The sequence below is a fragment of the Haemaphysalis longicornis genome, unplaced genomic scaffold (genome assembly GCF_048455015.1).
Source record: "Haemaphysalis longicornis isolate Haplotype H1 unplaced genomic scaffold, Haemaphysalis longicornis Haplotype H1 scaffold_7, whole genome shotgun sequence".
In the NCBI taxonomy this organism is placed as follows: Eukaryota; Metazoa; Arthropoda; class Arachnida; order Ixodida; family Ixodidae; genus Haemaphysalis; species Haemaphysalis longicornis.
Genome location: NW_027526422.1, coordinates 112,421,676 through 112,565,854, shown reverse-complemented (window position 1 = coordinate 112,565,854; position 144,179 = coordinate 112,421,676). Strand labels below are relative to the sequence as shown.

The 144,179-nt window shown below is 47.4% G+C and overlaps 1 long non-coding RNA gene across 1 annotated transcript; it reads left to right on the top strand.

Moving 5' to 3' along the window:
• Positions 1 to 32,419: 32,419 nt before the first annotated feature.
• LOC144144866 (uncharacterized) lies at positions 32,420 to 136,134 on the top strand. The gene is made up of 5 exons (XR_013317360.1): positions 32,420 to 32,886; positions 93,404 to 93,466; positions 99,646 to 99,740; positions 114,695 to 114,751; positions 135,889 to 136,134. It is a non-coding gene; the product is annotated as an uncharacterized LOC144144866 (long non-coding RNA).
• Positions 136,135 to 144,179: the final 8,045 nt, after the last annotated feature.

Here is a 144,179-nt window from a genome sequence, read left to right as displayed (position 1 = left end):
TTCCTTTAAAATCGTCCACGCTTCTCTGGTGTTCGGTTTTGACTTTGTTCCTCGACTCTTCCCGCATAACGCAAATCATTGTGGTAGTGGTCTTCACGTGGTCTGCGCATTATAACCAAACGTAACTGTGTCGCGCGTTTTCAGCGCCTATAATGCACATCGCGGGGAATAACCGCAGCAAGAAAAAGGCAAAATCTGGCATTCAACTGAAAGTTTGACTGCTGTGTCCATCAGAGCCATGCGGGCGATACCACAGACAGCCTAAACGTAGTCTCCTCTAGAAGCTAATGCCTACTAAAGACGAAGGCGATCGTAGTCTCTGTTAAGGAACGTAACAACACCGTGCATAGAAAAAAGGGGATGGCCTTAAAGATTCGCGTCGGCTGAGCGTTGCACTGTCTGCTTGACAGGTCCAAACAATTGGATTGATTGATTGATTGATTGATTGATTGATTGATTGATTGATTGATTGATTGATTGATTGATTGAGTGAGTGAGTGAGTGAGTGAGTGAGTGAGTGAGTGAGTGAGTGAGTGAGTGAGTGAGTGAGTGAGTGAGTGAGTGAGTGAGTGAGTGAGTGAGTGAGTGAGTGAGTGAGTGAGTGAGTGAGTGTGAGTTTTAACGCGCCAATTCTACAGAGGCGATGAGGCGCACACTAGTTGAGGGCATGGAAATAAATTTGTCGATATGTCGAACAGACGGGTGTTTTCGCTTTTCGCCTCCATCAGAAAAGCGCACACGGCGGCCGTGAATCGAACCAGCAATCTTGGGATCAGCAGCACAATGCCAAAGCCACCAGGTCAACACACTGAAGAACAACTTTAGCCTGCGGACTCTCGTGGTTACGTTTATTTGGCTTCCTTTTCGTACCAAATCTAAAAAGCAGTACATCGTGATAATAATGTCGGCACCCACGCATCCTCAGTGTCGTATAAGTTTGTGTGAGTCCGTTAAACAAGTGTGTTTAGGCGAGGGAAAAGTAAATTGCGTGCGACATATCCACATTCCACAAACCCACGAGCTATCGCCGCTGCTCGGGCTCGTATAAACATGTGTTCTTGACTTTCGAGCCGCTTCTGGTCAGCTGGAACACCCACCACCCCAGAAAAAAAGAAGAGACAAGCGTTGGGAGGTAGCCGCATTCTCACCCGAGGTGTTATGGTATGTGGAGTACTTATCAAGACGGAGAGTTGTCGGGAGTTTTGTGCGAGAAATGTGATATACAGTAGCGCTTTCGTATTAGGTTCCGGTTTGCAGTCTACGCAAAGCGGGAGCCGTGAGCGTTTGGGGGTACAGGGTCGTCTGCATTTGGGGCGAACACTGCGCAGCGTGACAATGCACCGCGGACATGCAGCGTACAAGCCGCCGTCACGCATCGAAGATAAGCGGCGCAGGCGCGAAAGGTTTTGGAGCCGGGGATTCATGCCGTCCGCTAAAGCTCGGGAGCGTGCCGTGACAGCTTTGCTGTGAAGCACGCACAACTCTCGATATGCGTGCTGCGTCTCAGGGCGCCGCAACCAAGTAGCCGGAAAGCGCATATCGCTCACTGCGGCGCGTTGTGTAGTTTCTGCTTACAACTGAGCGCTTCTTGTTTTCAGCGCCGCGATCCCAGTTAAATGGATGTATTTTTGCAAACATTTCACGACTGGCTTGGTTGAATTGCATGAGGCAGGCTGTGGAAGAGGGCTTCGCGTAAGTTCTGCCTCCAGGATTTATTTATTTTGCACCCGCATTACGCAGCAAATGGGTGTCCATGCATTCCGCCTGCACTTTCTGCAACAGTGGCTAGGTTTCAATCCAGCGTATTTAGTCTTTACGTGTGTCGGCTTTTTTCATATATATCAATATCGCCTATCGTCGAAACGGTTCAAGCAGTCGCCCAGCAAGCGCGTATCACGCCCCCAGTGCAAACCTCCTACCCTCCGTCAGAGTTCTGGATTGTTCCTACTTCTAGTCCTCTGCATTGTAATGCGTATAGCATTGGTAGCGCTGCCTACCTGGCGATTTATCGGGAGACAGTGGCCCTACCCTTTGTTGCCACCTGCTACAGATCCTATTTTCTGGTCCTACTCGTATTTCCTCGCACGGGTTCGCGAGTAACGAAGGTTTGATCGACAGTTCAATGCCCCACAATTTTGGAACAGCTTCTCTGTTCTTGAGGTTTCCAACTGGTGCGTTCTTCCATTCACCTTCCTCAAATCCATGGCCTTGCTAGACTGGGCCCGTGAACACTCCTATATAAAAAAAAGCGAGCCGGACCCCATATCCGGGCGTATGTCCACAATGCGGTCGTACAAAGCACAAGCAGGGAAAGAGCTTTGCTCCGTGGCCCCTTTTACTTAGAGGGTGCTTTCAGGTATTGAGAATGGCCCTCCACATTGGTTCAGTAGTTAGGGTGTGTAGCTATACTGAGCCGGGACACCCATTTTTGTTCCCGGTAGGAGGGGCCGCGTTTAATATGAGCGAATTGTGAGAACGCATGTTTGTAGCGTGATATCAGTGCACGTGAAAGAGCTTCGGGTGGTTATCGGGAGCCCTCCCCTACAGCGTCTTTATTACCAGCATCGTTTTGGTTCGTTAACCCCTATATTCCGAACCTAGGCAGTGTTAAAATATTTGCAACAATACTTGCGTTTCGCCCGGGTCGTGGCGCTGAAATGAGAAAGCGCTCAGCTTTCGTAACCAGAAACTATCGAAGGTGCCACCATGACCAAAGTCTGCTTTCCCGCAATGCAGACGCGGTACGTAAGCTAACAACAAGCATGCCAAAAGCTACGCGTGCTTCACAGCAAAGCAAGCACAGCGAGCTCCGGCGCTAGCACACAACATAACACAACCCCCCCCCCCCCTCCCCCCATCCGCCGCCCCCTCCAAGCTTTCGTGCGCCTGCCCCGGCTAGCTTTTGTGTGCGGCCCCGGCTGGTGCCCTGGCGCTCTGCGGAGCACAGCCATAGGGTGCCTTGATTCCCGCTTCGTCGTACAGGGTGGAGACCCGTATGCGCGGGCGCCGCCATTTTCGGTCACTCTCACACCGCCGAATCAAATCATTGTATCAAAACCCCGCCGCAATTATCGCCGCAACGTGGTTCACTGCCGAATTTTCAATCACCTTATCTTCTTTGCATTTCTGCGTCTTGTGAGAAACAAAAAAAAAAAAAAACAACGCGTTGAGCACTTTGCCCCAATAGCGGCGGCACGGGACCGTTCAAAAGGGTGCCACCACCCTGTACGGCGGCGCTGGCATCGAGGCACCCTACACGGCCACTGTGCGGCGTGTTCGTACCAAGATTGGACGACCCTGCACGTGCATATTTTTTTAGATAAATAGTATTTATTTGTACGCATACCTACGTTACAAAGCGTTGTCATCTCCAGCTGATGACCCACTTCTATGATGGGTGCTTATCATAATCAGTCATTCGATGCCCACGTGTGATGAAGTGAGATACAGGGGAAGAACTGTCAAATGGCCAAATTGTTACGGATCCTTTAGGTTGCAACAGCGCTAAGTCACTTGTGCTCCAAAAATGTAGATGGCGGGCGAGAGCTGCCCTACATCTACCAATTGTTACGCCAAACAACATACAGATGGCAAAAAATGAGAACTTCACACAAAGGTCCGATTTTTCGCGCATATGGGGAGGTATAAAAAATAACAGAAAACGTTACACTTGCGCACAGCTTATCAAATGGCACTGACCACGAAGTTCACCTATCTTACAACTGGGCAAGTCCCTATCTAACAACCTGACTAAGGCTTGGCTGACGCAGCGACTGTTCTTTGCAATGTGTAAAGCTTCACCTATCTCACCAGTAAGCTAATTCGTGTGTTTGAAGGATACCTTGGTGCCACCACGTTTTTACGCGGAATGATATTAGGTGGTAGCGCGCGTACGATGTTCCTCTGTTACCTCGCTTACTTTGTTTCAGCGGTTAGAACCCAATAACATACAGCGGTAATCATTCGGTTCCTTGAAGAGAGATTTTTGAATCATTTAGAATGTACTCGAATATTACAAAACACTTTCGCTAAAATTGAAATACTGCCTGCGATCGCTCTCCTTTTGGAGGGAATCGATGCGCGATGAATATATTGATTATATAAGTCAATAAACTAGAGCTCGTATCAAGTTTGTTCAGAGATGGTGGTCTGTTTTGTCTTGTTTCTCTCCTTTCCAGTTATCTTGTTAGCTTTTGCAATGGAGAATGTCGACAGTGAAAAAGAAATCCTATCTGAAGAGGGAGGTAGGTGTGAAGTTTTCTTGAGTATGCGAAAACATATAAACGTACGAGGCAAAAGCCACACGACTGCCTACTTTTTTCCGTTAAGCTTCTGCGACAGCAGTCATGTGGAAGGGTAATGGTTCTAACACGGGAACCAGGCGGATAATCAAACACGAGTGCACCCCAGAGAAGACGGGAAAACTACCAGAGTTGTGGCGCTAAGGCTCTGGGTGCATCTGCTTTCGCGTAACATGGAAAAAACACACTCACGAAGGCAGCAGGGAAGCACGCGCTAAGACCCTGGCAAGAAAATACGGAAATAGGTGCGGTGTGATCTGCGTTGATGTGGCAGGACCGTCGCCTCTAGGGTTCTTCACTCCCGCGGTAATTCACAGGGACCAGCAAGTCGATGCGCTCTCCTACCGGGCTCCTAACTCCACGCAAACCGAGGCGATTGCCATAGCGCTCGCCACCTCGGACCCGAAGTGAAGGACAATAATCACGGACTCTCGCCGAGCCTGGGACAGCTATTTAGCGGGCACGGTACCACCCTTGGCCTACAGTATTTTAAAACGAGTGGTGCGGTTCGTAGACCCACACCTAAAGAAATGGTGTGGTCTCCGGGGCATCAGGGTCTAAGAGGTATCGAGGCTGCGCACGCGGCTGCCCGAGCGCTTACCCACCGGGCGCCTCACCCATGCTCTCCCGGCTCGGAGATTAGCAAACCGCTTCTGCGGTTTAGAGAAATTGTAAAAGGTTACTGCGATAACCGGCGGCTTTACGCCGCCCCTGCAAAGGGTCTAAGCAAGGTAGATGAGCGAATACTGCGGCGCCTGCAGACGAAAGCATTTATGTGCTCTGCAGTAGCAAAGCATTTGGACCCTAAACCAGATGGGTGGTGTCTGCACTGTGGGGTGGTGTCCAACACCTTCCACATGATGTGGACATGCCAGAGCAACCGTGCGTTATCCCCCAACCCTTGCCCTACAAGAGAGGCATGGGAGGCAGCCGTGCTCAATTGCACTGGGCTGGAGTCTCAAAGGGCTCTAGTTCGACGGGTGAGAGCGCCTGCCTTGACCAGTGGGGTCCCGGAATAGGGACTGCACCTGTGCGGAGAGCCGCAGGCCCTAACTCTCTTTTCTTCTTAACAAAAATAAAGTTTCACTCCTCCTCCTCGGATGTTATTACTTCACACCATGCTTGCTTGCCACGGTGTCTATTTCTGGCCTTTTTTGACGGATAGTTAACGGTGACGTTGTTATGGCGCAATAAAGGGTATACAATCATGAGTCACCGACGATCTTCCCAACGATGCCGAGGGAGGTCGCAGAAGAAAAGAAGAACGAGAGATCGACGCGGGCGTGGCACGAAGATGCCGGCGAAATAAGGGAAAGGCAGCCCGAGTTATGACGTGTCTCTATTGCTCGAACGTTAATTCAAAGCGTTCGATTCCTACACGGGGTATTAGGCAGGTGTTTGGTGATTTCTTGACTTCTCTCCTTTTGTGACCCGTTTGTTTCAAACTGTAGTGAGGATGCGCCGAATGGCGAATAACTCTCCTGGCTGGTGGTCTTCCTCCTGGTCGACCAGTCTTTCACCGCAGGAACTGCCTTTGCAGGCTTTCCTCCGAAACGGGGTTACCGATATCCCTGTGGCTCTTGTGCCCATGAATTGGCGTGTAATACGGCACGACAATCCCGAAAAAATGCAAGGCGGCCTTCTTGCTGCTAAGGAGGGCTACTAGAAAATCTCCAGCGTGCGTCCATCCGGGAAAGGCGGCGTTGTGATCTGATCGCCTGACCAAGAGTTTGTGGAGGACCTGCAGCAGTGTTTAACCTTTGGCTCTTTTTCTGCCGGCCCATCTTGCCTGCTTGAAGGGCATTATTCGCAGAGTTGACCTTGAATTGTCAGGGTCAGATATGCTTGAGGAGTGTGTTTCGGCTGGTGTGGTTGCTGTACATCGCGGTTGACGAGTAAAATTTATGTCCACTATCCGACCGAGTCAGTCATCGTCACTTTCGCTGGTATGTCTGTCCCTGAGGAGTTAAAGGTGTTACCCCTAATCTTGAAGGTTGAGCCGGTTTCCGCTCGTGCACTACAGTGCCGAAAATGTTGGCGATTCGGCCATAGTGTCTGGGGCTGTAATTCGTCCGCTCTTTGTTGTCTGGAGGCGATTACCCCCCTGCTCCATTCCAGACAGATGAGGAAACTTTCCGCCTATGTGTAAACTCATACTGTGCATACTAGAACTGTTAGGTTGGAGCACGAGAGGTAAAGATCCTAGAGGGAACTGAAAAGTGCCGCTTCACGCGGAGTGAATGGATGGCTTTAGTTAGAGATCGTCAGGCTATGCCTTAGTTGTGGCCGTGGCTCTGCTACTGTGGGCGCATCTCTTGTTGAACTCTGAACTTTATTGTCATCATGTACAGAATACAGAATGCCGGGGCCGGCAGAAAAAGCCATCTCAAGGACAGCTTGAAGGATTTTCGGGCCCCCGTTTTAGCACCAGCGTCTAACCGTGTTCCACAGTACATCAAACATATTAGGCCGCGTAGAAATGCTGATGTGATCACGTCGCTAATCCAAAAAAGTCCCACAAAAATTATGGATGGCTACTTGCATGTCATGGCGGATCTCCTAACAGCTCATGCAGCACACATCGCTGTTTGGGGCCGTGTTGTGTGGCATGGGGGTCGCTGTGCAAACTAATTTAGCACGTGGTTCCAATACTAAAGCTGTTGGGTCAATCACCGAACAACTTTCGGTTGAGGTTGATCCCGCTCAATCTTCAAGCTGTGTCATCCAACCTTCACCATTAAGTTCTCCTTCCGCGGACTCTTCGTCTCAGTCCGAATGCGGAGGTGTTTCTCTTCCCTCAAAAGTAGTATCCAGCATGTCCTCCTCTTGTCCACCCTCGAATGTTCGCCGTGCATCCAAAGCTGTAGCTGGCTGCCTGTCTCTCACCCGACATCAAACATTCGCCCTGGTAACGAGACTAAGGTCAACTCTGAAAACCACACAGACGATGTGAAGTTTCATTCGGTTGCGTGCGAAAGAATTGGATCGCCGATTTTTGGTTACGTAATTCGTGCCCCTAAACAAAATACAAAAAAGGTTAAGCGAGTAAAATAGCGGGCGATATTTTGGAGTCCGCTGTGGCGGCCATACCTTCCCCATAACCTTTCTTCGGGTTAATCAATGGAATTGTCGATCAGCGCCAACAGACCTTCACTATATTGTCTCTAAGTCTTGACAAGACGTTAATTAGCTGGACGAAACTTGGCTGGCTCCTGGTTCGCCATTTAGATTCCACAATTACGGAACGTTCCGTTTAGACAGGCCAACTAAAGGAGGAGAATTCATCAGTTTATTATCCTCCAAATTTTGTTATAAAGCACGTCTTTCATGCACTAATGGACGTGGTATCTGAACTTCTGCACTGACGTTCAACCTTCCAGGTTGCGCTGCATTTTCGCTAGTAAACGCGTGCTTTCCGGGTGGAGTAACTTCCACCTCTTCACTCGATGCTCGCTTGTTGGCGTGTGAAAAGTGACTAGTTAGTTTGGGGGATTTCAATTCGCACCACGTATAATAGGCCTTTCGCACAGATTCATGTTGCAGACGTTTTTGCTGCTGGAGGCGAGACAACCATTTGTATAGTTTTAGGTCTGAATCTGCGAGATTTTTTCGCTTGTAGACCGGTTGTGTTATTGATTTAACACTCTCCACCCTGGGAAATATATCTTCGTGGTTTGCTTCAGACCGACCTACACGTAGTGATCGCATCCCAATTGTATGAGTTTTCGTGCCATTCTAAGCCACCGCGAACACATATGAATTGAAACTTTATTTCTCTCTTGCTGCGGTACAGTAGAGAGAGGACGCATGGGAAAAAGCTGCAAACAACGCAGCTGAAGGCCCCATACGTCCAAACCGACAGCTTGTTTCATATACATTTCGCTTCTTACATTGGCCAAAGCACAATTGTAACGTCTACGTAATATGTCGGTCGCTGAGAAGGATAAAATAACATCACAAAATTCACTTGCACGAGAACAAACAAAATAAATAAGTACAGGCAGAAAAAGCATAGCACATAGCGTAAAAGGCACAGCATAAAACCAAGAAAATCCCAAAACACAGCACAAGAGGTTTGGTGTTCGTAGATCTTGCTGCTTGACAAACAGTTAATTGCAGTCTCATCAAGATGATTCACAGTGATTCGAACAGGTAAAGAACCGTATACAATTTTTTCTTTGCCGTTTTTTAAGGCAGATATTATTAGTCTCAATACAATTTACATACAATGGCAAAATATAGCACAAGGACTGTAGGCGATAGTTAGTATGGAGAAAAGGCAGAAACCACGGAAGGGGCTGCCGTACGTTGTAAGAAGTTGCATGGCGTGTCAGTAGAGGCATGGAAATAAATGATTCATTGTTTCTTGATATTGCATTCTCATAGATAACTAGCAATGTAAAGGCGTATAAGATATTAACTTAATTTATATGATATTGTGTGAAGTAGCGTTCGGTGTGCGCATATCGCGGTATATTTACAATTAGAGTAATGGTTCGTGTTTATGCTGTCAGTGACTTTTGAATATTTTTCTTTGTTTTTGTTCCCCACACGGTATGACAATATGTTATGGCTGGAAGCAAAAAAGCATTGTATATAACTAGATTCACTCCCGTTAGAAGAGAGTACCTGTGTTTACATATTACACCGTTTATTTTATTCATTTTATTGCGTATTTGGTTGATTTGTAGATCCCAGCTGAGTGTTTCTGAAACGACTACGCCTAAGAACTTTATGTTTGAAACAATATCTATCACAATATTTTCCTGCACCAGTTTAATAGTATCACGTACAATTTTGTTTTTCTATCGATATATTACAGCTTTTGCCTTGTTGGTATTTATTTTTAAGTAGTTTCTTTGCACCATTGTCGAAGGTATTCGAGAATTGGATTGCCATATACTGACAATGTTGATTCTGTACTCTCCGAAACTAGCCTGATGATATCATCCGCGTATTCTATCATGTTACCTGGCAATTAACTATAAAATATATCATTAATATATAAAATGAACAGTAAAGGGCCTAAAATACTGCCGTGTGGTCCACCAGACACGATTGGTTGCATGTCTGAGAAGATGTTATTGTGAGCTACTACTTGACGGCGGTATTCCACGTATGAACGTATAAGACTAGCGAACGAGCCTCTGATGCCGTAATGAAGAACTTTGCCCAAATGAATTGTCGGATTAATAAATCAAGTGCCTTTGAAAAATCTACATGTATCCCGAGAGCAGATGCTTTGCCTCGAATGCTTTAGTTATTCCTTCATTTTGTTTAGCAGGGCAGTCTGTGTTGATCTGCATTTCCTAAAACCAAACTGACGCTCCCAAAGCAGGGAGTGTTTATATCAAAAATTGTTCATTTGGGTGTAAATTATCTTTTCTAAGCCTTTTGGTAATACTGGAAATTATCGAAACTGGTGTATAATTGGAAAAATCAGAAATGCTTCCACCTTTATGTATGGAAAAACATTTCGCAATCTGCGTTTGTCTTGGAAAAATCCCAGTACCTAGTGAAAGGTTATGAATGAAAGCCACAACAGAGGCTAGTAGGTCGATCACATATTTGAATCGCTGAATTTGAAAACCATCGATATTCTGAGCCTTGCTGAGTCTGAGAGTTCTGTATATTTGTTGAACTCCTATTTCAGTGGTTGGAGACATGAACAAAGATTCCTTCACGCCTGGGGCCCTATAAGCATAACCGCATGGAGAATTTGACGAGCAGCATAAGGATCGCGCTACGTTTCAAAAGAAGTTGTTGAATTGGTCTGAAAGTGCTTTTCCGCTTAAAACAGTGCCATCCTGGTCAATTGTTTTTGGTGACACTCTTGATCGGAGGCTTTGAACGGAGTTTAATTGAGCCCAGGAGTCGTGTTAGTCCTTGTTGGAGGTGGAAGAAAATAACTCTAATAAAGTAATGAGATTTTGCTTTTTTAGTTCTTTATTTAACTGAATACGATAGTTTTTGAAGGTACGTAATTATTATTGTCCCGCGACTTCATAAACTCTGAATATAACTTTGGTTTTGTTTTGATTTTTTCTAGAAAATCCGCAGTTGCCCATGTTTTTAAGCTCTCCCTTTTCAATGGAACAGGAAAGGAAAACAGTTTTGTCGATTTAAGTTTGTCGATGAGGGCTTTATACCCGCTACCCGCATCGGCGTGGGATAGTACTCCCTCCCAGTTCGTTGCTCGAATCTTATTCCTAAAGCCTTCAAGTGTGTTAGCGTGCGCGAGGTAAATCGCATTCCACATTTAAATGATCTTCGTTGACAAAGGCAAATATTGGCAGATGATCACTTATATCGCGCACAAGCGTGCCGGCATGTATGTACATTTTGCTTTTCCGTGTTCGTTATCATAAGGTCGACAACTGTTGACGTCGATAGTGTGACGCATGCCAGCACTTCAATGATATTATCAAACCCATATGCATCTAATAAACTGGTTCACTCAAGCTTTGCGGGGGAAGAAAAACTAACATCAATATTCATGTCACACAAAGATATAAACTTTGTTGATTCAAAGACACGTGATCAAGAAAAGCTTCTAGCATAGAAAAAAAGGGAATCTAGCTTGCCGTCCGGTGGACGGTACAGCACAGTAAATACGTTTCTGCCACATTCAACTGTCAGTATTTCAAAGTCCGGCGTAATAGTCGAGAATTTGCTAGTTTCTGCTGGAAAATCTGCAAGGATACGCCTCACCCCCCCCCTTCCGACGGTCAGATTTGTTAAGTGTAAAATGTGTGTAGCCGTTTAAAACAAAACAAGCAGAGTCATCGTCATACCAGGTCACCGTGAACATAATGACTTGTCAGGGTAACCTAAATGAGTCGAAAAGTAATTGCAGCTCGTCTGTCTTATTATAATTGAGCGACAATTTAAATAAAAGAGCCTGAGTGTGCTTTTGCTCGCAGAATCACAAAGACTTGCGGGTGTACATAGTTTTTCACAGCTACCCATTTTTGTTTTGTTTTTGCCTCCTGTTCAGTTTTTGCCATATTGCGTTCTAGGTCATTTTCACTAGATCCGATGCACTGCCGATTTTCACGGCGTTACTTTTCCGAGACGTGCGTGCATACATGTTACCCTTGCGGACCCACACGAATTTCCAGCCGGCTTCTCGCTTTTTTGCGATAGCTTGTCTGAGCCAACGCTCGCGATCTGGGCACAGATGCTCAGTAATGAAGATGGGTGCAGGATGATCTAGCCCAAGTTCTGCGCATGTCAGCTTCCTTTTCTTTGTGGCCTCAAGAACAGCATTACGTTTACGTCGGTGAATGAACTGAACAATAATGTTTTTACTCGCTTGGTCATTTGGGACCGGCACACGATGGCCTACTTCGACGTCGCAGGGTGAAATGGTCTCTTCAGTGCAGTTGCCTAGTTCGGTTAGGATATCAAACAGGTTTTCTTTGTAGCGCACTGGTATTCCCTTAATTTCAACGTTCGCATTTCTTGAGTTTTTTTCACAGACAACAAGCCGTAACTCAATGGCCTTTAGTTGAGTTTCTAGTTTATCGCAGCGCCCCTTTAGGGTGATATTTTCTGCACTCAACTGCCTATTTTGCTCCAGTACTGATTTTAGGTCGACCCTCATTTCATCATACTTCTCACCAATGAATTTCAGGCTGGATTTTATTTCTCGCAGGTCTGTTCGAAAGTACCGGTCTAGCCATTCTCAAAAGACCTTCATATTCGCGTTAATTTCACTTTTGAGTTCGTCAAGGGCAGTCGTCAGTGCCTTGCTTACTTTGGTCATGGTGGCACGAAAAAAAGATGCGGAAGGAAGCCTAGACGTAACGGCGTCAGTGGCGTGGCAAACGACAACACATTTATGTCAATGACAAGCATGCATGAGACGGACCTGCGGCAAAGAAATACTTGTGAGCTTGTGCAACCCGTCAAAGCCGCACTCGCCACTGCTGCCGAGTGAAGAATGCTTGTCGATGCCTCAGCTTATGTAGCCGCTTCGTTGATGACGTCAGGCAAGCCCAGCTGACCACGGGATGGCCGCTATCGTCCACGGAATCGGCGCCCGATGCTCCACCTGTAGAGCACCCACCGGTGATCAGGCTGTCAAGCAGCGGGCAGTCCTGCCTCGATAAAAACTTTCGGTTGGCAGGCCTGTGGCAAAGAATCGCTTCTGAGCTTGTGCATCTCGTCAAAGCCGCACACGCCACTGCTTCCTAGTACGGTAGCAGTGGCGTGTGCGCCTTTAGTATGGGTTACAGCACGGCATATCAGTTTTCATCACGTTATAAAGGCAGCAGTTCGGTCTATTCATCATCAAATAAAGGCAGCAGTTCGGTCTATTCCGTAGGGAGGCGAGGAACTCAGGGTAGCTCAAGTGTCATCAAGCCTTTCTGAGTCTGTTAATTAAAAATACAAGTTATTGTTTGTTCGCAAAAAGATCGCGGCTCCAGTCCATGGTGCAATGCCGAATGTGCTCGTGATTTAGTCAGAGAAAAGCGGCAAGGAAAAATGTTCTTATAAACCAATGCCAATTCTTATTGGATCATTTACAATTTTGCGGCAGCCATATTCAAGCGGATTGTATATAAAGCTAACGAAACTTAAAACACTGAAAAGTTTGCGTCTCAATCAAAGCCCAAAAGTAGACTCATGTTGCATATATTCGTTGATTCAAGAAAGGTCATACAAGATCAGCAGTCAGCTGTTCAGTCCGCAAGTAAATCTATGAAAACGTTGGAACTAATTTCGCGGGCACTGGAATCTCGTTTTCTTCTGGCTTTGCCTTTGCTTTGGTGAGCCAATTTTCAAACGAGCGCCTCACTCGCGTGACAAGGTCAGAATTAGCTGATATTGTTTGACAGCTGACTGACTGCTCCAGGGTCAGATGACATTACCGTGTCAATGATAAAATTTGTTTTTGAGGAGTGTCATGATAATTTGCTAAACATAGCAAACATAACGTTAAAAAATAGCTGGGTACCTTCGGAATGGAAACTTGCTATGATAGTACCCTGGTTAAAAAACGAAAGTTTGGGTTTCGTCCAAGAAAATAGTGTGCGATTTTGTTGACTACTAGCCTTGTAAAGCTGGTTGAGAGAATAATGCATGTTCGGCTTATATGGTTTCTGAACAGTACTCATATACCAAGCCCCACCCAGATCGGCTTCAGACCTGGGAATTGTATTTGGAAAGACCAAGTCGACATCGAGAGCCATATTCAGCTAGCTCGTCGACTAAAACATGCCAGTGCACTTGTAACCCTAGATATAGCAGAGGCTTACAGCAGCGTGGAGTACAGCACGGTGATGTCACGCCCTGCATGTAGTGACATTCCAGGGTACATCCGCTCTTGGATTGATTAGTTTTTAAAGAGAAGAAAATTTTTTTGTTCCAAGGCTGCTTTATCGACATCCTTGTATCCACAACTTTGTGGAGTTCCTTACGGATGAGTTCTTTCTCCTGTTATTTTTTTACTGATTCCCCAGTTCTATCCCAATGCCGAACGGCATATCTACTTATGTGCATGCCCATATTATTGCTTATTTCTTGTCGGACAGGGACACGCACGAGTTGTATCATCGACGGCAGAAGTGTGCTTTTCCTGGATAATTAGCTCAGCACATTACACCTCTCTCTAAATGTCAGGAAATGTGCTGTTTTAGTATTCCCTTGCAATAACCCGATATCATTATGTGTGACATACCGGTTCCAATCTATCCCTATTGTCACGGAAGGTAAATACCTGGGTATAATTTGTGACGACCACTTCACATGGCGTCCTCATAATTCCCACAGTGCTGTAAAAGGTGAAAAATCTGTGGGACTGCTGCGTAAGCGATGTAATTATAAATACAGACTGCTTAGATCCGCCCTGCTAGTGTTTTATTGTTGCTATGTTCGCCCTGTATCGGAATTTGGTGGTATGTTATTTTCTGGCGACGTGATGTACAAACTCAACCTCCTAGCAGTGATTGAGAGATTTGTTTTGCGTTGATGTTTAGGATTGCCAAAGTATGAAGCTAACTTTGCATTGTACCTTGAGGCCCGACAGCCTTCACTTCTTCATCGATTTAAATTGTTAGCTGTATTAACATTTCCAAAACTGTTTGAATCTCCAGCGTACGAGTTTCACTCATTTTCCTCGTGAGGCCTGACCTTTTCCGAGGATATACGTGGGCCCGATTTGAGCGTCCTCAATTGGATTGCGCACAGGAATGGCTGCATCCTTTTCCTACTCCTCCCCTATGCTGATATCTTGTCGGAGGTCAAAATAAGCCCGGATAAATTTTTCCTCAACAGGCAAAATTATTGCCGGACCGATTACTCAACAGTTTGGCTGAAGGTCATTTGTCTACTCTACATTCCCATGTCGTCATTGCCACAGATACCACGCAAAGTGATAAGAAGTCTGGGGTAGGGATATATTCTCAGTCCCTAGATTTTTCCTTCCCAAACAAAATTATAAAGACTCTTCCATACTCCAGTAATTCCATTCAATGGTTCCTTACCAGCTTCGTGAGATTAGGTTATTCTGAGTCAATGCCAAGAACGGATGATCTTCAATGAACTGACAGACCAATTAGCCCATGTGTTCCTTGGTGGTACTGTCGTTGTGAATTGTCCAATTGACAGTTTTCTGTCGGGGGCGAGGTTCAGGATCCTTCAAATTTTACAAATTATTCGGCAGGTTGCCCATCGTTTATGCTCCGACTACATGCACCTATCGCACTTGTGGAAGCAAAAATTCTGCGAATCTCGTAAATGCTAGGTAGCAATCACAAAATTTTTGATGCAGAATTCCACTTTTAAGTTTTTATCTACAAAATCTGGTCAAGCTTTACCTGCTCAATGTCCTTTCTTCGTTGTTCCAGAAACAATAGAACAGTTTCTTTTAAATTGCCGCAGTTTCTCCTCGAAGCGACGCACGCACATTGAATACCCGTTATTCACGTTAATCTAGCGTTATCCTCCACCGTTGGTCTTTTCCTGGGTGCTTCGGTGCTAGAAGTTTACCACGGACATGTCGTTCTCACCTTCCACTGCTTTGTCGCGGCGACAGACCGGCGGCCCTGCTACACAGCTATGTCTTCATTTCGGATTTTTTCCTGGCTATTTTGTTATATTCCAAGGTTTCTTTATTCTTGTCTCAATCTTGTTCTCTTACTTTATTCTTTCCTCTCTTAAATAAACTGGGTCACACACTAATCATTACTGGCAGCTTGTTAGCCGATCGCGGCGCGGGTATGCGCTACGATTAAGGGTCCAACCAACCAAGCAACACCGGGTTCCGCTACAGAGAAGTCAGGAGTGACGCGACCCAACGCACAACCGCGCTACCCGAGCCTGGGCGAGAGTGGTCCAACGAAGAATCAGCTACAGTCTCTCGACGCAGCGCCAACCTACGCCTTGGAGCTATAGCGGCGACGGGAGCGCGTCTTCGGTCAGCGGCATCACACCGTTGTGCTCCGCTACGACCGTCCACACAAAGGCAATTTTCCCGAACCAATTACGCCAGTCGCCCTACTAGCAACGAGAGAACACGGGCACCCGCTCCTCACGACCACGTTCGACTGCGCCAACGTCTGTGTCGACACTTTGGGATGGACATTTCATTGACTTAAACTGTGAGACTCCGTATTGAATGTAGGAGATGCCGCATAAGTTTGCATAGGGGCGTGATATTACGTTTTTGTTAAGCCTTTCTTTTAATTTGCGTGATTTTGTGTGCTGTGCTTTGTGTAAGATAAATGTCTTCCGTCAAGCCTGCCTTGCTTTCTCGTATGCGTCTTCTTTGGCGATTGAGACACGGGAAAAAATAATTGGCCGCCTGCAAAGTGTTTGGCTCATTAACTGCCTGATTTTGGCACGCTAACTGCCAGGATTGGCCCAGAAACGTGCCACATCAGCCTAGAAAATTGTATTGGGAAAGTCGCAAACGTTAGTTCAAATGCTTGGATTGGACAAAGAGCAGGAATGTCAATTAATTAGGGAAGGAAAGGTTTGCGGCAAATAAAAGATCACTAAAGAATTGATAGAACAGGCAGAATCAAAGCTGTCTCCAGCGAAGTAACGTCGAAACTGTAGAGAGCGTTCAAGCCACCGGGCATGAGATGGAATGCACGGGCACTGCAGATAGCGATGAGGAAGAGAGTAAACTAGAAGAAAGAGTTAAATGCCCTCCGCAACAGAACGGGGAGGTTAAATGCGCGTACTTAGCCGAAGATGGGGAACGTGGTCCGTGTGGCTCGGCGGAAACCCAGTCAATGGGAGTCGATTTTGAGAATGCGCCAGTAATGGAAAGTTTCCTGCCCGTAGATACTTAGGACGGTTCCTATCAAGAAACAGAGGCCCTTGACAGGCGATTGATCACATCTGTCATGGGGTGCGCCCAGCGTGGAAAACACAAGAAGAAATCGCGGGAAAAGAGAAGCAGCAAGTCGCGAGTGGCGAGGAGTGAAGTGAATGAAGACGCGAACATCCCATGGGCCTCGAGACTAGGGAGGAGAAGAAATATATTAATATTTAGGAATGAGGGAAGAGTGAAACCAGGAGTCAGGCATGACCATTCTATCTGGTGTTTCTTCCCTTCTTATTTACCACATCCAAAAATTGAGGCAATCACTCGTAGTCATATTTTTTTCCGGAGAGAGAGAGAGAGACAGAGAGAGAGAAAGAACTCTTTACGTCCAGGTTAAGCACAACTCCGATATTCTTTCATCAATGCAAGTCTTGGTGTCGTGGTATTTTAACTACGCTGTGCAGCTTTCTTTTTCTCACAATTTTGGTTGCTGTGTGCGTTTGTTATTGCTAGGTCGAGTTATCCCCTGGTATGTAGTGAGCGTGGTTCTCTTCAGGAGGCTCACTTCTCGGTGTGGTCTTCAACTGTAGGATTCAACATCCTGGTCATGGCACCAATATGTTGAAAACACAGGAGCGGGCGAGGTTACGCGAGGGCCACTTTATGACGTCCTCTGCGGCAAGAGTCGTTTGAAAAACAATTAAAAACATCCCCCTCGCGAGGGGCACGATCAAATGCAGAGCATTTCCGCGGTGGGCGAGCCTGCAAGTCTTATGGATTACGTATTGGTTGTTGTTGTTGTAATTGTTGTCTTCCAGCGTGAAACGTGAAACGTGCCGTGAACCCCCTGCCGCGGCTATTACGCAACGTGGAGAGGCTACGATGCAACGTGGCGCGGCTATGACGCAACACAATCCAACACAATCCACTTTAATCCAACCCAATCCAAATCCAATCCAAGCCAAGCCAAGCCAATCCAATCCAATCCAATCCAATCGAATCCAATCCACTGCCCTTCGCGAGAGAGTGTTATAGCGCCGAAATCACGCCACCACATGAACGCGAACCGAACCCGGCGAGAGAGGGTGTTGCGAGCGGAGAGAAGGCGAGGAGGACGCGGGGGAGAGGGCGCACCTGTGGCCGACGGTTGAATGAGTGAAGGATATAAGGCGCGTGCGTAACCTTCCATTCTGTGTCGGCTCCGTGGAGCAGTCGGTAAAGTGCCGTGTACCTTTCGTTCCGCCCGCAGAGTCGTGGGATCGAAACCTGGCGCCGGAAGGTATTATTTCTTTATATAGTGTAGGGTGCGGACTACGTAGTGATGCGGACTACGGACGCCAACACGGGTGACATCGTGAGTTACTAAAATGCTCGGCATTTAAAAGGGAAGAGAGGCACGGTATTGGAGAAAGAGCGATAGGCGATCAGGAGCGACCGGTGAATCGTCTAACCCGACGTAGCCTGGCCGACCAGGGGCATTTGACCGGAGTGCGGGCACGGCGATCCTTCGACGAGTCTGGGCTGCAGCGGCAGTCGACCTCACTACGACAGCGCTACCCCAAGCAGTGCTCCTGCTTCCTGCCTGACCAGCTTCTTCAGGCGAATCTGCGGTAGCGTCGTCATGGGGCCGTGACTGTTCTGTCATGCTGGGGCAGCGCCGCATCAACGATACCAACCGCCAGCGGGTGTCGCATTCGACGGGAACTTCTTCTTGCCGCCACCGCCAAGACTGCGATATGTTTTCTTGTACAATTCCCCGTTGCCTTGGACTATAGAGTTCTTTCTTGCTCCCGGAGTGTGTTCGCGTGCTACGCCTGACATCTCCTTCTTCATCCTGTTTTTACTCCTTCCTTTTCTATTGTTTGCATAAAGACTTCTCTTTTCGCCGTATGATCACCTTACTAGTCACTTGTGAAATGCTGCAACTATACGCCTCGAGCTTCGCGATAGCTGCGCCGCCTGCCGCCGCTTCTCCGCGGCATTCACGTGATGTGCGCTGCGTGGGTGATAGGGGTTCGTGCAGTGTTTTGGTTCTGTTTCGCTTCTTCTTGCCTTTCCGCGCCCTAAAAAAAACTTGTTATCGTGACGTCTATAAGCAAAGAGTACGTTTAGGTCTCTTAAAAAGCAGCTGCGTCTTCGTAGAGCACGCGATCGCCTGCAAGAGTTACCCGGGGACGCGGTTCTGAGCGCATCGTCGCCGCTCTTCCAGGCATCGGCGACGGTAGCAGCATATCACCACTGCCACCTCCAAATACGTAAGGCACAAATGAACTCACTGTCGCCTCGTTTAGACCTAATACTGGCACAGTGAGAGGTTGGCTTCATTTTGCAGCGTGGACAAGGAATGCGGCTTGGTTTCGAATATATACGTTGCAGAAAAATATGTTTCGGAGATGTGATTACTGATTAGCCAATCCCGGACGATAACTTATGCCTTTTGTAGGAATATCAACCATGCGAAAATCATAAGTATATTCTAAGCCTTACGTCGTTAAATATGTGCCCAAACGCGGCTTATAGCAAGAACCAAGGCAAACTAATATGAAACCAGGGAAAAAATACATGCTGTGCAAGTGCGGAAGAAAGATAATAGCTCTAACCGAAATGAAAAATAAACATACAGTGCAGCTTCTGACATGCTAAAGACGCTCGTCGAAAAGCAACTAGGGCTCACCAGACCATCTATACGCGAAATGCACTGCTATTCCTCGAGACATAGGGGAAGGGGGGGGGGCGATGTGGACGCTGTGTACAAATGCGGAGCGGAATCAAGCAATGAACGTTTTAGTAATCGCACACACAAATCTTGCGTTCACTACCGTTTTGTTTTTCGACTTCAAACAAACCGGGGTTTGGAATGAACATCTTAGGAACCGGGGGTTACGGAGACACTGCTAGTAAATTCAGGGCAGTGTAACTACATTCAGGTCCATGCATACGTCGGTTCCGCGACGCTGGCCTGTGTCACACACCTGGCGCTTATACAGACCGAATATACCACACTAAGATCGCGTCAGAAACATTTACACTCTAGTAAACACATCCCATTTGCGAACAGAGTGACTGCTCCCCATAAACGTAGATTTCCAACCCCCGCAAACGCTAAATCTCAGTCGTGAACATGCCGCAAAAGCAGCAGCGACAGTGGGCGGCGGGGCGGAGGCTCCCGCGCCTGCTTTCGAAACGGGCCACTAGGGGGCTTTTAGGGGCGCCCCTTCACGCCGTGCTCGAGGCGTATAGCCCTGAGCCTGCCATAACAACGCAACATCTCAGGTGTCTTCGGAAACAAGCGCCAGTTATAGTTGGATCCTGCTGGAATGCCGAGGTTCCTGTGAAAAGGACAAACAGATGGACGATTTGAAAATGGCTCGGTGCTAGACCTATCGTTGATGACAGGTTTAAAAGGATGGATTGATGAAACCCTAAAATGATACAGTATATCTATGTACAGTCATGGACAATTGAAACACGAACCGCGGAGTGAACAGCTGAAGTTACCGGTGCAGTCACCCGGCGGCGGCCCCCGCGGTGGCCGTGGAAAACGCATGGACATGCGCTGTTGAGATGTCGGGTGCGAGGATGCGTGACCGACTAAGATATGTCGCCCTCTCCTCGCTCGCATGGCATGCTTGCGTTGTCGCCATGCTGAAAGAGCGCTGCAGGCACTGAAAGCACTACCGCCGCTGCAGCTGAAGGTGCGGGTCGCGTTGAGAGCACTGCGGCGCGTAATTACTTCCAGCTGCGGCCAGTGTTTGCGTGGGAAACTCGAGCGCGCTTTCGGAAGGTTTACTGTAGCGTTAATCATGCTTTCTTGAAGAAAGCCCGTGCACAAAAATGGAGACAAAAATAAATGCATGCCGCGTAACTTCTGATGGCACTGCATTGTTTTGCGTTCGTGGTGATCGGGAATTGACCAATGGGCTGGCTTCCAAGAATGGCCTTTGTTTAACAAAGTCATGGCTGAGTCATTTCGCGGATTCGGTGCTTGTAGCAAACAATAGATAGACCACCAGAATTCGTCTCCAAAGATATACATTACCTTTAGAATTGTGTGAGCGGGGAAAATTAATGGCATAATTCTAATACTAACAAAAATTAAGACGATAGGCTGTTTTTCTTGAAGGACACCTCTGCGGAGCGCGCAGCACTGAGCATGGTTTGCCTGTGACCCAGGTGTCCAGCGTTATTTGCTCAAGTTACTGCACGCCACATGCAAAGCTATGTCGGCAATGTGACGCCGGCACACACGGGGAACAAGCGCTCGTGTGAGCCGAGCACACTGTGGCCGCAGATACTATCTCGCGCCGCATCGCTAACAATTGTCAGCGCTTTTGCGGCATGGCGACAAGGCAAGCATGCCAGTGAACAGAAGGAAACACATCGCAGAGGGACAAGCACCCTCGCTCCTGACATCTCAACTGCACATGTCCGAGCGTTTCCCACGGCCGCTGCCAGGTAACCGCACCGGTATCTTCAGCCGTGCGCTCGGCGGTTTGTATTTGAATTGTACATCACTGTGCATTCGTTGATTTTTCAGGCACCATTTGTTACTCTCAACGTGCAGATTCTGTGCCGAGCTAGTGCGGACCGCATCAGATCTAGGCGAAGGCCCATGAGGAGCACTGCATCAAGCATTTTTAGTGTTGTGTTTGATGACACTGCCGTAGTCTAACCGAGACCTGACTAAGGCGGTAAAGACACGGAGGAGTTTTTTTCGGTGCAACTGGCCCTTCCAAATGTTCAATGTTTTCAGGTATTTATGCTTAAGCTGTTTGATGTGGGGAATAAATGTGAGTTTTTCATGCAGTATGTGCTCCTTTTTAAGAGAAATAGATGCATGATGAAAGGTATCCTCAGGGTTCGCCTTAACCCCGCGCTTGCGGGAGAACACGACACAATTCAACACAATCTTCAGCTTAGCTTTTTCCTTTAAGTTAACAACCCGCGTATATTTTTTTTCTTTTTTTGCCCGTGTACTGTTCGGCGTTTTTCTACTATTGCGTGAAACCCTTCGTTGTTGCCAATCTAAAATATTTGTATGTGTTCGCGTTGCTTATTTGCGCCCGCTTGTTCTCGCCCTAGCAATAATGGGCTCACAGGCGATCTTCCGGCATGCAGCAGGCGTCAATTCCATCCGTGTCATTCAGCCCTGTTTATAAAACGCCCGCGAAACAATGCATCGCCGCCTACAAACAACAAATTTGGGCGGCTCAAAACATATATCCGCACACGTCTTAGCGAACGGTGTATAGTATTCAGTATCATCTTGCAGAAAGTATTCGGTGGGCCGCCTATACGGCTCGATTATGCGAGTGTAGAAACAGTCTTCCATTATGGTCTGCTTGTTCCCGTGTGTCATAAAAACATAATTGCGCCTGACCCTGTGGCCATGAGCGATGGTGCGGTCATTTCTTGGACGCTAGAGGGACTTTTATTGAAAAATTTAGAATGTGACCTCCAACGCCCAGTTCGGTATTCTGATCATCTTTTCTCAAACTCGTGGTTGAACTTCATAGCCATGCCTGTCACCACTTGATCTGCCACTTGGGCAGCACACTCCGAATCTGCTTCCGCTCACTTCCCACGGTTAGAAGCCATCTGTTAGCCGCAGTGCTACTTTGATCTCTGAAGCCTGCCCGTATTACCGGGCGGCAGCGGCCTTCCCTTTTCATGCGTGTTCTGCATCACTTGTTTTGCTGCAGTGCAGTTTCCCTTTACCTTTTCCTCTGGAGCGATCGATGGCTCACGCAATGTGCCTCACGCTCCTAGCTTGTATGTGCATTGGGGAACCACATGACGTTTAGACGATTTTCTTTCTTGGGCTACTTAAATGCAGACATTTTGGTCTATCTGTGTGTCTGTCTGTCTGTCTGTCTGTCTGTGACTCGATTTAGCCACCCGGCCAAACTGAAACGGACATTGCGCAAAAGTCTTATATACCAACAGCCAAACCTAAACATAGATGACCTGCGTTAATGTTCATACTTGTCAACATTGTTAAAGAACAAGACATTGGGCAAATATAAGGCAGAAAATCAATGTATGAGAGATATTTGCAGTGTTCCTTTATTAATAAATTCACAGATGCTTGGTTTTTGCGATAGCAAATAAAATACTACATCAACTGCAGAAAACCGTTGCCTGCTGTTGCCACCGCTACCTGGCAGCATTTAAAAATGAAACAGCAACAGCAACGAAAGGTTCCACAAGATAGGTTCCACGTACCGCTTGCAACGCTCGTGAAGCAGGGCAACGGCGTTCTGAAACGTTGTAGTAGGCTGCCTCGATTTACGCTCGTCTTCGCCCTACGGCAGCTCTGGCATTGATGCATCCAACTTGGAGCAGTTGAACGCCGTATATTTAGATTTATTTGAGCAAACCTCTAGCGTGTTATCTTGCGAGGAACGAGGCGGGAGAATAACAGCTTGAGAGGTGAGCGGGAAAGAGAGCGGAGGCGTTTACTTGCCGGGGGCGCCAGCCGACTATCGTCTTTCGTCGATATTTGCAACGAAAGGAGCAGATAGGCGGCCAATGTTTACACCTTAATCATACCAATATACTTACAGAATTGGGGCTTCGCCTTAAAATTTTAAGACATGTGACTCGGGGATATAAAAATAGTGGCGCTAGAGAACGTGCAACTGGTTAAAATTATAGGTGTACGTTTATGCCGTAGTGACCTGCGACAAAATTTTTATTTTATTTAGCTGTGCCAGAAACACCTTTTTCCTTAACGACTTATGAAAAGAATCACTGCTCAAACATTCAAAACGCATCTTGAACGGTGTGATTCCGAACAAACATTGTCTTGTAGGTGCCATCAATGGTGAGGCAACAGTGATAACTTCATTGTGCATATTTACTGATTCCGCCAAGTTACCTCTACCAAATCAAACACAAATGCGTAGTGATGTGATTTTCATTTTCTAAGATGATTCAGATGACGAGGATTGGGATTATGAGAACACCTCCCCATGCAATGAGACAAGAGTTTTTTATCAGTACAATAACTCCCTGGTGAGTACAAAGTTCTAGGTGCACACTGATAGTGAAGAATGTGTTTATAAACAAAGATGTAAGAGATATAGACTTTATAATGAGTAGATTCAAGCAATGATCCTTTTTAGTAGTAGTCTCTGATTCTACCAAATGCACTGACGACTATAACAAAGATGAGAATTTTGACAGTCACATTTACGTTTGCGGCAATTCCTGCTACCGTAGGGAACATGAGCTATGGACACCGTATTTTCTTGACAGTACACTGCGTTACCGGCATAGAAAGATGAGGTAGGCAGGTTAGGGTGGCGGTTGGTTATAAATGTCCATGTTTGATAAAGTTATGAGTGCATGGCACACGAAAGATGCCAAAAAGTTTGTTCAGTTGTGTACAGCCAAGAAGGCCGTCAAAAAGGACATATTACGACCAATAAATTGACTGTGATATTTCAACTAAATACCAAAATGTTCTGCTTTGCCATTATACCTGGCCGTTAGAAACCATTTTGTGTTTCGGCCGAGGTTAACATTTGTGAAATAAAAAAGCTCGGTCATCCCAGGGGCAGTCACCCACGAGATCATCAGCGCCTGTGTGCCCGGTCGTTTGCTTCATTTTGTGTGTTTTTGCTGTTTTACACTCCGGAAGTACCTTTACGGTGACGGGAACTGACTCGAAGGAAGAAATTGAAACGGCCATCACGGCTGTTATTTTGGCGGACGATGTAATTACAGCGATTCTTAGGTATCGAACTAATATGAGTTCATAAGTGGTGCCGAACGGCTGGGTAATGTAGACACAATGTTGCGTACCTTTACAGACTATAAAAATACATAGAAAAAGCTTAAACAGTCCGATCAAGACCGAAACATGCCGAGACTGTAGCAAAAATCAACTATGCGTAATGCATCCGGGTCAACATATTACCCTAACGTTGCTGAACTTCAAAAGCGGACGCTTGCCATTTAAGTAAGAGAAACGCATAAACAGACAGTTGTCCATGCCTGTCACCGTGTTGAATTTTCTAGCCAGCAACACGAAAATGAATAAATATTGAAACTTTTTTTATTCTTTCGAGCGCTGGACAAGGTTTAGTTTGGGCCGTTGAAGTCTCTTAAGAAGTTGAAGCATGGTAATTCCTTTTAAGCAAGGGGCACAGTTTTCAGAAAGCCTTATATAGGAGCTAAAACAGTGTAAGCGGTATGTGCATCAACACACCATGAAAACATCGTTTGGCTCAGCTAAGCCTATCTTGCAAGTATTTATCTTGCAAGTATTTATACGGAGAAAGCTTGATCTTTACTGGTATACTTTTCTGGGCACCTTGAGAGACTAAGAAAACTGATTCAACCTAAATGAGTCGAGAGGCGTGCGTTTTTTCGTAGACGTTAATGTAAGTGCAGTTGCCAGTCGTGTCGTATTTGTGTGAGGCTAGTTCAGCTAAATACGACTGTGGGGCACTGGCACCAGTTATGTGCGCAAACGTGTGCTTAGGAATGTCACTCACACCGTACTTAATGAGTGCACCGTACTTAATGCTTCAGCAGTAACATTTAGAGACAAAAATATTACTTATTGGTGATATATAACAGAATAAAAGCATCCCTCCGCCTCTTCTACCCTTATAAATTCTAAATTTTGGTATCCTTCTTAAGAGCGTCCGCCACCAAGTCTGTTGTCACCGACCTAAATGTAGATAGGATGGACAGCCGATTGGCTAACCTTTTGGAGGCGAAAAGAGCCCTCATCGATAGATGGAATGGCCAGCGTCTGAACCGCAAACTCCGAAAAAAGATTGCTGAACTAAATCGCACAATACAGCTACACTGACAGATGCTCTCCAAGCAGCAATGGGACGAGGTGTGTAACTCGGTTGACAGGCAGATGACATCACGTGGAAAATGGAACCTCCTCAAGCAGTTGCTAAGTGAAAACAAGGCGCGCTACTGATAAGATACTACACGCAGCCCGCCAGGCCAATTCCGATTCGGAAATACTAGAGTCGCTAGCGATCAGATATCTACCTATAGACACTTAGGATGATGCGGACTACCGGCCTTACAGAGTTCCTTCAATGGCCGCTCCGGACGAGCCTTTTAGCGTCCCCGAGGTAAGGGGCCCCTCGCGGCCCTCAACGGACGTTCTGCTCCGGGTACGCACGGAATTTCAAACAGACTTCTTCGCAACTTGGATGACGAGTCGATCACATTTCGTATGGCGGCGATAAATCGCAACTCTTAACGGGGTGAGGTTCCGAAGTAATGGAAGCTGGCGTCGGTCGTCCTGAACCCGAAGCCGGGGCGCACTACTTATCTCAGACCGATCCCGCTCACATCGTGCATAGGCAAAGTGGCGCAACATGCTTATTAACAACCGTATCTCCAAGCACATCGAAGACCGCGGTCACTTTCCGGATAACATGATCGGCTTTCGGCCATCCCTTTCGACTCAGGGCGCCATGAAGATGATCAAGTATCAGATCAAGTATCACGTATCAAGTATCACGTTTCGTCTCGTGCACCATTAGGCTTCGCGGCCTAATCACATTCACACCGTTGGATTGTGGCCACTTTTAAGGACACTAGTCTTCACTGGGGCACATAAACCTACAAGCACAGGCATTCTTTGAGTATGGAATTCTTATTTGGTTGGTTTTAACAATAGCATAAGAACAATACGGTAAAACCAGCAATGAAGAGACGCGAGCTCTCCTAAAAATGGCAGGCCCGCTGAGCCAAATATAAAAAAAAACCTCAATTGAATTTACAATTATACATTGTATTGATCGCTTGAGTAGCAAGGCGGAAGGACGGAGCGTGAAAGTTGGGAAAAGGAGAAAGCAAAGACAGTAAAATGAAGGAGTCGGTGTAGGGTCTCGTCTGTAGACAGTTGCAGCGGAGCAAGTACAACCGAGGCTGCTTTATCACTTATGGTTATATAAGAAATATAATTTAAAATATTTAGTTTGCCTAATACAAATGTACTGTTAAAATTTCTAATCTCTATGTCTAGCGCCTCAGTCCCGGCGTCGACAACAAACCTTAGCCATTTTCGCTGAATAAGGGATTAGGGCCAAGCATCCAGTGGGACCCTTGACAATTTTTCTCGGAAAAAATCATAAAATTCGTCCTCTGAACTTTTTTGTTTGGGGGGGGGCAGTTGAAAGACAAAACAAATTAGAGATACGAGAGATTTTCCAAATTATTTAACAACCCTGAAAACCCCGCAATTATCCCCAAACCCTTAGTTGCCTAGATATACGTACCATATAAATTGGCTAACAATATCATCAAAAGTCAGCTAACGAGTCCTTGCTGAAACGCGAAAAAATATTTCCACAATTTTTACTCCCTCAGGGGTGCAAGTTTTAAAAGGTCAGGCTTATTGATCTCCAACAGCCTGATAGGAACATAATACCAAAATATTACACGTCTAGAACAAGCAGTTTGGGTGGCTGTTGACATCATGCGTTAGGCTGTTCCACTCGGTCTTAGGTGGAATTGCGAAATTCCCCTCACTTCCGGGGCGATATCTTACGTTAGGTTGTTAAATTTCTTTTAGGCACTTTCAGGAAAACACGTTGTGAGAAAAAAAGACATTTTCATGTTCAACGAGCACAACGGAGAATTCGGAATGCTTAAAAATACCAAATTTAATTTCGGGTTTAAAATCGCGCCCCTTTTGTTGGGTAGGCCGAGACAATGAATCTGCATTCAGCGATTTGTCTGTGGTACATACATGAAATCCTGTAGATGTATCATCGCCCAACATGCTTATCCATCATTTGCGAAAATGCACTTCGGAGGCCCGGCTTGCCGTCATTGCTCTTCGGGAGTCACCGTATCTGCCACTGTGGTCAGGGCTAAGTAACGCGTTACTTCCCCAAAATAGGTGGTTCGCAAAGATAAACGCTTGCTATGGTTGGGATTGTGCGTGGAGCCTCACGTTATGAAACCGATATGAAACCCATAGGGCCGTACAGTATACGTTCATTGTATGCAAAGGGAGGGGGGTGATTTCTACGCTGCGTGTTGCTATTGTGGCGGCTGTTGCTGGGTTACAAATAAGTATACCATGATATAAAATATTAAAAAAAACTCACAAACTACATCATTGATTACCACAAATGTAAAAAGCTTACTCCAGTGTCCTTTTATAGGCATCTTCCCGTGCTGCAGCGCTCTCTCGTGACTTCTTGCGGCAACAACGCCAGGCTTGTAGTGAAACTAGTGAAGACAGGGCGCAGCAGCCCCTTTTGGCAAATCACTGCAACGTACTTGACATGTTTCACGTTCACTGGCGCTGCTTTAATTTTTTCCTATCAGTAGAGTTGCAAAAAAATAGCCTAAGACAGCCCCTACGCTAAGTAACGAGTAAACAAAAAAATTCTCGTCTCTTGATCCAGCCGCGTATCTTTGCTATCCGTGAAATGGGCATGTCTCTTTGTAGGTATAAATAACCATTTCAACCAACTCAAAGGTCACACGCTCAAGTTGAGATCAACATTTGGACTCGGATAACATAACATCACGAAAAAAAACGCCTCATAATGATGAATTTATTCTAGTATTTGTTGCAAACGATAATATTTTTGTGCTTTAACTTCGTATAGGCCAGAACAATATTGGCGCGAACCATGCATATGATTTGTTTATTTATGTTTCTGCTTTTACGGCCCCTCTGCGCCGGGCTGTGTCAACCTTCTCCCGACTGAAGCGCATGTTCCATTCTTTCGTTCTGATGCTACCCGGATTACCTTATTTTATAGAGAGAATGTTTCGGCTAACGCGGCTAGCTTAGAATAGTTCTCTTTTATCTACAGTGTTCTCGATGTAATTCGACGGTTGAAAAACACCCGCGCCGAAAGAAAAATGCCCGCAGAGCAGACATCGCGGCATTCGATTCGCAGAAACTCACCTTTGCACGTAACTTTGTTAACTGCTGGTTCACACCGTGACGCCATGATGCCCTGACGCCATCACTGCATGACCCTGGTACCGAATAACGAACACCGTGCTGCTTTAAAGATCGCCAATCATCATGTCTCCCATCCACTCCGCGCAAGCATGGTGATCACTGCTAACTGTGAAGAGGCTGCGGCTGACATCAACGATATCGTAAAGAGTGACCAGAGGCTGCTTCTCGACCGTGGTGTCTCTGTCGCAAGCGGCATTGCGCGCTTTAAGCAACGCCAATCCTACGTTTTGGTCACGAATTTCACCAAGGAGAACCAGAATTCAAACAAGGGTGTTGCAATTGCGTTCCTCGAATAAACGCATGAAACAAGTGAAGTGATCACTGTTGCCGACTTTGAACGCGCACCCAGAGAAACCTTCAAGCTTCTGCATCACTTCGATATGAATCAGGCGATGCCGCAATAATAACGGAACAAATTATTGTCTTTACTGTGTCAGCGAGTGTTTTTCGTCGAACTCAAAATTACTTAGACACCTCTAGCAAAGCACCGAATAACACCCGAAGAGGGAGCCCTAGCTACCAAGAAGTCACCGTACCGCGTGTCTTCACACGAGCAGGAAGCCATTCGAACACAATTGGAAGACATGCTCAGCGACGACATTAAACAGCCATCGAAAAGCACCTAGGCTGTGCCGGTCGAAACGCGTTAAAAAAAAGGACCGTACATAAAAGTTCTGCGTTGACTAGCCGCTGCTGAAGAAAATCACCAAATATACGTGTTCCCCTGCCACTAATCGACGACGCCCTCCACCACATTTGCCACTTGAAGTACTAGTGATCGAAGGGTCTAAAGACACGCTACTGGAAAACAGAAGTCTATGAGAGAGACCGAGAGAAGACTGCATTCATAACCCCGGACGGCCTTTACGAGTTCAAGATGACGCCGTTCTGGCTGTGCTCGGCACCAGCAATGTTTCAAAGAGTCATGTAAACCATGCTAGTCGGCCTGAAGTGGCACACCTGTCTCTTATACCTTTGCGCCGTTATGGCATTTGCAAGAACTTCCGACGAACACCTTGCAAGGTTGGAGTTTGTAATCGAGACTATTGGCTCGTCGGAGCTAGCGCTGAAGCCTGAAAGGTGCCGTTTGGCGTACGAAGAAACTTTTTTGGGCGCAGTCGTCAACACGGCAGGGGTACTGGCAGACCCGGGAAGAATTCAGTCATACCTAGTTTCCCAAGCCCGAAAGAGAAGAATGGCGTGCGTCTATTTCTCGGACTCGGTGAGTATTACCGGTGCTTCGTCGCAAACGTCGCACGCATTGTGGATCCACTTACGCACATGACGAAAATTACCACATCTTTCATCTGCAAAACGCCCAAGAAGGAGCACTCTGCCGGCTGTAGCAACCCTTGCAAAGCCCACCCGTGTTCGCTCACTCCGATGAAAATGCCGAAACAGAAATGCGTGCGCACACCAGTGTTGTAGGCTTGAGTGCCATCCTCCCCCGAAAGCAAATGCTCGCAAAAACGCAATGTTCTGTGCAAGTCGCGGTCTGTCAAAGGAATAAAAAAACTACTCAGCCTGTCAGAAAAAGCGCCTCCATAATATAACGGACGATTTCAAAATTCCGCCCTTAGGTGTACCGTAGACGGTTCAAGGTTGTGACAGACCACCATGCACTCTGTTGGATCGCCAATTTTAAGGACCCTTGTGGCTCTGTTGGGTGGTGGAGGGTGCGGCAACAAAAGTTAGACGTTACAATCGTTTATAAATCCCGCAGGAAACACACCGACGCCAACTGCCTGTCTCACGCCTCCGACGACCCACCACCACAAGACTCCGATAAATACAACGCATTCTTCTGAGTCGTGACGGAGAGCGACCTCGCCCCGCAGCAGCGTTCCGACCACTAGTTAGGCGTCAATATGAAAGACCTCGAAGGACGCAACGTCGCCGTGCCGAGGGCATTCAAACGGAACTTACCAGCATTTAGCCAGAAAAACACACTCCTGGTGAAGTAGAATTTAAGACAGGAAACGAGAACGAAATATCTTCTTGTTATCCCCGCAGACCTTCGTGACGAAATTTCGGAAGCGTGCCACGACGACCTGTCTTCCGAACATTTCGGCACATTTCGCATTGGAAAAGTCAAGGCGAGGTACTTCTGGCCCCGCGTTCCATTCGAGTCACCCACTACATCCGGAGCTGCCGTGACTACCAGTGATGAAACACGCCGCTGACGATACCCACGCGACTTCTGCAGACGATTGGCGTCCCGTTGAGGCCATTCCAAAAGATTGCAATGGACCTTCTGGTTACAAATAGGGGAACAGCGCAACACAGACCAAACACAACAAGAAGAAAGTGACAACCACGAGCGCTGTGGTTGTCACTATCTTGTTGTTGTGTTTGGTCTGTGTTGCGCTGTTCCCCTATTTGTATTCATGCACCAAGTCGCCCAAGCCTTAACCCTTGCGACATGCTGACCCCGTTCTCTGCATCACGATTCGAGAACAAGTGGATTGCCTTAGCGACCGACTACATGACGCGTGACGCTGACACCGCCACCCTTCCTAGCGGGACTGCACAAGAAGTCATGAAATTTTTAATAAACCAAGTTGTGCGGCGACATCGAGCCCCTGAAGTCCTAATCAATCACGTACCACGGAACGACGTTTACGGCGGAGCTTATGCAAAGAACCTTACGCTAGAGCAACACGGATCACCCAAGAACGACGGCGTACCACCCCGAAAAGAACGGTTTACCGAAACGTTAGAACAAGACGATCGCGGAGATGCCCTCTATATATGTGGACATTGTACATAAGACTTCGGACGAAGTCCTTCTGTATCTCCTGGGCGTACAACACGGCTATCCAGAAAACTACCCAGATGGCAGCGCTCATGCTTGTGTACGGAAGACACCTGACTACGATGCTTGACGCCATGCTTACCCATGTAGAGGACGACGACCTCAACGCCGACGTCTAAGGATACCATCAGCTTGCGGAGGAATGCCCGCAGCTCGCTCCAGTTCCCACAACCGGCCAGGAGCTGGTCGATGCCGTACGCCACAAGCTCCGGCGCAGAGACGCCGAGTACAGCCAAAGAGATTGCAGAGAAGTTTGGGCTTCCATCCGATGACGTGGAATCATTGCGACGCTTCTGGGATGGTATTTCGGACCGTACCGCTTTGCACGACGTGTTAGACAAATTACCTACGAAGTGATCCTCGGCGGCGATTCCAGAACATCACGACGCCGCAGGGGGTGCCCAGTCTTCCACCTGGTTGGTCTGAAACTTTACCCCGCAAGGTGACGAAATATCCTTTTGTTTGTTCGGACTGCCGTTTTGTTTGTTCGGACTACGATGCACTCTTTGAGGGGTTAATGCCGTGAACTTTGCATTGGATTTCTTTACTTATGTTTTTGGTTTCCCGTCCGGCGGCACCGGGCTGTGTTATCTGTGTGCCGAGTGAAGCGCATGTTCCATTCTTTCTTTCGTATGCCGAGAGGATCGTCTCATTTGATAGGGAGAATGTTTCGCCCTTACACCACTAGTCTAGAATAGTCTTCTTTTGTCTACAGTGTTCTCGATGTAATTCGTCGGTTCTAGAAACACCCGCGCCAAAAGATAAATGCCCGAGGAGCAGACGCCGCATCCTTGGATTCGCCGACTCTCGGCTGCGGACGTCACTTTGTTGACTGCTGATTCATCACCTGTGTATTTTTTGAGTTGTTAGGGTACCAGAATTTTGCCCCAAACAACTTATTTTCTTTCAAGACAACTGCATTGTATTTGGCTTTGTGACAATTAATGGCAGTCAACGTGGCATTCTAAGAAGTCATTTTGCACGCAGTCCCAACCTTTGCAAAAGACGGCGCAGAGAACATGCGTTTATTTAAAGGCGTTTAATCTGTCTCAAGAGTCACAACCGTAACATAGCTGCTAGATGTTGACTATTTCTAGCAAAACAGTAACATCTTCAAATTTAATTGCTTTCGACTTCCAAAATTACCGCTCAACTTGAACTAGGACCTTTATTTCTCATGTCTGGCGCGCGAATACAATTTTATATTTTGTGAAGCTATTTCTGCTAAAGCTATCAACAAAACTTTTGACGATGTTTCCCTAACAACATGCGTCAGTCTGCTTTTTTTAGAATAAATATTTCAGCGGGCTAGCACTTCTGACAATCTTAAGCTTGTGTACGGATAAACGTTATTTCTCGGGCCATTGCACCTTGTTATTCGTGTCGCAGGAATCGGTATGGCTGCACAAATTTAAGCAGGAGGCTCGTGCTGCAATTCTGGTTTACCAAGAAGTCTGCTCCGAGGCAATGTCGTCAAGAATACTGCTGCCAGTGCTTGCCGCCTACTTCGGCTTTAGTGAGTTACCAAGTCGTCTCTTTTGAATTAAGGTGATTCAATAGCAATTATTTAAAAAAAATATGTTTTATTGAGCTAAATTTGCGTTCTTGTGTATTAAACTGTTATTTTTGTCAACATGAGGAACTTCGCATTTGTAAAGGTTATGCGTAAACAGGTTAGCACAGCTTTATTTTATTTATCTATTTATTTATTTATACAATACTGCAGGCCTTGGGCGGCCCAAGCAGGAGTGGTTTGTTTATACGCCAATGATGAAAACCAGTTTTAAGCAAGATAAAGAATGACGAAGAAAAAAGAAATATAAATTGCAAGCACGAAGAAATGAGCAATGAACAATCGAAGGAAACACCAGAGAACAAGAGAGGGCTAATCAGTGCATATTTCAGACATATGGCACATAAGACGGTAGGGACCAAGGCAGGAAAAAAAACGCGAAGCAAGGCAGCAATGATCATGCACAGTAGCGTAGCTCAGATGTTTCACAACTAGATATGCAAAACCACTCACAGGATAATGACACCGTTACATTTTATTCTACGAGCTGGTTAAACAACTGAGGAACATTATTTGATAAGAAGGCTTCGGCTGGCAAGGCATTCCAATCACTTATGGTGCGTGGGAAAAAAGAATTTTTGAATTTGTTTGTGCGTGCAAAAATCGAGTTAAATTTACGAGGGTGAATATATCTATTTATATATATTTATAGATATATATACATATCTTTATATATCTATCACGGCTAAAATGCTCGTTCAGACTGCCGAGTATTTCACAATAAAAAACCCTCAACTCTATTTTTGTGTTTCTAGGTATGCCCAAGGAATTATCCCACGCGCAACATGGTGCAATTCTCTCAGTGTTCTTGTGGAACAAAATTTTGGAGCAGATAAGTGTAGGCAATAAGTATATTGAATATGGATGACGAAGTGTTAAGGATAAGGGTAGCCGTATGGTATAAAAAATTCCGCAGAAATTCTGAGAATTACCTGCTACTGCGTAGCATTTTTATCCCACTTCTCTTGAGTTTGAGTTTTCTCAAGCCAAATTTTTTCATTATTTTCTAAATCCTGTCCAACCAAATAACTACAGTTACGTTATTAGAACGATGGCACTTTTAACTTTCGCAAAATCCTAATTATTCGGGAAATGCAGGGCGTTACATGGTTGTTAAATAAAATGATTGCGCTAAAAAGGGACACGGACGGAGTGAGGACAGACACACTCGCCGCAAACTTCCAACTCCTTTTTATTGCCAGTGAGTCAACTTTATACACTTTTCAAAGGATGATCGCGCATGCGCAGGCAAAAAGAGAGATTAAACGTTCGGTGATGTAGCGGCCAAGAAAACCAATTCTTTTTCGGTTATAGCCAGCGAGGGCTTGCTAACACACTTATCAGCGAGTCTTGCCATCGCCTCAGCCTCAGCGATTTCTCGCAAAAGTTGCGTGTGACCACGAGATAAAATTGCACACTTCTCAAAGATAGGCTTACAGCCGCATCTCAAAAAATGTGCCGCCAAGAAACCATCAGTGCCAGATTTTATATTATTGCAGTACTCGCGTAACCCATCATTCAGTGATAAGTGTGTTAGCAAGCCCTCGCTGGCTCTTACCGAAAAAGAATTGGTTTTCTTGGCCGCCCCATCACCGAACGTTGATTCACTCTTTTTTGCGTGCGCATGCGCGATCGTCCTGTGCAAAGTGTATAAAGTTGACACAGTGGCAATAAAAAGTAGTTGGAAGTTTGCACCATGTGTGTCTGTCCTCACTCCATCCGTGTCCATTTTTAGTGCAATCATTTTATTCAACAATGGAATACCAACGTGCCAAGGACGCTACACTTATTGAGTTACACGGTTCGCATTTTTCCGTAATTATTATAAATTTTTCCTATTTTTTTAAATTCACAAAATTTCGTTCGACCAATTATGTCCATTTACGGTAATATAACGAGTACCGGTGGAACTTTCCCGAAATTAGCATTATTGTGGAAAAGCATGCGGTATACCTTTTACATTCTCCGTATTTTTAACTCTTTTTCTTATTTTTTGTTTTTCAAAAATATCCATCAATATTATTACGACTACATTTAGAACTTTCGCGAAAAATGCATTATTTTTGAACTGCAGGGCGCGAGACGGTTCGCCGTTTTCCGTAATTCTATTATATTTTTCTAATTTTTGAGTTTTTCATAATTTCGTTCGACCAATTATATCCATTTATGCTGTTATAACGACTACGGGTGGAACTTTCGCAAACTCAGTATTACTGTAGAAATGGCATGCGGTATACGTTTTGGTATTCTCCGTATTCATTGTTTTTTATTTTTTATTTTTCCCGAATTTCATGCGAATATTTATCTCTATTTTCGCCATTATAGAGGTTATAGGTGGAACTTTTGCGATATCTGCAATTTTGTGGAAATGCAGGGCGTTACACTGTTTTTGCTGTGGGGTACTAGGCGAACAATGCTACGCATTAATTTCCCATTGCCTTGCATTCAAGGTTCATAACAAATCTCTTGGTGTAAAAAGTTTTGTTTTCAGTTTAACGAGATTATTATTTGATTCAACAGTGTTTACATTACTGGACACCTGTTCACCCCTAGTGATGTAGTGAGTGCGAAAGCGTGGCTGTCATATTTGCGAAGTGCCCATCCAAATCTGTGATATCATCGAGACTTACATTGTCTTTTTTTGTTTTTTTTCTCGGTTACAACTAATTGGCCCATAACCTCATAGGCTTTGCAAAGCAAAAGGTTTCCTCAAGGGGGCTCCTGCAATATCATTATATGCTAAAATTACTTTTGCTGGTTTATATGCGTTTCTCCAACACGCGTCCTTAAGTCAAAGGTTTGAACTCGTTTACTAGGTTCACCTTTGCTCAATCAGATCCGCCTATCTTGGTTGGCTGGAGTTGGCTGCTTCTTTAGAGGACGTCATCACGCCAACAAAAAACACGATTGAAGCAATAGGTCATAAAAAATATCGCGCCGACCATAAAAAATATCTGGCCGACTTGACTGGCCAAAGGAATGGGTCTCCGAAATATAAACCGACAGGATCTCTAACATAGTGTGGTGGGGTAACCTGGCATCATATATTATGCGCGTAGAAAATACGCTTGAAAGACATTTTACTTCTTCACGTAGGTCTACGGTTCTCAATGTAAAAAACTTGAAATGCTTTTCCGTTAATTTCTCTGTTAGATGTCGACGAAAAAAATAAATTAGACGTACAAAACACATTAGGCGAGTCCCAAGGGGCAGAAGTGAATTAAAAAAAATTCAATTTTGCTGAACCGGATGCGTTCGGCGAGCCTTTATTCAAAAACGTTTTAACATTGTAGCGCCATTTTGTGTACGGTATTATTCGGAGCATTTCGGGCACGCGTTCTCCCACATTCGTTCCCATGAAAGCGTACTGATTTCATTCGAAATTCAGAAGTCAAGGTGAAACTTCAGTCGTTAACGTCGTGATCATGATTACGTCACACACATGCAGGGAAGAATAACATTAGTCAGCTAAACAAAACATGTCGTATACGAGGGAGAAGAATACTACAAACACTCATGGCACAAGCCATGTTTTACAAGGTTGTGATGTGTTCGTAATCGAGTCGCAATTTTTGAAATTGTCCACAATGGTTGATCAGTGGTTAAAACGTTGCGCTGCTCACTACAATGACGTGGGTTCCATTCCTGCCGCGGTTACAGCCTTTCAGATGAAGACTACATGCGAAAATGCTTTTGTCTCTAGATGACTCCGCATATAAAAAATTCTCAGTGTTGTATTGGGTGAGTTGGTGATCCATCTTAACAATACAGCGCAACATAAACCAAGACAAGCTGAAGACACAGGATTAGCGCTCGTCCTGTGTGCTTCAGCTTAAGTCTTTGTGGCTGCATTGTTGAAGAAAATTCCCAGCTGCCAACATTTATCTCGAGCCCTCTATTGCGGCACACCTCAAAGCCCAGGTGTAGCGTCGCTGCGATAAACCCCAGAAAGAGAAACCTTTCAAACCTGCGATTTCTTTGTCCCAATAATGACCGTGTCAAGAACACAACGCTCTGCAGGAAAGCGAGCTTTACATACTGGGAGGTCACATGATTATAGGGATAATGACGATTACGCTACGAAGAAATCTTTCCGTGATCAGAAGCAAACCTGGGTACCTCGGGATATGAAGCCGGCGTTTATCTGATTGCTTTCTTGTGAGGGATTTGTTTGCTGTCTTCTCAATTTAGCCGTTGACTCGCAGACAGTTTGCACTTTGATCGTTCACGCTTTGACTTTGATTGCAGCGACTTGGAATTTGGCGCTTCGCCATTTCATTCTTGGATGCTAGAAAGCTTCGAGTTTCAACCGGTGTCGAGAGGCAGGTTGGTTAGACTGTGAACGGTGTATTGAGCTTGAAGAGGAGGAGTAGAAGGGTGTGGCTAGCCTCCTAAGTCCAGAACGCCACTTGCCCGTACTGCCTCCAAGGGGAGCCGCTCCTGGGCAACTCGGCGCTGCGGTGCGGAGATGGTCAGCCCCGACTCCACGGCTCAAGAGAATAGAAGTGGGGTGTGGGTCCTGGGGGCAGGAGAAGAGTAGGTGGTAAGCATTGAGAGGGATGTGACAATTTAGCCAGTCGAGTGGGAAGAGAGAAAAGGTATTGTGGGACGAGATGATGTTATTGTAGTAGCTTTCGCTCTGTAGTCGCCGGAGGATGTAGGTTTCTTGGGCGGAGAGGGAACGATGAGGGCGCGGGTATCGCCGTCGGGTGTTGTAATGGAAGAAGATGGCGTTGTAAGTGGGCTCGAGGGGGGTCAGGGCTGGGGGGTTGCAGGGCGGGGGAGTTGCTTGGTCGAGGCGCGGCGAAGCTAGCGCCCCGGTAATGAGTGCGCGGGCTGCGGCGTTGGCCGCTCATTCCCTGCCAGGCAGGAGTGGCCGGATTTCCAGATGATATAAAGGTCAATGTCTTCTCGGGGGCGTTGGCGGAGGTGAATGGCGCCGGCGGGGAGAGGCACGCTTGGTACAGGCGGCAGGCTTGCTATGAGCCGGTGATGATGGTCAGGTTTGGTGGCGGTGGGTCACAGCGGCGAGGGCGATGGCGAGGGACTCGACGGTGAGCTAGTAGATTTGGTGCTGCAGGCTGCGATGTGGAAGTGGTTCTCGGTGGTGAGGACTACGATGGTGGTTCGGTGGCGGGCAGAGGACTGGGTGGTGTTGGTACAGCGGGTGTTGGGATCCGTGCGCTAGCGTTTGCTGAGGAGTAGGACGTCGGTGTTTCGGCTGCCTCAGTTGTAGAAGGGGTGATTGTGCGTGCGGAACCGAGCGACGTGTCTGCGTTGACGAATGGAGAGGGGAATACGTTGGACCGCTTGTGGGGTGGCTGGCACCGCGCGTCTAGTATCCGCCGACTGGCCGGCGTGTGGGAGAGTCGGTGCAGGAGGAGGTGTGTTGGCCATCCAAGATTTGGTGAGGGTGTTGTGGAGGCCATTTTGGGTGAGGCGTGTGTTGGAGGTGTGGTAGGGAAGCCCAAGGCTGCTCCGTAGGTCTTGTGGATCAGATCATCTAGCTTGTTAGCTTCCTGTTTCGTGTTGTTGACGAAAAGGCAGCTGCACGTGAGGCGGTTGATGAGGAGGGCTTGGACGCGTTTGTAGGTGTGCGGTTCTTTGAGGCCGCAGGTGGAAATTATGATGCGCTCAATGTCGTGTGTGAGTTGGGTAATCCTCTTGTGGGAGAAGTGTCGAAGCGGAGCCATCGAAGTGGAAACGGATGCCGAGTACCCAAAGGATGGTGACTTGGGTACGGGGGATACCGTGGGTAGGGGGATGCCGTGGATCACTTGTGGGTCTGGGGTGGGTTGTTGGGGGGCGGCCGCAAGTGCGGCCTCGGAAAACGAGGAGGCCTGACATGTTTGGTTCGACCTTTGGAATTCTGGGATTGATCTATGTGACGGCGTTGTCGATGGCTTCCTGGATGTCATCTCCTATCTTACCGCTGGAGCCGCTGGTGGTCCATGTATTGGGGTCGCCGGCCTAAAGCGACTGGTGGGTACCGGAAATGGAATACAGGATGTTAGGAACTGGATGAGCGGAATTTTGAAGAGTAAGAGTGAGATTACAGAGCCTTGCGGTGTGCCTTTATTAGTGGTGTGGAAAGTAGCGGATTGGAGAAAGCTGAACCAGAAGGTGTCTGCTTGGTTACTCGGAACAATGAGAGGAATTTGTACATGGGGTGGCACCAACTGGTGTGGGTGAGGTTGTTGAGAATGGCTTGGTGCGTAACCTTGTCGAAGGCCCCTTTTGCAGCTAGGGGAACGAGTGCTTTAGGGGTGCCGTGGGTGATGTGTTCCACGAGCTGTAATTTGATTTGGATAAGCACGTCTTGAGTGCAGAGGGGTTGGCGGAAACCGAACATGGTTATGGGGTATTGGTTACGGTACTCGATGTAGGTGGCGAGGTACTGGTGAACAAGGTGTGCATTGATCTTGCCGATGCAGGAAGTGAGGGGGATGGGTCGGAGGGTGGTGTCGGAAATGGGTTAGTCTGGCTTAATGGTAAAGTTGATGTACGAGTGAGTCCTTTGGGAGGGGCGCGTGAGGCTTCAGTGTTGCTTTATTAGAAGAGAAACGAAAGTCGACTCAGCCGATAACTGCCTCTCGGGTTGAGGGCACTTCAATCAAGACTGAGTCTAGGAGGGGGATAGACAGAAAAGAGGGTGGACAGAAAAAATAAATAGAAAGGGAGAATAAGAGAACGGTTCACAAGCCGCGCAGCATGGACAGTACTGGCGGCATCATAGCCGGTCCGAGAGTCCCGTGTGCTTCAAAAAGTCCTGCAGGGCTCCGAACGCTTTTTCGCGATTTGATTTATGACAATCCGGGAACAAAAGGTTTGATGAGGTGCATGAAGAGAGTCCTAGTTTCGCATACGACGCTCTCAGCGCTGATCGAGCTTTCGAATGTTGTGGACACTCGCACAGTGCATGCGCGCGTGTCTCTATTGCAGGACAGTATGGGCAGATGGGAGAACTTTCGATGCCAAGCCTGTGACTACCTTCCGCGCACCGGTGACAGCCGATTCGCAGACGAAGGAGAGCACGGTCCGCTCGGGTCAGTCCCCTCGAAAGAAGCGCGTGCGGTGGCTTGCCGGATAAACCTCGGGAATCAGGATGCATGGCTTGGAGGTCCCTTCGGATAAGGTACCGCACGACGTCAAGGGCCTGATTACTTCACTCATCGAAGTGGCTGGATGATGCGCTTCTTTTGCCAGGCGATCAGCCTCGTCATTTCCTTTGATGCGAACGCGAGCAGGTAGCCTTTGCAGATGTATGCTAAGACCTCTGATGCTGAGGCTGTGCAGTTTGCTGGCAAGGCTTCGTACAGCGAGACAGCTGAGGTGGGCCCGGTCGAGCCTAAGGAGAGCAGTATTTGAATCTGAGAGGATGGCTGCTTTCCGGTTGGTGAGGTTCTGCTCGCACTCCCTAATGATGTCCGCAGCCAAGTGAAGGCCCGCGATTTCTGCCGTTTTTGAGCTGCTGGCCACTGGCACGCGGCAGGCTTCCCAGTGGTCGTTGATGCAGGTAAGGAGGACCTGAAGGGTATCTCCCGGGAGGTTCCGGACAGTTGGACATGCAATTTGGTCTGCGGACGGGATGGTGTTTCGGGAGAGGTAGGCAAGAATAGGGAGATCTTCGAACATGTAGAGGTCCAGGTCGGAATTCGGGGCTAGCGGTGTACTGAAGGTGCTGGGTGTTGCCTGCGAGATTGCGACGCGGACAGCTTGCGGTGCCTGTGTTTTGTTTACGCGGCAAGTATAGATGCCGTAGCTGCTGCTATAAGAGCGCCGGTCTTGCAGCCGCTTCCGCGAAATTGAGCAATCGCTCGAATCACTTTGTTTCACCTCGTCCGGCCACAGCAAATATTCTCAGTAAAAAAATCAGATGTTGCTCTTAGAGTAGACAAGTCCAGCTGGGTGGTTCCAGCCCCTCTGCGGGTTCAGCCCTTGTTCTAGTGCTGCCTCCATTAAGGCTACGGGAGAGCGCTCGCAGGCGTGCGCAATAGGACCTTCCAACCATTTCTCTCCAAGGCCGGAAAACCCATCCGATGGCCGCGCTATCTCTTACACTCTCTTTTTCTCCCCCATCCTTGTATAACCCCGTGCCTCCTGGAGGGGAGCAGAGATCACTGAGCGGACGGACGTCGAGGCGGTGGGGCCATCTGTTAGTCCAGCGATGTACCTTCTTCAGGCTTGACAGGCAACACTTTCACTTAGCGTGCGAATACCGCTGGACATGGCCAGCGCCGGAACAGCTCCGCTGTTAAAAGCGTATGACACTACTTAGTGGTATGGCATTACTGGCGACCTGAAGTTTATTGGTATATTGGGTAACATGCTAAACACTCTTGGAAGTCATAGGTTTAAGATAGCTTTTGCCTGGGAGTTTGTTTTGCCCCCTCCAGGGTTAAAGAAGCAGGAAATGGCGTTCGTCAAAGCGCCATTTTAGCTGCACACTGTAATTGTTGAAATGATTTCGTTTCGGAAGGCATTGCTGCTATCGACTTTCGGTTTAATGTATGTAGATTATGTGCACCTATCCGTCAAATCTTTTTTCATTTTTGAGCAATAAGTGCAGGTTCGTCTTAACAAATTTGCTGGAAGTGCTGGTAGAAAAGGTTTTAAATTTAATCTAGGAAGAAAGTACGTGTGCTCTGTTTTCCAAGAGGCGTGGGGTTCAAGCAGACCCATGTACGAAATGCAATGGTGTTTCAATTGTCGCTTCAGGAGAAACCTGTAACAGTACATAAAATCTAAGCCCGGTACCACACCTGAGATTTTGTTTTGATAGTGGTGCCTTCCGTTCTAGCCGGTCCCATGGCTCTGTGCTGAATGTGATAGCACCCGATTAGAACATTAGCAAACATACGTGACCTCATTTAGGCTTTTATACTTTTATCAGTTTTTAATTGTGACTTTTTTCCAGCTGACAGTGCGTATGAATTTTCGTTTTAGTTTGAACAATCCTGTATCGTTTTTTTTTCTTTACCAATTTTTTGATTGCGCTGAAACAATACGTTTTTTAATGCGACCCCCTAGGTGATACCCCCTTCATGGTTGCGTTTAGAGGTATGGTGAATAAATAATAAATAAATAAATATTTATGATGTCTCAATTATTATTAAATTGATAATAATTCACCATCATTTTAAATCAGTCTTTTACAATACATCCATATCCCAGAGCTGTTTAAAAATTCCCATAAAATTCTGCTCTTTTCTAAAAGGGAAGAGGAGAAGAAGAGTCCGAACTTTCATCTCCTTTTTAAATACCATCAGAGCGTTTGTTACACACTTTACTGCTTCATTGCGTATTCGCCCTGCATCTTGTGAGGTTTCTTTAAAGCATATTGACAAAAAACCACGTCCCTAAAATGCGATATTGTAGCAATTCTTGTGCCTACAGCAGAAACTCAAATGTGGAAATTTGTATAATGACGCCTCAAAAGCTTCCACTACTATGTCCTCTGCTCCACACGAACCAATCTTCAATTTCTGTGTAACTATGAATGGAAGTGCTAATGCCTTCACCACAGAGGGTTGTTTTATACATATTTTTGTAAATGACATCGTTCAAACTCACAATGCCTGACCTATTATCCGAACAACTTTTTTGAGTATTGTGCAGACACTGCCTGTGAAAAACCTTCCAAAAACCATGTTGTCAATCTTGTCAATTGTAGAACTAGGTGTGTATATGCTTTGAAAGTGGGACTAAGAACATACTGGGTTTCCCGCTACTCTCAGATAGCCGGGAATGAGGACGCGAATCAAATGACCGCTGTTGCTTCACTCACAAATACATAGAACATAACAACAATTCATTACACCAAGTTTGACGCCACCCATCACACACAGCTTCGTGAACCATGGCAAGCATACTGAAGTCGACAAAGAGAAAACAATCTTAAAAACGGATACTAAATAAACATGTGAAACATACTTTTTGAAGCCCTGAACCAACTTCCCAACAAATCACTTTGATAAGACAATAACCTACACATAGAAAAACAACCCTTGGGACGATGCACACCTTACACCACAGACCCACTCACGTTGCCTTAGGCTAGCAATAGGCCACACCCATGTAGCCCACTGACACCTGCTCACTGGTTTTTTTAAGACCCCCATAGCACGTGCGGAGAACACCTATCCATGGAGTACATTTTAATTGAATGCAAAACACCCAAAGCAGCACGGTACTAAGACTTTCAAGCACCCTACAGATAACATATCCCACTACACTCATGTTTCTTTTTGCAACAATCCCGTGGCATCGTTGTCAGCGCGATTTTACGTACTCGTCTTTGACGGCTGATTTATATATTGTGCAATAAAACACTGGCCAATGCACCAGACGTTTTCATTTTCTTTCGATTCATTTGAATATAACTGTAACCTGCCGTAATAGCTGCCATTACATTACTCCTATTTACCTATTTTTGGCGTTCCTTTCTGTCTTTAGCCTTGCCCCAAAAAAACGCATAATCGATATTTTCCTCAAATACGCAACAGTACTAGTGTCTAGGCCATTCGAATCTTGTAGATAAACAGTACTACAACAACGACTTCCTACCGCAGAGAAATTATGCAGCCGTACCCTAGTTTTACTGCAGCGTTATAGTTTCTGAGGTGAACAATCACCAAACCGTTTGTAATTTTGTAAAGCCTTTTCCAGTTGTGTAAACTGTTTGTAAAATCTGTGTGTAATTGAAGCTGAGAACTCGGGATGAGGCCTTCTCACCCTGAAAGGGAAATAGTTGTGACTTTACCTTGTGGCAGGTTTCAAAATTATGGCGAACAACTAATACCACCAGGGCAGAAGCGAGTGCTAAAAATAAGACCTCCAACCTTTGATGATATGATCGAGCAAGAAAGGTATTTCGCACAGCTGTACAGTTTTTACTTCCTTGCATGGACCTGGAATAAGGGATGTTAAATTATCCGTCTCACCTGTACCCCATAGAAGTAAAACATTAGGGTTGTACCATGTCAAACAGGCAACAAGAAATAAAAAGTCAAAAAAGAGGATTTTTGGCCACTTAAAAAAAAATAAAGCAAGCCTCTACAGTGGTAAAAACCTGATGCAACAGCCGAACTGGGTTCATTTTGCCGAAGTTGAACTAGGCGAGTACAACGTATGTCACATAGAAACATTCAATCTACTCAGCCTGTCTAGTTTTATAGCACTTCTCGGCAGAAGAAAAAATAAGAAGCACACCTATGTATACATGAGCTTTATTTCTAGAGCACCCGCTTCAGTCTTCGTACACTTCACTAACCGCCTACGCAGTCTTCGTCAAACGTTTCTTCACCATTGAAGACCTGCACTTCTTGTTCTTCTGCGCGATTACATTCTCGCCTGACAGCGCGGCGCTCTTCTTCTTAAGCGGCCTTTTCTACAGGTGTCCGGATCTTATGTGGTCGTTACATCCCTGTTAGGTTTCCAGGCGTCAGCGCACGGAAGGTAGGAAGTGGTTGGGACGCATGGGAAGCGGCGGTTCCAAGAATGGGGAAGAAATGACTTTACGGCACCCAGCCTGTCGAAAGGAAGCGGAGTCTGCGTCGTGCCGCCTCCGTGTAGGCAATGGTCATGAGCATCAACTGGGTTGTGGCGTTGTTTTGTACGGCATGTTGCAAAGCACAGTACGAGCCAACGTGGGAAAGCGTGAGTCCCATGCTTGGTGCGGGTTCCGTGGACGTGGCAGCGGTTGCTTCGGGGCCGCTTGAGTACGCATACAGCCGGAAGGGCGTTAGAAAACTAAGTGACCCTATGCGCTTCGGAAAGCAGGGGCCCAATTCTCTAAAACCACCGGCCGTCGCTTTCAAACGAAAGCGAATGCACGTGTTCCGGGTTTGGGGCCATCGCGTCGCTTTGAGGGGTGAGAAAGCGGCAAAATGGCACTGCGGCGCACCGGCAGTACAGGGCGCAAAGTGACACGCAGTGCGTGTCACGTTGCGCCTTATATTGCCGGTGCGCATCAGTGCCATTTTGCCGCTTTCTCGCCCCTCAAAGCGACGGCGCCCACTCCGGAACACTGGCATTTGCATGGGGCTACCCCGTCGTTTTAAAGCGACGGCCGGTCGTTTTAGAGAATTGGGTCCCAGGGAAGCATGAGGCGGTCAACTGGGCTTGGACGGCGACCGATTTAGGGTGGTGGTGCTGTCTTTCTTTGCCCGCGCGCACAGTAAGGGGGTGCGAAGTGCAAAGATGTTGCGGCGTCCGCGTGTGTCGAGTGGTTTCTGCCTAAGATTGCCTGTCAATTCTGGGGAGCCACGAGGGCGTGCCGCGTTCGTAAAAATGAGAGGATACGGGTGACCCCGGGTTTATGGTGTGGCCCAAGTTTGGGTAGGCCTTTAGATGCGGAAAGTGCCGGTGCGGGAACGGCAACGCAGACCGCGTACTTAAAAGCATGCCCTGAGCGCTTGCAGATGTTGTCGCGGGGTGTTTAGCGTGCGTTGGAATCATTTTGGTTGCCTTTGACCTTTTCCTCTTTTTCTTTGTCTTAAGAGTGAGAGAGAGAGAAACGGAGCCGAGAGGTTCAGTCTTACGGGGCCGTTGCCAGCAGCAGTTTATGCCCCGATTTGGCAATGCGACCCACCATACACCTCGAGATGGTGATTGGCCTATGTATCTTGGGTGTAGACTAAGTTAGCAATTAAAATCACGAGACACTAGGTCTCCAGGGTCGGGTCCTCAGGGTTTATTGGGCTATGCACGGCCGGCGTATTGCCGGGCTAGCCAGGTTCGGCTAGGGAGGATCTAGAATCACTTTATTTAGTCACGCTATGAGGATCTCTCCACATGGGTAGTCTTAGGTGAGGGTCCGTCGATGACGGCGGTGTTGCGTGCACAAAGTTGTAGATAAAACACACTTTATTTTTCACTTCGTTAACCCTATTTCAGTCTATAAATTTTCTGCATATGTATTATTTTTAGATATACAGTTTGAAAACCCTCTAAAAACATTGTCCTCGTACCATCAGTGCCGCATGCAGCAGGCACCAACGAAGATCGTCGTGAAGACTTCTACACGCCACATCATCGGCGCATCGTAGAAGCATCAACAACAACGAACTTAACCTTTATTATCCCCCATGTGCACGGCACAGGGTCGGGTAAAGTTCTGTCACCGCCGCGGCGGTGCTTCTACCTGTATGAGCGAATGTAGTTCGCTACCATCGTGGCAGCCGCTGCCGCTGGAGGTCCCATGTAAATCCAACAATGAACGTAGCGAACGTCGATGAAGCTTCGGCGCTAGCCGCAGTGGCCCGGCCGCCCCTGGGCACCTGCGGCGCAGGTTTGTGGGGCGGATAGGGCGCTGCCGTCATGCGAGGTCGACCCGCACCTGCGCAGGCTTGGTAGGCATAGGCGGTGGCTTGGACAGTTGCCCCTAGCACGCGGAGCGAGTGACTGACGACGGAAGCAGACGACAGTCGTTTTGTGGGCAACGCTGCTTGCTCAGAAGCTTTCTGGCACGTCCCCGCACGGGGCACCTTGAGTAATCTTGGTGATGGTACTGGCGATACCGCGTACCCCGAGCCCCCCAACATAAGCTGTGACCTACCGTGGTGATTTGTTTTTAAGGTGAAGGGTAGAAACCTCAAACGGTGGCCGTCGGAGCCCAGGTCAAGCTCCGGCGGATGGGCTCCCTGTCTGTTTACCAGGAAGGGAGCTCCGGGACCTCTCTCGGTATCAGAGTAACCCGAGCGAAGGAAGAACCCCGTCCCCTGCTTTTTCCTATGCCATATGGTAAATCGACCCCCCCCCAAACATGATCGGACCCTGAAAAGGGTCCGCACCGAAGCATCTTTCCCAACTCTTCCTGCCATCAACTCCCCGAAACCCGACAACTACCCCCGTTTTCTGATAGTTGAATCTGTTGACAAATCCAAGCCTATTTCTTCACAATCCGTATTCCTTGTATCGAAGTTTCTTGAAGCCATCCTTGGCAAGAGGTACAATGCAAAAAAACTAAGAACCGGTGAGGACTTTGTCGAGGTCAACACGCAGCAGCAAGCGACAACTCTCATCAGCCAAACCCGCATGGCAGACCTTGATATCAGAGTCATACCCCACCGCAGCCTCAACAGCTCCGAGGGTGTGATATCTGAGTCAGATCTAACCGAGACAGAGACCGATCGGCTCGAAGGCCTAAAAGACCAAGGCGTGACAGCAGTAAGGCGCATCGTCATTAGGAGAGACAACAAAGAAATAGCCACCAAACATCTGATTCTGACTTTCGACCGCTGCACACTGCCCGAGCATGTCAACGCAGGTTTCATTCGTTGTCCTATCCGGCCATACATCCCGAACCCGCGGTGCTGTTTCAAGTGCCAGCGGTTCGGGCATGGTACCAACTTATGTCGTGGCAGAACAACATGCGCCAAATGTGGCCAGCATGATCATCTATCTATCCGACAACTGCACTGCAACCAACCTTACCTGCCGTAATTGCCAGGGTCCACATGCAGCATACTCTCGCGTTTGTGAAAAGTTTCAACTGGAGAAAAAAATCATGAACGTAACGGTAACAGAAAACATCACCTTCCCGGAGGCGCGAAGGAGGTTCGCCTCTTTTCCCCTGGGGTGGTACGCCGACGCTGCTCGCCGGGGGGTGGAGCGGCGTCTGGTTTCGGCGGGGACCCAGTACCGCGAGTCGGACTTGGTCCCGCTCCCGCCCCCCCCCCCAGGGTTGCCACGAGTAGCCCAACCAGCCTCTGCACCGCTCGCTCACCCAGCAGCGGCTGTGGTGGCAACAACGTCTGTTGGGGAAGCCGCTGCATCCACTGCTTCCTCTCCACCAGCCCAAAGCACATGCTAGGGCACGGAGATGGAGACGGAGGCAGTCGTAGCGACCCCCTCCGCGGCCTCACTGCCTGTGCCATCTGTGGTGCTCCCCACGCCTTCGGCACTGGCAGCGCAGGCAAAGAACACCCGAAAGGGTACCACGTCAAGGGGGCCCAGTCCGCTGGGCACCCCATTGCCTTCAGATGACGACATGGACGTCGAGCCCTTCCGGCTTTCATCGCAACGAAAGGAACGGGCTGCGACGTCCAGGTCAGTAGAGAAGGTTAGAACACCCCTTCCAAGAGTCCAAGCCCCGAAAGACCCTACATAATTAGTCACACTCCAGTAGCTCTGAGCACATAATAATAGGAAGAGAAAATATGGTTCAATGGAACTGCAGAGGCCTTCTGAATAATCTTGACGACGTGTATGAGATTCTGCATGAAAATCAGCCAAGGTTAATGTGTGTCCAGGAAACACATCTGAATTCAAAACACAAAAATTTTTTCAATGGTTACCTGGTGTACAGGAAAGAAAGGGATGGCTGCACACACTCTTCTGGCGGTATGGCCATAATCACCCGCGAATCCTTAGCATGCCACCCTTTCCCCTTGAACACCATCCTTGAGGCTGTAGCCTCCGCACAATAATATTTAATAGGTTGATAACGGTATGCTCCATCTACATTCCTCCTGATGTTGCACTTACGAGCTCTGACTTCGAGGCGCTGGTTGACCAGCTTCCCGAATCATACTTCCTAACAGGCGACCTTAATGCACACAATTGTCTTTGGGGCTCTACTCGTACGGATGCCCGAGGTCGCCTGATAGAAAAGTTTTTAACATCCTCTGGAGCATGCCTTTTCAACAAGAACCAGCCTACATACCATAACCTAGGACACAATACATGCTCAAATCTTGACTTGGCTATTGGTTCTGCAAATCTCTTTCCATGTCTTGAGTGGGGTGTGGGCACGGACCCATATGGTAGTGACCATTTCCCCACTTCATTAACGTATATAGGTACAGGCCCGAGCAGTCCATCTTCCCATAAAAAGTTTAATGAAGCAAGAGCTAACTGGAATACATTTACAGAGACATCCAAACTACACCACACATCCATAGGACACCTACAGGTTGAAGAAGCTACCCAACTGCTCATGGCGCACGTCCTCGACGCCGCTGAAAAGTTCATTCCCCACGCCTCTGGTGCCCCGCGCAACCAGCGGAAGCCGTGGTGGAAAGAGGACTGTAGGCGGGCGCGAGAGGCCCAGAACAAGGCGTGGGGTGTCCTTCGTCGGTACCCCACGTCGGGTAACCTCATTTTGTTCAAACGGGCCAAGGCGTTACGAAAACGTGTGCGCCGTGAGGCAAAACGAGAGAGTTGGCGTTCCTTCATAACATCAATAAACTCGTACACAGACACAAGGAAAGTATGGACAAGAATACGCAAACTCAAAGGACAGCAAACACACAGCCTGCCTCTGGGCAGCACAACAGGGGACACACTCGAAGACCAGGCTGACACCCTCGCACAACACTTCCAACACGTGTCCAGTTCAGCACACTACACAAACACTTTCATTAAACACAAACAAACGGCCGAAAAGAAGCTTATACTAGATAACAATAGGTCAACATCTTATAACTCAGAGTTTTTCACTGCATGAGCTGAGGGCTGCTTTGAGCACGTGTAAACCCCGAGCTCCAGGCCGAGACAACATCACATACACAATGATACAACACCTGCACGCAGACACTCTTCTAACACTCTTACACCTATATAACAAGATATGGCTTTCGGGGCACATTCCAAACTCTTGGAAGGAGGCTATAGTTGTAGCTTTCCTGAAGGAGGGAAAGGACCCGTCGTCCCCCTCAAGTTACCGTCCTATTGCCCTGACGAGCTGCCTGTGCAAGCTCTTCGAGAAGATGGTAAATCGCAGGCTCGTGTACTTCCTTGAGTACAACGGTCTTCTCGAGAACAGCCAGGCAGGCTTCAGGGTGGGGCGATCGACGAACGATCAACTGGTAGCTCTTGACTCGTACATCAAGGATGCTTTCGCGCATAAGCAGTATTGTTTAACTGTGTTTTTTGACCTTGAGAAGGCATACGACACCGCTTCGCGTTATGGGATCCTTAGTGACCTAAAGCCATTCGGTGTTTCGGGTAACATGTTGAACACTCTTGTTAGTTACTTGTCAGACAGAATGTTTTGAGTAACAGTTGGTTGTGCACTCTCAAAGGTTCACGTGCAAGAAAATGGCGTGCCGCAAGGTGGAGTGTTAAGCTGCACTCTCTTCATAGTAAAAATGAACTCTCTTGGAAAGGCAATGCCACCTACAATATCTTATTCCATGTATGTAGATGACGTGCAGATATCCTTTAAATCGTGTAACCTGTCCATCTGCGAACGTCAAGTCCAGCTCGGCGTCAGGAAACTTGCCGGCTGGGCTGACAAGAATGGCTTTAATCTTAATCCCACGAAGAGCTCTTGTGTTCTGTTCTCCAGGAGGCGTGGCGTCCACCCGGACCCAGACATCACTCTTGCGAATGTTCCAATTCCTGTGAACAAGGAGCACAAGTTTTTAGGTATTTTATTTGACGAAAAACTTACATTCATCCCACATAGCAGACAGCTCAAATGCAAATGCTTAAAAACAATGAATATTCTTAAGGTCCTCTCACATCAATCTTATGGGGCCGACAAACAACTCCTGCTGCGCCTGTACACAGCGTTGGTGGGGTCTCGGCTCGACTACGGCAGGGTCGTGTATGGGTCGGCTACAAAAACAGCACTGAAAATGCTCGACCCAGTGCTGCATCTTGGCATTCGCCTCTCATGTGGCGCATTTCGCACAAGCCCTGTTGAAAGTCTTTATGTCGAGTGCGACAAATGGTGCCTAGGGCATCAGCGGGAGCATGTTGACCTGTTGTATGCATCCAAGATCGTGTCTATGACCAACCATCCTTTTAATCCCATCATGAACGATACATCAAATTTACAACTCTTTTTAAACAGGCCATCTATTCCCTTACCGTTCCATCTCAGAGTTAGGGAGGAGGCTTCTGCACTCAATGTCCCCCTTTCAGACACGCACAAGACACCCATTCATAATTTCATCGCACCATGGCATCTTTGTCCTGTATCATGCGACCTGTCATTCACTCTTGTAGAAAAAAATAGGGTACCCAGGAATGCAATTCTGCAGCACTTCCTGTTCCTGCAGGACAAGTACAGGTGCGCAGAATTCTATAGCGACGCGCCCAAGACTGGTTCTACTGTCTCTTGTGCAGCGCAAGGACCAAATTTTAGAGTTATCAAAACAATGAATTTTCACAGCAGTATTTACACGGCAGAACATATGGCATTTTACTCGTTTCAAATCACATCCTCGAACATAAGATTCCAAAGTGCATCGCCTACACAGATTCTCTAAGCGTTGTGCAGGCATTGTCATCAGGAAGGTCGTCAAAAAACTATGTAATCAATGTTCTTTTAAAGGTCATAATGACTGCATATACTTCAGATTTAGAAATAACCATATGCTGGGTACAAGGTCACTGTGGCATTCCTGGCAAAGCGACCGCTGATCAAATGGCTGGTGCTGCTGCTCTCATGACCACAGTTGACATAACAACAGTAGCTTACACCGACCTAAAGGCACACATCAGACGACAGCTTTGTAACACATGGCAACTACAGTGGAGTCCACAAAGAGACAACAAACTACACGTAATAAAACCACAACTGGACGCTACATAACTGACTCAGACAACAGACACACGGAAGTCGCCTTGGTAGACTGCGGATAGGGCACACCCATGTAACGCACTCGTATCTGCTGACGGGATCTTCTACACCCCAGTGCAGCAGGTGCGGAGAGGCCCTATCCGTAGTGCACATACTAATCACAGGCAAGGCACTTCACACAACACGACACAAACACTTCAGAGAACTCTACAGACAACATATTCCCTACATTCAGCGTTTTTTCTAGGTGACGATGCCATTGTTTCCATGAAACGTGTGTTTGAGTATTTTTCAGACGTCAAGTTTTTAAACCTCATTTCCTATCACGCATAATGAAATCTGGCCCTATACACGAGCCATGCTCATTGTCGTTTTGTAATTTTACTTTTGTTTTTGCTGACTTTACTTAGTGTTTAAGGTTTCACCCCTCATATATGACTATGGTTTTGGCGCTCTTTGCCCCAGTTGGCCTTGCGCCATCAACATCCAACCAGCATCATCATCATTTCTGGCACGTGCACTCGTTATTGTCATGTCTTTTTGCGAGCCCCTCACGTTGCGTAAGCCTATGCGCAAGATTGAATACCTATCTGATAGAAGGCGTATTCCCTGTAGGTTTTAGTCTTTTCTAGCTTAAATAGACAAATCTTTTGTTCCAACTTCTACTTTCAATTTTTTTTCCAATTCTCACATGCGAATATATGCACTTCATTCATATGCTAAAGTTTAATTTCACGGTCCTGTGTAGCGGGGCATTAGTCCTTTTTAGGCCCGATTCCATGGGTACGTCCGCTAGGCCTTTTCTTTATATTTTTTCTGCGTAGGGACGGCGCAACACACAGCGTAAACAGCTCTGCTGTGAGAAGGCGCGATTTTTTCAATCGCATCAAGATATGTCTCAGGTTAACTTCCCATGTTTAACAATTATTAGCGATGGCTTTAGGCAACTGTTTTCCCATGAACGTGGACAAACATTGTATCAACTGGATACTAGAGAAATGTGTCGATGGAATAAATATAAAGGCAGGATCAAAACTTTGCGAACCAAAAAAATTGCAATTTTAGGGGACAGTCAAACCCACTTATAGCGAACTGCAATATGCAAAACGATTAGTTCGTTATATTCAATAGTTCGAAATAGCCGAAGCTGTCAATAACGAGTTTTTTATACGAGTTTGCAGTACACGGGACCCCCCCTCCCTTTCCTCTCCTCCTGTCATCCCCGCATGCAGAAACGAACATTACAAATTATCCCATTTCCATACAGAAAACTAGCTTTATTGCAAGCAATAAAGCTACTTTCCGCTGTAACAACCTACTTTCCCAAAAAGCGGAGATTCTTGTTTTGCACTTTCGTTTTGGCGACGTCAACTAGCACAGCATTCTCTACATGAGACATTATTTGCATCAGTTTCAGTCCGTGTCCTTCAATATCGAAGCAATATTGGTGGAGCACATTGACTACCGAAAGCGCTTTATTAAGCATCAGAGGTCGTCACTCACGACATCTCCCGCCTCTTCGGTGCTTCCAGCAGCGCCAGCAGCCATGACGTCGGCGACGGTTTCGGCGTCCAAGGGGCTCACAGTGAGGGAAAGTTGCCGTCGACACTCAGGCAATCCTCGAAGGTCACTCCTTTCAGCACAACACCGGGAACCTTGGCGGGCTCTTCTCACAGTTCGGCGATGCGTCCATCTTGGTCCGGACTCGCTGACTGAGAGAGTTTATTCGTGAGTCAGTCGCGTCGTTAACAATTACGGAAAGTGACGTAAGTCACGTCACTCCATGGGAGACTCAACATCTCCACCGCAGTCAATCAACATCTCGATTGCCTCTCCGATACCATGCATTTTGGCGGAAATTCTAGGCGCGCCGAGTTCTATATATCAGATGTGAACTTCGTTTTAAGGAATATGTTTCGCGTGTATTTTCGTAAGTGATCTTTCTTTGTTCGAAAAATAACATATTTCGATCTATCAGGGTTCGTTATAATCGGGTTTGGCTGTATTTCTCTTCCTATAGCAGCCCGACAATCTGTTGAATGCAAGCGACATGTATAAGTACTGAACTAAAGCAAACTACCACGCATAGTACTCCGGGCTTCCATGCGGCAGCGAAATATCTCAAAATAGCTGCTTTCGTGGTTCGTAAACTTCTGCTCTTTGGTGTACAATGCGGGTACGTGTAACTTAAGTCCTGGGTTGAGAAAACGGTGTAGTATAGCAATTCAACCGGACATTTTTGTGTTATCATTGTTGTGGAAGAATGGTCAGGTGCGCGAAGAGAGTCATGAACCTCGCTACTGCTTCTCAAAGAACACACGCATTACATTCAAGACGGAATCCAAATGGTCAGGAATGGAAAGAGGGAGGAGACTATTTGCAAACACATGCAGTACCAAAGGAGAAGGGGCCTACTTCAGTCCTCGGTGGCTGGTAGGGTGGAGAACAGTCAAGACGAAATGGTCTGTTGGCTTCGGCGGGTCGATGGGAGGTGTCACTGCCCGCGGGCCTGCTGAGCTCAGTACGTAGAGAAGCTTACACCGGTGTGACGGTCCTATGGCAAGGAACGTGGCGGTGGCCGATGGCTAACGGCGGGAGGAGACCTCTTAGGCCTACGCCGAAACCAGTCCTCGCTGCCCGCGCTCTGCATCACGGATCCGCCGCTCACTCCCCGGACGGCCACCGGCTTCTCCCAGCAGATTCAGTTACGGTCGTCGGGCCTACGCTGCGACGGGTGGCCACTCTCTTGTTGACAGCGGACTGGTGCCTCGGACGGCAGCGTTAGCGACGGCTCTCGTGCCTGCACCATAAGGGATACCGCCCTGCTACCGCCTTGTCCGAACTGCAACTGCTTTCTCTTCTTCCTTGGTGCAGGTCCTCATGCACAGGCGCTGCGCATGGTTTCAGAAGATTGGCCGATCACTTTAATTACACCTCCCTGCGATCGTTATCAGGCATTCTAAGCGCACATACGCGTGAGATGTGCCTGACGACTTCGGTCGGCCGTAACTAAGGTATTTTTTTGGCGACACTCTTTGCCAAATGTTGCAAAATTTGCATTCGCATGCAAATGTTTCTTAGAGGAATAAAACTTAAAAGTATAAAACACTCAATACAATATCCTGCTACTACATCTGCTTTTTAAGACATGTACTGTAGCCAATAAATTTAGTTCCTTGTTTTGCCGATCGGCAAAGTTTGTGAGCTCGCTACAGCAGCATGCCTTAAATATATGCTAGAGGACGCGAGTTTCACCGCACCGCTTGTTGCTGCACGGTGGTGTCACAGGATCCTCCAACCGCGCCAACTTTGTAATAATAGTCGAAAAGCGGTAGCGGTAAAGTCCTACTCCCTACATAAAACGCGTAGTGAGAAGAAATTCACAATGCCCGCATACCGCGAACTGCTTTCAGTACAGGAAAATTTGCAATAACATAACACACCATGCGGAATTAAACCCTACGCCCGCTAAAAGTTGGTGCTGCTTAGTGGACGCCGCATCAATACATTTTACTGAGCAACTACGCTCTGCCAACTGCAAAGCGGTCACCATCTTTGCCCTAACTGAATAGAAAACATACACTCTATGTTATTGGTATGCTCTTCAAAACACAAAATATAGCCAGAAAGGAAGAAAGCAAGACGAACGGCACCGGTTTTTTTTCTTTAAAAGGCGAACCGAGTGGTGGGGAGCCAAATCATAACAGCTTACTTATCACCAACCTGGCTAGGTACCATCGAGTCTCCTGCGTGGCCCCCTGCGAAGAAAAAAAAAAGATCGAATTTATTTTTCGGGAAACAACTTTTGGAACAAGCAAATTAGTTGCACCGGTGAAAACCGCGATGTATTACGCCTTATGTGAACGTAGAAATGAGTTCTAACCGCCTGCTATTGCACGTTTTCTAACTAACTCGCTGGGGGCCGACAGAAATATTAAATGTAAACATGCCGTAAACTATATTCGGAGATAGCAATTCGCGATTACCATACAAACCGGAATACATTACAGCCCCAGTTTGTATTTAAATCCCTCCGATTGATAGGTCCCACTTCCATTTTTTTATAGCTGCAACCACACCATCCCCCCAAATTACTCGTGCGGACAATTGGGAAATATACAGTATAAGTATACTACGCACGTCCTCGGAAAAGTTAGGCACCTGGTAAAATGGTCACCAAATGACAGGGCCACAGTGACGAGTGCAAACACTGTCGCTGGTACATCACGTCACTCGTCAGGTTCTATACAAACCAATCGTTCCCAGCAATGAAGCATTGTTCGTCGGCAGCAGTTTGCCCGTTCACATACAGCAGCAAACCGCAATGGAGTGCATCCCGAATCAAACAGAAATACTGTCGCTCTGTGCACGCAAAAACTACTTTTAAAGGGACTCTCAACACTTCTGATTAACCCTTTCACTCTTTGCTTTGGGTCTGGAAGCCATAGTTTTCGCCAGCGGCCTTGCGTGAATTGCTCGACACAGCAGACATGCCTTCCGGTTCTGCTTTGCTTCTGGAGCTTCCTTATTAAAGGGAATCATGAATGCATTCTTTGCTGCAACTGAAGGAAAGATGGCCAATAGCCGCTACACCGCTGCAATGACGTAATTACAGCGGTTGAAGAACGCCCAGACCAGGAATGTTTCTCATTTGGCTTATCGGCATAGAGCAGTAATTATTGGCTGAGGTACTTTGTTACCCGCTAATCTAACTGCGGGATGTATTGATTACTACGTTCGGCAAGCATTTATGAATTCCAAGGAAGTTGGAAAAAGTGTTGAAGGGTTTCTTTAGAGCCCAGCTTTGCCAATCGCTGCGAGCGGTTCCGCCGTCGCGGTGGATTCGATTCCGCCGTCGCATCACGTCACTCGCCAGGCCGCACTCCGCAGGGAGCCGCGTTCGCCGCTACCGCCACCGCTGCTGGCTTGGCGCACGCGTTCGCCGCAGCTGGTTTGCGCCTGGTCACGTGACTAGGCGGGTGCCCGCGAGCTTGCCCGTGAATGAGCACGAACCCGGGCTGTCTTCTCCGAGCGTTGTCCGGTAGCTGGAGGCACTCAGCCGTCGGCGTTACGCGGCGTAACCACCCTACGGATATCGCCCTGACGAGCCCTTCGGCTCGGAGAAGATATTAGGTGGAACACAACCTTAAACGAACGCCGGCTTTGTGCGAATAGTATAATAATTACAGCTGAATCAAAGATCAAAAAACTGAAACCAAGATTTAACCAGGGTAAGCCTTGTGTGCGCTTTTCATATCCAGAGTTATCTGAACTAAGCTGCAGCATCTTTATTTGCACGAGCTTTACTGCCGCCCTTAGACTTATCTCAGCCGTTGTCAGTAGAATGCAGCCACGTAAATATTGTGTCCATGCCTTCGGAACGGAAAAATCAGCCATAAACTGCAAACTAGCCCTGTGCTTACGCAGAAAAAGGAACCATGTAATGGTATTGGCAACACCTATAGGCTAAGGAACTGTTTTGAAGGAAAGAAATACAATAGGCGATGATTATGAAGCTCATTATAATGATGTCGAGTTCAAATTCCAAGGACCTTTGCTATTGTCGATTGTACGAAAAAATATAAGCTTTAACGCGCCTTCGTTACACATGTGATGACGCGAGCCGTGGGGGAGGGCTCCGGGTTAATTTTGACCACCACAAAATCTTTATTGTTCGCTGAAATCTCCAACACATGCGGGTTTTCGCTTTTCGCCTCGATCAGAAAAGCGGCCGTCATGGCGGAAAATCGAATCCGCATTTGTGGGCTGAGCACCATAACACCTAGTTACTGAGCCACCGCGGCGAGTGCTTTTGCAATTCTCCATTTCTGCTACGCATAATTCTTGTGCGGCTACCTTTCGCGTTTTCTCTTTGTACTTTTTGTTTCTGGAACAAAGAGTGCGTATTCTTTGAACGTCTGGACAGTTTCTACAAAGTCGACCTTCGCTTTCTAAACCAATTTAAACAACATATATTTATTTTAACTAGGAAGTTTCTGTCCACTTCACAGTTTTCTAGTAATGTAATAATAATTAACGTTATTTATCTGGTAAGCGAAGAGAACACGCCTCTCAACCGTGCCACCATACGTGTACTTGCACGCGTCTATATGAGTGCTATAGTCGGAATCATAAAGTAAATTGTGGGGAAGATATCATTTACTCACCTTTAGGGCAGCAAGAAAATTGCCTAGCTGTACGTCAGAGACATGTTCCAGGAATAAAAGAATCAAGCTGAATGAAGAAAAACTAATGTTTAGCCTTTGAAGTCGGACGCGTGTACTGGGAAAATGATGTAATCGTATTTACCCTCGCGCTTTAGGCTGTCAAAGCCGCAGTTTTTTTTTGTTTACGAGCCATGGTTTACCTAACCGTGCCAAGACCCGAATGACTTAACCTCTTCAGTTCCTGGACAATAGTGAGAACTTCAGCTCATCCTTTCACGAGCCGCGGTGACTTAGTGCCTAAGGCTCTGTGCTGCTAATCCTAAGAACGCAATAATCCTCCAAGCCATGGTGGCTCATCTTTAAATTAGGCAGAAAAGCCGTACCGCTCCTGCGTAAAGATTTCTGTGTACCATATCTAAAGATCACATGGTTGTCAAAAGAATTCGATGCCAGAACTCATAGCCTAGGCGTAGCTACTGCGCGTAAAACCCCCAAAATTTGGATGTTTCTAGCCGCTCTATTAAAAGCACCCATGACACTTTCCTTCACCTTATCCTTGAGCTGAACAATTTTGAGTTTGATGGTCTCAAATACGTGCAAGTCAGCGGACCGTCAATGTGAACCAAAATTGGGCCCAACTACGCGAATTTTTTTATGTAATGTCTAGAGGCAAACTACCTCGAAACCAAATATTTAGAGCCACTGTAGTACAAAAGGTATATAGTCAATACACGATATTGCCGTGAAGCATGCACGCGATTTGCTTATTTATGTTTTTGCTTCTACCTCATGCTGTGCGGGGCTGTGTTATCTGTGTCCTGAGTGAAGCGCATGCTTCATTCGTTTTATTTTTCTTTTCCGCACGGGTTATCTCATTTGATAGGGTTTGCCTTAGCCACTAGCCTAGAATAGTCTTCTTTTATCTAGTGTTCTGGATGTAATTCAACGGTTCGAAAATCACCCGCGCCAGAAGATAAATGCCCGCGAAGCAGATGCCACTGCATTCGATTCGCCGACACTTGACTAGGCACGTCAGTTTCTTCACTGCTGCTTCGCAGCCCGTGTATTTTTTGAGTTGTTAGGGAAGTCCAAGTTCGCTCCAACAAACTTTTTTTTTCTCCAAACCAACTGAGTTATCTTCGGCTCGTGACATAAGACGTCGGGACCAGCGCCATGGTGATCCAAGCCAATCCTTCCGCTGGTTATTCTACAGACACCTCGAGAGCCCCCATCATTCCGAGGATACCCTTGTTAAGACACCGAGGTGTGTTGTTGCAGAAACCTGAGCACGTCCGAAGTTTCAACCGATGAGACGACAAAGAAACCCTGAGGCAAGTGTTTTCCCACCTGTGAGACTCGGCTCAAGTCTAGTTTCAAAATCACGAGACCAAGCTAACATCCCGGAGCATGTTCAAAACAGAATTTTTGAAAACGTTCACAACTTTTGTGCGTAAATAACGAGCTGACGCGAGTTCGACACCCCAACGAAGATGTTGTAGTGTTTCTTGAGGAGAGGAAGATGCGGTTCCAAGAAGCGGACGCTGAAGTGGCAGAAGAGAAGAAAGCGCGATTTCTGATGCGGGAAGTTACCCAAGAGGTCTTCGCTGGACTCACTCTCAAACCCTGAAAACCGTCTCTGAATTCGTCAGCGAGGCTTCCATGATCGAGAAGAACCTGGACATGCGTTCGAGACGTATGATCGACCACTCAACGCGTTTTTGGCGAACTCCTTCAACGCCCCTGAATTCGCGACGGAAGGCTTATAGGAAACAATCCGCGCCATCGTTCACGAAGAACTCAGGAAAGTTTTCACAACCCTGCAAGCCCAAGTCGCCTCCTTGACCGACGTGATCCGGAAAGTTCAACACGTACTGCATACCTCTACGCCTTCGGAAGCACCCCGTGTGGCACAAGCTTTGGCCTACGCCGAAGCTGTTCGTCGACCCCTCCCAGCTGCAACTCCTCGTCAAGGGGCCCCACAGTACCGCCGCCCGCGGTCACTCGCCCGACCCCCCCGTAGTCCAAAACCAGATGGCGAGGAAGATAGACGTATTGCGAACCCCGGATAACTGTCCTCGCTGCTACCACTGTGCAGGGGACGACCACATCTATAGTCGCTGCCCCTACAAGAGACTCGGACAGCGTGGTTCCTCCGTCGACGCAGATCGCCCTCTTCCGGCCCAAGTACCACGTGAGAACGACGAGTATCTATCTCAGACCAGCCATGGCCCAGCCCGTTTCAACCGTCCGCCATCGACCTACCCATACAAGTTACCAACCAGCCGTCACAATGGTGACTTCGCGCGTGGAAGGTCCCCAGACCACGCGGGGGAAACTAAAAGCAGCAACTTCCGGAGGGGAAGTTGTAAAATACTGAGAAAACGAAAACCCCCCAACGACGCAAGGGCGCACTGAACACGGCGATTCATGACATGCCCTTAGCCCGGCAACCCCATCTATCCCTGATGTGACTCCCGAACACCACGACAATCACATGGTGCGACACGTACCCGATATGACCGAGCCTGCTGGTGAGAAGACCACGACAACGACAACGTACAGTGCCCAACCATCAACATGCACAAGACGAGATACGACGCCCCGACGCACCCGGAATTCGAAGAAAGCAGCGTCCTACGACCAGATGGCCATCGACGGCATTGATGTAGTTGGCCTCACAGACACGGACGCAAATCATTCGCGTCAAAGCTGAAGAAAGGTACTACCTGATATCCACACATACACACAGCAGGTGGCCATCTTGTAACGACAAGTGGAAGGCGGACATCGCGCGTCACCATAGAAGATACGACGTACCCTGCTCCGCTCGATATTTTGCCTAACTGCTCCCGGGGCGTAATTCTTGAAATTAACTTTTTGATGGAAAACGGGGCAATATACAGACCACGTCGGCATTTTTTTCCTCCGATCACCTCATGACGCCGGAACAGAATCCCCAACACCGTGCTGCTGTGGGATCGCCGGAGATCATGTCACCCTGCCACCCCACGCAGGATTGATTACTTTCTACTCTGAAAATGCTGCTACTGATGCCGACGCTATTTTTCAGTTACGAAAGGTTGCCTTTCGACCGCGCTGTCTCTGTTTCAAGAGGCATTGCGCGATTTAGACACGCTAGTCCTACGTTTTGATCAGTAATTTCACCGAGGAGGACCAGCATATACACAAGCGCACTGCAATTGCCTTCCTTGAAGAAACGCTAGAACCAAGTGACGGGATGGCGATCGCCGACATTGAACGCTCACCAGGAGATCTCCTCGACGTGAATCCGGGGCTACCGCAAGAAGAACGGAACAAATTATTGGCTTTACTGCGTCGCTACAGTAAATGGTTTTCTTCGACCTCAAAATTACGTTAGACGCCTTGCGCGAAGCACCGAAATATAACGCAAGATGTAGCATGACCTACCGGACATTCACCGTACTGTATGTCATCACATAAGCGGGAAACCATCCAGACACAAGTGAAAGACATGCTGAGCGACGACATTATACAGCCATCGAAAAGACCCTTGGCTGCGCCGGTTGCACTCGGAAAAAAAGGGACGGCACATTAAAGTTTTGCCTTGACTACCAGCGAATGAACAAAATCACCAAAAGGGACGTGTACTCCCTGCCAGGAATCGACGAAGCCCTCGATTACCACAGTAACGTGGTACTGTCTCATCAATGGATCTGACGACACGCTACTGGCAAATATAGGTTGAAAAGACAGACGAAGAGAAGATTGCATTCACACCCCCGGACGGCCTTTGCGAGTTCAAGGTGAAGTCCTTCGGGCTGTGCATTACATCAGTGACGTTTCAAAGTGTCATGGACATCCTGTCAGCTAGCATGAACTGGTACACTTGTCGCGCATACCTCGACGACGTTGTGGTATTCGCCCGAACATTCGACGAACACCTTGTAAGGTTAGAGTCTGTACACGAGGCCATTCGCTCGTCGACGGCAACGCTGAAGCCTGAGAAGTGTAGTTTGTTGTACGAGATACTCATGTTTGTGGGCCATGTCGCCAACGCCGCGGGAGTCCTGCCTGACCCCGCGAAAACTTCAGCCATAGCGAATTTCCCAAGACCGAAAGGCAAAAAGGGCGTGCGAAGGTTTCTCGGATTGTGGGCATACTACCGGCGCTTCGTGACAACCTTTGCACACATTGTAGTGCTACTCAGGATCTTGAAAAAAGATGACACCCATTTCAGCTGCAAAAATGCCAAAGAAACGCATTCTGCGAGATGGAACAACGCTTGAAATACCCGGGCCGTCCTGGCTCATTTCGACACAAGCGCTGAAACGAAAATGCACACGGACGCTAGTTAAACAGGCTTTGGTGCCGTCCTCGTCCAAAAACAAAGCCTTTGCGAAAAAGTAATCGCCTATGTAAGCCGTGGTCTGTCCAAGGAGGTGAAAAAATAATGAGCCTCCATGGAAGATTGCCTCTGAATACACGGGACAATTCAAAATTTGGCCCATACATGTGTGGTCAACCATTCGAGGTTGTGACAGACCAGCATGGCGTGTGTTGGCTCGCCAATTTGAAGGACCCCTCTGACAGTCTTGAGTAATGGAGCTTGCGCTTGGAAGAGTTCGACGTTACAATAATCTATAAATCTGGCAGAAACACTCCGACGCCGAGTGCAAGTCCCACGGCCCCGTCGACCTACCACCGCAAGATTCCGTTGTAGACCGCGCGTGCTTCGAAGTCTTGACGGCGAGCGACCTAGACGCCCACCAGCGTGCAAACCCTGATTTACGCGTGCAGAAGGCAGCTACCTTGAAAGAGGCAACGCCGCCGTCCCTAAAGCGCTCAAATGGAACTTACCAGCATTCAGCCAGAAAACTCCGTCCTCATGAAGAAGCATTTTAGCCCAGGAATGAGAAATAATTATCTTGTCATCACCGCAGATCTTCGTGACGAATTTTCGAAAGCGTGCCACCAAGACCCACATTCCGGACATCTCGGCACAGCCCGCCATATTAGAAAAATGAAGCCGAAGTACTACTGGCCCTGTCTTACATCTGACGTCGCCGCAACGTCCCCAGCTGCAGTGACGGCCAGGGACAAAAAAAGCACGCCATATCCACGGATTGAATGATGATAAGTGGGGCGAAGCTCGAGAGGGGGAGATCATCGGTAACCGTAACTCTCCCGTGAAAGTTCGCCCATTACATCATTAAGAAAGACGTAAGACTGTGTGCGTACATTGTACAAATCAACTTTTATTTTGTTCTTTATTTTGTTCTTGCTCGTTTGTTGTTGTTGTTGTAGGGTTCGTGAGGCTGCAAGCAAGCGCTCGTATCGGCAGGCAAACCCCGATGCAGTGAGAGCTCGCGAGGCGGCTGCAAAACGCATGAAGCGAGCTCAGCCCGAAGCTGCCGACGCGCGGTTTAAGCGCGACTTTCTAGACGAGATGCTTCGGCATCTCTTTCGCGCACGGCGGGATCCTGTCGGCGAGCGCGCGCTGCCGCCGCCCTGCGTGCCCTCCGCTCCGCAGCCTTGTCAACAACCACCTCCTCCATCCGGTGACTCGTTGCGGAGGAGGAAGCACGGAGGAGGGAGGAGGAAACAGCGGAGGAGGGAGGCGGAAGGAGAAAACAGCGATTGCCTTTTATAGTGTCAGTCACGTGCGAGTGACATCATCATGACGTCACTCACACCAGCGCCACCTGCGAGTGAGTCATCGAACTAGGCGGTCACGTAGCACCACCTGCGAGTGAGTCATCGAACTAGGCGGTCACGTACTACGAGACACAAGGGATGGACAGACCCACGGCTTTAGGAGCTTCGCCCCTAAAACTTTGCCGACGAAACCCGCCGGACTTCTCCAGCTGATTGCCGTCCTATCGAGACCTTTCTAAAATATTGGAATAGACCTTCTGTACCCGTTCCCTAAGGCACGATCTGAAAAGTGGATTGTCCTAGCGACAGACTAAAGGGCGCGGTACGCAGCGACCTCCGTTCTTCCGAGGGCGGCTACAGAAGAAGTCTGAAGTTCTTCATAAACCAAGTTTTCTTGCGACATGAACCCTGTGAAGTCCTAATCACGGTCAGCGCAAGGGCCTTCACTGCTTAGCTTATGCAAGAATCTTACGCTACCGTAAGACGGATCATCGAAGAACGACGTCGTAACACCCACCAACGAACGGACTAGCTGAACGTCCCAGCAGGAGAATCGGGGATATGCTGTCTATGTACGTCGACGTTCAACGTAAGACTGGGGACGACGACCTTCCGTATGTCAGGCTTGCGTACTGCACAGCTATCCAGGATACTTCGCAGATGACAGCGTTCGAGCTTGTCTACAGAAGACGGCTGACTACAATGCATGAATCCATGTTTGCGCACAAAAAAACGACGACCTCAACACCGGCGTCCAAGAATATCTTCTGCCTGCGGAGGATGCCACCCAGTTCGCTCGTGTTCATTCAACGGCACACCAGCTGGTGGATGCCCGACGGTACAACTTTCTACGCCGAGATTTCCAGTACCGCCTACGGGATCGTGTGTGAATTTTGGCTCCCATCCGACGACGTGGACTCCGTGAGAAGCTTCTGCGACGGTATTTTAGACCTTTGCCAACTTACCTACGAGATGATCCTTGATGGTGATTCCGGAAAATCACGACGATGCATTCGGGCTGAGGTCGTCAATTTGGTTCGCCTAAAAGCTTACTGCGCAAGGTGACGGATTTGATTTTTGTTTCTTTACACTCTAGTTTTATTTTGCCGTGGGGTGGATGCACTCTCAGAGGGGTAAGGCCGCGAGCCATGTTAGTATTCATTTTTTTTTACCGCCCGGCTGTGCCTCTCGGTTTCGTCTGCGTCCCGAGAAAAGCGCCTTTTCTATCCTTTCTTATTTCGCACGGATTATGTCGTTTGATAGTGAGAACGTTTCGCCCTAGCCACTAGCCTAGAATAGGATTCTTTTATCTGCAGTGGACTCTATGTAATTCGAGAATTCCAGAAACACCCGCGCCGGAATATATATACCGGCAGAGCCGCCACTGCAGCATTCGATTTACCGACATTCGCCTGCGCCCGTCACATTGTTGACTGCTGCTTCGCCGCCTGTGCATTTTTTGAGTTCCTAGGGGAGCCCAAGTTCACTCCAGAAAACGTTTTTCTTTAGCCAAATGCGCCAGGTTTGGCTGTGTTACAATATATCCATGATATGGCGGCATGGTGAAACGCCACTGTTTAGGTATAATATGCTTTTAAGCTTGCGCATCCGACTGTCTCCCTCTCTAATTGCTATTCTCCGCACAGAATGAAATTCCTAGATGTTACAGTCACAGATTCTTAGGGTAGGCCTTAGACATCTCTATACAAAGCGTAGAGCCACGCGCCAATATTTGCACTTCCACAGCAGCCAGGTCAGGCATTGTAATACCTCAACACCATCCATCTAACATTAGAGATTTATGCGAATCTGCACAAGCCAAACAGAACCTATACCGGCACTCTTGATTCAAATATACCCCCAGCCGGTAATCGACAACGTGATCAGGAGAGATAACCTGTTGAACTACCACAAAATTTTCCGAAAAAAGCTCCAAACCCCAATTCACAAACAAAATTCTTTTTTCCCACTCAGTCTCGCTCCGAATGTTGCATTCGTAGTAAGGAAAGATCACGATATCCTTGTGCAAAGTGTGCTCCTATAAAGAATATTTACCGAGTCGCCCCGCGCGGTTTATAGGCGGATCTAAAACCTGGGAGACGTTCTCACCAAATCCAGCATCAGCCGACTGCAGACTACTGGTTGCATGCCCTGTAACAGACCATGGTTTAAGGTATGCCGACAAATGACCACCACGGAGCGCTCCGCAGCCCGGATTCGAACTACTATGATAATGTTAAAAGGAAGTTTAACTGTGACTCCGTCAATGTCGTATAACTGCTTCAATGCACTCTCTGTCGCCAACAATACATCAGGGAAACTGAAACATCCTTCCGTTTGACGTTTAACAATCACGCTCTCATGGAAAAGCATGCCTCATTTGTTACTATCAAGGCATTAGAACACTTTTGGTGATACCTTTGGTGATACCTTTGAAAGTCCACAATTCTCGACTCTCGTTTTAAAACACATCACCAACGCATCAATGAAAGATATGGAAAACTGGCGTGTATTTCTTCCTATTCAAACTTCGGGATTCGACTTCTCGTCCCTCTACTCCTCATTTATATGTTGTAATTCTGCATTTGTAAGGATAGTGTGATGCCTGTTCATTTACTTCCCTCGATAATATTTTCCCATTAGTTGGCGACCCCATGTAGACGGTTATATTTGCGTGCTAGCACCACGTCCCTTAGCACAGTGGCTTCACTAAACCAAATCTAACCAGCAATTTGAGGACATTATGTTCTGAGTAGAAGGCTGCTGTACCATAGGTACCTTTGATACTCTCACCTTGTAATTTATTTAGGCACCGAGCGTGAAATATTGCTTTCCGCTCCTCTTCCTTTTTTGTATTCCTGTTTTTAATATTCATTGCTGACCGTATCGGGGATCCCTGAGGCCACCACATGCCGACCAGATATGTACATGAAGGTGCGGGTCATGTCCGTGCACCTTGTTCTGTTATCTTTCTTTTCATGACCAGTATGCTCCTGCCTTTTTGCTGCCTTTTGTTCTCTTTCTACGGAATGTAAGCTCATTTCCTGTCGAAACTCCCTGTGGGACTCCTTTTCTGCCGGCTCACTTTACCTCCCCACCAGAAGCCAAGTATAGTACTCATTCATATTTCAATCAGGGGACTTTGAATCTTAGAACGGAAGTTTATAACAGCCGTGTTTTATATGCGTGCATGGGCATATCTTCTTTGGAACCCTCCCTGGCCCCCTGCTGCCACTGGACACTGAAACTAGCAATTACCTTGTTGATTTTATTGTTTGTTTTTTCTTTCGTCTGTCTCATGATCGAACCGCGTCATTTAAGTTTTTTTATTTTTTCTCTCTTGCACTTGTCTAATTTTTTTTCGCTGCTCTCCAATCATGATGCGATTGTGCGAAGTCCCCCTTCCCTTGCCCTGCTCCCTCTCTTGCGATATCTATATAACAGGGAAAGCAGCTTACTCTGTACTCAGAATAAATGGAGTCCTCTTCCTGAAACATCAGTAAACTTTCATTTTTATGTTTTTCTCGTGCATCTCTGTATCTGCTTACCTTATTTTGTCGCACTCTGTGTGAATATATATACATATATACACACATATATATTGTTGCGGGGCACAGGACATGAACCATGACAGGTGGATGATGTATTTTACATGGCGGCTATCACCGAGCTCACACTGGCTGCGCGTCAGTCATTTCCCCGTCGTCGTCTACGGTGGGGCATCGGAGATTGTCCACTTGTTCGTAACATCATCCCGCGGCCAAAGACGACCGTCCCGGTCGCGCTGGGTCACCGTGAATGGATGGGTGCGGTGAGGATAAGATGCGATGTGTATAAACACTGAAGTCCTTTCCCAGGCGAATGACGATGGCAGTCTCCTATGTCGACTGGTCCCCGAACATCGACGCCCACAAGGCCACGACGAGCCGGCGAGGGTGCTGAGAACCGCGCCGGAAGAAACAGCTGGAGATATGGCATGGGTGACACGCCTTTGCTGGTCATATCTCGTCTCGTCTTGGTTCTTGATCGGCTTCGCATGGTCTGGGGACACGGGGAGGGGGCATCGTCATGTGCTACGATCGCGGCGGGGCTTAGGCTGTCGGACACGGCCCGCGAACCCTCGAAGTTTGGCCGGTGCTGAGACGGAGCGATGCCGGAGCCAGGACGGGGAGAAACTGGCACCTCACCAAACATGTTACGTGGCACAGAACATGAACCATGAGAGGCGGAGGATGTATTTTACGATATTTACATGGCGGCTATCACCGAGCTCCCGCCGGCTGCGCGTCAGCCACTTCCTCGACGTCGTCTATGGTGGGACATCGGGGATTGTCCACTTGTTCGTAACAATATCTATATATATATATATCTATATATATATATATATATATATATATATATATATATATATATACATTTTTTCACCACTTTCTTTCTGACAAAAAAATTCATGTGTTTCTATAATCTGCCGCAATCTTCTCTTTCCTTTCCGAGGTTTTCTTGACTGCCAACCCTTATTCTGCCTTAATTCACTGAGCCCCTCTTTTTTCCATTTCTGATTCGCTACATCCATAGCGACGGCCTCTGTTCTGGCAGTCTTGGTGCGAAAGGTAGCTTAAGAGGGTTCAACGCTGGTCGACCACTCTCGACATGTCGTAGCCACTCAAGTCACGGCCCGGGGGTTAAAAAGAAGGTCCCCTTCACCCGGAGTAATCCGAGTGCCGCTGGCTACCACCGCCAAGTGCAGGAAACAAAAAATATCGCAACATAAATACTCGTGAAAGTGGTGGGGAAACAGCCCCGCCGGCAGCGTAGTGGTCATCGCATCAGACCGGTATTGTGGAAGGCGTAGGTTCGGATATATATATATATATATATATATATATATATATATATATATATATAAACACACACATATATATATATATATATATATATATATATATGGTGAGGACTGATGGTGACGGGCGCCTGCCTTGGGGACGGATTGAGTCAGGCGACTGCTTCGCTTGGAGGAACGAACTAGTGTGGGGGCCAATCCTCTCACAGGGGCGCATATCTATGCATCACCTGTAAATCCCCGTTATCACACAGTGGCTTCACCCCCTTTCTCATTTTGTAGATTACCATCATCATCGTGTAATCGGGTGTTCTTCGGCACCGATAGCCTGAATAAAAGGCTTCCTCGAATCTTCGCGTTTCATGTGGTGGAGTGTGCGACTGAATCCCGTCGCCTACCTCTCTGAGTGCACCCCTGGAGCTCCGTTCTGGTCGTCGCCTACAGCAGGAGGCCATGCCAATGACAGCGGAACCATCCAACGCTGTGGGTTTGGCCGTTCCACCTAGCTTCGTGGCCATCCGCCAGCACGACCCCCCTTCTTTACCGGGCTTCGCGGCGAGGACGTCGAGGAATGGTTGGATGATTGCCACCGAGTTAGCAGGTTTAATCGCTACGACGACAGCGCCAAGGTGGCAAATGTGAATTTCGACCTGGATAAAGTGTCCAAAATGTGTTGTTTTAAAAACAAAGCCTCGATCGCCGACTGGGCTGATTTCACCGCACAGGTGCGCCGGAGTTTCGACACTCCCGCAGCTCGCTCCAACGGCGCAAAGAAGACACTGGAGACCCGCGTCGAGCAGGCTCAGGAAACGCACACCGCGTATATCGAGGACGTCCTTGCCTTGTGCCGCCGGGTTGACAAGGGCATGACGGAAGCGGATTAGGTGCGTCACATCATTAAGGGCATCGGCCATTTCGCTTTAACGCCTTTGGCCTTCAAAACCCATCCACCGTGGTTGATGTGACAACAATTTGCCGGAGGCTGGATAAGATGCAGTCTATTGGTCTCCAGCAGGAGACCGCCCTACCGCAATACCTTGGAGACGACAACCACGGACTCTTATACGTGCCATTATCCGAGAAGAGTTCCGCGATTATGGTGCTGCTTGTCCCTGGTGTCTATTCCGGTCCACCGGCGAGATGTCGTAACGAGATATCGTTACGAGATATCGTTTGAGAAGAACATGCGGCAATGCCTGGTCCCTCTTTCCCTCCTGCTCCTGCTCCAGTAATGATGCCATCGTACTCTGACGTAGCGGCGTGACCACCCATGCCTTTGGCGCCGGTCATGTCTCAACATGCTGCTGGCTATGTCGCAGCTGTTCTTCCGGCGCTGGGACCACGGTCTGCCTACCCCATGTGGCGATCACCCCGCCAAGACGCACCTTTTGGTCGCCCGGTTTGCCATTATTGCGGTATCCGCGGCCATATCTCCCGCTTCTGCCGCCGGCGTACACAGGACGAACGACGTGAAAATGACACTTATGAGCGTGACCACACGCGTTTTAGTTATGGATACCGCCAACGCGATTATTCGCCGCCATCGCTTCTCCACCTTCTCCACCTGACTCGGATGACCCTACTCGCAACTCTCGAAACCCGCGCCACCGTTTTCTATCACCATTCCGGCGGGCAGTGTCACCTCTTCGCCCGGTATCGCATGATCCCAACCACCCGCCGGAAAAATACGTCCTGCAGTTTTTCGGCGGAAAACTACTTTACACGGAAAATTTTAAAATTCCCCGCAACGACCATGGAACATGTTGTCAGTGGTTGTAGAAAGTAATAATGTCACTGCCCTCGTCGATACCGGACCTGCTGTATCAGTTATAGATTTGTGTGCGCGTCTCCGAAAAGTTCGAACTCCGTACAGCGGACCTTTATTGTGTGGGGCCAACGACGACATGATCGAGCCATCTGGGACCTGCACTGTACGTGTTTTTATAGATGGCATTTGGCATCACATTCAGTGTGCAGTTATCTTTCCCTGCGCCCACAAACGTACTCTAGGGTGGGACTTTCTCAGCTCGGCGGGTGCCGTAATATCATGTAATCGACGAGACATGCATCTTTCAGAGACAGGGCACTCAAGCGTTGAGGAGATCACGCCGCCTCGCCTTGTTGCTAGTGTTGCCATTGACATCGCCCCTGGTGAAGAGAAATTTTTTTTGGTCCGTTCCGACACCATCTGTGAAGGGGACGTCCTTACTAGTCTAATCGCAAGGTTCCTTCCCAAGGGTGTCCTCATTCCTACTTGTCTGGTCAGCCTCTTACACTGTATGGCCCTACTAGCTGCAACCAATACCTCTTCCGAAGCAATCCTCATTCCCGAAGGCGCCACTGTGGCGACTGTTGTGGACACGGCTACTCTCTCTGTTGTCCCACTCTCCTGCCTCCCATCAGGGCCCCGTCCTGGCAGTACAGTAGCGCCTCTTGACACTCTTGAAGCCACAATCAGCTCCGGTCTCTTACCAACGGAGCAAAACTCTTTACTCGACCTATTGAGCCAACACAAAACGTCCTTTGATTGCTATGCTACCTCGCTGGGAACTACTTCAACAGCTACTCACCGGATCCGAACAGAAGGCAACAGCATTGTCCACCGTCGTCCCTACCGTGTATCCTCCTCTGAACGTCAGGTTATCAGTGAACAAGTTAGGGATTCGCTTAGCCGCGATATAATTCGCCCGTCTTCTAGCCCCTGGCCCTCCCCAGTCGTTTTGGTGCGCAAGAAAGATGAATCGGTGCGTTCTTGCGTAGACTATCATGCCCTCAACCAGATCATCCGCAAAGACGTCTATCCGAAGCCCCGAATCGGCGACGCGTTCGACTGTTTGCAAGGAGCGGAGTATTTTTCCAGCCTTGATCTCCGCTCCGCCTATTGGCAGATTCCCATGCATGATGACGGCAAAGAGAAGACAGCATTTGCAACTCGGGATGGCCTGTATGAGTTTAACGTGATGCCCTTTGAACTGTGTAACGCTCCTGCCACATTCGAGCTAATCATAGACAGCGTGCTCCGTGGTTATAGTGGAAAACATTGCTTGTGCTACCTGGACGATATCACCGATTTTTCTACAAGTTTTACTGAATATCTTAAGCGCCTCGACCAAGTCCTCGCCTGCCTTGCGACGGCAGGTCTGGAGCTAAACGCGAAGAAATGTCATTTTGCTTGCAAAAGTATCAAAGTTTTGGGCCACGTGGTCAACAAAGATGGTATTCGGCCCGACCCGGACAAGATTGCTGCTGTACCTAACTTTCCCCGCCCTTTACATCAGAAACCACTCCGGAGTTTTCTTGGACTGGCGTCATAGTTTCGTCGCTTTGTTAGGCACTTCGCGGGCATCGCCTTTCCTCTCAACAAGCTTTTAAAATGTGGCACTCCTTTCAAGTGCTCTGACAAATGCGAAGAGGCATTGAACGGCTCAAAGCCGCTCTCACTTCTGGACCGGTACTCAGCCACTTCAACGAGCAAAAACGCTGCATTCTGCATCAGACGTGATTGGGCATAGAATTGGGGCTGTATTTTGCAACCCGATTCCCAAAATCGTGAACGGGTGGTCGCATACGCCAGTCGCCCACTGACGCCTGCTCAGAAAAACTATTCTATCACTGAGCAGGACTGTCTTGCCGTTGTTTGAACAATACAGAAATTTCGCCAGTACCTATACGGCCACCCCTTCAGTATTGTGACGGATCACCATGCACTCTGCTGGTTGTCGTCCTCGAAGAACATCTCCGGCCGTCTCGGACGCTGGATTCTTCGCGTACAAGAGTATGACTTTTCCATCACGTACAAGTCAGGAAAGAAACAGCTAGACGCAGATGCCCTCTCACGCCGCTTATTACTTACATGTTTCGGAAGTGTGTCTTCGCTACGCGCACATCCAACCATGGCAGCCATCGACTCCGTGGATGTCCAGAGCCGCTCCGGGTTTGTGGACCGACAGCGCTTAGACACCTGCTGCCGCACAATAATAGACCGCATCACCGTATCCTCACAGCCTCCCAACAGTCACTTGCGCCACCAGCTGAGCCACTTTAAGCTGATTGATGGCGCAATATACCAGTCCACTCATCAACCATATGGTCTAAAATGGATTCCCGTCGTGCTCCTATCACTTCGCTCACAGATTTTGGCTGCTCTGCACGATGATGCTACCGCCGTTACCTTGGGTTTCCAGAAGACTTACGATCGTGACCGCATGCGTTTCTTCTGGCCTGGCCTGTCTTCTGCTGTCGCTCGATACGTCGCTTCATGCGTCCCTTGCCAGCAGCGAAAATGCTCTACGTTACCCCCTGCTGGACCTCTGCAACCGCTTGCCTGCCCTGAAGCCCCTTTTTATAAAGTCGGAATTGATTTGTATGGACCCCTCGCTGCTACCTCCCGATAGTACCGTTGGATTGTAACTGCCGTGGATCACGTAACGCGATATACGGAAACGGCACCTGTCCGTACCGGCTGCGCCTCAGAGTTCACAGAATTCTTTTTACAGGTGGTCCTTCGGCGTCATGGCGCCCCTCGTAACCCTTTAAGTGACCGGGGGAAGACATTTCTCTCCCAAATTCTCGCTGACGTCCTAAAAGCCGCCAGTACTGTTCACAAGACGACCTCTAGCTATCATCCACAGACAAACGGCCTCACCGAGCGCTTTCATCGCACCCTCCCCGACATGCTTTTTATGTATATTCAAACTGACCACAGCAATTGGGATACCATTGTGCCATTCGTAACCTTTGCCTACCATACTGCCATTTTAAGCACCACCGGTTACTCTCCATTTTTCCTTGTTTTCGGCCGCCAACCGTCACTCTTCCTCGATTCAAGCTTCTTCCTTGCATCACCCCTGCTTCAAAATCGTCACCTGAACAGTTCGTCGCCCGTGTAGACCACTGCCGTCACCAAGCTCGTTAGCGCACCCAAGCTTCCCAACAAGTCCGGAAGCACCGCTATGTGCTTCCCACAGAGAGGTTCGCTTTCACCCCGGTGATGAGGTCTTGCTATGGACTCCTGTTCGCGTCCCCGGACGCAGCGAAAAATTTCTTCATCGCTTTCTCGGTCCGTGCACCGTTCTTTAAAAAACTTCGCCCGTCAACGACCGCATCACTCCTGACTGTGCCTCCATGAACCGCCGCTGCCGTGGCACTGAAATTGTGCTTGTTTCTCGTTTGAAACCCTTTATTCACCGCGTTACACCGTAGAGTGCAGCCGGGTGCCTCCCTTCGCGAAGAGGGAGGAAATAGTGTGAGGACTGATGGCGACAGGCGCCTGCCTTCGCGAAGATGGAGGAAATAGTGTGGGGACGGATTGAGTCAAGTGGCTGCTTCGTTTGGAGGGACGAACTAGTGTGAGGGCCAATCCCCTCACAAGGGCGCACTTCTATGCATCACCTGTAAATCCCCATCATCACACAGTGCCTTCCGCCACTTCCTTATTTTGTAGATTATCATGACCATCGTGTAATGTGGTGTTCTTCGGCACCGATCGCCTTAATACAGCCTCGAATCTTCGCCTTTCAATACATATAAATATATATATATATATTGTAAGATGGGTTTATTTGCGAAGGCAAGGCAGCAGGACGCTCAGCGAAGGCAGTCCGAAGCAAGCGGGGCTGACGGCTGGCTCTCACGCGCTCTTCTCGCGGTCCAGGCTGATGATGATCCCTGTCCGGCTCACTGGTTCTTCATCTTCCTTGAAGCTGTATTACAATGGCCAATCTCCTTGAAAGGGTAGGAGATACTTGTATCTCTTCCGCACTACAATCATCCCCCCGCGGCGAAGGGAGCCACCCTGGCGACTTAGGGGCACGCTACGACAACAGGATCGTAATAACGCTTGAGGCGTTGCACGTGGACTGTCTCGCGGCCTCGGCGACGAAGGTCTGAGGACGGGGTTAGCGGCTCCACGACGTAATTAACAGGTGACGCGCGTTCGACAACGCGGTATGGGCCGTGGTACTTGGATAGCAGCTTGCTGGAGAGACCGGGAGTAGTAGTCGGTATCCAAAGCCATACCAAGGAGCCGGGAGAAAAAGTCGCTTCTGGGCGGTCACCATCACGACGATTTTTTTGGTGCGACTGGTCTTCAGAAGTTAAATCGCGGGCAATCTGGCGGCATTCTTCGGCGTAGCTGCAGAGTCGAGAAATGGTCGTGTGCTCAGAAACATCAGGTCGATAGGGGAGAATGGTGTCGAGAGTGCAGGATGGTTCACGACCGTAAAGAAGGAAAAAAGGGGAGAATCCCGTGGTAGACTGCATCGCGGTGTTATAGGCATACGTCACAAAGGGAAGAATCGTGTCCCAGTTGGAGTGGTCGGAAGAGATGTACTTCGCGAGCATATCGCCAAGAGTGCGGTTAAACCTCTCCGTCATCCCATTCGTCTGCGGGTGGTAGGCAGTAGTGGTGCGGTGAGTCACGTTGCATTTTTCCAGGAGAGCTGCTATCACTTCCGACAAGAAGACACGTCCTCTATCACTTAGAAGTTCACGTGGTGCTCCGTGACGGAGGATGAAACGCTGTAGAAGGAAAGTAGCAACTTCGCTCGCCGTGGCAGCCGGTAGCGCAGCGGTCTCAGCGTAGCGCGTAAGGTGGTCGATAGCAACCACGACCCAGCGGTTTCCGGCAGATGTAGCTGGCAGCGGCCCGTATAAGTCAATACCGACCCGATCGAAAGGTCGCGCTGGACAGGGTAAAGGCTGCAATGGACCGGTTTGTTGCTGAGGCGGAGACTTCCGACGCTGGCAGTCTTCGCATGCCCGAATAAACTTCATCACGAAGGTGTACATGCCTCTCCAAAAATAGCGCTGTCGCAGTCGTTCGTACGTCTTCAGCACGCCTGCATGGGCACAATGCACATCCGCATGGAAGCTTTCACAAATGGCAGTCCGCAGGTGACGAGGGATCACGAGCAACCATTTGCGTCCTTCTGGGCGATAATTGCGGCGATAGAGCAGTCCATCACGGATGGCGAAGTGCGCAGCCTGACGTCGCAGCGCTCGGGGAGCGGTACACAGCGTAGGATTAGAAAGGAGGTCGCAGAGTGAGGATATCCAGGGATCTTTCCGCTGTTGCCCCGCCATGTCCTCAAATGGTTGGAATGTCGGGGTAGAGTCAATGGCCATGAGCTCTGCCGTATCCGCGCCCAGAGGTGAACGAGAGAGTGCGTCCGCATCATTGTGTTTTCGACCAGACCGATATATCACGCGGATGTCATATTCCTGGAGGCGGAGAGCCCAGCGGGCAAGGCGACCAGAGGGATCCTTTAGTGATGACAGCCAGCAGAGGGCGTGATGGTCTGTCACGACATCGAAGGCACGGCCGTAAAGGTAGGGGCGGAATTTGGCAATAGCCCACACGATGGCCAAACACTCTTTCTCCGTGACGGAGTAATTGGATTCGGCTTTTGTAAGCGTACGGCTCGCATAGGCAACAACGTACTCGTCAAATCCTGGCTTCCTTTGGGCAAGTACAGCTCCCAACCCGACTCCACTGGCGTCAGTATGGATCTCAGTGGGCGCACGAGGATCGAAGTGGCGCAGTATAGGGGGTGAGGTGAGCAACCGACGTAACGTCAAAAAGGCTGCCTCGCATGCAGGAGACCAGGTGGACAAGTCATGGCTTCCGCCGAGGAGCTTGGTCAGAGGTGCAATAACCGATGCAAAATTTGGAACGAATCGCCGGAAATAAGAACAAAGGCCAATGAAACTGCGCAGGGCTTTTAGAGTTGTCGGTTTCCGGAAGTCGGCCACAGCTTGTAGCTTAGCAGGGTCAGGGAGAACACCGTCCTTTGAGACCACATGACCTAGAATTGTCAGTTTTCGGGCCGCGAAATGGCACTTCTTTAAGTTTAGCTGTAGACCAGCATCCGTTAGGCAATGCAAAACTTGCTCTAGACGAGTAAGATGGGTGTCGAAATCGGGGGAAAATATAACGATATCGTCCAAGTAACATAAACAAGTTTTCCACTTGAGGCCACGCAAAATGTCGTCCATCATGCGCTCAAAAGTGGCGGGCGCATTACACAACCCGAACGGCATTACGTTAAATTCGTATAATCCGTCGGGGGTCACAAAGGCGGTTTTTTCACGGTCATCGTCTGCCATCGGCACCTGCCAATAACCGGAGCGTAGGTCCAGCGATGAAAAGAACTCAGCTCCTTGCAGATAGTCTAAGGCATCGTCGATCCGGGGCAGAGGGTAAACGTCTTTCCGAGTGATCTTGTTAAGTCGGCGGTAATCCACACAAAATCGGATGGATCCATCCTTCTTCGTAACAAGCACGACTGGAGAAGCCCAAGGGCTATTAGATGGTCGAATTACGCCTCGCTGGAGCATCTCATCAACGTGGCTATCGATGACGGAACGTTCTTTGGCCGAAACGCGATACGGTCGCTGGCGCAAAGGACGATGAGAGCCAGTGTCGATTCGAGGAGAGACAGTTGATGTGCGACCCAAAGAAGTCTTCTGACAGTCAAAGGTAGATTGAAAACGCTGAAGAAGGGTCAGAAGCTGGTCGCGCTGAACAGGATCGAGACTGTCTTCTACGGCGGTAACGAAGGCAGCAGTGTCAAAAGGTAGAGGTCGGCTCATTGAATTGATCGACAGAGGGGCTAACACATCCGGGAAGTTGACGAGGTGGCTATCAACAGCTTCCACACGCCCAAGGGACTCACCACGAAGCACAGTTAATGGGGAAGGAGATGCATTGCAGACAGCCATAGTGCCTGCCCCATTCTCGATAGTAAGGACGGCATAGGGGAGAGAGGTACCTTTGCGGTGGGAAAAAAAGATTAGAGGGCGTGAACACGACTGTTGCCTCGGAAATTGTGTCACAGGTCACTGGTATCATAGCAGCAGAAGCTGGCGGAATCGTGCAATCGTTGGCGGCGCATAGCTTAGAAGACAGTGGAATACTGTCCGTTTCGGAGTCAAACAGAGGAAGTAAAGCAAGCTCGGCACGGGCACAGTCAATAATGGCGCTATGACGTGACAAGAAGTCCCACCCTAAGATGATGCGATGGGAACAAGAGGGCAGGACGAGGAACTCGATGATGTAGAGCTCATTTTGTACTAAAATCCGGGCGGTGCAAACTGCGATGGGCTCGACGTGGTGCGCTGTGGCAGTACGGAGATGAAAACCGGAAATTGGCGTCCTCACTTTTCTTAATTGGCGGCAAATCTCTTCGTCCATAACTGATACAGCAGCTCCTGTGTCAACCAAGGCGCAAATGGGGATTCCTTCCAAGTCTACTTCAATCGTGTTCGCAGGGGACAGACAAGGGCTTCGGTATTTCGACGGCGCCGCAGTTCTTGCCTCCGGAACTGCGGCGATTAGTTTTCCTCCGGGGCAGTCGGACGACGCCGCATCGGCGAGATGGAACGGCGTCGAGGAGAGACGGACCGACGGGCACCAGAAGAGAGTTCGTCACGAGAAGGCGGAGAATAGGGCGGCTCAGCATGGGCGTCGTTGTAAGGGCGGTAAGGAACATACGCGTTATCAGCGTAGGCTGGCCGCCGGTAAGCGTCTCCTGGCGGCGGAATCCCACGGCGGCAATAACGTGCGACGTGGCCAGGAATTCGACAGGAGAAACATATTGGCCGGTTATCAGACGTTCGCCAGGGGTTGGTGTGGAGCGGCGACGGGCGAACCTGAGTAAGATGTGGCGGCGGCTGTGGGCGTCGAGGCACATAAGCGTGAGCCGGGGTCCGTGCCGCAACTTCAGCGTAGCAAAGCGGCGGTGCAACAGGCAAGGGCTCGGGAGCAGCTGAAATGGCATCAGCGACTTGCTCCCGAATTATTTGATGGAGTGGCGACGACTGGGCAGGATCTTGTGTCGGCGACGACTGCTGCGGTAAACAAGGCAAGAGAGAGATCTGCCGGGCGACCTCCTCACGAATCAGCTCTTTGATGCGCCGCAGCAGGGACGGGTTTCCGTCGACTTCCAGCGCACAGAGTGGGTCGTCACGCTGCGACAGTCGGCGACGAGTCAAGGTGCGCTGCCTGCGCAACTCTTCATAACTTTGGCACAGGCTGACGACTTCGCTTACGTTTTGGGATTTTTCGCAAGCAGCATCTGGAACGCGTCCTCGTCGATGCCTTTAAGGATGTGCTTGACGGTGTCTTGTTCAGGCATCGATGGATTCGCGCGTCGGCAGAGATCTACCACATCCTCAATGTAGCAGGTAAAGGTCTCACCGGCCTGTTGAGCCCGCTCTCTTAAGCGCTGCTCCGCGAGAAGCTTGCGCACAGCTGGGCGGCCGAATACACGAGTAATGTTCGTCGTAAATGCGGTCCACGTTGACCTATCAGCTGGGTGGTTCAGAAACCATTGTTCAGCCACGCCCCTCAAGGAGAAACCCGCGTTACTGAGCTTCGTGACCTCGTCCCACCGATTGTAAGCGCTTACTCGCTCAAAAGAAGAAAGCCAGTCCTCGACGTCCTGGTCGTCGGCGCCACTGAACTGCGGCGGGTCAGGCTGGCGGATCGCGCCGGAGCAGATGACAGCCGGCGGGGAAGGTGGCGCGGTGTGTTGGGCATCACCAGGCATGGTTGACTCAGTGGGAGATGGTAGGGTACGACTGCGGAGCTCCAGTCTCAAGGGTAGACGGGATGAGCTGAGGCGGAGAACCCGCACCTCCACCAAACTGTAAGATGGGTTTATTTGCGAAGGCAAGGCAGCAGGACGCTCAGCGAAGGCAGTCCGAAGCAAGCGGGGCTGACGGCTGGCTCTCACGCGCTCTTCTCGCGGTCCAGGCTGATGATGATCCCTGTCCGGCTAACTAGTTCTTCATCTTCCTTGAAGCTGTATTACAATGGCCAATCTCCTTGAAAGGGTAGGAGATACTTGTATCTCTTCCGCACTACAATATATATATTTATATAGAAAGAAACGCTGGCAGTCTACAACGCCAAAGAAGGCATAGGGGAATGGTTAGAATATTTTTACCGTTAGTGACGTTAAATTATTATTTATATTAATTACGTGAGAAAGAAAGAAAGAAAGAGAAACACGCGCCCAGAGTGGGGACCGAACCCACGCCTTTCGATTAGATCTCGAATGCCTTACCAATTCGGCTATCTGGGCGACTGTGTTCTGCTTCACTTTCTGGGGTATTTATATTTACAACAACTGTATCTGACGCTTGAGGGTGGTAGCCAGCGCCACTCAGACTACACGAGGAGAAGGGGACCTTCTTTTCTACCCCCGGGGCGTGACGCGAACGTCTACAGCCTGTCATAAGCGGGTAACTGGCGGGAAGCCCTCTTATGCTACCTTGGCATCAAGGCTGCCAGAACCGAGGACCTCGCTAAGCTATCGCATGATAATAGGGTTTGCAAATGAGGGGCTCGTTAGAAAATACAGAAAGAAACGCTGGCAGTCTACAACGCCAAAGAAGGCATAGGGGAATGGTTAGAATATTTTTTACCGTTAGTGACGTTAAATTATTATTTTTATTAATTACGTGAGAAAGAAAGAAAGAAAGAAAAACACGCGCCCAGAGTGGGGACCGAACCCACGCCTTTCGATTAGATCTCGAATATATATATATATATATATATATATATATATATATATATATATATATATATATATATATATCAAAGTTGCAGTCCATATTGCCAGTGCTGTTTGGCGTTTTAACAGTGTTTTATAGTGCCGAATGAGCTACGATTGCCTTTTTTTTATGCAGGAATAAATAATTGAAAATTGAGTTGACCGGGCTCTGAGCATTCGTAAATACAAAACCCCACTGTATAGTCGAGAGAGGAGTCGCCGCGGAACTAGCTCAATGGTAGACCACCGCACGCGTTATGCGGAGGTTGTGGGTTCGATTCCCGTTTCCGGAAAAAACTGCGGATTTTTTCTCGACTTGAATTTTCAGTTATTTATTCCTGCATAAAAAAAAGGCAATCGTACCTCATTCGGCACTATAAAACACTGTTAAAACGCCAAACAGCACTGGCAATTTGGACTGCAACTTTGATATGTGTCCTTACGGAATCCCTCATCCCCTACGCCTGTGTTCTACAATATATATATATATATATATATATATATATATATACATTTACATATTTCTATATATACATATCCATATCAATATATATAGCGAATCAGAATAGGAACTCAGGGGCTCGTTGAATTAGGACAGAAATAAGGGTGCGAAGGCAAAAAAACCTCGGAAAGCAAAGGGGAGAATGTGGTAGGTCACTGAAACAGATAACAAATTTGGAAATGCGGAAAGAAAGTGGAGAAAAAATGCCGGCCGGATGGGACCCGAACCCAGCCGGCAAGTCCCACCCGGCAAACCAACGAGGTGGATCCGGATCCTACCCGGCGGGCCTTTCTTCTCCACTTTCTTTCTGTCTCCAATTTTTTTGTATGTTTCAGTGAACTACCGCATTCTCCCATTTTCTTTCCGAGGTTTTTGCGACTGTCAATCTTTATATATATATATATATATATATATATATATATATATATATATATATATATATATATATATATATATATCCTCGTGAGACCCAGTGTACAATATATTGCACACTCGTTCTCAGCGCCGTGGCGGTTTTCCAACAGCCGTAGAAGCTAAGACCGCCTGTACAAAGAATTGCACAGACATGTGCTGCCATCTAGAGCAGAGTGGGAGAAGTCGACCACGCGGTTCTTTTTGCGCGCCATTTTGACGATGGCCTCCGTCCCCGTGGAGTCGCGCTACTCGACCCACCCAATTAAGATTCTCTTATTTTCTTACCGCTTTACGAAATATTTTGAAATTTGTGTTGAATGGATTCTTGAATGTGTAGGGATTATCTAGAACTCAATTTTATTTCCCGCAAACGTATATTTTGTTTGATGTCGAGCTGAATTCTTTTGTGTACAATTTATTGCACACTGGGATTGAAGTACATTGCACTAGGTATTTTCGAGTGTGTGCGCTGTATGTACTGTTACGATGACCGGGCAGTAAATTGATATTTATCTCCACCAAATAAGCTTTTTTTGGTTTATAATACAACGAAGGTAATCACTAACAAAATGTCGCCCACCTTAGAATTCAGTCAAAATAATGAACAAGCGTGGTTTTGTAAAGGCTATGCAACAATGCAATATATTCACGCGATCATTCAGAAGAGGTAACCCTGACGCAGGAGAAATTACATCACCTGATAGCGAGTAGTACACCTCACACAGACACCTGACTATTTCATTGGGCGTGCAAACAACAGGAGTTGGAATTCTCTAAATTATAAGCAGTGAAAATTATTCACGGTAAATAAGTTGTAGACTTGAGAAAAGCGTATAGCTGAACTTTAAATATCCAGATTTTGTCCACGAAGATGGAGGCGTCTTCCTTTTGTGAATTCAAGAAACCACGTTGTGCCTGCCGACTGCTCTGTTTGCGAACATCTCTCTAATCTGGGCTAACATGCCGACAACCATTTTATAACTGCTGACTTTGAGAATACCGGGATACTGTTTCTTAGAATGCAATAAATATACTCACATTTGGTTTGGTTGCAGCAATTGTTATACAGAGAGGCACTTGAAACAAAATTAGCATGCATGTGTTGGGTATTTTGTGCATGATGTAAAATAAAACTTCCTTGCTGCAGCCGTCGCGAAATTCGGTGTACACCACCTCAAATTTTATATTTATACACCTTTAGTCAGTATATAAATCATATACGATAGGTTTCTCTGCCTTATTTTTCTCTTAGCTGTGGTCATATTTGAGCCTCAGGTTTTCAGAATATTTTTTGAATGAGCATTTATAGACCATTTTGTGTATCCATTTCGTAACTTGTTAGCTTGAAGCATTGCGAAAGTTTCATGCATGATCTTCACGAAATGTCTGCGCCATATTTATTTGAAATACGTATTCGGAGCTCTAGTTTCGAATATTATTCAAGCGTAAAAAACACAGGGCTGTAGTATTTTACAAATTATATCTTACTGATGATGAAGACCAAAGCGACTAGTAAATAAATCAATTATACTTCCAGTTCACCACGTTTTTATAAAACCCCACACTCTTAAAATTAGCAACTATTCTTTCGGAAAAGGCATTTCGTGAGCAGTTGCAACCTGTGCAGGGGAGGGCGCTGTGTAGAACCCCAATATTTCCGAACCTTTGTTCTTTTTGATATATCACACACGTGTCTCTACCGCTCTATGTTGAAGATTTTAAGCATGACGTAACCATCCAGCACAATTTTATAGCTTCCGATCTTCAAACTTATTGCCAATTTATTCCAGATGGTGTGATCCTATCTTATGCGGACGAAAAAAAATTATTCTTTGGAAGCAACACTTCTTTCTGTTGAAGCTATCAGCAAATCCTTATGCAATGTGTAGCAAAGAATAGACGTCACTGACCGATTTTTACAACGAAATATTTGACTGGACAAGCCCTTCTCAGAACGTCAACTTCAGTTACACTTTAGTTCTAAGGCCTTTACAGTAATTATTCAAGTAACCAGAATTGGTAGCGCTAAGCAAGCACAAATGAACGGCCTTGGTATAAATAATTTTTGATGTACTCGCATCGAGATAATGTCATCAATAGTACTGCTTCCAGTGCTGGCCACGTACTTTGGCTATAGTACGTAACCCAGTCATACGGCAATAACGGTCATGTTGTTATCGCCTTTACATCAAGGAGCGTGCGTGTTTAAAAAGAAGAATTCTGTTACTTAAAGCAAAAAATAGTTTCCTCGACGTGAGACAGATGAAATTGGCAGCGATATATAAACAAATAATTCACAAAATCAATAATTCGGCGAGATATTGGGAGTTCATGTTGAATTATTACAAAGCAGACGAAGGACGAGGACAGCGTCCTCTGTATTCTTTGGTGTCTTCCGTCTGGTTGCGCTGTAACACATCACAACTTAAATTTAGAATCAATTTGAGTCAATTAGATTCTCTTTCGAAGTATGTATAAACGCAACATTCTGACTGCAATATTTTTTATACCTGTGTGTTTGGAACTAAAGATTAGTTTTTATACTGCGTGCACCTTCGTTCACGTATCTCCGCATTTTTATGTAACACATTTGGGTAAGCTCCACGTATAGACAATTAGAGATTTTGAAGTATGGAAAAGCCAATTAATTGGTTTAAAGTTAGCAGTCTCATGCAATGTTTCGTAAACTTGGGATTCTAGCCTTTGAATGTTGATTAGAGTCTACTTTTTTTGTGAAACGTCACTGACCCTGGCACATAAATGAGAACAATCTATTTGAACAAATAGCTGAAAAGAATTACCAGGACTCTTAAGCACTCCTTGCGATGTAGTCATCGCCCCAGCATGTGTGTCCAATTTCCTAACCAGCACATGGGTACGCATAGTAATCGTCAAGATTACGTATCATGTCCTTTTCTTGTTCTTTCTGTAGTGTGCCTCGGCACACATCTGCATTCCCACGACAAAGCATCGGGGATATTAAGCCAGTACCTTCTTCATTTCTCGCATTCTCGTAAGTTCGTCATTAGCAGGCGCGAATTTCCCATGCATGCCTTATTGGAATTCGGGAGTTTTCTTTTCCGAGTGAGTGAAATGTACCTAAACCAAATTGGCAGTGCCTATTCTGTTGAGCAGCAATTATTGTGATCATGAGCACAATATAATGTGCGGACTTATTCTGCGGACCCTATCACGGTAAACTTGACCCTTATTCGTCTAAAGCAACCTAAAAGACACCAATTCGCCCTCTCTTATATAAATATTGCGTAGAATTTAGTTAAGAGAACAGGATACAGCTAACAATTCACTCGAAAGAAACCTAAAGGTGGTGGTAACACGCATTTATTTTATGTAAAAGAGATACAAAGACGCCATGTAACGCTTAGCGAATTTTGGTGTCTAGGGAAGAGGGATTAGGTAATCGGAGTTGGGGAAAATGTAGGATACCTCCAATGCCACATCCAATTGGGCCTGGAATTAAAGAAAATATTGAAGACCAGAGTCCTTGACGAAGTTTCGTAGAGCGACGAGCAGGCGCTGTTCTTTACTCTGATTAGGACTGCCTGGATAAAGCCAATCATTAAGGCTCGGTGGGATTGCCAATCCTATGGTTCTGAAGGCTTGTTCGCGACAGTCGGCAAGACGAGGACAGTCCCAGGGGATGTGCGCAATGTCATTATTGGCTGAGCACCGCGAACCCTCGGGGTCATCTAGACTGCCGAATCTTGTGGCGCGAAAGTGTGGGGTTCTTCTCGGTCCAGTTCTAATCCTGTGAACGATCGTGCGACATTCCCAGGAACAGTGCTGAGGTACGACTGGATGCTTCACTCCTAGAGACGCTCGTAGTTGCAACTTCCTTTCCACCTTGCGGGGGGTGTAAAATTCCGAGCTCGAAGCAGGTGAAGGTTCCTCCGCTGCGTTTTCACAGTTCTCATCCGTCTGCTCATCCTGAGATGCAGGTGATGGCACTATTACCGAAGGAAGCTCATGAGAATTTTCATGCTCAGAAGAGAAGGGTTAAGCCCGGGTGATGTCGCTTGTCCCAGTTGATGTGTCCCTTGCTGTTTGTTGCGCAAGTGCGTGAGCCTTGCCATTGCCTGAGATTTCCGCGTGAGCAGGTATCCAGAAAAAGGTCACAAGAGATTCGGGGGTCCTCAGCCTGCTGACGCGTTGCCGGATATTTAAGATGGCCTCAAAGGTTTGATCTGTCCGTTTTACACGGCGTAGGACATTGATCGCGTCTGTAAGAATCAACAATTCTTTGAAACATTCTTGCGTTTCTAGCCACTGAACAGCTTTCTGAATGGCTGTCAGCTCGGCCATCTCACGTGTCGTGTTGTCGAAAAGGTGTATCTTACGCTTTTCATCGTATTCTGGACACATGAATGCAGCACCCGCACGCCCAGTGACTGGGTCAACTGAGCCGTCGGTGAAAATTCTGAGAGCGGTGTTATACTCCTTGTCCAGCTGTTTAAGAGCCAAGTATGCTCGGGTCAGTTTGCGTTGTTCGGCCCTCCAGCCATGAATGCCGCTTCGGTGTCCAGATATTGGAGCACATGCGGGCACATCTGCTGTCCACGGTGCTAGCGGAAACTGCCTTCTGGGTTTTTGCTGTTGCAGTTTGAGATGTTGCCTAATGATGCAACGTCCGGCTGGTGTCATAGCTAGGCGATGCTGCTGTGCTAGGTGCCTGTCAGAGGTGAGTTCGGCAAGGGTGTTCATGCCAGCCTCCGTGTAGAGGTGCAAGCTGGGAGTCTGGGCTGGAAGGCCAAGGGCTATATTTATGCCCCGCCTGTTGCAAACCTCGAGCTTATTAGCTTGGGTCTTGGTAGGGCAGAGGTGCGGTAGGACGTATAGTATCCTAGATTGAATGAGACCTTGGTGTAGGCGAAGGAGCGTCTTTTTAGAACAACCCCACTCATAACCTGTGCACCGTTTGAGTATGTCGAGAAGTCGTAAGCAAGTATCTCTTAGTGCGGTAACTTCACTTTAGTTGCGTAGGTTGGCGTCAACTATGAGGCCCAGAATGCGGGCTGTAAAAACTCTGTGCACAGCTTGGCCATGAAGGTCCGGTGGTCTCGCATACGTGTACATATCATGTAAGTTGTTTTTTCTGGTGACAGTTCAAGACTACAATTTTGAAGAAATTCTATTGTGACGTCAATGCCTTGCTGGATGGTTCGTTGGTGTGTTGTGATATCACCTTTGGTCGTCCAGAGCGTCACCTCATCGACATAAATTATAGTTCTTAGCCACTGAACCTTGCGAAGCACCCTGGGAAGGTCAGCCATCAAGATGTTGAACATTATCGGGCTTAAGACGGCACCCTGGGGGACACCTCGCTCGAGCACTTGAGGGCTAGAGAACTCTTCTCCCATCCATACATTATAAGAAAGTTCCAGCAGAGAGCCCTCCAGAAACCTACTTAGCCTACCACAAAGTCCCCTTTCCCTCAAGAGAAGTAATATTGTGGCTGGTGGGGCATTATCGAAAGCTCTTTTAACGTCCATAAGGAGCAAAACGCCGAGGCCACCTGGTTGCTTTGCTGGCTAAAATTCATGGGTGATCATCAACAGGCTGTCGGGAGTCGATAGGTGTGTTCGACGACATGTTTTAACAGGAGTGAATACATGATCCATCTCTAGTTGCCAATTCAGGTGGCATGCAACCATGTGCTCGAACGTTTTTGCTAGAGTGGATATCAGCGATATAGGACGAAGGGCTGCAGGACCATTTAGTAATTTGCCGTGTTTGGGAATTGGTTTAACCCATGCTTCTTTCCGTGGCCGTAGGACGTCTCCTGTAACGCATATCTTATTGTAGTAGTCCAGGAGAGCTTCCTTGCTGTTATGGGGGGGTGCTTAATAGCGCTGTAGGGTATTCCGTCTCGGCGTGGTGCACTTTTGGTGTTGCAAAGGGGCAGGGCATCATCTAACTCCGCCAGGGTGAATAGGTTGTGAGGAAACCTTGATCATCGGGCGGCGTGGGAGTGTTGGGTTCTGCATGCCTCGTTTTTGAAAAGAAGATGTCAGCTAAAATTTCCGCACGTTCTCGAGCCGATACGTCCATGCTAATCATCAGGGATTGCAAAGCAGTGCAAGAGGGCTTGGCACCAGCCCTTGAATTATTAACATTCTGTACTTTGGCGCAAGGAACAGTGACAGATAGGGTCCTAGAGGCGAAAACCAAAGCTACGAAGGCTATCAAACTGGGTCCTGAAGATCCCGTTCCCGGCCTACGAAATCTCAACCTTCGAGCTGCTTGTCTTCGAGCTCAACAACGATTGAAATCAAATCCTACAGACCGGGCTAGGAGAGCAGAGCTTATCAGGCTTCGCGCGAAATTACAGCGTTATTCAAAAGGCCTGAAACGGTAGGAATGGCACGCGTTTTTTAATACGCTGAACCGTGCCACCCCTATCACAAAAGTATGGAATGTAATAATACAATGGCTGGTGCCAAGCCCTCTCGCACTGCTTTGCAATCCCTAATGATTAGCATGAACGTAAAAGTTGCCTCGTTATACCGCCAAACCGTTCTTGCTGCGGCAGCTCGCCAGGGGCTGGGCAAATAGGCATAGCTACCCGCTCTGGACGTTCCCCGTTGAAACGTACGATTGCCGCAATTTTACCCCGCGACGCAAACGTCGCGTTAACCTGAGCATATTCGCAATGTCATTGTTCGTATATGGTAAAGTCAATAACTACCCTAAGGCAATTTCTGCAGTTTTGAAAACCATAACTGCGGATACCAAAAAAGAGCTACCGGAAGCACTTGAAGCGCGTCTATGACAACCGGAAAACAACATTGTGCTAGGTTAAAGCGACTTAGCGGCTCCGACACGTAAAAGTTTTTTAACCTTCATTTCTAAATGGTAGTTTATCTTCACACATTTGAAATCCAGTACAGGCTTTTTATCTGTTTCCTTTCATTATTTCTCAATGGATCATGCTTCCCACTATTTGGGCACATTAGCGGCTGAATTACATTTTACGGGATAATTATTCCCCCACAAAAATAATGCGCCATTAAAGATGACCTGGTAGCTAATTCTGTAAGCATATATGCTTACTGTGATGCATATGTGCTTACTTCATGTCACGAAAGTTAAGATATCTTTTCACGTCCTCATGCACGTCTCGTCTATAATATTCTGTCTTAACTCTGTATTCGGTTTTTTGGTCACCTTTGCGGCCCGCCGACAAACTTTCCCATCCGAACCGATTCGGGCGTCCTCGGTGTGGTTTAGGCAAGATAAACTGGTTAAGCCTTTCCCGGGAACGTACTTTGTGTCCCCCGAAGAAATCTTTGCGTGTTGTCGAGGATCTTGCCTCTGGTCCAGGCTTAGCGAGGTACTGCTTTCGGTTGACGGCAAAGCAATTTTCCAACCCATTCATTGGTTGTTCTGTGGCCGATTTCAACAGATCAGGTTGAACACCTTCTGCATTAAGCCTTCCTGACCTAAATATGTCAGGTTGAGGAGCATCCTTCTTGAGTGTTTCTTTGTCTACTTTCGTTAACTAGGCCTGCTCCCTTGTCGTGTGAGGGCTAAACGTCAGTCCCACACAGGCGTTAGACATCGACACACCCTCCACATTTTCTATGACCAAGTCATTGAGAGGATCTTGCATGCATTTTGCGGTGAGTTTTCTCGAAAGAACGGAGTTTCGATCTCGATGTCTGCTTCCGGAAGGAACTTGATGGTTCTTTCTAGGAGGAGGACCGGGCTAATTTTTCCTGTGAAGTTTTTGGCAGGAACCAAGTTTTTTCGGACAATCACGGTGTTGCACCCGGTGTCTCGAAGCATACTAACAGTCTTGCCTCCTAGGCGTCCTTCAACAACAGGTAGGTCACACAGGGATGTCAGGCATTTTTCTCTGGCCGTATTTACGACAGGAATTTTTCTGCCAGTCTCCAGAGTGACAAATTTCGGAACATCCTACCTGGGCTGTGCCACGCACGATGCCTGCAGTTTTTCGTCTTCCTGGTGGTGGCAATTACCAGCCCTATGGCCAACCTGCCCGCATTTCCAACAGGCTCTCGTGCGCTTCCAACACTCGGCAGCTGTGTGCCCCTGTTTATCACAAAGGAAACACTCTTTTTCCGGTCGGGAGTTTCCTTTCCTTTGAGGCGAGTATTTTTCGCGGTACTAATGGTTGTGTTTCTCCTCCATGCAAGCTGTTGACCGTGAGCCAAGTCTCCGTTGTTCTTGTGCGTCTAGGTAATTATCGGCAGCTACCACCGTCTCTTCCAACTTGGCGCAATTTCTTTCTTTCAAGAAGACTAGCAGGTTTTTAGGGCACCTGTTCATAAACTGCTCGGTGATAATTTTCTCTCGCAGGCCCGCATAAGTCTTTTCAATTCGGCCTGTCTCCATCCACCTGTCGAAGTGTCCGGAGAGCCTAGTTGCAAATTGGCGACCGGTTTCACCCTCCTCCGGCACCAACCCTCGAAACTTCTCTCTGTAGCCTTCTGCGGTGTAACGAAATCTTTGCAGTAAAGCTCCTTTGACCTTCTCGTAGTCTAATGAATCCTCTGGACACAGGTGACCGACTACACTCAGTGCTTCACCAGTCAGGCACAAACTAATTGTGGTTGCCCACTTTTTTTTCGGCCACCCCTGACCAGTAGCGACGCGCTCAAACCTCTAGATATAAGCGTCCAGGTCGTCTCTGGAGTCGTTAAAAACAGGAATGAGCTTATGGGGGCTGATAACGTCTGAGCTGCTCGCTCCACAAGCTCCTCCGTCCCCGATGTAGTTGGCATCTGGTGCGTGAGCTCGGATCTCCTCGAGTCGTAGCTTGCGATCTAGCACTTCCCGCTCCAGTTCGAGTCTCTGGCGCTCGGCATCCCTCGCAAGCGCTCTTTTCTGTCTCGCATCCTGACTTTCCTGTTTTTCCTTTTCCATCTCTCTCTCGACCCATTCCTTCAGCTCACTGCCCACCAGGCCTAACACTTTTCCCACTGCGAGCAATTTGTCCATGTCCATTCCGGTGCCAAGTGCTCTCCTGTCCGCCGAAAAATTCTCTCCTGGACTCTCTGGAAGTTACGCAGAGAGTCCTGTCACGGACGCCATTTTTGTGATGCAGGTTGATTTTGCAAATGAGGAGGTTAAAATTTACCGCCCGGACAAGAGTAGAGACGATTCGGCTACGGACAAGGACCAAATGATATTGACGGGACAAATTACAAAATAACGTGCACAAATGAACGTCCAGCTAATTTAATGACAACAGTCCTATGATAACAAAGTCCCCTGCGAGGAGTTCCACTCCAAATTGTTCGCGCTCACGTGTGGGTCCCAGTCGGTGAGTTGACTCGATGCGCAGGGCTCGGTGCGCTGGGCTCGGTGCCCTTGTTGATGCCGGTGCTGTGCCGGTGCCGGTGTCGGTGCCGGGCCGATGAACCACACGTTGTGTTCGGCCCGGGTGTTCCGTGGATACTCCCGACTGGAAGAGACCAGGTGTTGCTCGGTGTGAAGATCTCCTGATCGTTGACGCCCAGCTGAAAGCTTCCAGGAGGAATGTGCGGCTCCGTGACGACGACCCCCTAGGCGTTCTCGCCCAGCCGAGAGCTTCTGGAACCACGTTCTTCCTGCCTCCAGCGCTCGCCACCTCTGCTTCCTCCTCTTTCTCTCTCGCGCCCTTCTTCCGCCTCCGCACACACCTCGTCCTCCTCGCTTCGACCTGCTGACCCCTGTCCGGTGAGCAGCGCCTCCTCACACTTACATATATATCTTTGATGGCTGAAAAAGACTTTGGACTATGAGGGAAATGAACAACATTTATCGGTAAGCCTATTCGATACATTTTAAAATACAAATTTGGGGAAATCCCAACAAACACGAAATTACGGATTTGATTGAACACATAACAAATTTAGAAGAACTTCTACATAATAAGGGGCGCCAAATTTTAACGACTGCCCAGTGGAGCACACAAGTCAAGGTACTCGATACCCGATTGCGCTCTTGAACTTGACGTCTTCGTGATGTGTCTGGCGTGTTAAGCACAGTTGGCATCCGCAGGGGCGTACCATCGTGATCTGCGGCCACAGTGGCAATTTCTTCTTTCACTTTAGTTCTGTAATTGTTTTCCCGCTATGGCAATCTATGCACAATCTTTGGCCTTTCTGAAATTTTGATTTTTTTAGGATGCATTCTTCTGTTCAAATGTTTTTGTGGCTAAATGACAACAACAGTATAAAATACATAATCCTAACAAATTGTCAGATACAGTGGTGTAGGAAAATTCCAAATTTCTGATGTCAATTGGTACCTCGATTGGTTAGTCACCTATTATAATAACCCCTCGTTCATCACGGCGAATGCATCACAACATGCCTTAATGCTAGTGTCGTCCTTAAATGCGGTTGAACGTATGCCTTCGATACACAATAAGAAATTAGAACAGGTTTTCTCTGCTTGAATCTATACTAGAATGCATTCATCGTACATTAAAATCGAGCCTTTATCAAATATTCAGTACCCTCATATTCATGTTTCGGGTAACGTGCATACATGCGTTTTGTTCGAGCCGGAGGATCTGAAAACGTGCAGAAAACCACCTACCTTTGATACCATATGCAATTTAGTCTCTGCCACTCCACGCCATATGGCGGGGTCTGTTTTTTATAATTTTCTGTGGGCCCCTAAGACTCAAGCCTAAAATGAAATGTTGTCGCACAACCAGAAATACAACACTTCGGGCAGAAATATGGCCATAGAGATGGGCGTAAATGCGTTTAGTGCAGCGTAATCCGATATCTCTTCTAACCTCTCTTCTTTTCAAGAAACGAAGGAGGGCACCAGAACGCTTGCCAATCATTGGATCTATTAATAATAAGAATATTGATATGTTAGAGCGCATTCCAAAAACGAGCAGCATGCTTTGTCACAGCAAATTACTTTTTCAGTGTCAGAAGCTCGAGTATTGTTGAAGGACTTGGACGGAAAACCTTGACAGCTCGTAGGAAAGTATTGACGTTAAAAATTTTATTTAACATTCCAAGCGATAAGAAAGGAATTAACAAAAACATTTATATAAAAGAACCTCATTACATCACTACTAGACGAGATAATCAAAGAAAAATAGGACCGTATCAGTGCCGCGTTGATGTCTTTGAATTCTAATTTTTTCTTAAAACGATCGAAGATTGGAATGCTCTACCCAGTGAAGTAGTCGCCGCATCTGATTTTCACACTGCCATCGATGATTTCGTGATGTAACATATAACAGTTGGGATTATGCTCCGCCATTGTATTTCTAAGAGTTGTTGCCCTTTTGTGTATTGCCCTTTTCTGTGATTGCTTTATGCATCAAGATTGTAACCCTCATACAATAATGCCATATCTGCGCTGTAGGTATATTTAATAAATAAATAAACAAACAAACAAATAAGTAAATAAAAATAAATAAATATATAAACTATACAGGGTGTTGCAACGATAACTGGAACACTTTAAAAATTTTTCCTGAGCGATCCGCCGCTCTGTTCACGCTCAAACTTCACATAAAGGTCGCATTTTGTGGTCTATTTTGTTTGACACCGGGAACAACAACGGTACTTACTTGTTTATTCTGAAAATAAATAAAAACGATTTTCGCCTATGGGAAAATGGCGGCGATTTGGACGTGCGAGCCCGAAAACCGGGTTTTCTGATCGTCTGTTAGCTCATTTCTAGGTGCATTTTCTGATCGTCTGCTGCACCATTTGGCTCCGTACGTGAATCCCAAACGTGCGTTTCAATCTGCAGGTGGTTCCGTCGTTCCAACATCAACTTGCCCTGGCTCGCACGTCCTAATCAGCGGCCATTTTCCCATAGGCGAAAATCGTTTTCATTTATTTTCAGAATAAACAGGTAAGTACCCTTGTTGTTCCCGGTGTCAAACAAAATAGACCACAAAATGCGACCTTTGTGTGAAGTGTCAGCGCGAACAGAGCGGCGGATCGCTCAGGAAAAATTTTTAAAGTGTTCCAGTTATTGTTGCAACACCCTGTATACGCGCAAATCTTCCGAAAATTATGCTCAATTGATATGCCCAAACATTGTGCATAGGAGACTGTACAACCATTTCGCAACAGGCGGGGGGGCGGCAAAATCACATTTGACCAAGCTCGAGATGTTTGTGCTATTCAACAAAATACCAGGACAATGCCCCCTCTCTTCTTTATTGTGTTATGGTGGATCGCTTTTTATAGCGAACAATGGGATCATCCCTCCTGCACCAAAGACTAACATAGAGGTATAATTCTACTAGCACCTTCCCAGTAGCCCCAGCAATAAAGACGAACGTGATCGGACGACCGCTTATCGTTACACTCGTTTGACGTCTTAGTGATGAGGCAGTCACTCAATTTTTATTATTTAGTATATCTTCATCAAGATAGCGGTTGCCAAGCGTCCTGCATAGCGTATAGAATGCGTAAAAGTATACCGTCAGTTAGAATTAGATATACATCTTTATGCAGAAAATGGCCTTAGGGAACTAACACTTGTATCCAGCAGTGGTGATATCAGCTCATGGTGCACTTATAACAAATGTTCATAAAGAATTAGGGAATATTATGGCGCCTTGGCCTTAATAGACCAAACTGTGCTTATCTAGGTTTCAGTGAGATAGCGTTGGTAAGTATTGTACAAAATCAATACTGGCGTTTATCCATACTGAGCACCAGTCCACAATTTATTCTTCTCAAAACATGTGAATGTGTCAAGAACAAACAGTCGTTCCGCGATCGTACGCTATGATAGAAATCTCGTCATAGGGTCAATTATGTTGATTGGTCTATTTGTTTCTTTTTCAAGGCTTGTTTACAGTTTTTTCCACGGAGATTATGAGTGCCCAAAGCAGCACACTTGAAGGCGAAGGTGCGTGTGACTTTTTTCCTAATATTATACTGTTGCAGAACAAAATTCTGTAGAAATTTAAAAAATGCCCACTAATACGCAGCATTCTTATGCAACTTTTCTAGTGTGTCACTTCTTAAAGCCAAATATAACTATGAGTAGCCAAAGGCATTTAGTGATTTCATTATTCTTTTGAAGTTTTGATTTCATGCTTTTCGGCAATGATCTAAGCTTGTACCATTATAGCGCTAAAGTGCTTTTTCTTCGTTAATTATGTCATTTTTTCCTAAGATGTGAGGCGTACTCGAGAGGTGATCCCTTTACGCTAAGTTTTATTCCTATTTCCAACATATTTTGATGACATTGTTTAGTCTTCAGTTTTGGGGGGATATATATGGGATGTATATTTTTTATCTTGCCAGATAGCTTTTTTGGAAAAGGTTTTTTTCAAATACTTTTTCGTTTTACAAATTCTGGCAAACAATTTATCTATATTTAAGGTACAATAATGCGTTAGGGTGCAGTTCCGCCAAATCTGCCTTTTTTGGCTGTAAATGCAAGGTATTATATGGTTTGCCGTTTTCGCTGTTTGTTATTCGTATTTACAAATGTTTTGTGCGCCCATTTTTTTTTTGTTTAACCTTCGGATTGGGGACAGATGTATCCCATGGGTATTATAACTTTTCCAGATCGTGTTACGGATTTTTTTTTATTTTTTTTATTTTCTCTTATTTATAGTTTTCAAAAAGTCTGTCTAACCTTATATCTCCATTTACGATATTCCAACGATCAGAGGCGCTACGTCCACAAAATTTGCGTTCTCCTCTGAATACAGGGCACAAACGGTGCTGGCTTTCGGGGTTCTCGGCAAATAATGCTCCGCATTTAAAGCAAAGGCCCAATCCCCCCCCACCACCCCCTGCACTTCTTATTTTGGTCATTTAATTTCAAACGAATTCAATAAAAGAAGCTTGCGAGACGTTTGTGTCCACTTCGCAGCGCGTGTGCTACAAGGTCTACCCATTCCACTGGTATCTCAGGGGAAGTATACCCGGGCTTGTCATGATACCAAAAGCGTCCACGCTTTGTAAGCAGCTATTTAAAAATTGGGATTGAACAATGTACGAGAATACCACGGCGCCAGCAAATATTCGCCATTGTAATAGGGCACATTCCAAAATTCACGCCTCCATAGGTTGACGAAAAGGCCACGAACACAATAGAACAAGCGGAAGAACGCGGCAATTCTGCTAAAAAATCTAGTTTTGAATAGGGTATGAAAGAAAGACGACAGCTCTACGCGGTCGTTTTTAAGAACGCAGCTTTCATTATCATGTCCTTATTCTTTTCTGTTATAACCTTTACCAGATTTCCTTCCGTTTGCTTTATTTGCAGAAGGTTTGTTCAGTTTGTTTGTAGATATTTTTGAAACCCCTCTGGTTTACCGCACTATATTTTTAAGGATTTCGGGATTTCGGCATCCCATAAATATTCTCTTCTACATATTTGCGTGTACTCAATGACGGAGTTTCGGTTTGAAAGGAATTAACCCGGCTTGGAAGCACAGAAGGTTTCATACTTTGTGGAAAGGCGTGCACACTCATAAAGAGAGATTTTTTCCTGAAATACTGCTTCTAAAAGACGTTATTGGCACTTTTTCTGCGCTATTTGTTCCATCAGGGGAAGCTCGAGAACGCCGAAAAGAAATTTAAATTATGTCAGGGTTCCCAATAGAATATACACTCGCATAACAATGTAAAAAAAATATCAGACCACGTCAGGAGCGTTCTCGGTCACAAAACGTGAGTTTTATAGGGCTATATTTCCTACATTGCGAAATGCTGGCGCCAAAGACTACCAAAAGCATTGTTCCTGGTATTCAGTGGATATTTTTTTATCACAACTGCACTCGCACATTCTTTCACTGGCATATAACTGCGGCCGACAAAAGCCATCTAAAATACTGCTCCACTGCTCACAGTGGTTTGTTTGGGATTATCAGGAGCCACATAAAAATAAAAATACTGAACATATTTCTTACCGATCGGCAGGAGTATGCTCGGTTATTGCGCTGCGTTACTCCACACAGATATTTTGCCTAATAGGTACCTCGCTGCGGAATTAGTATTTCGTACTCGGAATATGTTGTAATCTGTTCACCGAAGAAAAAAGTAGTACACTCAACATTTCTGAGCAACAAAGCTAATCTGTCACGCAATGCGTGCTCATTTCTGGAAACATGAGCTCCCACTATGTAAGAGTGTGTGCTAAAACGAAGGGTGTGACGCTACCTTGTCGCGTACTTAGAAAATAATGAGTTGTAGCAGAGCTGGGTGTGGGTGACAGATTTTTAACTGCAGAGCTGTTGAGTCCGAGTGTTATCTGTCCGTCGCACCCAAAAACCTCGAGCCCTCATAAAAGATTGTGTTTTGAGAGTTTCCGGGAATCGAACCCGCGACCTTTACGCCGTGCAACCGCAAAAATAACTGCAAAGACGAAGGGTCCAGCCAGCACATTGCACCAGACCTAACGACTCGTTTCGACATCCATCGCCACCACATGTATTTCCAACTGCGCAAACAACCAACGAAACACCACACCTGTGACTATTTCACAGGAAGTCACACGCGGACAGTTGCAGAAAACAAAAGTTTACGAAAGATGTCTTGCCGAGTTTACGGAAGATGGCTTGACGGCGTCTCACCACACCTCGGTCCGGGAACGGATGTCTGAGGTGTCGGTGACCGGGTGAGATTGTGGCTGAGGTGCTGCTCTCCGGGCATACACCACCAGACGCACATGGTGTAAGTTTGCGTCGATGCTAAGCCTCGATCGCACAGCGCTATAAATTTACCCGTTTCGGGTTTACGACGCAAGGCATGCGCGCACAGAGGCTGTAGGAGCGCTTCTCAGAAACGGGAACGAGAGGTACGCCAGGCCCGCTCACCGGCCCGGAGGTCCAAAAACGCAGGAACCAGAGGTACACCTGGCCCGCTCGGCAGAACGGAGGTCCAAGAAAACAGGACCTAAAGGTACGCCAGGCCCGCTTGCCAGCTCGGAGGGCCAATAACACATCAACAAACCATTGATCGAGAGGCTTCGTTGCGACCTTCGCGCGTCTCCGTCTTCTTCCACTTTCTCGTCATCGGTAACGCCCGTCATTCAGACTCTGCCACGCTTGGTCTGATGAGGCGTCGGCAATTACGTCGAAGCTATATTCCCCGTAGCATACCTCCACTACAATCCCACACTTTACCACACTGACCACTGGGCCACACCAAAGCCCGAGGGGTACGGGGTTAGATGCGGCGGGGAACAATAACATGCGCGACATTATGTGCCCAGAGCATGCAAAAAATATTGAATCTTGCCATACTAAACCGACTCATTATTAGACCGAAAGACAAATGGAAATGAATACTGAACCCTTAATACTAAATCAATATATACGGGAAGGGAAGATAGGAAACAAATACTGAAAGAACAAAAAAAACGATAACCTAACTTTACAAATTAAGCATAAGAGAAAACAAATAAAAGGCCGCCGCCGCATGACACAAAATGAAACGAACCTGTGAAAAAACGCTTCCCGTTGTCTAAATCTAACCTGGACCACTCGCGTTAGAAAACCGGCTTCTGTTAGATTGCGTTCATGGTGTGATTTCTCGCGTACTCTTCTCCTAACCAGTTCACGAGCGTTCGCGCCTTAAGTGGGGACCGCAGTCGCCGAGTTCACGATGCCGGTTGCCGTGGGTTCTAGCGCGTGCTAACGCGTTGTACTTTGGGAGAGATGTGAAAGGTTGTGTACAGAATGGTTAAGGCCTGCCAGTCACGAGGAACCTTCGGCGGCAAGTTTAAACATTTATGTGAGGTGGTACAGCCGGGTCTCCGATGAAGGGAGAGGGGTGGCCAGCTCTGCTGTTTCTCTAACCTTGGAGCACTACTGCAAGCTGCACCATTTTTTTTGTATAAGGAAACCTAGTGCTCGCCGGTTTTTACCTTAAAGACATTTTAGTGAGCTCCTTTTATAGTTCCTAGTCTTTAGCGCTCGACTTCACGTAATGCGGGGGATATTTTACTCGTGAACATTCGCTGAGAATATTACATGAGCTCCGGATTGAAAACCCTCATGAAATGTTACATAAGATTTATACAACATTTTGAAAATATACAAACTAACACCTACTTGGATATTTTGTTGGTATGCCACTGCAATAAGTGTTAAACTTTACATACTCTAATCAGGGCGCTACCGCATCTGCTTCCTCCATCGGTGGGACGGGGAGCGGAATATAGAGCTGATGTAGTGTCTTTCACGGTGGCGTACTTTGTCAGACTTCCCCACCCGTGGCTAGGGCCTGGTGCATCTCTACCAAGGGCGATGTGAAATCAACTCCGGAGCGTGTACAATTTTCATCGAGGCCCTTCAAAATATGACAATGGAGCTTCTAGCACACGATGATCAGGAACAACTCTAGCACAGGTGGGTAAGTTTAGCCACAAGCATCATGAGAGCCCGATGAAACAGCCACTCGTTTGTACAAAACGGCACCACAAGTAGGCAAACTATTGCGCAATAATTTGCGCTAGACGTAGCCCCTTATCTTCCAATGACCTACAGGCGAACAATGTTTGCGGCTGCATCGACGCAAGGTGTCTTACGCTAAGCTAACGCGGTAAGGGTGAGAACAACAGGATACCGCCGCCAAGACATGTACAGTACAAACCCATACCCTCAGAAATACTATCGCGGATTTGTTCTGTAGGTGTGCAAACACGGAATATTTAACTAGGGGCCAACATTCCTGGTAATATTTTTACGCACAATTGCATCATTTTAGAAATAACGCAATTTAATTTTCGAGATTGTCTAGGAAAGAATGCGGACTACCATGGTCGACGCCATGTTTTCAGATTTACAAGTGAACGATCTTAACTGGGACGTCCAAGAAGACTTATACCGCGCGGATAACGCCCACCAGCTTTCTTTATACATATAACAGATCAGAATCTGGTGGATAGCAGACACTAGAACCTGGGATAATGAGACGCCGAGGAACATCCAGGATATCATGTGCGGCTTTATACTCCAATCCCCTTAAGCGGTTTTCGAGCGAAGCTTCTGCTGGGATATTCTGGATCTTTTAGTAGTCAACGACGGCTTGGCCTCCTTCTTTATTGCGGCATTTATCAAGACGTTTTGCCCGTCGGAATTTGTCCCGTAAAATTGACATCATCCTAGTGGTTCGGATGGACCCATAGCACGTGAGATAAAGTTTTGTCAACACACTAGCTAAATACTACGATGATGCGCTCTGCGCGATTGGAAATGCTGCAAGGAGCGCTGCATACATCGTTTTGTGTATGTTTTAATGCCAGTGCTAAAACCAAACGCTTTTAAATCCATGCTGTAACCTGAAAATTCCTTTTCTTCTTTCGGCGCTGGAGTTTGTCTGACTGCTATTTTTTAGGTTTGGCTGCTAATTCAACATGTGCCCTTTGCCAAAGTTATTCAGCAGCAAAATATTTCGTTTGAAAATATTTATTTCTACAATTACGTTGCTTTCTTTTAGACTACGTCAATGTTACATGGTAATTATTACTAAATAATACTCTTATACTCTATCCTGCGGCTGCCACTTATCTTTTACCAAACCAAATTCACAGTTTTATACAATGCTACATGCACAAAAGAAAACATAATCACAATCGCGCAGATAAGAAAAATCCCCAACATTGAGAAAGTTAGCGCTTAAGGAGATCTATTTAAACATGCGCAGGAATATTTTGTGCTCCTCTGATCTTGCGTTCTTCATTGAACTAAACACATTCACTTTTTTGAAAAAATCGCATGATTACTTAATATATCTCCACGTCGCCAACTGTGCTGTCATTTCCAGGGCAAAAGCGTTTTCTAACATTTATTTAGTTTTAGAGGGCTGCTGTAAAACATTGAAGTGCTGACTAACATTCCGAAGCTTAAGGTGCTCAAACAATTTGATTATGACGTATCAGGTTTTTCACGGGCAAACAACTTCGGCGCGCTTTCCAAAAGAAAAACATGGAGACTGGAAGACGTAAATTGGCCACGAGAAGATGGCAGTTTTTTGCTACCAGCCCCTTTCTCCTTCTAATATAATAAATAATGAAGACTCATATCTCCCCCTACTACAGGTTTTAATAATACTTCTATATTCCAGTTACGACGGAACCTGCGGATTACGATGAGAAAGACATTGCTGCTTCTGCTCCGTGTAAGGGCATGGCTAGTTACTATCTCCATAACGGAACCCTTGTAAGTACTTCATATACAGTATACCTTCAAGGCGAAAAACCTGATTTTATGTTCATTCAATTTTTATGTCTATCAAGAGTACTGATCAAGTCAAAAAAGCGTAGCAGGTCTTGATTTCGTTTAGTATCATCAGACTAGTACTCGTCTACAACCGTAAACCAAGATTGGTGGCTTGCGCTTGTACACGATCGGTTGGTTGAAACCAGCGTTGCCCGTTTCGCACAATGCGGCTAGTGAGAGCGATGAGACACCCAGTGAGGCCAGCGGGGAAGCATAACTTGTGTAGAGCAGTGATGACGTGCTGGGTATAGTGTATGGAACAAAGAGGACTCGTATATAAGGTTCTAATGTCGGCAAATTAGAAGTGGCCGAGTTGTCAACAATCCGAGGACTACTGTCACAGAGCAGTGGGTAAGCGATATTTAGGCAACTGCTGAAATTTCCTCACAGTAATTGCAGGTGAAGTAGACATACAGAAAGATTCATAAACCTACACGCACACATGTGTACATAAGTACGTGCATTCGCACAGAGGGCCAAACACTTGCCTATAAAAACATTTGTACCTCCAGCCCTATGGTGCCTCGCAAAAAAACAATCTGAGGAGGACTACTTTGGTGTAGGGAAGCCTTAGCGCATAACGTTGGTCATGAGCGTATTTGTAAAACTTTCTGCTTGCGCCGTTCTGAGAGGTAACTAGTTGAAGTTGAACTCGCTGCTATACAGCAGTGTCGGGCGGTCGAGGTAGCCGTCCCCTTCATAGTTGGTTCTTATTTTTTTTAGTCTGACGCCTGGTCATGGTTTGTGAAGCAGCATTTTCCCAGCCCTGTGTGCAGCGTGTGCTGGTTTAGCGGAATGGTGTGTGGCCATTGTCTCTACCGTCGGTTGTCACGTTGTCTTTTTAAAGCGAATCTGTAAATGGCTAGGATTCAGCAGGTCATCTCCGGTCATAGAGCGATGTAGACAAGAATCGCTACAGAGCGTACCGCCACCTTGTGGGGCAAACTGAAACCCCCGGAATCGCAAAACTGCGCTCAGTATTACGGTGTTCCAAGGGTGGGGGGGACGGGGGTTGCGGAGAGGGGGATAGGGTGAAAGAGTAAGTTCGCGTGCACGGGCGTTCGCGTCTGCTGTAAATACATAATCTTTGTCGGTCACCTTTACGGCGCACTAGAGCATGCGCCGGGATTACCATACCCGCGCTATAATAAAATGTAATTGTGTCTACCCACGATTCCTGTGTTTTTTTTTTGTCTGTGACGTGAAGATCACGCCACTGTCCTTGTCAGTTGGACTCGCGACTTCACATGGGTCGTACCCGTGTAGTACGTTCCGAACAGCAGCAGCGGGAGTATAAGGTGCGTCGACGCGCCAACAAGCGAGAATGGGCACGCCGCCAACGTGGAAGCGTCGTTGCCGCGGCTCTCAGTCCAACAAGAACATCAACTACCGACCAAGCTCCCTCCGACGAAGACATCACCCACGTTGAACACCGACGCGAGCGATATCGTCAAAACAAACGGAGCCGTCGAGCCAATGCCACCGAGGATTATCGGGCACGGGAAGCCAAACGCAAGAGTGACGTATATCACGGCGCCACCAAACCATCGGAACGCTTCTCCAGTGCGACCTCGAGGTTCCGGAAAGAATTCATCGAGAATCCTTTCGGCGCCGCATGAGCTGTTTGTGACCGTTCGTGGTTCGCCGGATACGTGTCAATGATCGCCGGCGTGCGTGGTGCGTAACTGCGTGAAGTGGCCGCGGGTGTGTTGCGGCAGTGCATCTCCTCAGAAGACGTCGAGCAAGGGCCGGTGTGCGGAACTTGTCACAATTCCCTCTTTAGAGGTATGGTGCCCAGGTTTGCCACCATTAACGGGTTCGTCGGTGGCGCGTAAGTTTACCCGTTACCTGCCGTAGGTGGAGCAGTCGTGTACGTATGTGCCGATGCCTGTTCCGTGAGGTTGAACAACGGCACGGTAATCGCGAATGTATACATCTCTCCCTCTACGGTGAAGAAAGTGATCGAAACGAATATGGTGGATGTCTTCGGGGAGAATAATCCTACCGACAATACCTCCATCATCATCGTGGGAGATTTCGATGTCGATGTCAGCAGACCTGAGGGGGCGTGGATAGTTACCTTCATGTTGGAACGCTTTGATCTCAAGTGTTTCACCGATGCCACTGTACCCTCCACTCTCACCCTCACCAGTCGTGCCCTCACTCTCACCTGTCGTAGCCTCACCTGTGGTGCATCGATCTAACCTTCGGGAAGAACGTTGTCGCAGTAAAAGTGCAACCACTTGCCGTCTACCACAGTGATCATAAGGCAAATATTACAATGGTCACAAAATAAATTATGACAACGGGACCTTTGAGCAGGTGTCTCTTTATTCCTACAATAATCAACTTATAATAGCCAAATTCAGCAAGGTCACTCCCTAATATAGCGAAATCCCAACATTGCAAATCCCACCAGAGCGCCAGCATCGCTGGGCTTCCCTCTTCACGGGGTGGAAGGGCTCTGAATTTTTATGGTGCGGAGCACCTTTGGACCTCACAATGTCCGTCCACACCCGTGCGCAAAGCATTTACATAAGGGAAAAAATTACACAGACACCGGCAGGATTCGAGCCCTTGTCTGGTATACCCGACAGAGTTAGCGTCAGTCGTCTTGGCCACTTGGCCACGACAGTGAATTATAACGAGTGTGGAAAACGGCTCACTTTCTTGCCTGTAATGGTGTGGTGTACATTAGGACCTCCCAATGCGCGTCCGCGTCCATCCGTGCGCACACCACCCGATTTGCGCACCGACCATCATTCGATTCGAGCCGTGAGTTGCAGTTTCATTAAGGGCATATTCAAGGTGCAGCTCACAGCTGAAATGAACTGACGGTCGAGGCGCAAATCCGATGTCAGTCGGGGAGCAACTTGGATGTCATTTCGATTCCCCGTACTCCGCACCATCGCCATCATACACGGAGTCGAGATGCCACCTTTTTTTGTTTTCTTCTAGTCACAGATCAGTCGGGGTAAGTTTCGCTCTTGTTTTGCGGTGTAGGAAGGCTTTGATAGACCTCAGAAGACACGATTGAAGAAATTGCGCTCTTCGCCTCGTGAGCCCTGTCGTTCGATACAATCTCTCGCGGACTCAAAATTCAATCTAAGCGCACCTTTTGACCCTTCGCTGCCACTATACCACAAGCCGATTGGACGAGCGGGCTGCGGGTAACACAATAAGTAGGAGTATTGAAAGGTTGAAAAGGCAAGTGGCGGTCTTCGTACGCAGCAAGGCGTGTTTTAGAAAAATTAGATAAAAAGCAAAATAGAAATACTCGAAAACGCTCTGGCTGCCCCAGCAACCGAAGATAGTGCGAAAGCAGCGCACATTCGCGCCTATAGTTTGTTCCCAAATACTCCTTAAAGGTACACCTTCTGAAAAGGAACACCTCGGCAGTGTTCGGAGTAGGCACACAAGGTTCCGGCACAAGGTTTGGTGGGATTTACTTTTCCAGTGCTGGCGCTCAAACCTACTGATTGATCAATCGGTTATTCCTTGCATGCTCGAGCATGTACGTAGCTTACCAAACGTATTCCATACAAAAAAAACAATGTGAGCAACTTTGTGGCGGTGGCCCACTTTCTTAGATCTCCCGCCCGAGGCACCTTGAGTAGTCTTGGTGAAGAAATTCGTGACACCCCTGACCCCGAGCCCCCAAACATAGGCTATATTCAACCGTGGCGATGTGTTTATAGATGGAGGCTGAGATACCACAAACGGTGACCATGGGAGCCCAGGTCAAGCTCCAGCGGATGGGCTCTATCTCTGTTTATCAGTCAGGGAGCTCCAGGACCTCTTGAGATATCAGGGTAAAGCTGGCGACGAAAGTACCCCCGTCCGCTGCTTGTTCCTACGCCATATGAATAATGCAAAACCCCCCTCAAAACGGGACCGGTCCCTTTCCTTCCAATTCCTTCCCACAACCAACATTCCAAAAACTGAAAACTGTACTCGATTCTTGGTTATCGAGGCGACAAAACGAACCCTGTTTTGTCGAGGTCCGTATTCCTGATCACTACATTCCTGGAAGGCATCCTCGGAAAATCGTTCGATGCTAAGAACCTCCATACTGGTGAAGTGTTAGTCAATGTCAAGACACAGAAACAAGCGACTAACCTCCTGACCCAAACCTACATGCCAGATCTGGCCATCAGAGTGACACCCCACCGTAGCCTCAACAGCCCTCAGGGTGTGATTTCTGAGACAGGTTTAATGAATGAGACCTAAACTGATCTGTTGGAAGGCCTGACAGATCTGGGTGTAAGTGCAGTGAGGCGTATTACCATCAGACGAGAGAATCAGGAAACCCCCGAAAGCATACAACCTTGAGTTTCAACTGCTCCACACTTCCGACATCTATTAGAGCTTGCTTCATCTCGTGCTCCGACGGGGGTAAATCCAGAATCCGCCCGCTGCTACAGGTGCCAGCGGTTTGGGCACGCTAATACCTCGTGGCGAGGCCAACCAACGTGCGCCAAGTGAGCCGAGCACCATCTCACTGATGACTGTACATCTTGTCATTTCCTCTGTGCCAAGTGCCAAAGATCTCATGCTGCATATTCGCGAACTAACGAGCGGTTCAAACATAACAAAAAATATTCAACACCAAGGTAACGGAAAACAGCTCCTTCCCAGAGGCGCGAAAGAGGTTGTCCTCTTTCCTTCTGGGGAAGTACGCGGACGCGGCTCGCCGGGGGCGGAGCGGCGTATGGTGTCAGCGGGGACCCAGTACCGCGAGTCGGACATGGCCCCTCCCCCCTCGGTTTGCCTCTGGCGGCCCGTCCCGCCACCGCACCGCTCGCTAAGCCAGCTACGGCTGTGGTGGCACCAACGTCTGTTGGGGGAGCCTGCTTCCACTGCTTCCCATCCACCAGCCCAAAGCACACGCGAGGGCACGGAGGAGATGGAGCTGGAGGCACCCGCGGCAGTTCCCCCACGGCGCACCGCTTCTGCCACCCGGGGCGCTCGTGAGACGCCCTCGGTGCTCGCGGCTCCAACAAAGGGCAACGGGAATGGTACCAAGTCCGAGGGGTCCGGTTCACCGGCTACTCCCCATAAAATCGATGACGAGATGGATGTTGGACCTTTCCGGTCTGCTTTCCAGTGGAAGAAGCGGGTCCCTTAATCAAAACCTCCAGAAAAGGCAAGAAACCCCTTCCAAGAGTCCAAGTCCCGAAAGACCTTACATAAATAGTAACACTCAAGTAGCTCTGAACACTTAATAATGGGAAGAGAAAATATTGTTCATTGGAACTGCACAGGCCTTCTGAATAATCGTGAAGACGCGTGCGAGATTCTGCATGATAATCAGCGAAGTGTAATGTGTGTCCAAGAAACACATTTAAATTAAAATCATACAAATTTCTTAAAAAGCTATAAGGTATTCAGAAATGATAAGGATAGCAGCACACACTCTTCGGGTGGTGAGGCCATAATCGCCCGAAAATCCTTAGCATGCCACCCTATCACCTTGAACGTTGTCCTTGAGGCTGTACCAATTCGCACAATAATATTTAATAGGTTGATAACGGTATGCTCCATTTACATTCGTCCTGATTATGCATTTTCGAGCTCTGACTTCGAGGCGCTGGTTGACCAGCTGCCCGAGCCATATATCCTCACAGGCGACCTTTATGCGCACAGTCCTCTTTGGGGCTCTTCTCGCACGGATGCCCGAGGTCGCCTGATTGAGAAATTCCTTACATCTTCTGGAGCATGGCTATTCAACAAAAATAAGCCCACATACTTTAATATAGGACACAACTTCTCGAGTGGGGTCAGGGCACTGACCCATATGGCAGTCCCCACTTCCCCACCTAACTAACATATATAGGTAAAGGCCCATGCAGCCCATCTTCCCAGAGCAGGGGTAATGAAGCAAGAGCTAATTAGAATACATTTACAAAGACCTCCAATCTAAACTACACAACCATAGGACACTTAAATATTGAAGAAACTTCCCAACTACTTAGGCTCATATCCTCGACGCCACCGAAAAGTTCATTCCCCACGCCTCTGGTGCCCCGCGCTATCAGAGGAGGCCGTGGTGGAATGACGACGGTAGGCGGGCGCGAGAGGCCAAAAACAAGGCTTGGGGTATCCTTCATCGCAACCGCACGTGGTGCATTCTCCTTTGTTCAAACGGGCCAATGCGTTTGGAAAACGTGTGCGCCGTGAGGCAAAACGAGAGTTGGCACACCTTTTTCACATCCATTAACTCATGCACCTACACACACAGTCTAGACACATACGTAAGTTTAAAGGACTACATTCCGACAGCCTGCCGCTGGTAAGCACAACAGGGAACACACTCGAAGACCAGGCTAACACACCTGCAGAACACTTTGAACACGTTCCGTGTTCAGCACACTACACAAACACTTCCATGCAACACAAAACATTTAAAGAAAACAAGTCCCTGCGCAATAGCGACAAGTCGCAGACTTCCTACAATTCTTCTTTTTCAATTCAGAAGCTGAAGTCCACTCAGACCACATTTAAGCCTTGAGCTCCAGGTGCAGACAAAATTACATACACCATTATACAACACCAACACTCAGACACCCTTGAAACACGTCTACATCTACACAATAAAATATGGCTTTGGGGGCACATTCCACGCTTTTGCAGGGAGCCCATAATAGTGGCCTTTCTGATGGAGGGAAGGCCTTTACTCTCCTGCTTGCTATCCGCACATCGCCCTTACAAGCTGCCTGTGCTAGCCCCTCGAGAAGATGATGAACAGAGACTGGTGTACTTTCTTGTGTACAACGGTGTTCTCGTGAGCTGCCAGGCAGGCTTCAGGGCGGGGCGATCTACGAACAAACTCGTGGCACGTCAATCATATCAGAAGGATGGCTTCGTTCACAAGCAGTTCTTTGTTACGGTGTTTTTCGACATCAATAAGGCCTATGACACAGCTTGGCGTCACGGCATTCTTAGTAAACTCAAGTCATTTAGTGCTTCGGGTTATATGTTAAATACCCTTGTTAGTTACTTGTCGGAGAGAGCATTTTGTGTCAGTGTCGATAGTGCACTCTCAAGGGTTCACAAACAAGAAAACGGCGTCCCTCAACGTGGTGTGTTGAGATGCACTCTCTTCATAGTAAAGGTGAAGTCTCTTGGAAAGGCATTGCCACCTACAATCTCTTATTCAATGTATGTTGATGACTTCCAGATATCCTTTAAATCATCTAATATGTCCATCTGCGTACGTCAAGTCCAGCTTTGTGTCAACGAACTTTCCCGCTGGGCTGACAAGAATGATTTTAAACTGAATCCCGGAAAAAGCTCTTGTGTGGTGTTCTCCAGGAAGCGTGGGGCCCAACCAGACCCAGGCATGACTCTTGAGAATGTGCCGATTCCTGTGAACAAGGAGCACAATTTTTAGGTATTTTACACAATAAAAAGCTTACATTCATTTCTCATATCAAACAGCTCAAACGTAAATGCCTTAAAAACAATGAACATTCTTGAGGTCCTCTTACACCAATCCTACGGGGCCTACAAACAACTCCTGCTGCGCCTCTACACGGCCTTGGTAGAGTCTCGGATTGACTACGGCAGTCTGGTATATGGGTCAGTGACAACAACAGCCCTTGCAATGCTCCACCCAGTGCTGGGTCTTGGCCTTCACCTCTCGTGCGGCGCTTTCCACTCTAGCCCGGTCGAGAGTCTGTATGTCAAGTCTGACAAATGTTGCCTAGCGCATCAGCGGGAGTATGTTTACTTGCTCTGTGCATCTAAGATCGTATCTTTCACCAACAATCTTTTTAATCCTATCATGAATCATGCATCAAATTTTAACTGTTTTTAACCAGGCCACCTCTCTCCCTACCTCTCTCAGAGTTACGGAGGAGCCTTCTGCACTCAAGGTCCCTCTGCCAGATACGCAAAAGACACCCATCCATAATTTATTTCCACCATGGCATCTACGTCCTATATCATGCGACGTGTCATTCACACTAGTCGAAAAGAATAGTTTACAAAGGAGTGCGACCTTTCTCTCTCAGAGTTAGGCAGGAGGCTTCTGCACTCAAGGTCCCTTTGTCAGACACGCACAAGGCACCCATCCATAATGGAATTCCACCACGGCATCTACGCCCTATATCATGCGACCTGTCATTCACACTAGTAGCAAAAATAGGGTACCCAGGAGTACGATGTTGCAGCACTTCCTTTTCCTGCAGGGTAAGTACAGGTGCGCAGAATTCTTCAGCGACACGTCCAATAATGCTTCAGCTGACTTTTGTGCATCGCAAGGGCCAAATTTTAGAGTTAGCAAAACAATAAATTTTCATAACCGTATTTACACCGCAGAAGTGTATGGCATCGTACACGTTTCAAATCGCATCATAAAACATGAAATTCTCAAGTCCATCGTGTAAAAGATTCCCTAAGCCTTGCACAGGTACAATCACCAGAAAGGTCATCTAAAAACTATAATATCAATGCTCCTTTCAACGCTCTAATGACTGCATATGCCTCAAATGTTCAAATAACTATATTCTCTGTACCAGGGCCCTGTGGAATCCCTGACAATGATGCCGCCGATGAAATGGCTGGTGCTGCTGCTCTCATGACTACAGTTGACACTAGAACAGCACCTTACACCGAACTAAAGACACATCAGACGACAGCTTCGTAACACATGGAAATTACACTGGAGTCAACTAACAGACAAGAAACTACATGTAATAAAACCGCAATTTGAACCCTACACAATTGAGTCACACAACAGGTGCACTGAAGTCGCCCTGGATAGGCTGCGGATAGGCGACGCACATGTAGCGCACTCCCACCTGCTCACTGGAAATTCGGCACCCATGCGTAGCAGGTGCGGAAAGGGGCTAACCGTAGTCCACATACTAATCACATGCAAGGCACTTGACACAACATGACACAAACATTTCCCTGAATTATACAGAAAACACGTTCCACTGCACCCATCATACTCTTTAGCCGTAGAACCAAGGTTTTCTTGTCAACGTGTTCTTCAGGTTTTAGCTGATGTAAAATTTCTGCAGCTCTTGTGATATCACGTGTGGTCATCCTGTCCCTATACTCCAGACATCTTCATTGTGTTTTGTATTTCGGCACTTTTATTTCTACTCACAGTTTTAGTATTTACAGCCTCATCAACCAATAAATACCTTCTTCTCTGTTGCTCTTTTCCCTTAGTCGGCCTTGCGCCATAAATAACCAACCATCACCATCATCATCTTTGTTAAATCTCAGTTTCTACACTGCCGTCTGACCCCTTCCTGCATCCGCTGCAGCATTGGCTAGTGCGCCGTCCGACGGCATTGGCATTTGAAGACAAGGTTAGCCTATTGAAGGTCATCTGCCATTATGATTCCGACGTGCCGTCTTAGCTTCTTGCTAAAAAAGGTGGTGGCACTAGTCCTGGTGTTGTCTTCTTTTTTCATGAATTTTAAATGTTTTGTTCAAATTATAAATTTTCCTACGTAGCACAAAAGGTTTACGACACGTATGTGCAGCGCATATCCCCGAAAAAAACATCTACAAACGACTAAAAAAGGCACCTGCCGTTGTGCAGATGTCTTATACCTCTGCTAATGTCCCTCTGGGTAACCTGTTCTAGAATATCTAAATGTGGTTTTTTGAACGTCCAGAAACGGAAGACATAATGTAGGTGTTATAAAGCCCTTTAATACCTTGAGGATATTTTTTTGAATTGGTGCAAAGGAAGTTTTGTAAACGCCTGAAAAATTCTTGTTGGAAACTGGTCTTTCAGAGGTGCTGAAATATTTGTTGTCTTTTAAAGGGCGTTTAGTCAGCCTAATAGCCACCCATCACTCACATTTTGTTCTCCGTGTGCATGTCATTTGTGAATAAAATACCAGAAACCGCAGTGAGCGACAAAATATAACGCACCACCCGCCATCCGTACTCTCCACAATCTTTGTAACAATACAAACGCAATCAGATCGAACATTTATTGAATTTAGTGCGACGCAATTGCATACACTAGAATTTATGCTTGGCGGTTTTATTCTGATTCAGAATACATTTTTTTATAAGACCCGGTTTTTTTGCATCAGTTTGTTGCTGGCTCGGTAGCGGCGACAATTTCATTGGGCGTTTAACTGAAATAGACAAATTTAAAAATATTGCACCAAAAATTACTATAATCCCTAAAGCAAAAATTGTGCGCAGCGCGAACTTGTCGGTCACGGCGCATCTGGCTTCTCAACATGGTTTTCGTAGGGCCTTTCTACTGTCACGCAACTAATAGAACTGACCTACGATTTATCCTTAAGTGTCGACAACCAAAAACAGGGCGACGTTATCCTGCCAGAGTTTCGTACAGCTGTTCGTACAGTTTAGCATAAAAAACTATAGGAAAGTTAGAATGTACTTTCAAAAACCACCTTACCGCTAGCACACACATTGTTAATTCCAATAGCCGAGTACCGACTATAGTTCCCGTCGCATCCGGTTTTTCCCGGGGTTGTTTTCTTGCTGCGACATTATTTCTTGGAGCGCTTTTAGTACCGTCGGACGCCACTGTATATACAGCTTTGTTAGAATAACATTAGTAGAGTGTGTGGGGATTACATCTGACCATTTTTGGAAATAGCGGCCAACTGGCTTGGAGGTCTTAAAAGTGAAACGCTATCCGAAGCATTTTATACAACAACTAGTACTTCCAAAGTGCAGTGGTTGAAAACGTTGGACCATCAAGCGTAACGTTTGTAATAAGGTCCTATATTGAGAATAACGGTTCGTAATATTCCCCTTCACCCTTAAGACGTCCCTAGATACACCATATTTGTTTTAGGTCGAATTGGTGTATGGAGAGAGAGAGAATTGGTGTATGGAGTTATACGTCACTCTAAGACCTTTCGGTTAACCTTCGTTTGCCGTATATTCGCGTGGCGTCCTTAAAGTGCACAGTTTTAACTTGGAAATACCGGAAGAGTTCTCGCAAAAATAGCTTAACCAAACAGGCTTCAAGAATTTTCCGCAAAGTGCGCTCTAGTACGCCAACAATTCTCCCCCGTTTAATAGAACACAAACACGTGTAATGTGGGCACGTGGCTAACGCCGCCATCTTTCGGAGTCTGCGCTTGCGTAGCTAGAAACACTGCATTTCTCGGTAATTTCGCCAGAGGGAAACCTACAAATCGTCGCCGGCTGAAAACCAAAACTTATCATCTGTCTCAAATACGCCATCGCGCGTCCTGGGCTTTTATACGAGAACCCCATTAGGGACTTTGGCGTAGTCTCACTTAGGTACTGCACGAAAACACCAGGACACTCCTTTTGCAACCCTCGCGCTAGAACACAATGCAAACTGAAAAGACGTACCGGGACACTCGTTTTCCAAAAGCGTCTTGCTAGAACGTTTCATCTCCGTGGCAAAAACGCCTACTAAAAGAACAAAAGGAACAGCTGTTTCCGAACACCTCACACAAGAACGTTAGCGCTTACAGGGCACCTGACTGACAGCAATGCTGTATACCCCTACTTCCCAGTGGTTTCATATTCGTGGGGAAAATGCCAAGGTGTAAAGAATACGTTTATACACTCCATGATTCACCCCTCCCGTGTTTTCACGTTACGGTTGCATCCGTGTGGAAAAATTCCCATGGCGGCAAGAATACACTGGAAGCTTCGCCTTCCTCAGGCTTTAGGTTAGTGCAGATGGCCCGGTGATGTTTTTTCTTCAATATTTCTTCTTGGGCACAGAAGCATAAAAGTGAAACAACGATGAACTGCACACTGCCTATCGCAATATAAACATGCTAATGCTGTTCCTTAATAAAGATTGGGTACTGATATACTTTTAGAACATCTTTGCAGCAATATTTCTCAACTTGCAAAAAGAAACAAAATATGCAGGCATGCTGAAACGTAAACCGAGGCCGTTAAAATACGAACCAAAGCCACGTTGATCGCTCAGCCGCCCATTTTAACACCCTACATTTTTGGGCTGGAGTTCTATGCCTTCCTCCGGTCAGTCAAAACACGGCGCAGCAAAGCGGATTGAAGGAAAATGCTAGGCGACGATGTGTAGGGGAAAGTGGCGCTAAAAAAAATTGACTGTAATCTACCCTGTGAAGGTCGTTGGAAGGCAGAGCTTAAAACGATACCCACACCAATTGCCCAGGGTACGTCACTTGAATTCACACACGTGACTCTATAAAGAGCGAAACCAGAGATAATGCCAGACTTCCATTTGGAATTTGCGGGGCGGAATCCCGAACGCAGCAGAGTCGGACATAGCCGGGATAGGGCGATGGACGCTGTCGCTTTGTCTCAGCCATGGGTCGTCAGGAACAAAACGGAGAGGAGCGTCTTTCGAAGAGACAGCAAACGGAACCTAGCCATTCTGATGTGCTAGCTCGGGGCAACACCATGGCGCACCACGAGCGCAGACACCCGGAAACTTCGCCATGTGAACTTAGTGATTCCCATTTATACGGATTTAAATTGGTTAGTTCAGCAAGTTTGATAATTGCGAGGAAGCTGGGGGAACTCTTATAATGGCATTTATGAGAACCAGCAGCTTCTCTTAGCCTCCCGCAAACCTCTTAAAACACAACTGAATTGGTATTCATCAATTTAGAAAACACAGACCCATTCTTGGCAAGCGGTGCGGAAAAGGCCTGGTTCTTCTGTCGGCCAGATGTCTGCACCTGTTTTCTACATTTTGTTTTCCCGCCCTCCAAACCAATCCTTACCGTATCTGTGCCGTCCGACCAGTTGATTTTGACAGGTCTGGGTTACCCAGCAGGTGCTGTCGAACAACTTAATCAAGCTGTGTGAACGAAGTGCAGAATGGGCGCGAAGGCTAGCCAAAACACGCCCAAAACGACCGTCGCTGAAGGAGGCGACAAACCCGACGGAAAGGTTCGCGCTCGCGCGCCCGCCGCCGTGCAGAGAACGCTGGATTATAGCGCGCGTTCGCCGCACGATTTCCAGTGTGCTCCGCGAGTGAAAACCGCCCGCCACCACATCAGCAACGTTAGGAGTTTTTTGTTCCGAAAGCCACAGAGGAACCGTCAGCTTGTAGAGGTAGAAGTCTTTGACTTTAAAAAACCTGATAGCGGCTTCCATTGCGATTCTGGGATTTATGATCAGCTCTTTTTCCGCGTGTGAAACTCTGCTTTTGGTAAAAGTGTCTTTCTTGGCAGCAGTTATGCCTGTAAATCGTGCTTCCGGAACGCGCCAGCGGCCAATCGCAGCTCTCCGGGCCACGCGCATGGATCGACGTCACGAGTTTCTGACGAGCGTTAAAGGCATACGGCTACGCCTCTTCTTTTCGCTCTCATAGAGTGATGTCACACTGATGTCCATTTGCTGCGCATCGCTCCGCTATCTGTTCGGTCGGCACGATAAATCAAATCAAATTGAACTATGTTCCACACGTCGCAGGCCGCTCATATATCAGCCAGGGTAATCTGTTGTGTAAAAGAAGCCAACTGTGTAATAATATTAACACCAAAAATTGGTGTAAGTACCCCTTTAAACTACATTTACGCGAAAAACGTTGGTTTTCGAATGAGGGCGGGCGGGAGATAATAGGTAGGGGGGGAGGGGGGGGTTACGCGGCATGATAGTATCGTTGGAAAGCATATTCCTCGCGCTATGCGATGGTGCTGTGATCTTGTTCGTGCGACGAACGGTAACGATGGCAGTGCCACAACTCCGACGCGGCGCGACCGAAAAGGTCGCGCAAAGCATACCGCTGGCGTTCTAACCCTTGTAGGAGACCCTAACCCTACTCACTTTTTGCATAGACAGGGAAGTTTGGCAGATCACTTGTCATTGACAAGCAAGTGTTTGCTTTCTGGCTTAAGGCGCAGCGCTGGAGTCGTTTACTAGTTGGGGGGAAAACCCACAGCGCTGATAAAGGTACTGAAAGAGAGGTACAGACACGGTATTATCAGCAAGGCACAGGGGTCCACGAAAACTTTCTTACTTTTTCTCCAAAGGATGGCTGGAACAGTTGGTGTGTCTCCGCTGCTTTTATTTCGTAATTTCTGATTCAACTTTGACGTCAGAATCGAAATTCATAAAAGCATTCGAAAAGACTCTATTTTATTTTAGGTGTTTACACATACTTTTATGAAGACAGATAGCAGTGAAAATATCTCTACATGGTGGCAAATTTTAATAAAACTTTAAAACGGTTTTCTTGCCTTTATGTAGCATTCTTTGCGCGGCTGGTGCCAAAATTGTTGAATATGCTTGTTTTGCTTAACTTGTGTCACTTCGTTAAAATTTGAGTAATACCTGAAACCACTTTATCAAGCCAACCACATTGGCGTGTGTTCGCGCAGTCAAGCGTGTAGTGGGTGGTTCTCATTAAATTAGCGTAAAATTAGCTGCACAGGATTCGCCGAGAAGGTTAAGTTTTTTCCCTATTTTGGCATCACTAAATTGACTTCTGTCTTTGTTTTCTGCCTGAAGAACAACAGCAAGTTTGCATCAATACAAGCTACAATTGTTTTTGCCATATTCTTGTTAAGCTGTTATGCAAGGCGCCATTGGCATCAACAGAACTGCCGGATAGCATATGCTCTTCTGTATCTCTGTGACATGTTTTAAAATAAAGTTTATTTTGTTTTATTCAGGAATACTGTGTTGCGTACTTAGGTATCTGCACACAGGCAGTTCCACAGTCGGAAAAACTGGAAATAATCGTTCTCCACTGCAGTCTGCGCAGTAGATGCTGCTAGTTGTCACTATTAGTGCATCTATGCGTGTGTGCGATTACCCATTGTAATATTTTTACGATATTAAATCTATTACGCTTATATGTACACCCCATAAAATGTTCTCCTCGTGGTTATGAGGTAGAAAAAACACTTGAAAGCTAAGCATACACATTGGTTTAAACGAATTTCTTTTTCTATTAGGTACACGTTGGCTGTAACGACACATGCGGATTGCCCTTATCGAACATCAGTTGCATAGTGAGTATCGGCGTATGTTCATGTATTTTCTCGACTTGAGTAGGTTCTTTTAGAACAAACGCATTCTCTAGTAATTTTTCTTATTCTTACTAGCGCCGTGTTAGGTTGCTGTGGGTATGTTTTCTCAAAATATTTTGAGGTGGCTACATTACTCTTTGCAATCTGACAATCACTAGAAAAACATTTCTGGAATTCTACTAGTTATGTATACGATCGAAAAATCGTCCATTACGCTTTTTTGTGAGTGAAACGCATTTTCATAACCGGTCCAACGTTCTTCAAGAAAAATGCACAATGCGTTCTACTTCGAAGCTGTATACCTGTACCATCCAAGCAAATTTTCGTGGCGATGTCAGCAGAAAAGTATCATCATTAAAAAGGCAGCACATACGTGCCCGGGGGCTGGCCATACCTGTATAAATTATGGTTGCGTAAGCTGTTCTGAGTGCAAAAGTACACCACACCATAGAAATATTGAGTGACGTCCCCACGCTTTCCTGTATAAAAGGGGAAACCGATATAGCATACGTCTACCAACCAAGTCCATTTTCGTGGCGATGTCAGCAGAAAACTATCCCAATGAAGACATTGTCCACGTACGCACTGCCAGCAGGCACATATCTACCAGGGGGACCGGTCCTACCGGTAATGATTACGGTTGCACAAGCTTCCGAGTGGAAATGTACCCAACAGTATAGAAATCACGTAATGACGTCACCGCGCTTTCCTAAATAAAAAATTACACCATCCTTCCGTAGAGGAACCCTGAGTAGTATACGAAGCAGCACTGGGGTCGATTCAAGGGCCCATTAGTTGTCAGTTCGTCGTTTCCGTTAGGTGGGTACGTAGCTACTATTATATTTACCCTTTGGTTTCCAAGGTAAATACCAAACTTTTCACTTACCGGAACTACAAAATGGGAAATTGCGTTGAACCCATAACTGCTTCGCATACTACTCACGGTTTCCCTATGGGAAGATGGTGTAATTTTAATGGAGGGGGGGGGGGGGCTGTTAGAGTATACAGGCATTAAAGAGACAGAGAGACTTTGTACGGGGTAGGATTTTGTCTTTACGCAGTGTCTAGAGTGCCGTCAGACGCCACTCTAGCTGATCGTTGCAGGCATGGCAAGAGTGCCGTCTGACGACATTCGAATATTTAACAGTAGGCTAGCACTGGCCAAAGAGAGTGTCGTTTTAGTGTAGAGGATCCATCCTCGGCTCTTGATCCCAAAGTCGGTGGGTCGAAACCGGCTCTTGCCTTGGTTGTTTTTTTTTATTATTTGATTGAAGCGTTATTTTTATGCCTTAGGTTAGTTTTGGTGTTTTAAATAATTTCGTGTGCCTTAGGCTATCATATGTTGTATTTAGGTTAGGTTGCCTAGCTTTACGTTATCTAGAGCGATGTACTGCCAGACGGGGCAATTTTGTTATAAAACGCCGGTAGACGTCGATATAGTGGAGTGCTTATAATACCGTCGGACGGCACTCTAGACACGGCCTTGTCTTTATTTAGGCATGATCATCATCATGTTCAACGTAGGTGACGTCAAGATGTGGTTGGCGTTCCGCTTTGATTATGGCCGCCCTATGGTCTGTGAAATGTAAAGCCAAGGGCTGTTGTAGTGGATGAACCCTAAAGTTGCTGAAATTGAGGTCGATGCACGTTCCCCGGATGGTTGTGCGCTGCGTGTAATCACGGCCCGCCGAAAACTCACCGACGCACGCCGCCGCCGACGACGATGAAACGTCAAGGGCGCGTGAAGCGTGCTCGTCTCGTGCCGTTCCGGGAAGACACCGGCAACACTGTCGCTCGAGAAGCCAATAAAGGGTAAGACACCACCGGGCGTTCACCAAGCCGAGCATGCGCAGTGGGGGTATGGACGCCGCACGGCAAAAAGAGGGACATAGCCGAGCATAGAACGAGCTGCTTCGCATCTAAAAGAGAGACAGGCAGAGCATACCTCTACCACCCAAGCACATATTTCTGGCGATGTCAACAGAAAACTATCATTAAGAAGCCGTCGACATGCCGACAGCAGGCACATATCTACGCAGGTGTCTTGACCTACGGGTAAAGATTGCGATGACCTAAGCTACTTCGAGTGCAAAAGTACCCACCAACATAAAAATCACGTAGAGACGTCACCACGCTTTTATATATAAAAAGGGAGAACCGGTATAGCACCTCCTTCAGATTAGCCAGGCTACCGTATGCAAACCACACAAAGTAAAGACGCCAGAAGAAAAGTCGGAAGAAGAAAGAGAACTCAAAGCAGTCGTCAATGTCGTTCTGCAGTTGAACAAAGTGTGGTTAAGTACATTTACTTGTCTCTGGTTTCACAAATTGTAGAGCCACGTGCAAGAATTCAAGTGGCGTCGCATGATTAATAGTTGTGGGTATCGTTGACAGCTTCGCAGTCCAACCACCTTCAGAGCGTGTATTGGAGTCACATTGTTTATATGACCGAAAACACTTGTTGCCTAGAAATATTTGCACCTGCAATAAAAAAAGTCGCTCAGCTTGCGCTTGTGGTGGAAGGCTGTAAAAACAGCAGGAATTGCGGCTCGCCTCAGTTGGTCGGAAAATGAGCTGCTGCTGTTGGTTTCCGAAAATGGCGTTGAAAGTTCTCTATGTCTGCACGCCCAGATCGTCTTGTCCGCAGCCTTTCACATCTACCCCAAAACAGACCGTGTTAACAGGCGCTAGGAGCCTATGCAACCAGATTAAGGAACTCGGCGTCTGTAGTGCGAGCTGTCCTGTGCTCTACATTTGAGGCGCGGACGCACGTAAACTGTTATCTTGGTCCTTCTGATGACCTCCTGTCATGGCACATTGCAAGACGCAGGCCTGAACGACGCCAAGCCCCCAGACCAAGCTGAAGCCTAAACATCTCAGCCTGCTGTTAAGAGTCACTCAGTGCAGCTCAGAGCGGCTCCGTTGCAGCTTGAGGCCTATGCGAGCGATAGAGCGAGAGAATGAACGAACGTACACACGAAGTAACAAATAAACGAACGAGCGTATGAACGAACTGATGAATGAACGAGTGAATGAGCGAACGAACGACCAAACGAACGAGTGAGCGATCGAAGGCCCACTTGAAGCATAAAGCAAACACTACGAATAACCCAAAAGAAACACTGCTGCGCTCAGGAAGTGCGGTGATAGCTCAATAGTGTAGACGCCGGCTTCATAACGTGAGGCATCTAGGTTCCATTCTTACAAAGGGACCAGCTTTTTTCAAAAACTTCTGGTCTTTTAGCATCAAGGTTAAATCTTGGGCAGTCACTACACGAAACGTCTATACTGATGAGCAACTCCTGCAGCCTGAAACCTTAGCGCGGACAACATTTTTCTTGATTAAGGGCTCCACAATGCAACAGATTGTACGTTTTACTAGCACTATCAAGATGTGTAAGCCCAACAGATTGAAGGTTCCTAATTTTCCTTATGAAACAACAAACAGAATGTCAAAAGTTGTGCGTGCAATAAGTTAAACATAAAGCTGAGAAACAATTTATGCGTTACATGTTCTTCAGACGCCCAAAAAATAAGTTTATGTTTTTGCGCATAAAAGGAACGTCACGATGGGTCCCCTCCCGCGGCATTTGTGGCCTCACTTGAAGAGGAATGAGAGCATGTGCGCGCTTTCTCTGGTACTTCAATGCAGGTCAGCTCCACAGCAGACGGTTAAGGTAGCAACATGTTGGCTGTCAGGTGTTCTGCACTGTTTGCAGACGCCATCGCCCGTGTGCACACGATAGCGTGCCTTGATATGCGGCGTGGCGGAACACGGGAAGATGATCCTCCGCTATCTTTTCGTATACGTTCGAGAAGCCGCCGTACAGGACCACATTTATTCGGGACACACACTGCCCCCCCCACCCTCCAACTCCCTTTCCCGGTCTCCCCTCCGGTGATGGCAAAAGTCAAGGCACGAGGTGTAATTAGGAATAAAAAATACATATTACAACAAAAAGAACGTCACTGTTTTGCTGGAAAATAGGGCAACAAAATAAAATATATAAGATTATTTCCGGAACTAAACGTACAAAATTGTTTTATAACTTTAAAGGAGTGGCACAGAGTTCAAGGTTTCGACAAGAGGAAGACATTTTCGTACTAGTAAAAGCTACCGAACGTCGTAAAAGCGGAACACGAACATGTATATAAATGTGTATATAAATAGGAAAATTTTCAATACCATGAAATGAATGGCTCTGTGGGAGTATTTTCAACAACTATAGAGCCTTTCAGTTTTCAGCAAAGAAACATTTAATACCAACACGCAAAATTGGGACATAATACAAAAGACCTCAGAACTAACGAGCGCCGCGTACTTGTTGGGGCAACATTACTGATCTTGAGCTTATACGGCGCAATAATGTCCAATGTTTAGTTTAATCGGACTAGCAAATTCGCCATGGCCGGTTTGTAGAAATTGGCTAGAATCACAAGGTTAATATTAAGCAACACTAGCGTTTTTTAATATTGCGTAAAGACGCACAATGGCTGTTTCAGTTTTGCATTTCGTTTATTATTTTTCTCGTACGTGTATTGGCTTATATCGCCGTCGATAGATGGTGCTATAGAAAGAACAAGTTTCAGATGGTGCCTATTCTTTTTTAAATTAGTATGATGCGATAGGATTACGTCGACGACCAGGGAGCGTTTTGGCACGGCGTTGCTGTATTTACGGTGAATTCTTATCGACCACTGAATGTCTGCTACCAGAGATGGACCAGCCGCAAGGATTTTTAGGAGTCGTGTCTCAGACGACACAGAGGCCATAAACGCTTGTGTCGCTTCAGATGTTGGCGTGAAACGTTGCGGTTGCCTGGAGTTGGTCAGTTTCAGAGGACGACGACACTCTGAATGCTTCAACGTGCTTATTTGCTAATTTGTTGACCTTATGGAACCATTGTGTGTTAAGTGCAGGGCACTTTAGAGGCTCTACTTTTCGTCCGAGCTGGTTTGCTGTTATGCTGTTCGATGTCAAGCGACTGCCGGAGCCCGACGGCGCAGCGAGAATACGGCCAAAAGTAGATCCCCACGGCGTAATCGTAATTGCGACCCACACAAGTTTCGAAAAACAGGCGTTTATATAGTCATAAGCGTTCAAAACTCGTTCGCCGCTGGCACTTGTTATATATCTCTCTGTGGTTTAGCGCGAAGAAAACTGCAGGTAGATTTGAGGCAAAATATATGTAAATAACTGGCAGCGCCCGCGTTCATTTTTTTTGGGAACGCTAGTCAGGTTGGGTTTCACGATAGTAAGCGAGAAAAACGGCTGCCAGAAACGGCGCCTTCCAAATAGCGCAGCATGGCACCGGCCCGTGTGGAATGAAAGGAAGGTAGAAAAGAACAAAACTCCCAGTGGCGCTTTTACAGGCAGGGGCGCGAGAGCACTGCGAAGCTGGGAAATTTGAATTTTATTGGACATACCTCCGTTCAAGTCACCAAGAAAGGAGTGAGGCACACACGTGAAGAGCGTGATGCATGGTTGTAGGGAGCGGATAACGTCGCCACACCTTATCATTCCGAATCACTGGTCAGCACTTCCGACGGCTTTCAAGTTGAGTGGAAAAGCTTTATTTTTATATCAGAGAGAGAAAGACACAGAGCGACAAAGAGAGGGAGACAAAAAGACAGAGAAACAGAGAGAGAAAGAGAGGTAGAGGAGTGAGAGAGGGAGGAAACACTCTTTTTTTAAGCAACAGTGGGATTTTGGGAAAAGGGGGCAACGGATGTTAGAGAGCTCAAGGTTGGAACCCGAGGCACAAGGCCTGAGGTGCAGCACTTTTCTTTGCCCTCCGCCAGCTCGCACCCATCTTTAAGTAACAGTTCCTGTAAGAGATAGCACTCATATCTCGATATATGTGGAATATGTAATGTTTGAGTAGCCCTCCCTTGAGCACACCATTGGACATTGTTAGGCTCCATGCCAAGGGGATGTTTTCCAGCATTTAGCATAGCTTGTAATCACTCTGATGTTTTCAGTGGATACCTTCGCTGGTATAGATATGTATATACAATTTTGATTTATCCTGGCCAGGGTTGGCTGTTCTTCGGCATTGTGATTTCTTCAGAGGCAGTATACAGGCCTCCTTCATGGCCTTCCTAGTCTTTCTAACCTGAGCAGCCACAGGAAAACAAATCTGCATGATAACCTTATGCCTTTACGAACTTTTTTAGCAAGTCCAAGCCGAAACCTGTTTAGGGGGCTTGAGAGGTACTGGTGTTCCACGATCTTGAGAAGGGGGCACCCTTGGTGGGGGTGACCAAAAGTATTGTAAGTGGCCAGCCAGCCGGTAATCCAAGGCGGCCCCTAAATAGTAAAGCGAAGAGTAGAGAGGTTTCTACAGCTGTGAAGCGCAAGTACCACGCGCCACAAGTGGTGTGTGGTTCACTAGCCTCCCCCCTGCACACCTAATGTGCTCCCTCACCACACACCACTTGTGGCGCGTGGTGAGGGAGCACATTAGGTGTGCAGGGGGGAGGGGAATAATTTAAGAGAAAGCATAGAAAAGGACTGGGGATACTATTGTATTATCATACAACCTAGTCCGGTAGGAGGGAAAGGGGTTTAATGATGAGAATTGGTTCTAATAGTGCAAGGCCGACCAGGGGCAAAGAGCGCCAAAAACATGGTACTACAAGGCAATAGAGATGGCTGGTGTAAAGGGCCAGAGGGTCAGTGTGCATAAGAGATAAGTTGTAAAGAGTTGACGTAGTTTAGAAACGGGAAGGTTCGCTTGTTAGAAATCATGAGAACATGGGCCAGGTGATGAATGTGCATGATGACAGAAAAGGTGTAAAAAGTTGACATCATTAAGAAACTGGAAATTACGCTTGTTAAAAATCATGGGACTATAACTACAAAAGTGCGAGGGGTGCAGAGGAATGTTTTCTCTGTATAATTATGGGAAGTGTTTACGTCATATTGTGTTTGGTGCCTTGCATCGTACTAGTAAGTGAATCACGTATGAGTGTTCCGCACACCTGCTGCACAGGGCTTTTGGAGATCGAGTACGCAGGTGCGAGTGTGTAGATTATCATCACCATCATCTCCAGCCTATTACCACCTACAAGAGGGCAAAAGTCGCTTCCACCAATCTTCAATTATATCAGTCCTGTGCTAACTGCTACCAATTCATCTCGGCAAAACTTATTGATCTCATCTGCCCATCTTACTTTCTGCCGCCCACTGCAACGCTTGCTTTCTTTAGGGATTCCCCTTGTTACCCTTATTCACAAATGGTTTATTGCCTTCGCTTTACATGCCCTGCCCACATCCATTTCTTCTACTTAATTTCTACTAATATATCCTTAACACGCGTTTATTCCCTGACCCACTGGCTTTCTTCTTGTCCCCTAATGTTACACCTATCATCTTCCATTCCATTGCTCGCTGAGTCGTCCTCAATTTAAGTTGAACACCCTTTGTGAGCCTCGAAGATTCTGCCCGGTATGTCAGTACCGGTAGATGCAGCTGTAATACTTTCGTCTTTAGGGTCCATGGTAGGCTGCAATTCATTATCGGAAAAATATCCCGTATGCACTCCACCCCATACTTATCCTTCTAACTATCTCTGCCTCATGGGTGGGATCCGGGGTCACAATTTGGCCTAAGTAGATATATTCGTCTACCACTTCCACTGCCTCGCCACCTATCTCAAACCGCTCTGCTGTCCCGAGGTTATTGATCATTACTTTTATTTTTCTGCATAATAATTTTTAGGCCCATGGTTCTGCTCTGTTTGTTCAGTGTGGAAAGCATGCTTTGCAATTCGTCCCCCGAGTTACTTAGCAAGGCAGCGTCATCAGCAAAGCTGAGGTTACTGAGGTATTCTCCATTAACCCTCACTCCAACCTCTTCCAAATTCAATGTTCTGGATACTTCTTGTAAATATTCTTTGAATAACATTGGAGAGATTGTGTCTCCTTGTCTGGCGCCCTTTCTTATAGGTACTTTAGTGCCCTTCTTATGGAGGATGATGATAGCTTTGGATCCACTGTAAATATCTTCTAGTATTCTTACATAACGATCACTACACCCTAGTTTAGTAAGGCCTGAATGACTGATCAGCTTCCGACCGAGTCAAATGCTTTCTCATAATTTTGTGTGAATGAGTGGTGCAATGTCCCAAGTCTGGTTTTATTACATGTAAGTTTTTATCTATCTGTGCATTCCACTTGCTTTGCCATTTGTTACGAAGGTGTTGTCGGATTTGTGGTTTGAGGTCGCTGTGTGGTATTATTGTTATATCTACTGTGTTTCTGAGTGCAGCAGCAGCAGCCGTGCTTTCAGCAACCTCATCGCGAGCGATCCCAGCGTGTCCTTGAACCCAGCACAAGACCAGAACAACTTTTTAGGCATATATAGTCATGATAGTGTTCAGAGCCATATTGGCAATTCTGTTTTTGCATGGCTTGTGCGATGCCAATGAACCAAAAACGCTAAAGGAATCTGTATATATGATGACCTTTGGAATGTTGTTTTCAAGAATTTGTTGTGACTTGAGTAAGATGCCATATGCTTCAGCTGCATAAATTGTGGTGTGTGTGCTTATGGTTATGGATGCATCAATGTTTGGCCCATGAGCACGGCAAGACACCATGGTTGCAGGTTTTAATCCTTCACTATAATACTCGGGAGATTGATATTTATATTTATTCTGTAGGGACAAAAACTGCTGCACAATTGCATATTGTGGTACCCGGGTTTTATATATTTTCGTAAAAGATCAGTCACAAGCTACTGCTTGAAGCTGCCAGGGGTAAAACGTCAGTAAAAGATAATGAGTAAATGTCTAGAAATGGTATTTTGAAGCCGCAAGCTTCCTGGCTCACTTTAATTAACAACGGCAACGAAACGGAAGGGCGATTTACAAAGAGTGAAGATGTGGATTTATCATTAAAAACATGTTGTAAAAGATGGTTATTCAGCGATGAAATTTTAAAAGCATAGAGCAAGTCCATGTACGTCCGTTGGTCCTCAAGCCACCACTTTTTACATTCAGTATATAGACTTTGGACTGGGCTGGTGCGGAAAGCACCCAATCCAACGCGAAGCCACAAGTGTGGCACAGGATCGAGCATTGTTAAGGCTTTTTTCGCAGCTGACCTATACACGACACTGCCATAGTTCAGCGAGAATCAACCAAGGGAGTACATAGGCACAACAGGAGTTCTTTGTCAGCACCATACGATAGGTGGGAGAGTACCTTAAGGATATACATTGTTTTGAGGCATTTGTGCTTCAGTGGCTTGATTTGAGGAATGAACTTTAGATTTTCATTGAACACAACACCTAAGAACTTGTGCTGCTTGTTCACAGGAATTGAAACACCACTGAGAATAATTTCAGGGACCGGATGGATCTCACGCGTCTTGGAGAACACCACGCAAGAGCTCTTTCCTGGATAGAGCCTAGAACCACTCCTGTCGGCCCAGCGGGAAAGCTTTTTGACATCAAACGCCACTTGACGTTCACAGATTGTCATGTTACATGATTTAAAAGATATCTGGACATCGTCTACATTCATAGAATAGGAGATTCTAGGTGGAAATGCCTTCCCAAGAGAGTTCATTTTAACAATGAAAAGAGTGCAGCTTAACACTCCACCCTGGGGCACCCCCTTTTCTTGAACGTGAACCCTTGAGAACACACTACCAATTTTAACGCGGAAGGTTCGCTCCAATAGCTAACTGACAAGGGATTTTAACATGTTACCCGAGACACCTTGTGACTTGAGGTCACTAAGAATACCTTAACGCCAAGCGGCGTCTTAGGTATTCTCGGTGTCAAAAAATACCGCAAGACAATACTGTTTATGCACAAAGTAATCCTTTATATAACGTTCAAGTGCGACAAGTTCGTCGTACTTGGATCGTCCCGCCCTGAAGCCAGCCTGGCAGCTAACGAGGAGACCATTGTAGACAAGAAAGAAGACTAGCCTTGGGTTTATCATCTTATCGAGAAGCTTCCACAGGCAGATGGACAGGTCAATATGTCGATAGCTAGCGGGAAAGGAAGGGTCCTTCCGCTATGGCAGAAATGCTACAACTGTTACCTCCTTTCAAGACATTGGAATTTGCCCAGAAAGCCATATTTTAATGTGTAAATGTACGAGCGTTTCAAGGGTATCAGCTTGTCAGTGTTGCATCATTGTGTCTGTTATATCTGCGCTGGAGGGGAAGGCTTACAAGCACTGAGAGCCATCTTAAGCTCATGAATCGGAAACGTGGATTTGTAAGAAGCGTTAGATTTCTTTTTGTCAAGTAGTGGCTTCTATTCGCAAGACATTTTGTGTGAATGATGAACGTGTTTGTGTAGCATGCAGAGCTGGACACGTGCTGGAAGTTTTGTTCAAGCGTGTTAGCCTGATCTCTGAGTGTGTCCCCAGTCGTACTCACGAGGCTCTCTGTATGTCGCCATTTTAGTTTTCTTATTCGGGGCCATACTTTCGTGTGTCTGTTTATCAATTTATTGTTGTTATAAAGGAGGGTGAATTTTATGTTTTGCCGCAAGTCACTCACACTTTCCAAAAGCCTTGGCCCTTTTGAAGAAAATAAAGTTATCCGACATGGGGTACCGGCAAAAGACACCACACGCCTTTTTTTGGGCTTCCCGTACTCGCCTGCAGTCTTCGTTCCACCAGGGCCTCGTTTGGTTGCACAAGGCACCGGAGGCCTGACTGATGGATTTCGCGCGGCGTCGAGGATGTGCACCGTGAACAGTTGGGTCACCTCTTTTACGTGTAGGTGTTTTATGGACGTCTAGTGTAGGTTAGTTCTTTCTGTAAATGTAATCCAGTTCGCTGTTTCTTCACTGAACATTATATGAGAGGGGAAGTGTTTTTGCCTTTGCCTGTGTATGTCGATTTGGTGTAGACGGGGTCACTACTATATAGGTTTCGGTCCACATACCACTCAAGAAATTACCTGCAAAGCCAATAGCCAAGTCAAGATGTGAATAAGTGTTTGTCCTAGGTTTTAATATGTAGCTTGGTTTGTTAAAAACGCCTGCTCCCGATGATAGGAATTTTTCAATTAGGTTGCCTCGGGCATCTCTGCGGGAAGATCCCCACAGTGAATTATATGCATACAGATCGCCTAAGACTACGTATGGTTTGGGTAGTTGATTTATCAGGGCCTGAAAATCATAGTTCGATAGTTGTTAATCAGGAGGAATGTTACCATTATTAACCTATTATCAAATATTTTTCGAATCGCGACAGGTTCCAGCATGGTGTTTAGTTGGTTAGTGTAACACGCTGAGTGTTTTGGGCCACTATGGCCACACCACCTAAATAAGTGAAACTGTGCCTGTCTTTTCGGAATATTATGTAGCTATTCAATAAGTTAGTATTTTTACTATTTGGTGTGTTTCCAGAGGACACATGTGACTTGGCTGATGTAAATGATGTACTTCGTGCACATCATCTACATTGTTTATAAGGCCTGTACAGTTCCATTGAATGGTGTTTTCTGTTGTAATATTTACATTTAAGATTTACTAGAGTGCGTGTGTGTGTTTGGTTATGGCTTCGTTGATTTTATTCTGAGTTTGGCCTTTTTGGCCTTTCTGGTGGCTTGGACGTCGGAGGCCGCTACTTGCACTGAATTGCAGGCAGTAATGGCCCGACTTTCATCTCCTCGTCAGATGTCAAAGGGGTGCCCGACGGATTGGCCCCTTTGACTTGGCATCCTTTCTGGTTCCCTTTAATTGAGCCGCCACCTCTTAGGGCGCCAGGAACGCCACAGGTGGAACGGGCGCTGCGGTGGTGGTAAGATCCAATGCGGGGCCATTAGTGTCCATCCCCTCGGCACTCTCCAATGCACTGGAGGACGGGGAAGCAGGTACGGGAGCGGCATCGGTCCCAACGGAGATGGTTCGCACCACAACCACTGCTGTCTCAGCACACACTGTGGTGACGGGTAGGGCTGCCTGAGACAAACCACGAGGGGTGCGGTGGCTGCGGGACAACAAAGTCCGGCTCACGGTACTGAGTCCCAGCTGATACCAGACGCCACTCCGCCCACCCACCGGCGAGCTGCGTCGCCGTACCTTCCTAATGGGAAAGAGGCAAAACTCTTCCTCGCTTCTGTCACTTTTATGTTGATTCCTTTTTTGTTAAAGTTGTAATTTCGCTGATTTATTGGAGTATGCCGCGCGTGGTCCTCCGCAGTTAGCACAGGTGAGGGTAGCACAGTTTTATTTGTCAGTGGGGTGGTCCTGTGTGGCGCGTTTGCCACAGATTTTGCCAAGGCAGGAGTTTGTACCATGTCTGTACCACTGGCATTTAAAACAGCGCCGCGGGTTGGGGATGTAAGGACAGATGGAGCACCGGATAAATATACATATGTTGTGGATCCTGCAGACATATGTTGTGGAAATGTCAATCGGACAAAGCTCAGTATGATATGCTACGTCAGAATTTCCTTATCGTCGCTGCGGACATTGATGCGTCGCACGGCCGTGACACCCTGATCCTTCAAGCCCTCCTGGAGGTCTGCATCTGTTTCTTTCAGCAGATCTGGCTCATGGATCACACCCTGGGAGCTTTCGGGGCTCCAGTAGGGTGTGAACCTTATGTCCAGATATCCCATTCGAGTTTACTTCGAATGTTTACCTCCGCAAGGACCTCACCAGTCCTTTGTGTTTTAGCCTTGTGACATGTTCCAATTATGCCTTCAAGATATTCAGCAATCAAGAAAACTGATGTCGCTGCAAGAGAACGGCCTGTATCACGAGATTCCATGCGAAAGACATCGACAGTAATTTTCCGGTTGAGAAAAGCTTATTGTTGGCAGTTGAAGAAAAGATACACCTGTGCGACGCTCATAACGTTTGAACAGGATTTAGAAAATGCCATATAATATACTAGAAAGCAGGCAACGGGGGGCGCTTTCTCCGTCAGCCTTAGCCTGATGACTGAAGAGGTCCCGGAGCTCGCTGCCTGGTAAACAGACAGGGAGCCGATCCGCCTGAGGTTTACCTGGGCTCCGACAGCCACCGTTTGTGGTTTCTTACCATTCACCTTTAAACACGTCACCACGGTAGGTGACAGCTTTTGTTGGGGGGCTCGCAGACCGTAGTGTCGCCAATACCGTTATCAAGATTGTTCAAGGTGCCCCGTATGAATGACATTGGTTTTCAAAGGACAAGAAGAGGAAAAACGGTTGAATGAAGAGGAGAGAGAAGGAGGAGCGTGGGGGACAGTCCACGTTGTGGTCGTTTTGTCCGTGGGGCGACGGCTGCAGGTGCTCCCCTAATTCGGACAGGAAAAGGAAGTTTACTAGCTACTTGCATACATGCAGCGAATGGCGTCCGGTCCCGTGGGGAACACGAACTCTTCCAGGTCCAGGATGTGGATAGGTACACCGATTTACTTGAGTTCGGCCCGGAGTTCACCCTTCGTGGCTTTATGCGGGCGGGCCGACGTCCCAGTATGCTTGTGCACCTGGCTGACGAACAGCACCCTTCATCAGGGCATCTGCAAACTTGTTGCCCATGATGCACATATTCGATGCAGCCAGTGAAACCGCTGTGGACATCTCTGGAATCAACCGCATGCAGCTCGGCCATCAGCAATGACTCGACGTAGCCGCTGGAACTGTGTGGATGGTCGGTGGCATGAAGACGCCGGAGGGTGGGGCGTGAGTCCATCAGTATGATGGCCCTCCGGATCTCTTCCAGTGCTCTAGGAGAATAACCGCGGCCAAGTGGAGCCCAGCCAGCTCTGCGTCAGTGGATGAGGCCGGAATGGGCAGCCTGACTCCTGGCTGGAGCAGAGTTCAAGGGCTGCGCAAGAGGTTCCGGCTCGGCCCATCGAATGTTGCACGGACCCATTTGTGTGCACCTGCAGTATTCCACCTGCATGCTCCTGCAGCAGGTTGGCCGCCTCATGGTGGATGGCCTGGAGCAGAGTGAACATGTTGCTGTGAAACCTGGCAATGTGGTGGCGATGCGCAGAGCCTGGGGGTGGTGGCTCTTGGCGGGGTCGCTGGGACAGCACGATGTGGCTCTCGCGGGAACACGCATATCCAAGAATTGGGCTGGCTGCGGTAGCGCTGAAGAAGCGGCACCCCGTGTGGAGTGCCCAGCAGGCGGTGTATGTTGTGAAACCCAACATGCAAAGCCCGCAGGAGCCTGGCTCTGTGCACGTGGCCAACACCAGAGATGGGCTTGAAATGCCCAGGCAAAGGCGGGCTGCCCGCCGCTGATCTACCTGCAGCTCTTCCTACCGGCGTGGCTTGAGTTGCACCAGCGGCATAGCATGGCGAATGGAGGAGGACGCCATTTTGCGGAACACCCGCAAGGCCACGTTGTATGTGCAGCCTTGGCCTTGCGCAAGCAACCTCCGCACCCCTGCCTAACCATCGTTGTGGGTTGCCGGAGCACTCTCACCGCAGATAGCCAGGACAACTGGTGGTCGACTAGGAGCCACAAATATGATGTGAAAACAGCGCGGTAGGACGACATAGACGACGAAAGAAACCAGACAGGACGAGTGGTGTCGCTCGTCCTGTCTGACAGATACTTGGCGCTAGTGCACCCCGGAAAACAATGGCCGTTGAAGGTGAGCGGCAGTGTCACCTTCCGCGCCCTGTAGCCCCTTCGGTGGAAGAGCATGGCCTGCGTTTTCGACTCGGACTGCTGCCGGCTTGTCAGGAAGGCGGCGACTATCCACCACACTCTCTAAAGAGGAGTCTCGTTGGTCTTCACCTTCAGCCTTAACCTTGGACAGGAGTCTCCCTTGTCTGTGAGCCCAGATGGCAATGTCGTCGGCATAGACTGCTACCCCAACTGGAAGTGCAAGCCCAACTAGACTGCAATCTGGAACTGGAGCCAAGGCCAGGTTCAGCAGGAATGGGCTGAGCACACTCCACTGGGGAACCTCAGAGCTAATGTCCCGTGGGATCCAGGTTGTTGAACCAACTTCGACTTGAGGAGTCTGGTTGGGCGTGAACAACGGCACGTTGACTCCGGAGGTGTCACAGAGGGCCCAGGCATTCTGCGGCATCAAGAGCGGCCGTATGGGGGACGCAGTCGAAGGCCGACTTCATTTCCAGCAAGGGAAGATCTTCTCTTTGTCATGGCGCGCCTGCTCCAGCATAAACACCCCGTCCCCCAGGAAGTCAGCCGTGCTACGCTGGAGCCTGAAGCCGCTTTCCTGAAGCGAGAAGACGCCACGTCGATTATCTAAACGCTGGAGCAAAGCCAGGGCCATGCTCTCGATCAGCTTCTCCGCTTCGGACGTCAAGGAAACCACCCGGTACAATGCACGCTCATGGGTGGGCTATTCACCTTCGGCTTCGGCCTGACAAGTGCCACCCGCCAAAAAGGTGGAAAGCTGCCTTCCCTCACAGCCGGATGGCGAGCTACAGAAGCTGCTCTAGCTGGGTGACTACCAGGCTCCTTAGCATCTAGTACGTCATTCGTAATAATTACGGGCGCTCCGCTGCTTCAAGCATTGATGCAGGGTGGCTCGTAGCTTCCGGAGTGTGATGTCACCACTGCAAATGGCCACCGCTTACAGACTTTGGGGAAGGGGGCACCGCCCATACAAGCAGCTCAGCAGCAGTGGCAAGTGGGCCCGGGGTGATCTGTTCAGCTAGCGGCTCTGCCAGGGCCTCTACGGTGATGTCGCAGATGCTCAAGGAGATGTCGGAGGCCAGCAGGTTGTGCCGGCTAGTGGTGGCGGGCTGGAGCAAGGCTCGGAAGAATCTACATGTCATGGCCGGATCTTTGCGGGAGCCCATGGAGAGCAGAGCGAGTCGTACCTCTGCCTCCACCGCTGATTGGCTTTCCTCCTGCAGTGCGCGTCCACCTGCCGTTACGCCTTCCAGTCTTCCGTGCGCCTGCTCCAGGTGGCCTGCCTCTGCTGCTGGTTGCGCCTGATTGGGAGTCTCAGGAGCACCAGGTATGGCAGCGCCGTTCAGTGAGGTACCTCCATTCTTACCGTGGCCTTAATTGCGCTCCGCACGACAGCTGCCGAGAAGTCAACCTGTGAATCCTCCAGAAACTTTGCCATCTCCTTGCGGTAGTTGGACTAGTTGGTGACGCCATAGACCCTGATGTGTTGTCGCTTGCGGTCGCTCCAGAAGGGTGACGAGTATAGGGTTGTGGTCCGACCCCCAGGTGCTTGTGGCGATTTTCCATGTGTATGTACACTACTGGACACCAGTGTAACGTCAATATGGGACAGCTCAGTCGTGCCCGTGGAACCAGGGCAGAAGAAGGTGGTCTGCCTCTCTTGGTCACGAGCAGCCCGCAGGTAGTGGAATCGTCCAGCAGCTATCATGTCCTGGAAGGGGGTGCGGGGCGGCATGGGGCTGGTTTGTGCGCGGTAAACGCCCCAGCCAAGACAACGTGTGATCCGAGATGGGTCCATAGCTGCCCCACAGCTGTGCCATTCCAGGGCCTCGTTGGGCGGACGTAGATGCTGGCCACAGTGGTGTCCATGAATCCGTTGCGCACCATAAGAGCGGAGCATTCCATGGAGCCTTCCACGACCGAGGCCAGATCGACAGGAGAACTGTTGAGCACAGACCAACTACCTGGGACTTGCCTGTTGGATGGTTGACGTGTTGGCACGGCTGGCTGGTGCATGGGCGAAGGGTACAACTGCTGGTGCTGGCGTGGCACACGTACCCCGCCAAGGGCAGGGAGCTACCACCGACATTGGCCTACTGCAGCTCCAGCACGTCAAAGTGCTGGAGCTGCAGGAGCTGTTCTGCCAGTTCCTCGTGGCGCGGCCCCTAGTTGTTGCAGTTCTGCTGAAGAATGCGTGGTCACTGGCCTGTCCTTCGGGATCTGCTAGCCTTGATGGGGAGGAGGTGGATGGTGTGTGCTACGGCAACAGCGGCTGCCAGGCGTGTGGGGTCCTCAGCAGGCAGGCGGCGAACCATGCTGTGCCGCGGGATCAGCAGGGTGGGCACCAACTAGTCCTAACTGGTTGTGGATGAGGCCACGGGCAGCTGCTCTACCGCGGGCTGCACGGGTGGCTTAACATTTGGGCGCCTGGCTGGTTTGTGTGGCTGCTGATGGTGTCTGGTTAGTTGCGGGTTCTGATGCTTGTGTCCCTCGGTGGCTAAAGGCTGCTGCACCTGGTGGGTGGCCAGCTGCTGGCTGGCCTGGCTGTACTGATGCTGCTAACGTTTTCTGCCCCTGACCCCCCCCCCCCCCTTTGCTTATGGCTGTGTTCAAGCATCTGCGGTCTGAACAGGGTTGTCGGCCATGCCGCATGCAGTGTGCAAGTTGGTACCGCCTGGAGAGAGTGACAGGCTGCTTTAGAAACAAACAAAGGTGTGCATGCTGTGTTGGAGGCCACAACGCGCAGCAATTCAACGCTCACCAACCCAGTTACCGACCACCACTGGCCTCTATTTCAGCACGAACGAAAGGTGGCTCATCCACGGCACGCGTACCGCACCCACTACCCCGAGCTGAGACCGCGGCGTTGGTCCGGACTGAACAGCCACCAGCTACGCGGAGATGGCTAGGCGACGCAATAGCTCTGCGTGGAGCTCTGACTGGTGGGGTTATTGGGGGAAGAGGGTACAGCAAAGCGTTATTCACCTGCTTCTGTGCTTCAAGGTTTTAGGTGTACGCGCGTGGTATTAGCAGGAATAAATCCACTGTAAAGTAGGGCATAACAGCTGTGCTGTAAAGACTCTGAACGGTTGAACTTTCTCATATATTTGAACTTTTTGCTCCTCTGCGCGCATGCTTTCAGGTATTCTACTTACAGAAAACCTTTATGGCAGCTATGAGCGAAGCACCATTGGTTATTGCCTTGGTCAGTAATGTTTACCTAGTTCAGGCCACCGCAAGGACTCATAACCAGGCTTTCCCACAGGGAACTGTTTCTTTGCGCCCTGGCTTTCCTTGCTTCCTATTTAAAGGGACACTGAAGTGATATGTAAACATTGCGGGATTACTAGCGCAAATTGTAGTCCGGAGTCCCCAGGCCATGTTTCGACCACTCTAGGCGCGTTTACGCGATTTTATTTAGTAGAAAAACTAATTCGAAAACGCTGTCCTCCTCTCTTTACGCTCGCCTATTTTCTGTGGCGTTTTCGTGTGACGTCAGGAGGGGATGAGCTGGCAATTGGCTGCGCCACGGCTGCGCTACTGCACGGCTCCCCGGCCGACAGAGTCAGTCGGCCCAGCGTTTCGTCCGCCGGCCGCCGGCGTGTCGTCGCAATCAAGGAGGTTAAAAAAAAAATTGCTTGGTCGCAATTCGTTCGCTTAGTTGAAACGAAGCCAGGACACGTTTGTGAATGGAAGAATGTGCCTTTCTTTACTTGGTTTGTTTGTACACTGTATCTAGCTCCAAGTCAAGGTCGCTACACACAAGCGCTGCACATGCGACGCTTCGCTGACTGGTACGCCAGTAGGAAAATATAAGGCCTCTTGAAGGCGGGAGAAGAGTCAGCGAAGTCAATATAGGTACTAAGCAAATAAAATCAACTGATATTTTTACCGTACAGCGTAAAACTAGGGCGCGGGAAGCACTTTTTTGCGCTGGGCGAACAAGCACAGCGGTCAGCAGCACGACTACGCATCTGCGAACGCTTTTCCGTCTACGAAATGCAATTGCTAGACGTGAGCTACTGTGGAAACTCGGGAGACGCTTACTGCACGAGCGCAGTACAACAAATAGTCACCTAAGCGGCTTGAAATGCCAAAATAAATAAAAGTGTAAACCGGTTGTACAATATATACCCTATATTAGCAAGGCTTTGCCGTCCCGCTCCGTGGCCTAGCGGTCTGGGGCGCTGGGATTTCCCCGCAAATGTTTTGCGACTCATGGGTTCGAATCCCCGCGGGTACGTGTTTTTTTTTTGTAGGTTAACTTTTTTGTTTTCCGCCGATGTTTTCTATATTGAGTTCACCTTTTTTTGGGCCGCAACGTTAATGGCTACACGAACTAGTCCACAAAACGCGCGCAGGCTGGCACTGGCGCGCTAGCGAGTTCTCGTTGGCGTGCTGTTGCCATAAGCACCGACTGCTTGCAGGCAGTGGGCACAGGCCAGAATGAACAGACCCTTGGCCTGGTGCGAACACGCTTTTTACGATACATGCATGAGGGAGGCAAGCTCCAAATATGGGGGAAAAGTGCATGACATTTGGGCGTCTGCGGGTACGCGGAGGGCGTTCATGCACTGCGTAGGTCTCGGCTAGTGAATGCTACGACTACAAGCCGTCCTGGGAGGCTTATCTTGTGCATTTTACAGCCGACAACATGGCAGAAGCGCGGTACGATGATTACTGAGATATTGAGAATGCCCATCCAACAAAGCCATCGGTTATGTTTTACAGAACCGAAACCGAAACCGAAACTTGTGTGATTGCTAACCTTGGGCATCGTCCAATCACGGCGCCCCTCCTCTCAACGTCACAGCCTTAGTTGGTGCGGCCGCCGCAAACCGCGCATGGTAGTTTTTCTTCTTTCGCGCTTTGTAAAATAATTACCGATTTGTCAACCGGATAAACGATGAAAAGTGTGCTAATTTGAGCCAGTCTACGCAGTGCAAGCAAAAACGGGAGCTTGACAAATTCACTTCAGTGTCCCTTTAAACATTTTGTACAAGGGACATCTTTTAAGAATTAGTTGCACTTGGCTAGGCTGTTCTCAGGTTCGCATTGGACCATCTGGCATTGGACGTATTGGACCTGGGCCCCGTTTTAACAGCATCTTTGCGCTAAATAATTTGTTTGTAGGGTGTGTTTCTTTCATATCTGACTAATTTATGTCCTTCAAAGAAGCGTCCATGCACGCGAGCGTTCTAAATTGTTGTAGGTCAAGAAAACAATGCTCCCGTGTGTTTTTGACTAGTGGAAAGTGGCATTTGACTCGCCAAACAGTGTGGTCTTTGTATGGCGATGTTCCTGTTTACTATTTCAGTTAGTACTGTACTCCGTCCGCCGCTCATTTGCAACTTGTGTGCAGTATTTCCCTTGGAGTCTTTTTTACGCCTCTGCCTCAAGTTTGCTTTACATTTTCGCTTCTTGCTTCACTTCACCTTTTTCGTAAATATGAAAGGTTCGTTTTTCTGTGTTTGTGGCTACATTTCTCTGTAAAAAAGGAATGCGTTATAAGCCAGCTCCAACTTGACAGAGACAATTTTGGCGTATATTTTGTTTGAAACAAAACTCCAACAGAAGTCAGCGTGTCGGAAATTTTTATTTCCTTCATAGCAGCCAATTTCTGTTTTTTGACAGCCACTCGCTCCTACACTACACTGATAGCTATTATTGCCCACATCCGTATTTCACAAGACAGGCGCCATTACTTCCTTTACAGAAAGGGAACGTGCGATTTTTTTCAACAACGCCTTATTTGCGAACTTTCAAAAAACCACTGAAATAAATACACCAGCTGCTTCCTTTGTGTTCCTCATTAACGGTTGTTTAGCCATCCCGTTTTATATTTGAATAAAACAGGTCATGAACTTGCTCGAGACACTTAAACGGCAATCCTTCCCCAGGAAGCAGGATAACTTCTCGAAAACTTCAGTACCCCGCTTCTTCTTCGGACTTCTTGCACCATCTCCATTGCTCACACACCTCGAAGCCACTCCATTCGTCAAGCGCAAACTGTCTGCCAGGCGATCTTCCCACCATCGCATAATAAACTGGCCAGCTGTCCTATACTGTAAAATACCTGGCGATTGCCGTGACATTTAGGCACCTTTTGGGTGCGCCCACGTTGCACTCATTTGCCACAATACCTCTCCCGTGACACTTAATCCTGATATTCCCTAATCCTGGGGGAGCTAGGTGACTGTGTCAGCCAAACTCAAAGCTGGGCTGCGGCTATTTCAACAACCAGTGGTAAACGTAGCTTCACTGCAAGCCGGATAGCCGCCCTCAGAACTGGCTCTCAGTGGTGCACCTTTAAAGAGAGCAACCATGGCCATCTCATGATCAGAATAACAATGATCATAAACATTAGCTCTCGCGAATATCGTTACAGAAGTTAGTTGGAGCTTCGGAAGACACGAATCGGTCATTACCGCTACTAGTTGGGAAATACCTATTTACTGGCAACATATTTCGTCAACACAATTTAGTCTGTTTTTAGAACATCCGTGGTTTAAGGATTCTATTTCTTTTTCAGGTGAACGAAACAATAAAATGGACCGACTACAACGAAAAATTGCAGAAGGCAAATCCTACGCTCGCACAAAATTTTTCTTGTGATGTCGGGGAGTGCCGAAACGGCACTTGCATCCCAATATACTGCAACGTAACTTGCACGGAAGTTCGATCCACAACTACAACCACTGCGCCTCAAACAGATATTTGCTGAGTACATGAGACATCGCTAATCTGATGTTAATAAAAGTCAGCATACAAATCTCAACGTAACATGGTTCACAGTGTCCAGCCTAAACTCCGGAATGCTCAGTAGAACATCAAAAGTTTATTCCTAGCTGTCGTTTGTTTCCAAATGTGAACGCATGCAATATATTTATGTGGGTGATGGCTTCCTAATGTATTAGGTTCCTAAGACCAGCCCTTCTTTCCACATCATTTTTGAAATTACCTGTTCGCCAACTAGAAGTAATGAAATTGCGAAATTTTTGTGCAGTTGTACAGCAATATGTCCTAAGGGTTACCATTCGGAGCAACCGAAACATATGTAGTTAGGAATGCTGAAATTAAATTCATTTCTCCAGTACTACAGACTACGACTCCTTATATTATTATAGAGGCTGCGTTAAGAATACCGTGTTAAATTTTGTTCCATGGTACTGGGCGCATAGTTATTTCATCAGTCATGTGATAGGCTGCAATAAAACTCGTAATACCTCTTAAAAGGGCACGTAAAGTGCTATTGAAAATTTCACAGGAATATAATGACAGCCGAGGATTCTGGTTAGCGCCTCTTACATGGTGCACTGCCTCCAGGGCGCGGCGGCCTTTTTTCTCGTTGGGGCGAAAAGCGAAAACCCGTGCGTTCGACGTTTCAGCGCACATTGAAAATCCCCAGGTGATCAAAATGATTCCAGAGTCTTCCACTAGAGTGCAACTCATCACCTGTGTAGCGTCGGTGCGTCAAACCCCACAATCAACATGAAGCACTGCCAAAACATATTTTCACCACTGCTATTTTAATGCAATGAATCCATAGTCCCGCTATGTGCTATGAACGCCGGCAAATACACTAGAATCGTTAGGTGCAGTTTTTTATGGCCCCCGGCGAATACACGAGAATCATTAGGTACATTTTCCTTGTAGTGCACAGGGGAGAGAGAGAGAGAGGGAGATATATATATATATATATATAATAAACATGTTTATTGTTTCTTAGTAAAGAGTCTTTAGGGTGGCCTCATCATTCCGTGAGTCCATTAGCACGGGCCGCGTCTTCTGCCCTCTCCACCAACTTGCGCTGGACGTCGAGGGAAGAGCTGGCCAAGGCGCTCTCCCAATGCTCATAAGTGTGGAAGGGATGGGCCGGGTCAAGTGGGCTTTGTGTACAGCCGCCGACCTTAAGATAAAGTGTTCCAAACTCCCCGCAGAAGCGGCACAAACGAGCACAGGGTGGCGGCTATGCACAGGTGAACCATGCCTAACAAATACCACAGCTAGGTTACACAAAATGGGTTGTACATTTATACCATTATAGTGAAGTGGTTGACCTTCTAATAAACCTCACACTTTCATGCCCGGGTTTCGCTATAATTAGGAAAAGTTTAAGAAAAGTTAAAGGGGACACGCAGAGGAAACACACCTTTGTTTACTTGAAAGTTGTGGCGTTTCATAGCGCCGCCAGCGCTTTTGCTCATAAATTATTTGTGCTACAACGTTTATCAAAATATTCTGCACTCGACATTCTACAAGCTTTGTCTACTGTTTGACATGGTCAGAATTAGTCACATCCGAACGCTTGGTATAAGGCTATTTCTGTTGAGCTATAAAGGTGAAGCATATCCACAGAGCCAAACATTCCAGTTGGTTAGTATTGCACATCCTTTGCTCTAAAAGCTCGCCTATAAAACCAACAGTGATTAGACAGTATAATTTTCCGATCATATAGACGTTACCGAAATTCCTTATGTTATTTTTCATCAGTACACAGAGCCATAGTAATCGCTCTCCAAGAAACAGGTACAGACGCGGATGGGATACAACAGGTAGTCTGAAGATGCAAATTTGAACTCGGCCACACTAGTTCGTGCAAGTGAAACAGCGCAGGCGCACACTCTCCCCACTACAATGGACAACACATTTTTTAGCTAATTCCGAACAAGAAGGCGCAAACCAGCTTGTTTATTCTCAACATTTACAGCAAGACATCATCATCATTACGAGACGTCGATCGCGTCTTTAAAATCGCGAAGCAACCACGAAAGGACACGCCCTCTTTATTGTCGGTGATTTCAATGCCCATCACACCACCTGGAGCTATAAGCGAGATAACAAAAAGGCCCAGCAACTCGGTTACACCATCCGGAACAACAGCCTGCATTTATGCAATGCAACCGACACTCCTACGAGGATAGGGAATAGTGTCTCGAGAGACACTTCCCCTGAATTTTCTCTGACATACGGCAAAAAGGTATCATCCGGGAATTCCTAGAACAAACACTCGGCAGTGACCTTTATGTCATCCAAATGCAACTTCCGCATCACAAAACACCACCACAAAGAATAGGAACTACCCGCTTCACCGATTGGCGAAAATTCCGAAAAACAGCTCCAATGAACCTCCTTTGTGACATCGAAAAGTGGACAGAAGAAATGTTGTAAGCTGCAGAAACGCCAACTAAAGAACTGCCGCAAACCAGGATTGCCCGCCGTACAAGCCCACCTACGGCACCTTTGGGAGGCCCGACGATGGCTAACAAAACGATGGAAAACTCCAAGCACAAATCGAAAATTACGGCTCACAATAGTTCGACTAACGCGAGAAGCAGCAGTATACGCAAGTAAATTTAGCCAAGAAAATTGGTCTGATTTCTACACGTAACAGCAAGGCACACTCGGCTCCCGACGCACCTGGCATCTCCTTCGATCTCTAATGGGTACTAAGCAAAGTAAATCAGCCACAGACCATCACCTAAAACGTCTTATCCACAACTACGACGGCACGGAAGAAGATCTCCTCGAGGAAATAAAGAAACCGTGGCAAGGCGTAACTAACCCGACCATGTCGCCTCTCCTGCCATACAGAGGTGCTCACAACCCTGAAATGGACAGCCCTGCCACACTAGTGGCAATTGAAGCAGCGGTGCGAGGTTTAACGAGAAATACTACGCCCGGGAAAGACAGGATTCCAAACAAGTTACTTCGAAACTTGGATGCCGCAGCGTTAGAGACCCTTCTGGACTACATGAAAAAAAAAAAAAAAAACAGTGGAGTGTTCAAGATTTCGGCGTGCGTTGAAGATACCCAGGTGGCCAGGAGTAGTCAGCAGCCCTGAACTACGACACGCCTCATCACTGATGTAGCGTCGATGCGCTAAACCCTACAATCAATCAATCAATCAAGCAATCAATCAATCAATCAATCAATCAATCAATCAATCAATCAATCAATCAATCAATCAATCGATCGAACAATAAATAAAAAAAATAACTTAATCAATCAACTAACCAGGTTGATAGCTGTGGCACGTGAAAAAACAATCAAGGCTCGATCCCCTCACTTCATCGTCTCTTCGCGAGGATTCACCGTATCGGATTTTCAGTACTCGCGACTATTTTGATAGTTATCCTGCAGAAATCCGAGATAATGCAATGGTAGGCGCAACCAAGATATATTTCCAAACACTAACGGTGCGGGCACCCCCTTCCTTTGAGAAGAACCAGCCTACTTTGCCCAATTCGTTGTCCTTAATTCCTCGCTGATGATCTCCTTCTCATCACAGAATACAGCCACGTCGTCGGCTTATGTTAGTTGTCTCACTTCACCGAGTGGGGCCGAAAGCCGGAATATCACGAGCGTTATTTTTTGGAAGCAAAAGGTGCCCACAAAAATGCAAAAGCACAGCAGAGAGGCCGACAATCAGCGCTTCACAAAAATTAGAAAAGGAATTCTTTCGGAAACACTCTTGTTTAGAGTTAAATTTTGTGAAACATTCACAACAGACCATGCGGACGCACTTCTTCACATCGTAAACATTGACATAGCCACAAAGCGCAGAACCAGAACCCCGAATCACCTTAGACCGTTAGTGATTGGAACCGCCTACCTCGCCATGTTATCAGTGTACGTAACAATGATGGCTTCTTTACTATGTTGTAGTAGCGTTGTAAAATTACTGCCTAGCTTGCCATCTTGTCAGTGTATATAACAATGATGCCTTCTTTATATATGTGGTAGTAGCGTTGTACAATTACATGTGCATGTACGTGAGCGCGATTTGAGTGGTCTTCTTCTTGACTTTGATGTTGCCTTACCTATATTTTTCTGATCTAAGTTGTACTACCCCCCCCCCCCCCCACTGTAATGCCTCAGGCGCTGTGGGTACTTTGTAAATAAATAAATAAATAAATAAATAAATAAATAAATAAATAAATAAATAAATACATAAATAAATAAATAAATAAATAAATAAATAAATAAATAAAGCGCCGTGTCACAATCCACCTGGAGCATTTCAGCTTTTGCACAAAACGCATCGAAGCACTGTAAACACATCGAGAACGTTCCCGTCATGGCCGACGCGTTTAGACGGTGTTGCGTGAACATTTATATACTGTCAGGAAATCTGCAATGTAAGTTCCAAGTTTTTTCGCACCCACCTTTCACGAAGTTCTAGAGATTCCTTACACCAAATGTGAACATTCTCTCTCTAATGAATTGCAGCTGTAAATGCTTTCCTTTTTGTCGTGCGGACGGCCGCGTGCGTTGAGTCACTTGCAAGAAAAACAAACCTAGCAACCTCCGCGGCCGCGTGACCGCTTAAAGGCCGTACTCGCATTAACGCTTTTTGTAACAACAGTTTCATATTAGAAATCAGCCCGCTACGCGCATTTTACGTAACGTTAAGGCCAAAAGTCGAAATGTAAGCAGTCATTGTAACTTCGAGAACATTCCCGCCATGGCTGGCGCATTTCGATGAAGCTGCGCGAACTTCTACATTTTCGTCAAGGCATCTGCCAGGTCTCTCCGCACTCTTCAATATCTCATCTCTTCGCACTCCTTTTCAATAAAGTTCTAGGGAACGTTTTCGCCAAATGTGAACCTCCTAGCTCAAATTTATTTACGGTTATAAATATTTTTCTTCTTGATGCCTTCTTGAGGCAGAGAGACAATTGTGGCACATAAGGGACCACCAGAGGCCGCGTTTTGCGTGGCTCTCCTGAGGCGTTGCAGTGAACCTCTTAAACAAGGTGGAGGGTATCAGAATTGCGGGGCAGCGTTTCAGGCGAGTCAGGCCTAACGCGTCCTGTTCTGGTCCCTTATGGGCGCCAATTGTCGCACCACCTCAAGAAGGCCACTGGAAAGTGTGGTGTCAACGTCGTTTTGTCTGCACCGGGTCGGTTATCACGTATGTGTAACATCGTGAACGAAAACACGAAATAAACAGGCTGCCCGAACAAGCACATTGATCGGTTCATAGAATTCGAGGTTTGCGCGGTATACAAGATGCCATTGCCCTGTTGCAAATCGTAAATCGGCTGAACATGACGGCGCCTAAACGACCGACTGAGTGAGCACAGAGAAGCAGCGCAACCAGTTGCGGAAGCTCGACGTTTAGCGGACCATTGCTGCCGCTCTAAATGCGTTGCTAACGTTGATAAAACAATAGTCTTGCGTAATTTTCCTGCGCAAGCTAACAGCGAAATGTTCGATGCATACAAAATCAACAACCACACGGAGAGATGCAAAACCACCCTGTCACTGGCATTTTCAAAGGAGGAAATTAGTTATGTGAACAAGAAATGCGCCTAGTGATGTAATGTGCGCAGAAGGGTGATTAGTTTGGGGTACCGGAGTTTTCATGCTTTGTTGCTTGTTACTTTTATTTGATGTCTAGAGTTTGCTCCGTCCGTATTCTTCTCTAAGTCCCGTCTTTTTGCGCTAAATAATCTACCTGTAATCCAACTACCTACTTGCCCAACTTTCGCACTAATAAACTGCAAACAATACTTGCTTTATCATTCTCTTTTTTTACACTTTGGAAAGCGAAACACAACGGTGATCACTAAAAGGCACGTCATCGAGGCAGTGTTTTTAGGAGATGGTGCGGAAGGTAAACCCAATATTTTGCGCGTGCCCGGCTTAATGAAAAGGCGTAAATGTCAACGCCTTTTCATTGTTGTAAAAGAAGTAGATCTGCCTCTCTGTACCCCATAATCATCATCATGAGTTCACAGGATTAAAGGAATCGTCAGGAGGGGTCTCGGCGGCTCGTCCCTTTCTCTACATGTTTTTGGTGCCGTGAAACCCGGGACAAGAGACCTCGAGAGGTGAGCCACACCGAGCGGATTTTGCTTCTGTTTGGCCGCCCTCTCACCTATCGAGAGCCAGAATGAAGCCGCAGATGGAAGACGCCGATTCGAGGAATATCGGAGTAGCCTAAGAAGAAGATGGAACAAGCCAAGCCTTAGGAGATATCTGCACAATGCAAGACATGATGATCCTATGCGGGGCCGATACTGACGCGGACACGATGCCGACTAGTGCCCTCTGAGCTCGGTCGCCAGCCCTTACAGAATTTTCGACGCTGGACCGGACTATGGAGGCCCTACTTGAAAGGCGGCGCATCGTCCGTCAAGGTATCACGTCCATCATCGGCAAGATTGAAAACCTCCTCCCAATCGAAAGACCATTAATAACTGAGTTGAAGGAACTTCTTCCTAATTTGGTTGAATATCGTGACAAACTGAAAGTGATTAACCGAGAAGTTCAAGACGCCGTGGACATCGATGAATTAGAGGCCGAGGTTGAAGATGCGCTAAACTTCGAAGAATTTGTTTGTATGGCAAAGGCAAGGGCTGAGTTTAAAATGTTCGGCGCACAGAGAGCCCGACAAAACCTAATTGCTTCCTACAGAGGTGGAACCTACGAATTACTGAAGGACCTCCGACAAAATACGAAAGAATACTTTAGAAAGAGCGATACTTCAGACACGAATCAGAGTAATGGAGCAGTGAATTGCAAGGCCCAAGTTACGACAAAAACAAACGTGAATTAGCAAGGTGCAGCAACACTGACAACCGCACATTTCGTGCCTAATAGAGGAGAGACAAAATCCAACGAGGTTACTTCTGGCAATAAGGTATCAGATCAATGGGCACTGATTTGTTCCACGGTTGGACAAGAGGACGCAACTGACACAAGTAACGACTGTGGCATAGACAGCCTGCCGTCACATGCAACACCCAAGGAACATTATAGTCTTCCAGCACCTCAAGTGACCACAGAAGAAATGTGCAAAAGTAGAGACCCCAAGGGGAGTTCGAACAATTCGTCGGTCGAAGACGGAAAGAAATGTTTGTTATGGCGCGACCTTCATTGTTCTCCAGAGTTGACATGTATGGTTCCGAAGAAAAAGGTGCGCAAGTCTAGAAAAGCAAAAACTGCCCAAAGAAAACGTACGAAGACGGAGTAGCAGGACGCTGATTTAAATCTCAACTCAACCCCACTGCGAAAGTATGGGCGCCGCAAGCTGAAGGTTGCGAATGGGAAGAATACCCGTGGGCACCGGCAGTTTTCAGCAAAAAAGCGTAGAGTGCGCCGCATATCAAGGCATAGAGCTGAATTAGCCCCCAAGACTTCAACGCGCATAATCTCCTGTACAGGGAAGCCTTCTTCGAATATTTCCCACATGTACCCGGCTGCCACTAGGAAACATCGTATGAGTCGGAAACAGCAAGTAAAACCTGCTGCCAAGAAGGGCAAATATTGAGCTAGTCTCCTGACAAGACTGCCTCTAGTGGCCCCAGGTGCTCGGTTCACGGCTCCACCAACGCCAAAACGTCGGTACCACCGGTGGAGATGGAAGGCGCAAGGTGTCGGACTCTTTTGGCTTACACGGACTTCAAGGGAACTCTCCATGGACTAAACAGGTTTTGGCTGTGAACTCTGCTGATTCATTGTCGCGCGGGGGGAGGATGTTGTAAACGAAGTATATCTGCCTCTCTCGTGCCCCACAATCATCATCATGAGTTCACAGGATTAAAGGAATCATCAGAAGGGGTCTCGCTGGCTCGTCCCTTTCTCTACATTCATTTCCAGCAGACTGTGTGACATCGTCAGGTTCACACTTCCAAATATTTTAAAAAAACCTTTGCCTACGCTTACCTCTCGCCGCCGTGGTCAATATTTCTTTCTAGCTCAACACACTTGAAGTCCCCCAAAAAACAAGTTTGCGCACCCATTCTTAGGTATCCAGAGACACTTTAAAAGAAGACCACTCGTTATTGCGCAGCGTTTGGGGCGTAGACGCGA